This window comes from Sciurus vulgaris (assembly GCF_902686455.1).
Source record: "Sciurus vulgaris genome assembly, chromosome: 13".
Classification (NCBI taxonomy): domain Eukaryota; kingdom Metazoa; phylum Chordata; class Mammalia; order Rodentia; family Sciuridae; genus Sciurus; species Sciurus vulgaris.
The window spans coordinates 24,887,648-25,009,543 of NC_136474.1; the positions used below are offsets into that span (position 1 = coordinate 24,887,648).

At 39.5% G+C, this 121,896-nt stretch overlaps 3 protein-coding genes and 1 pseudogene across 4 annotated transcripts; all 4 read left to right on the forward strand.

Moving 5' to 3' along the window:
* Positions 1-19,608: 19,608 nt before the first annotated feature.
* Positions 19,609-21,559, forward strand: LOC306643039 (actin, cytoplasmic 2-like; annotated as a pseudogene). Its single transcript has one exon. The product of its transcript is annotated as an actin, cytoplasmic 2-like (transcript).
* Positions 21,560-25,834: 4,275 nt separating this feature from the next.
* Positions 25,835-81,491, forward strand: MFSD14B (major facilitator superfamily domain containing 14B). Its single transcript, XM_079109446.1, has 12 exons — positions 25,835-26,206; positions 43,184-43,279; positions 55,898-55,960; positions 64,627-64,754; positions 67,377-67,491; positions 70,059-70,277; positions 71,869-71,982; positions 75,713-75,784; positions 77,033-77,145; positions 78,529-78,626; positions 80,237-80,379; positions 81,057-81,491. Exons 1-12 carry the CDS (start codon positions 26,099-26,101, stop codon positions 81,303-81,305), a joined length of 1,518 nt encoding a protein of 505 aa, XP_078965572.1. The 5' UTR covers positions 25,835-26,098; the 3' UTR covers positions 81,306-81,491.
* A 5,491-nt stretch (positions 81,492-86,982) lies between these two features.
* On the forward strand, positions 86,983-100,642 carry LOC306643370 (zinc finger protein 570-like). Its single transcript, XM_079109454.1, has 5 exons — positions 86,983-87,248; positions 94,093-94,219; positions 94,632-94,817; positions 94,970-95,009; positions 98,827-100,642. The coding sequence occupies exons 1-5, from the start codon at positions 87,231-87,233 to the stop codon at positions 98,903-98,905; spliced, it is 450 nt and encodes a 149-aa protein (XP_078965580.1). The 5' UTR covers positions 86,983-87,230; the 3' UTR covers positions 98,906-100,642.
* Positions 100,643-100,915: 273 nt separating this feature from the next.
* Positions 100,916-104,467, forward strand: LOC306643368 (uncharacterized protein). Its single transcript, XM_079109452.1, has one exon. The coding sequence runs from the start codon at positions 102,176-102,178 to the stop codon at positions 103,292-103,294; it is 1,119 nt and encodes a 372-aa protein (XP_078965578.1). The 5' UTR covers positions 100,916-102,175; the 3' UTR covers positions 103,295-104,467.
* The last annotated feature ends 17,429 nt before the right edge of the window (positions 104,468-121,896 follow it).

Sequence of the window (121,896 nt, forward strand, 5' to 3'; positions counted from 1 at the left end):
CCCTTCTGCTGGTTCGTGTTACTGAAAAACAGACTTACCACTTAGTATTCAGGCAACAGAATGTCAGTCAAGCCCAGCAGGACTGATAGAAGGATGTCATCTGGAGATCCTGAATGAGTGGCCTCAGCATTGCCCCTGCCTTCAGTGACTTGGCACAACTCGGTATTGATTTCAGCTGAGGATGGGGATAGGCTCGTGGCTGTGCCTGGAACACTGGGATGGCAGTAGAGAGACACTCTGGAGTCACAGAACAAAGGTGTCTGAGTATACTTGTGATGCTGCTGGCCGTTTAAGAAGTGAGTGCATAAATATTTCTTCAGAGGACTTGGCTCCACCTTTCCCCTTCTCTGATACCTGGACACGTGTATGCTGTAACATTTTCAAAGCTAGCCAGCCCTGGAACGGATCTTTGACCAAAACTTTAAAAGCCAGACTCTTTATTTTGGGAGTTCTGAATTTTGAATAAAAGTGAGAAAGAGACTAAAAGAAGAGGATGTGTGTGTATGTGTGCGTGCGAGCCTGTGCTTGTGCGTGCAGTACTGGGGTCAAACCCAGAGCCTTGCACATGCTAGGCAAGTGCTCTACCACTGAGCTACACACGACCGTCTCCAAGAAGAGGAATCATTAAAAGTTACTACCGTGGGCTGAATTATGTCTCCCCGTCCCCCACAAATGAGCATGTTTGAGTCCTACACCCCAGAACCCCAGAATGCAACTGTATTTGGAGATAGGGCCCGTAAAGTAGTGATTAAGTTCAAATGAGAATGTTAGGTCAGGCCCTAATTCAAATTGAATGACATCTTTATAAGGAGAGGAAATTAACTCACAGAGACTCGGGGATGCCTGAGTGCAGAGGAAAGACCATCTGAGGACACAGGGAAAAGATGGCCATCTAAAAGCCAAGGAGAGAGGCCTCAGGAGAAACCCACCCTGCTGCAACCTTAATCTTGGACTCCCAGCCTCCAGAACTGTGACAAATAATGTCTGTTGTTTTAACCACCCAGTCTGTGGTATTTTGCTATAGCAGTCCTAACAAACTGATATAGTGACAATCTAAATACATATAAGCAACAGGTGTAAGTTCCTTGCCACTGCCTGCTTGGGCCTCTCCCAAGACTTTTTTTTTTTTTTTTTTTTTTTAAATACTGGGACTTGAACCCAGAGGCCCTTAACCACTGAGCCCACATCCCCAGCCTATTTTTATATTTATTTAGAGACAGGGTATTGCTGAATTGCTTAAGTCCTCGCTAAGTTGCTGAGGCTGGCTTTGAACTCACAATCCTCCTGCCTCAGCCTCCCAAGTCTCTGGGATTACAGGCATGCACCACTGCTCCTGGCTTCCCAAGCTTTTTCTTACATCAACTTTTTGTTCTGGATTCCAGTGTATATTCTGCTGTTGTTCCCCAAATTTTCTCTCTTAGATTCTATCATAACCATAATTAATACTGTAATATTTTGAGAACTTTGAAATGTATTAAGAACAACCTCTCAAAAATGCATGAATTTATACTTTAATTTCTTTAACCTTCCCCCAATGTACTAATGTTTTCAATTTCTGCTAGTAGGAATATATTTGTGAACATTTTTGTTTGCATCTTTAATTCTACCCTTGATAGTCATCCTTAGTAGTAAATTTACTAGACCAAAAGATATGTAAAGTCTTAAAGATATTTATACTTACTACCAAATTCCATTTTAAAAAATTAAATAGCAGATTGTTTCCTCTGTAGGCTTTATTTGATAAATTGAAAATCTATGGCCAAGCAAGTCTTATCTATGTAAATTATTCAAGGGACGTGTTAGCAAGGACCCCTGTAATTTATGGAGTATTATTTTAATTGTTTTGTTTTTGTCTGGAGCTAGGGATCAAACTCAGGACCTCACACATGCTAAGCTAGTGCCCTATCACTGAGTTACATCCACAGCCCTGTGTGTGTTAGCTTAATATGTACAACTGTGTTATAACCACAGGCACTTCTTCAATTTGATCATGTGAGCTCCTGGAGCGCAGGTATCAAGGTTTTGCTATGCCTCCAGCTAACTGAAAATCTGGTTAAGAGAAGATAACAACTTTGAGGCTAAGACATCCAAATTATAGTGATACAATGAGTGTAACTGCTTCCTTGGGCAGTTAAGTTTCTCTAACACTGTAGGTTTCCAAGTGAGAGGTTGTAGGAAATGCTTTACCTACCTTAATTATCATTTTCAAGAACCGTCATGATCTGCTAATAAATAGGACCCAGGTCTATTGTTAACCTTTTTACCAATTCCTTTATTGTTGTGGTTTTGTTTGTTTTGTTTTTGTTTTTGTTTTTTTGCAAATTGTACTCTTAAAAGACATCCATTTAATTCTATAGAGTTATACTTTATTATATTGGACACTGAGTCTGTAAGAATTAAAACATCACCTAAAAGGGATAGAACCAGGCTGAACACAGGATTTCCTTGGCATAATGAGTACAAGTGCTTCATGTCTTTAGGAACCGCCTTGCTATCTCCTTTGGAGTCAGGCAAGAGAGGCCTTGCCCTGAGCCCCGACAGCCCATCCCATTTTATACCCCAAGCACCTGCAGTGCTGTCAGGCTCAGTGCTGGCACAGAAGACCTGCAACCCTGAGCACCCACTCTCATCTGGAACGCTGTTCACCAAGGAGGGGATTACCACATCTCTTGACCTGTTTTCTCAAAATATGAAGCACCTGCATAAGAAGGCCCTGGGCCCACGTCCAAGTAGACATTCTTCCAACTAAAGGAAGGAGTTGAGAGAGGAAACAGGAAAGGGAACAAATTTAACCCACCCACCAAATCCTTATGCTTGGATAGTATGAATGCAACAGGTTCTGGCCTAATTAAAATATTAATATTTGAGCATTCATTTTCTTGCTTCTTTTCATGTTCCAATTCTGATTCCGAGGTATTTCACATGACAGTGGTGTCCACCACAATTACACAAGACATCTGAGAAACATTTTGCAATAGTGAATGATGCATACTATTCTTAAATTTATAGGTATGTCAGGCTAGATGTAACAAGCGTTAGTACTGTCAGTAGAGCATAAGTTAAATGCAAATTTGTATTATAACACAATTGATTAGTGATTTTGCTGAAATGAAGGCCAAAAATTAACATAATATGTGTGCATTTGTTTTATTACACATCCTTAAATCACCAGCTCATCATCAGAACACCTAGACATGCATAATTTTACTCACACTCAATGATCTCAACATTTTGCCAATTTTCATCTTAGGAAAAATAGAGCTTTAAACTCATTTTAAAAGCTTAATATTATAAAGGTACATTTGCCAAGATTCAAAGACAGAATTTTTTTTTGCTTTTGGTACTAGGGATTGAACCTAGAGACTCTTTACCACTGAGCTACATTCCCAACCCTTTTTTAGTTTTTATTTTTAGACAAGGTCTCACTAAATTGCTTCAGGCCTTGCTAAATTGCTGAGGCTGGTCTTGAATTTGCCTTCTCCTGCTTCAGCCTCTTGAGTCCCTGGGATTATAGGCCTGCCCCATGCACAGCAGAGAATGTTTTATGTAACAATTTATTCACTTGACTTGTAACCTAAATGCCTCTTTTACATTTTCGCCCCAGGCCCCGCAAATGTTAAGAAAGCTTTCATGTTTGATTTTAAAAGCCAAGGGCCTCCATATTTTTAAAGGCCTTCTTGTTTATTACTTTTCTCCCTGGGATCTTCAAACCATTAAGGTTAAAAACCATTAACAGTTTTCTCCCTCTAAGGTATATGTGACTTTTCACTTCATTTTCAAGTAAATGCTTCCACTGTTTTGGATTTAGGAAGCTTTTGGTCTTAAACATATTTAACAATGCAGTAAGGAAGTCAAGTGACTATGGCATGAGACGTTTCATGATGAGGACTTTTCCCACTGAAAGGCAACTGTATCTGAGGAATTACTTAGTACAAATATTTCCCTGGCTCTGTTCAGTACCAATTTCACTATACAATTTTTCTTAATAAAATTTCAAGTGACCTGGAAAGGACAGGAATGCAAACATCTGTTTCCATGCCCTATTTACACGTAGGACAAAAGAGAGGAGAGAGGACGTGCCCCAACCGCACACGGGGTCAGGGGAGAACCATGAATCCTTGTCTATAAAGCTACATGTAGAATTGTTTGGTTTGGTTTTTGGTTTTGGTTTTGTTTTTATCTTAAGGAAAACTCTATGGAAAGAAAGGAAGACGTTCCTGGAAAAAATGAGCTCCTTGCAAGTACTTTTAAGATAAAAGAAGAGAGTAGTTTAAAATGTTCTTAACAATAGTCCTATCATTACCATGGTCATCAGGATCAGAATCACTCAATCAAAGGGGGCCCTTCATCAGTATCAACAAGGTCAGAAGCAAAAGACAAAGTACAGGGAAATTGACACATCCACACAAACGATGTATGGAAAATTCAAATCATACTTCAAATGTGACACTTTAATATCTCTGGTTCATTTAGCCCATTCCAAGTAACCCAGGGCCTCATGCATTTAAACACATGCTTTTATTACCAAGCTACGGCTCAGACCCCAAGAAAATGTTTGTGTATTCACATCAGCATACACTTGAAAATATTATGTGCTTAAATTTTTTCCAAAATTGCTTCTAGTTCTATGTAACATGACCCCATCTGCCTCAACATAAAACTTAGAAGACTTGATCTGTTGTGTTTTTTTGAGAGTATATTTACAACACTAGTGGTTTTGTTTATAGCTATCCATCTTACCTTGCTCCTGACCTAAATAAAAATACCCACTCTTCACTTTTAATACTTCTACAAAGCTACAATCATCAAGGTGTATTGGTATTAGAAAAGAAACAGACACATAGATCCGTGGAACCAAAGGTCTGCCACAGACCCCACAGACATGGTCAATGGATTTTTTAAAATTGTGGTCAAATGCACACAACATAAAACTTGCCATCTTAAACTATGTTTAAGTTTATAGTACAGTATTGTTAAATATATACACATTGTCATATAACCTTCAGAACTTTTTCACCTTGCAGGATGAACTCTATATCCAATAAACAACAGCTTCCCAATTCCTCTCCCCAACCCCTAGCAACAAGCTTTCTACTTTTTGTCTCTGAATGTGACTACTCTAGGTAACACATATGAGTGGAATCATACAGTACTGTTTTTTTTTTTTTTTTTTTTCTTTCTTTCTTTCTTTTGGACACTGGGGATTGAACCAAGGGATGCTCTTCCACTAAGCCACATCCCCAGTCCCTATTCATTACATTTTTAAAAATATTTAGACAGGATCTCACCAAATTGCTTAGGACCTCACTAAGTTGCTGAGACTGGCATCTAACTTGCGTCCCAGTTGCTGGGACTACAGGTGTCACCACCACGCCCCGCCAGTGCTCACGTTTCTGACTGGCTCATTTCCTGTAGTAGGTCCTCCAGGATCATCCTTGTTATAGCGGGTGTCAGAATGTCCTTTTTGAGGTGGAACTCTATGTCTGCCCACATTTTATCTATTCATCCCCTGATGGACACGTTTGAGTTGCTTCCCCATTTGGCTACTATGAATAATGCCGTCATGAAGATAGGTCTATATGTGTCTGTTCCGTTCCCTGACTTCAATTATTCTGGTTATTTTCCCAGAAGTGGAGTTGTTGGATAATAGGATTATTCCATTTTTAATCTTTTTATGGAACTACTATTTTCCTTAGTGGGTATACTATTTTACCTTCCCACCAACAATACACAACTGTTCCAATCTCTCTCCATCCTTATCAACATGTATTATTTTCTGTTTTTTTCCCTAATATTAGCATCCTGATAGATATTAGGTAATGACCAACTGATTTTTTGACAAAGGCTCAATTCAAGGAAGAAAGAACAGTCTTTCCAAAAATGCTATTGAACAATCAGGCATCCTACAAAAACGTGAACCTGGATCTAAATAGTGATGGCCACATGAATTCATATTTTTTAAAAAGTCAATTTTACTCTGGGTTAACAAAAATAAAACTAAAATACATAAAATAATATGACAAGGGTTGGGGGGAAAGGAAACAAATAACAGAATGAATCAAACACCATTACCCTATGTAAATGTCTGATCACACAAATGGTATGCCTCTACTTCATGCACCAACAGAGAAACAAGTTGTACCCCATTTGTTTACAATAAAAAAAAAGCTCACCAGCTTCATGGCTTTCTCTTTCCCACATGCATTCTATGTGCTAGAGGAAGTGATGTTCTTACAAGTTAATAAACAAGCAGTGTCCTAACCACTTCTATGCAAAAAAAAAAAAAAAAAAAAAAAATACAATAAGTCCATCACATGTTAACATAAATAATATAGTTTTTTGAAAATTAACTGTATTTCCAAATGAACCAATTGTAGTAAGAAGAGGAGCTTTGTTTTAAAAATTGGCAAAGCTCTTTAAAATCTGCCTGAAGAGAGAGCTTTGGGTTCTTAATCTGCTTCTGCATTTGACTGGTTTTGACTTATGTCATGTAGCCTGGGAAAGCGCTACTGTACACTCATGAGACAATGAGAGAAAATGAGGCAAAAAATTGTTTGCACTAAGAGACCTTTTGAGGGCTGGGGTTGTGGCTCAGTGGTACAGTGCTTGCCTAGCACGTGTGAGGCACTGGGTTTGACCCTCAGCACAACACTAATAAATAAATAAATAAATAAATAAATAAATAAATAAATAAATAAATAAATAAAATAAAGGCATTTGGTTCATCTATAACTAATAAAAATATTTTTTAAAAGAGAACTTTTGACCTCAGGGAATCCTCCTAAAAATAGGTGAGGGTTCCCTGGACCACACTTTAAGGACCAATAGCCTACTTTATAACTTCACACTAGAGGCAATGCTTTTCTTATTGTTGGTTTCAGAGAAAATAGTACTTTATCCTCCATGGAAACAAAAGCATTTAATATATTTGTTGTTGGAATTATGCTATACAGTCATCATCTTAAAAGTCAAACTCAAATGTTTATTGTAGTTAAGTGGTCATTTCATTTATGATTTGCAGCAATGACCAGGCTTAAGGAACATTTCAAAAAATATTGTTTTCATCTTATGAGAGAAGGAATAGTTGGTGGCATGTGGTGCATGCCTGTAATCAAAGAGGTTTGGGAGGCTGAGGCAGGAGGATTGTGACTCAGCAACTTAGCAAGACCCTGCCTCTAAATAAAATATTTTAAAAAGGGTTGGGGATGTGGGTCAGTGGTTAAGCACCCCAGGTTCAATCCCCAGTAACAAAGAGAGAGAAAGAGAGAGAGGGAGAGAGAGAAGAAAACAGCAGTTATATTCATTATTCAAAATTTTAACATTGCCATTCCTTTTTTCTTAAGTGAATAATACAATTATTTGTAAGGAGTGACCCATCTAGGTTGAAAAGATGCTTCCATACAGGATGGAGTGTGAGCAATAATGTTAAGTGAGCAGCACTCTTCTGCTTGGAAGATACTTACAGGCTTTCACTCAGAATATTTTACTTCCTCAGAAACTTCCTAAAATCTGTGAGCAGCTTATTTTAGGATGGCCTTTTGTAATTTGTGTTTAACCTCAAAATTCTGAAATTTTAACTAGAACTGATAGCAGCATCAAGAAGGAGGCATTTCCTGTCTCTGAGAGGGTTGGGCAATGCAGAGGATGGGGCAGATACTCACATCCTGGGACCCAGTTCTGTACACCTAACCAGTGTCTCAGGTAATAAAGGCTGTTACAGGGGAAAGTTTGATCTGGTCTAAAATTATATTTGGAGTTGTGTGTTTCTCCAGCAAGCAGACTTATTCTCCAAGTTGTAGACTTACCATCTAGCCAACATGGATGGATGGTTAGACTGCTTTTCCCAGCCAATCTCTGTAGCAGTCAAGGCAACCAGGAAAGAAGGAAAGAAAAATACCAAGAATCTCCCTTGCCCTAGGGAATTGTGAATGGAGGGAAAGTTTTTCTACTTTCTTAAGGCTTTGTGGAGACCCTTCGAGAGTCTGGACACTTGATGAGTGCCAAAACTCAGGCCCAGTATGCAGAATATAGGAAGAAGTCTTACAACTCAACATCAAAAACACAAACCACCCAATTACCATATGGATAAAGGGTTTGAATAGACATTCCTCCAGAGAAGATACACAAATAGGCAAGAAGCAAATGAAAACATACTCAACATTATTACTTGTTAGGGCAATGCAGATGAAAACCACAATTAGGTATTGCTTCCTAACACAGGGATAACTATAATTTGTAATGGAAAATAACAAGTGAGAATGTGGAGAAAAAGGGACCCTCTTATACTGCTGATGGAAGTGTAAAATGGGTTAGCCACAGTAGAAAAGTTTGGTGGTTTCTCAAAATATTAAATAAGTCATCATATGATCCAGCAATTTTACTCCTAAGTATACACCCCGAAGAATTGAAAAAAAGGTTCAAACAAAAACTTGCACATAAATATTAACGCAGCTCTACTCATAAGAGATAAAAGGAAGAAACAACCCGAATGTCCACCAAATTATGCGTGGATAAACAAATACACAAGGAAAAAATGGACACATGGATGAACCTTGAAGACATAAAAGGATGAATACTGGATGATCTTTTCACTTATTTGAGGTACCTAAGCAGTCAAATTCATAGAAACAGGAAAAATGGTCATTGTCAGGGGAGGAGAGGCATGTGCAGTGGGAAGTCAATCTTTAATGTTCCAGCTTGGGGAGATTAAAAAGTTCTGGACATGGATGATGGTGACAATCGTGCAAAAACGTGAATGTACTTAATGCCAGGGAAATTTACTCTAACAAGATTCCGTTATAGATTCTACCACAATTTTAAAAAAGAAATAAAGTATTAATAGTTGCTACACTATGGATAAATCCAGAAAACATTATGCCAAGTGAAAGAAGCCAGACATAAAAGGTCACATATTGTAGGATTCCATTTATATGTATGTCCACGGAAACGGAGTACTGATTGGCGGTTGCCATGCTCTGGGGGAGGAGGGAACCGGCAGTGACTGCTTTATGGGTACAACGCAGGCTCCTCCAGTGAGATGCGAACGCTTTGGAGCCAAATAAAGGTAATGGTTGTCACAACCTGGTGAATTTACTAAATGTCACTGAAATGTGTGTTTTAAAAGGGTCAAATTTATGTGAATTTCACCTCAATGTTTCTTTTTAAAAATAATGCACCAGAGGCTCCTGCAGGGTAAGGGTCATCCTCACCTGAAGATCTCCTTTTGTTCTTATCATAAGTAACTATGTAATAATGTTTTCTTAATTGTTGCAGTCAATATCCTACCTTCAGAACTAAGATGCTTAGGAAATAAGATGAGGAACTGGGTATTGCAAACAGATCACTTCATCAGATCAGGGGGCCAGAGGTGACCTGCAGAAAACATGGCAAGAATGTAGTGGAGAAATGCAGAACAAAGGAGAGTAGAGAGGTTAGGCAACCTCCAGGAACGACCTGCTGAGTGAGCACACATTTGAAGGCCTGAGAAGAGGTTAGACTTCCAGCAGTCACGCCAATGGGACCTGATAGGCCCTTGTTATTGGAAAGTAAAATCTAGAGAATTGGGGTACATCTGATTTACACCTAGAAACACAGGCACACAGCATGTGTCTGCCTGTGGAGTGACATTCTGGAAAGGCTCAGGCCCAGAACAGAATGGAGACTACCTCAGCAGCAGCACCTGTCAACCCTGAGAAATATTTTGATTCTCCATCTAGGCAGCCACTCTCCTACAGCCTCAGAAGAGAGGGGTTCCCACAGGTAGAGGCCAGTGTCTCCAAACCCAGATCAGAATTCTTGCTTGTGGTCACACTGTGAGAGAAGTTGCAGGGGATATGGTACGAGCACAACCCGAGTTACTAGGGAGGGGGCGGGGATGATGGACATGGTCACTCGTTCTGGTTAGAAGCAAATGTGGGGACCTCAGGAACACGAAACTCTCTAGCTTCTAGGACAGTTGATAACTTTAAAGCATTGTTGGGAGACTGCTCCACACAGGGAGGAGCTCAGCTAATGCCGAGAATACCATCTGGCACATGGTGAGAGAAATGATCCTAAGTAGCTAAATGAGTGAGAGGAAAAAGAGAGGCTCAATCCAAACTGCAGAGTCAGAGACCTGACTAAAACCTCACATGCGTCTACCAGGAAGCACGGGGAAGGGAAAGCGATATACTCAATGAGGATTCAACTTCATCTCCATTCAAGGGGGGACTGTTCACAATCCCTTCATTACAATCCACTCAAGGTTTCTGTTTTGATTTGTTTTGCATTTCTCCATTCCCTTTGCATCCACACATCAAAAGGCAGGACTCAGAAAAATAAGACTTAAGAGCTAGGCAGGGTGGTGCATATCTGTAATCCCAGTAACTAGGGAGGCTGAGGCAGGAGGATTCCAAGTGTGAGGTCAGCCTCAGCAACTTAGCAAGGTTCTGAGCAACTTAGCGAAACCCTGTCTCAAAACAAAAAATAAAAAGGGCTGAGGGTGTAGCTTAGTAGTAAATTCCTAGGTTCAATCCCTTATATCCTCTAACAAAAAAAAAAAAAAAAAAGAGACTTAAGGAGTTTTATTTCATGTGTCCCTTTCTAGTATTTCTTTGGACACTCTATAAGGTGCAATGACAGTTTACCTTTTGTTTGCCTGTTTTTCTTTTATGAGAAGGAGTCTCACTAAGATGCTCAGGCTAGCCTGGATCTCAAGATCCTCCCACTCAACCTCCAGAGTTGCTGGGATTAAAGACATACACTATAGCTCCTGGCACAACAGTTTGCCTTTTAATACTGAAAGAGATCCAGCCATGGGATTTGACAACCAAATACAGTTCCCTGGCTTTACACCTTAATACCAGAGTCTGGGTGAAAGGACACGTGTTCTCGTATTCACCTAGACAGCAGGTGCTAGGAGCCCATCACAGGGCCCCACAGGATGCGTCCTATTTTGTTCATGAATAGGGTCAGCAGGTTGAGAAATCCCTTTAAAAGTAGTGGAGAAGCTCAAGCCAAACTCTCACACCCCATCTGTCAGCTTCTCCACCCAGTGATGTAGGATGCTGTGTAATCTCCCATTCTAAAACATCCTCTGCTCCATTTTCAACATTAAATATTGTGCACAGGCTATTGGTAACATAGACTGTGCCCTTGGATACAGTCATCCACAACAGATACTCTAAAAATGAGAGTACTTGAGGACATGTGCAGCCTTATTAATTATGGAAAACAAAAACAAAACACACACACACACACACACACACACACACACCCTAAAAGGCAAAGAGATAAGATTGGAAACAAGTTAATGCCTACCCATAGGAGAAGGATAAGCAAGCCATGATCGATGCAAACTGAGCTACATGGATGTTTGACAGAGATTATTTGCTTGACCAAACTTTAGCTAGACCCTGAACCTCCTCCTCGGCCCACCTGTGCACTTCCTTATAAAATCCAGTTTTAGCAAAGAACACTGCTAAGTCATTTCAGCGAGAAATCCCACCCTCCACAGCTGATCATGTTCCTCACCCCCTACAATTGCCCAGGTGACACCTGATTGCAGTGACCTGTCTTTAGCAAAAATCCTGTTCGATGGGGTTAGTCAGAATCCCCCTTGGCCCTGATGGCTCCTGGGTCTTTTTCTTTCCTCTTATGATCTACCAGGCTCCTCGGCTGTCCATTTCCACTTGCCATGCTGGGTTCAGAGATAAGCAGATCTCTTGCCCACACAGGACAACCCTGCACAGTGGTCCCTATATACTGATTGCCATGGTCCTTGGATAATTGTTGTTCTTTATTAATTCTCACAAGAACAGTTTGGGGCCCAAGGCTTGCTCTTGGGGTGTAACCAGGCTCTGCCTCAGCTTTCAGGTGACCTGGCACTTGCTCTCCTGGTAGAGCCTGGCCTGCTCTGAACTTTAGGATATCCCTCCTGTCCCCTGCTCACCTGTCACCATCAGAAGAACTGCATTCTGGCATCCCCAAATGGTGTAATCCGTGAGTTCTGCTCCCTCCCTCCTCTGACCTGGTCTTACATCACATCCAGTCTTCCTTCACAACACTTCACAACACTCTCAGGATTCAGCTGCTCAGTCCTCAAGCCACTGCCACCCCCACAGGACTCTGGCTGCATCTCCCAACTGGTTTCCTTGTGTCTCCACTGTACTGTAAGTAGTGAAGTATTTACTCCATCTGCAAACAGTCCTACATCCTACTCTCTAAGTAGAATCAGCGAGATCACTGCAAAGCTCAAGTCAGTGTGTTTCTGCATGAAGGCCTGCACCACACAGAGAGAAGCTGGCCGCCTCCCAGAACCCTTCCTAATGGACCTGTCTTTCCCTGAGCTGCTCAGTCACAATGCTGGCCACGATGGCCTCTGCCTCTCAGCCACCCCAACTTCCTCCCGCTCAGGGTCGTGCACAGGCTGTTCCTCCTGCTTTAGACACTCAACCCCCCTTCAAATCTCCCCCAGCTGCTTCCTCCCCACCACTCAGATCTTAACTAAAATGTCTGCTCTTTGATGAGGAACAGCTCAAATATTAGGTGAAGCCTCCCCCACAAATCCCCCACCTCATTTTTTACATGGCAATTACTAGTACATTAAATGACCTTATTTTTTATTTGAATGTTTATTTCCATTTTTGGTGCTTTCTATTTTAAAACATTTTTATTTGTTCTTTTTAGTTATACATGACAGTAGAATATTCCCATTTTTCTCAGCTGAATATAAGCTTCTTGAAGGTCGGATTCTATCCAGCTTGTGTTCAAAACAATGCCAGATTTGCCACAGTAGTAAATACCAGGAGGGAGAAAAAGTAATAAACCAAATTGTCCACATTGGTTTTACTGAGGACAGAGGAGGCAAGGAAAATGAGAAAAATAAGTCTGAGAAGTAAAAAGAAAAATGGCAAGAACGCCTGTGTGTACATAACCCTGAGTATATGTGAGTATGAATGTGTGTGTGTATTTATTAATATATGTCAAAGGATAATCCAAAAGCATCAGTTGTGGTTATCAGGGTGATGAGATTACAGGTGATGGCTATTTTCTTATATTTCTATTTTGTGCTAGGGAAAAAAATTCCCAATGAAGTTATATTTATTTGCAGAGGGAAAGAGAACAAGTTCTGGAAATACACAAGACAGGACTAGAGTTCACAAAGGGGCTCTTTCTGGCTGTGAAATAGGGGCAGGTCATGTGACCCTGCTGGGCCTCAGCTTCTCCATCTATAAAATGGTCCTTACTTGACATCTACCACACAAGGCTGCTATAGGAACACAGGAACTAAAGTTTATAAGACTGTCCACCCAGTGCCTGACACACATCAGCTCTCTACTGTAAAGCTTTGTATCTGAGTTTTCACAGCACTAACAATGATTACTAGGTTGTCTGTGTCTTTCTTTTCTTTTCTTTTTGAACCCAGGAGTGCCACATCCCTAGCCCTTTATATATATATATATATATATATATATATATATATATATATATATATACTTTATATATATATATATATTTTTTTTTTTTTTTTTTTTGAGACAGGGTCTCACTGAGTTGCTTAGGGACTCCCTAAGTTGCTAAGGCTGGCTTTGAACTCATGATCCTCCTGTCTCAGCCTCCCAAGCTGCTGGGATTACAGGCATACACCACCGAGCATGGCTCTTTGTTTCTTGATCTCTGAGGATGCACTTTGAAAACCTCAACACCCCTGGAAGAGGTCCCACCTTGAGCTCCCATATCTGGCATCTGTCAGTTAACAGCATGCCAAGTGCAAGTCCCTGTAAAGGAGTGTCCCTGAGTCATAGGGTCACAACAGGTGAGCCTGTGAGGGAAGGAGCTGAGCACATCAACAGGGAAAGGACAGGGTACCAAAGACAAAGGGTGACAGGCTAGCCCTGCCCCACTGTCAGCAGCAGTCGGCCATCTGGAGATACAGTTGAAGACACTTCTAATGTAAGAGGTAGATTTCCAGAGACAGAAACCGATTCCTAAGCCCCCTACTTCTCGGGCTTCTGTGACTGCCTGGACAAACCCTTAGCAAGCAGAAAAACTCCAGCGTAAAGAAGAAAACGACAATGATCCATGCATTTAAAAAGAACAAGAGGGATGAGGGGACCACATCTGGTATGTCCAAGACTGCCCTGCTTTTAATAATGAACTTCCCACACATCCTGATAACCCTAGTCCCATGCAAAACAGGCCAGGTGGTCATCTCATTAGAGGTTATGAGGTAGGAGGTGGGTTTGAGGATCACCTTCCTCACCCTATCACACTAATACCATGAAGTACTACTGAACCAACCTGATTTGATTTCTACAAAACACCCAGCCCTTGAGCTAACAAGTTTTACTCACAGTAGGTAATTAAATTGGACTAGACACAGTCTGCATGTTTAACTTCTTTTCCATCATATGACACCAACTAGCACCATGATTTTATAAAATTAATGTATCTATTAGTGGATTACTAGGTGTTGCAATATACTTTATAATATACTTAATGAAAACATTTCTATAAAGAATTTTATCCCTCCATATATTTAGAAAAGTTTACTCTGAATATCCACTACTGAGAATTCTTAGATGGGAGGAGGTGGGAAGCAATCCTTTGGCTGGTACATTTCTTTTATGATAGTGTCAATGAAACTATATCGTCCTTTATAAAATTGATAAAAGACTATCCCTGATAGTCTCTAGTCATCTGATATCATCTATAATATTTCAATACGTGATATGGTTAAATGTATTAATCAACTGATGAACTGTACATCTATCTGATTTGGCAACTTACTGTATTTTCATTTGAGTTTATCTTCTCTGTTTTATGGGCTTCAATAGGATTAATGGGTCTCAAGTTGGATTACAGAAACCCCAGCTTTCCACATGGGGTACAGCTGGCTATTGGTCTTAACTCAGCGCTCTGAAAGTGTGTTGCCTCAGTCAGTTACACAAAGCCGTTTTGTCCATTTCTCATTAAATCTGATATATCCAATTTGTGAAACAGTATTGACATGTAGTCAGCAACTGGATCATTCTGCATGGGCCTGAGTATTGGCACCTCTTACTGGCTGTGTGGTCTGGGGCCACAGCTAGTTTCTCTGTTTCTCTGCATTTAAAATGCAGCCCATGCCTACAGTTTGTCCTGACGACTCAACGACTGGCATGTAGTTAGCTTGTTAAAGTATGACTACTCTCTGTGACTTGACGCTGTGTGTATGAGGCACGCGATTCTCCTCAAGATGCTTGCAGGCAAGTGAGTCAGTTCAACCATTTTCACAGATGAACAATAAAAAGTATTATTCTTGAAAAGATGAATTTCTCTAAAGAAAGAGAGGCAGCTGGTACACAACAATTGTAATACCACAATAAAAAAGAAATGTATACAAGATGAAAGATAGCAGACACAGTGAAAGTGACCAGGTAACCTAGAAGTTATATTAATGTTACCCAGGCTGCACTGACCTTGAAGGATATGAAAAACAACATCCCCCAAAACAGCCCCCAGGAAGAAAGGAGGACAGCGTGGCCTGGGAGGAGGGAGGGGAAGAAGGCACACATCCGTCCCTTCCCAGTGACCATGGATCCTGAGAGAGGAGGCGGATACTGAGAACTGGGCCCTGGACTTTCCCCCTTTTCCCCTGCCCATGAGTCTTGGAAGGAGGAAAACGAATAGTGAAGCTCTGGGTAACAGTGGGTCCCAGGGGAAGAAGGTCAGCAGTGAGCACTGGCTCTGGGCTTCTGTCCTTTCCCAGCGACACAAAGTCCGGCAGGGGGAAGGAAAAAATGCTCTAGATATTTATCCCAGTAACAATAAATTTCAAACTTTAACCACCGTTTCCCTGAGTTAGAATGAGTTTCAAGCTTTTACGGCTGTTTTCCTGAGTTAGATTTTTTAATAGGCACAACCAGTTTCCTGACTGTCCAGCTGGCACGTCCCAAGTCTCCAATGATTAAGTCACACTAAGCACTCTGCTATGATTAACTCTCATCAACTCCTATAGAAAGCAAACCCCTCTTGTAACCAGTGGCCATTTTCTCCCCTGAAAAAGTGCCATGTGCCATTTCACTGGTGCTTAATAAAGATGGCGTGCTGATTCGTTTGAGATCTGCTTCGACTCGGCGTCAGCTGTTTGTTCTTATAGACCTACCGTCCCAAACACTCTCCATGGGGGACCCAGGATGGGATCAGTCCTAGGACCTTCCCACTCATGTACTAGCAGCAGTGAGGAACGGGAACAGACAGAATGCTGAGTTTTGAGCCAACATTTGGAATGTGAAAATCAAACCAGTGGAAAAAGACTAGGGAGAAGGGTGGGTTAATACTAAACAAAGGAGGCACCGTGGTTCCTGGCAAAGTCACAAGCATGCAGAGAATGTGGCTGTGGCTTCAGAGGCAGTTCAGGTGTCCAGAACTTTCTTTTTGTGCAGTGGTTTTCAGTTTTTAGTTTGTTGATCACCATAGTTTGGATCTTGAGCATCACTCAAAAAACCATGTCTTAAAGGCCTGGTCCCCAAGGTGGCATTATTAGTAGGTGGGGCCTGGTGGGACGTCCTTAGGTCATTGGGGGCATGCCCTCTTAAAGGGACTATCAGATCCCTGCCCCTTCAACTTTTTGTCTTTTGCTCCCTGGCTTGTGACATAAGCAGGTCACAAGCCTCCTTATTCCCCATTGCCATCCAGCACCTCCATTAGAGGCTCAAAGCAGTTGTCCACCTGATCTTGGACTGGAAACTCTAAAACTGCAAGCCAAAATAAACCTTTTCTCCTTACAAGTTAGTTAGCTCAAATATTTTGGTATAGTGACAGAAAGCTAATACAATGATCCTTAAAAAGTTAAACTCCAAAAAACTATTCTACCATATACATGCTTTGAAGTGAACATTTAAATGTCTTTCTCACTAATTTATGGATGGCTGATTTTCTTTTCTGTGGTAGAAAAATGATACCAAATACTATATTTAAATGCCCTATATGACATTAACTAGGGTTGCATCTATTCTAGCAATCATTTTTCTAAATTTAGCCATCTTGGGCTGTGTTTTAGTCATTCCTCAGCACCACAGAATTAACTAGTTAATTTAGCAATTTTAATTCTTCATTTCATTTGGTTTGCGTTCATTATAACAAACTTAGTTTTTCAAATATTCTTTGAACTCATTTAATTATCCCTTTGTTAATGAGATAAAATACTCATGTATTCAAAAGGTCTTTGCATAATAGTTACTCTTTAACATTTAGACATGATGACAGAGATACACACAAAGTGGACAGAAGGTGCATGGCAAGGGAGGTGATGCAGAAGAGACGGGAGAAGATCTGGTAAAGACACTTGGTTTTTGTTTTTTTTTTTTTGCTTGTTTTGGAATGCTGGGGATTGAACCCAGGACCTCATGCATGACTGGCAAGAGCTCTACCACTGAGCTACATCCCCAGCTGAGCTAAGCCTTGCTGTATTAATAGCAGTTGAACTGATAGTGGAGGGAAAAGGAAGGCGGTTTCTACACAGAGCTCCTTCTCGCTTCTCACAGGGGAAGGAGTATTATAACGTGTTGTAGATGGTGCCAGAAGGTGAGGCTGAGAAGGGTGCAGAGGCCAGATCCTGAGCTATGCAAAGCATGCTAATGAGCTGGAGCCTCCTTCATGAAAATAATAGGTCTTAACAGAATTTTTAGCAAGCTGGGTGCGTTGGTGCAGACCTGTAATTCCAGCAGCTCGGGAGGCTGAAGCAGAAGGATTGCAAGTTCAAAACAAGCCTCAGCAACTTAGCAAGATCCTGTTTCTAAAAAACAAAAACAAAATTAAAAAGGGCAGGGGATGTGGCTCAGTGGCTAAGTGCCCCTGGTTCAATCTTGGGAGTGACATAATAAAATGGATTTGTGTTTTAGAAAGACCTATTTTGTGTGGAGAATGCATGCCCAGGTAGAAATGAACCCAAAAATAAAGACATGAATTAAGGCAGTGGCATTGTAATGAGCAGGCACAGATGATTTGAAAGAAATGGGGCATGTAATAGCTTGCATGTGGGAGTAGACAGAGAGATAGCAGGTGAGCAAGGGTTTAAATAAGATTTGATAATTGATTATAAGGGACTGGCAAGAGGGAAGGGCTGACCCACATAAGCAATGGTCCCTGCTCTGGGCATAGTGATCTTATCACTCCTATTGTGAGGATGCCAGGGATAGCAGGTGGCAGCTACATGTATTTCCAGCATGTGAAACATGGAGGAGGGCAAGAAGTCCTTAAGTTCCTAACTTTTCACTGGGTTCACACATATTGTAGAATAAACCCTTTGCCTACCTGGGTCACCCCAAATTCTAGCCTTTCTTATAAAATGTTTGCCCACCCAACCTGACTCTGAATCATCTTGATATGTCTCAGTTGGTAAATCACATCTGCTTTTGACCTTGTGCTAGATAGAATGCAAAGGATTGAAGAGATTCAGGAAGGATGACTCTTCATTAAAAATAAATCCAACTAAAAGAGTATTCTCTCAAATAGGACTGATAGTTCATGGGAAATATGAAAAATTAGTTTTGATTAGAACTTTATCTTGTGATTTATAAATGTGTTTGTTTTAACACACTGTTAGACTTGCAATTATGAACTAGTGCTTGGAACAAAGAGTACAGTGTTTTAAATGTTTAGACATATTTTATAAGGCAATTTGACATCACCTCACATTGGGATCAGTGGGGGTGGATGGAGAAACAAATTGACAGAGACACCCTGAACAGGTAGTTTCATAAACTTTGGCTTGGAGCTGAGCTCTGCTGATGTCACTGTGGATTTACTTCCCAATAGATGTTACCAGTGTTAGGAGATTCCTTCCTACAAAATTCAAAACAGGCCAATTGCAGAATATTTTCAAGTTAAATAAAATGTAATAGACTAAATAAAATTTCCCCTTTCTATTGATTATAGAGTGACCACATAGGGAATTTTTAGGATATTTGAACTATTCTGTAGGGTCTCGTGGTAGATGCATAGTTTTATCTACCTGTCAAAAACCCAAAGAACTGTATGCTGCAAAGAGATTACTTTGCTGTATGCAAACAAAGAGGGATCCCAGGATAGAATGAAGCTCTGACAAATAAATTTAATTATATTATAAATGTATGACATAAGCTCACCAAAGAAGGTGGGGGAAAAGAGTTGGTAACTTTGAACAGCTGTTTTGACTGAATAAAAGAATTGTGCATAAACTTACATACTAGTTGGTATGTTTCTAGAGTTAGAAATTCTGAAACTATATGTATGCTAGGGCAAACACACATATGTATGTGTTTATATATATGTATATATATATGCATACATATATACGTGTACTTATGTGTATGTTTGTGTGTATATATACAGTGAGAGAGAGATTTACAAATACTACTCAACTCTTCCCATAGTCACTGAGTAGGGAAACAGAATATTCAGGAAGAAAAAAAAAAAATAGAAAACACACTCGGTATACTCTGCTAAAAGCCTTATATTAATTTTTTTCAACCATGACAATAGTCTTATAAGATAGATACTTTCTCCATTTTATAGATGAGAAACACATACTTAGAATGATTAGGAAGTTCAAATAGTAGGGCATTGTAGAAAATTCACTGAAGCAGAGAAAACCTCCTTCCAGATCTGAATACCTCCACCATGATGAAAATTTGTGGCCTCACTCGCTGCCGCCGCCCGCGCTCTGCGTCCTCTAGCCGCTCCGCCGCCCGACGTCTGCAGCTGGTGATGGAAGAGGAAATCGCCGGGCTCGTCATTGACAATGGCTCTGGCATGTGCAAAGCTAGCTTTGTGGGCGACGACGCCCCCAGGGCTGTGTTCCCCTCCATCGTGGGGCGTCCGTGGCACCAGGGCGTGATGGTAGGTGTGGGCCAGAAGGACTCCTACGTGGGCGACGAGGCCCAGAGCAAGCCGGGCATCCTGACCCTGAAGTACCCCATAGAGCACAGCTTCGTCACCAGCTGGGACGACATGGAGAAGATCTGGCACCACACCTTCTACAACGAGCTGCGCGTGGCCCTGGAGGAGCACCCAGTGCTGCTGACCGAGGCCCCCCTGACCCAAGGCCAACAGAGAGAAGGTGAGTCAGATCATGGTCGAGACCTTCAACACACCGGCCATGTATGTGGCCATCCAGGCTGTGCTGTCCCTATTTGCCTCCGGTGCACTACTGGCATTGTCATGGACTCTGGTGACGGGGTCACCCACACAGTGCCCATCTATTAGGGCTACGCCCTTCCCCACACCATCCTGCATTTGGACCTGGCTGGCCAGGACCTGACAGACTACCTCATGAAGATCCTGACAGAGCACGGCTACAGCTTCACCACCACAACCGAGCGGGAGGTTGTGCGTGACATCAAGGAGAAGCTGTGCTATGTCGCCCTGGACTTTGAGCAGGAGATGGCCACTGCTGCATCCTCTTCCTCCCTGGAGAAGAGCTACGAGCTGCCTGATGGGCAGGTGACCACCATCGGCAATGAGCGGTTCCAGTGTACAGAGGCGCTCTTCCAGCCCTCTTTCCTGGGTATGGAATCCTCGGGCATCCACGAGATCACCTTCAACTCCATCATGAAGTGTGACGTTGACATCTGCAAGGACCTCTATGCCAACACTGTGCTGTCCGGTGGCACCACCATGTACCCAGGCATCTCTGACAGGATGCAGAAGGAGATCACAGCCCTGGCCCCCAGCACCATGAAGATCAAGATTATTGCTCCCCCTAAGGGCAAGTACTCTGTGTGGATCAGCGCTCCATCCTGGCCTCCCTGTCCACCTTCCAGCAGATGTGGATCAGCAAACAGGAGTATGACGAGTCCGGCCCCTCCATCGTCTACCGCAAATGCTTCCAGATGGACTGAGCAGGTGCCAGGCACCTGCTGCATGAGCTGATTCTGAAGTATAAATTTGCCCTGGCAAATGTATACACCTCGTGCTAGCCTCATGAAACTGGAATAAGCCTTTGGAAAGAAATTTGTCCTTGAAGCTTGTATCTGATGTCAGCACTGGATCGTAGAGCTTGTTGCTGATTTTGACCTTGTAGTCAAGTTAACTATTCCCTTGGTATATGTTTGATGCCCTGTGCATATCTTTGATTTAAGCCCTTAGTCCATGTGGCTCACTCACCTGGTGCCTGAGATGACAGCATGCATACAGGAAAGTCTGTGGCTTAGCGAATTTGAGACCACAGCAGTGATTGTGCAGGGTATTCATGTGTCAGCCAACAGACTATTCCAGGATTGCTTAGGCTGGCAAGAGTTCCTGGACCAGTTGTCCCTTCTCCCTGTTCTAACAGGGTGGAACAATTTGAGCCTTAGGACCTAGTTCCGTTCTTACCAATGTTTTCCCACCTGACCACCACTGGTTATTACTTGCCTTGAGTTGGAAACAGTTTGCATTTACACCTGTAAATTTATTCATTTTAATTTATGTAAGTTTTTTTGTACTCCATTCTTTACAAGATGACAAATTTTTGGTTTTCTACTGTTATGTGAGAACATTAGGCCCCAGCAACACTTCATTGAGTAAGGAAAAATAAAGTGCTGCAGTACAAAGATAAAAAAAAAAAGAAAGAAAATTTGTGCCAGGCATGGTGGCACATGCCTGTAATCCCGGTCACTTGGGAGGCTGAGGCAGAAGGATTGCGAGTTCAAAGCCAGTCTCAGCAACTTAGCAAGCCTTGTCTCTCAATAAAAATACAAAAGGGCTGGGGATGTAGCTCAGTGGTTGAGAGCCCCTAGGTTCAATTCCTGGTACCAAAATAAATAAATAAATAAATAAATAAATAATAAAAATAAAAATTTGGAGCATCAATAAAGATGACTATAGAACTACAGAAATACAGTTGAAGTCTGTAGGACTCTGTGTAATTGCAAACAGAGAAAATGAGAGTTCAATTAAAATACAAAATTCAGATACCCAGATGTGGTGTGGTAGGTGACTAACAAAGAGAATCAAAAGATAACAATGAATAGGTTGATGTAGAAAGGGAACCCTAACAGGGTCATTCCACTTGGAAAAACTGAGTAAGGGTCAGTGCCCTTTAGGGACTGCAGTACACACATTTTGACAGAAGGAAGTAGAAATTAACTTTAGAACCACAGTATATAGTTTATTTATAATTCCCTGCATATATAGTCATACATAAAGTCACTATTTAGTAACTTCATAAAAAGACTAAATATCTAATACCTATGCATGTAATTACATAATATTCTTTATATAATAATTAAAACAATTCTAATAAGCCACGTATTAGTATTCCAAATATATGAGGAGAGTAAGGATTAGAGAAGTAACTTTCTCAAGTTTACACAATACTGTGTAACACACACACACACACATACACCCAGTCACATGCAGCTAATTATGAAGATGCATTCAGAGAATGTTTAATTAGGAAATTTCATTGTTGTACAAAGATAATAGCGTATACTTACACAAACTAGGATGGCTACATGTCACTAAATACTAACAATCTGTGGGACCACAGTGCATATGGTAACAATATATTGTTATGTAGGTGTGTGTACAGTAGGGTTATTTATGTGTGTGTGTGTGTGTGTGCTCTATAATTCCCTCCTTTCCCAAGTTAAAGTATGACAGTTACCAGTGAATTTGATGGGATATCATGTCTATGACCAGGTTACTCATCAGCTGACTTTGACTTAACCCAAAGGGAGATTATTAGGGATGAGACTAATAAGGTGAGCCTTTAAAGATCATTAGGTGTCAGAGAGATTACTGAAGGAGCAAACTGCCATATTGTGGAGAGGACCACATGGAAAGGACCTGAGAGTGGTCTCTAGGAATAAGGAGCTGTAACTGGGTGACAGGAAGCAAAAATATGGGGCGTTTAGTCATAGAACCACAGAAAAATGAATTTGGGCAAGAACTTGATGTGTTAGTCAGCTTTCTGTTGCTGTGACAAAATACCTGAGAGAATCAACTTACAAGGAAACTTAAGGTCTCAGAAATTGTAGTCCATGGTCCCTTGACTTGCTTGCTTTGGGCCTGCAGTAGCACAGTACTTCATAGTGTCAGGGACATATGGTACAGGAGGTCTGTTCACCTCATGCCATCTTGGAAGCAAAGTGAAAGAGAGAGCGGGGCTAGGGTTCTTGTACTCCCTTCAAGGGAATGACCTAACTTCTTTTAAACAGGCCCCACCCCTTAAGGGTCTACTACCTCTCAATAGCACCACAGGCTGGAGACCAAGCCTTTAATATATGGGCCTTTGGGGTACCTTTAAGATCTGAACCCTACCAGTTGAGAAAGTCTGGAAATGTAGAGTCTCCATGAGTATAAAGTTAGCAGATACCTTGATTTCAGCTTCATGAGACCCTCAGCAGAGGTTGTAACTAAAACGTCCCTGACTCCAGATGCATAGACACTGAGGTAAAACATTCGCGTTGATTTTAAAACACTAAGCTTGTGCTAATTTACCATGTAACAGTAGGAAATAAATTAGAAGTATATAATTCATTTAATTCATTACATTTTTTAACTTCTTTATTTTTTAGGGTCTCCTCATGTTGCCTGAGTTGGCTACAAACTCCTGAGCTCAAGGATCCTTCTGCATCAACCTCCCTGGGTGCTGGCACTAGCAGCACATGCCACTATGCCTTGCTTTTTTTTTTTTTTTTTTTTTCATAAACTAAAAAATTTTTCTTTTTCTGATATAAAAATGAACTATTACATATTCATTGAAAAAAATCAAGTTTCAGAAATCTATACGAAAAACATTAATTCTAGAGCTCATCACTGTTAATAAACTTCTTTCTAGTTTTTAAAAGGCAACCAGGTATGCCAGGCGTGGTGGCGCATACCTGTAATCCAAGCTACTTGGGAGGCTGACGCAGACGCAGGAGGATCGCAAGTTCAAAATTAGCCTCAGCAATTTAGCGAGGCCCTAAGCAACTTAGTGAGACCCTGTCTCAAAATAAAAAAAAAAAAAAAGCAACTTCTTATTTATAGTCTTTTTATGCTAGTTTGAAATGCTTCTTTCTATAGTTTCATGCATATCTTTCAAAAATAACAAATACAAATAGCCATTACTTTCCAAACTATGTCCTACACGTTCTTCAAGATATTAATCAATGTTTCAAGAATAAGAGTGCTGAGTTCAGTAAGTTTGTAAAACACTGCTTATATTCTCTTCTTGAAGAATAATAGAAAAACTTGAGGAAATCTGGCAACAAATAGAATATTTTAATTTTTATTTAACACAAAGTTAGTTCCTGCCAGACTCTGCCTCTTGCATATCTTTTCATTAATATGAATTCAAACCATGGACAGATGTAAACCACTCTAGGATAAAGCAATATTATACATATTTTTCAGCAAGGATCTTGCATTAGCTTCCTAGAGCCCGGATGTTGAATTGAATTATGTGGAATCCATGTTTTTGGTCTCAGTGAGTGCATAAATAATTCCTATGATAAACTGTCAATATAATGTAACAATTTCTTAAAATCAGTTTATTTTTTAAAAAGGGAGGAAAAAAAGCAAGAGCCATGCAAAGGACTGGAATATACCTCAGTGCTAGAGTGCTTGTTTAGCATGCTTGAGGTCTGGGTTCCATTCCCAGAACCATAAAAATATAATAATACTTTTATGATTCTCCACATCAAGGAACCAGCCCTCAGAGTAGCATTATCAAATATTATTTACAGTGCTATATTTGTAGCACAGCATTTTAACTGAAATATTCACTAACTGGCATGTAATTGGAGAACAATTAGAGAAATGACAGGTTCATACTGTCATTTGAAACAAGTGTAATTAGACATTTCTGTATAGATATGGAAAGCAAATAATCATCAAAACATGGTTGAAATAGGCAAAAAAGACTTTGACTCAATAAAAGGATAGAATTTTTGAAAAAACGACAGCAACCTAAAAATGGTCTGCCAAGACCAAATAGTAGTAAAGTCTCCACAATCTGCTTATGCGGATTTCCTAAGCTCAAGAAAAAGATTTATTTTCACAGAAAGAGTCGACTTGGGACATCAAAGTGGTTTGGCAAGCAATGTCCGCACAGTGAGTGCAAAGCAAGCTGTAACTCTACAGCAAGCTCGTGCAAGTTCAAGGTTTGGAGGCACAGAATCTTTGGCACTCTTGTGCACCACCTATCTGCAAGGGCAACACTGCAACATGCAAATCAACAGCGGACAGATCTAATTTAATGGAATGCGTATCTCACAAGAGTTCTTCAGGGCTAGTATAGCATTTCGAACATCGCCACCTTACTTACAGGTTACTGTCCTTATTTTACAAATTCACACTATTGTCATGAACAACAGGCTCTGTTGTGCAACCAGTGCCTGTATATTTCTAAAACTATGACCTTCCTGGTATTCGATGGTCCAGGTAACCTGTCACTTTCTCTAGATACTGGAGGAACAAGACATTAGCTATGGAGCATATTCCACTTCCTCAGCTCAGGATTCCCGATCCAGGGCTCTCTCGGTCTCAGGGTGTGCCCATCTTTACAATTGCTAGGGCCATCAAGAAGTCTTCGTTTGGTGGGCTGACGTGAAATCAATACCCTGGCAGCGGTGACTACAAAACACCTGCGCCTCACCAATCAGCCGACTCACTCCCAGTCCAGGTAAAAATGAAGTAACCCTGGGGCCCCGGAGATGACGCACTTCCGGCGCGCTGCGCAGTGCGGTCACCCTGAAGGCCTGCGCGAGGGGAGGCGGGGCCCGAGGTGGGCGGGGCGTTGCTGGAGGCAACCCGGGCGCCGGCCGAGCTCCAGGCGGGAGTGATCGCTGGGCGGGGCCTGTAGCCGGCGCCCGCCTGTAGGGAGCGGGCACGGGGCGGGGCGCGGCCTCCAGACCGCCGGACCCGCCACTGACGCCGCGGGCAGCCAGGGAGTCGAGGTTTCTGTGGTCGCGCGCAGCGCAGCGGGTCCTGAAGCTGCGGGCCTCTTATCTCCTCCGTGGCTCCAGCCTCCGCTCCCCCCTAGCACTCGGCGTCGCCGCTGGCGCCGCCGCCCGATCCGCAGGCCGCCGCGGGCCGCGGAGCCCATGAAGGCGCGGGCCCCGCCGCCGCCCCCGCGGCGTCGCCGTCGTCCCGGAACGTCCCGAGCCGGCGCGGGCATGGCCGCAGCATGAACGCCCGGCCGCCGCGGGAGCCAGAGTGGAAGGCGGCGTCGCAGCCCGAGGCGGGAGCCATGCCGGAGAAGCGCGCGGGCGCGCCGTCCCCGGGCAGCAGCTGGGTGAGCGCGGGCGGGTCTGAGGCCGGTGCCCGGGAGGCTGGGCGGAGGTGCGGCGGGGCGGCGGGGGCTCGGGCCGCACAGCCAGATCCGCCCGACGGGGGCTTACCTAGTGGCGCTTCGCTCGACGAAACTTGGGCTGCTTCAGGGTTATTGTTTCGGAAGGACCCGGCGCGGGACAGGGAACAGAAGTAATTTGGCTATTACAGAGTTCTCCGTCCCTGCGTCAGTTAATACAATTTCCGGGGCGCAGGTTCTGCCCAGGCCAACTTGGATAATGTGCAGGGAGCCTGTAGAACCACACATTTGACTCAAACCCTCAAGAAGCTGGCGGTGGAGCCGGCAGCGCCCTCCTGCACCTTCCGCTTTCCCCGGGCGCCGGGGGAGCAGGCATCCAAGGGGAAGCTGCAGATCCCAGGATCTGCGAGGAGCAAGTCGAGGCCGGCCTCTTCCTCCGGTGATTCTTGGAGTTGAGATGGTTTTGACAGCAGCACAGGACAGCCTTGACTGGATTCGGCAGAACAGGCCTTGTCAGTGGCGCCTTGATTTCTTATGGTGGAATAGTAAGCACAGAGGATCTGTCATTTCTTCAGTCCTAAGTTTAAAAAGGATTTGCGGGGGGAGGGACTATGTAGGACGTAAAATACAGAAAATGTTAAAATGAATACAAACTCTTGACGCCATGAAAAAGTTTTTCTAAAGGCAAATGTGAATTTTATGAAAAATATATGCTATCAGTTTTAGATTTTTAAGCTTACATATCTAATTTTGCTTTTGAAGAGTGCGCAGTGATGATACGTGTATATTTGGCGATGTGAATTCACATTAGTGGAGTTGGGAGGGTAGTGAAGTAGAAGGAGCAGTAAGGATGTTGGAGCCAGCAGAGCTGGTTTCTAGTCCTGATTCTACTAGAGCAGTGTCACTCTGGGCAGAGTACTGACACAGCCCAGCCATCCAGTGCCTAATCTGTATAATGAGGACTTAGTAATGTTGAGGCCCCTGTGACTCTTTGTTTTTGGAAAAGCATTCGGGGCCCCTCATTTCAAAGGTAAGATTTTACACATGTGGGAAGCTCGTCTTACAGGGGGAGGGCAGTTCTGTAGAATTGGTTTCTCTCATTTTAATTTTGACTAAGCCAAACCATCTTTCAATCCCCTAACCAAAACTAAACTACTAGCTCCTTCTGTCTTCCTTGAATTGTTAGACAGTAATTACTAATCAGTGGCCAAGCTAGTAACCCAAGAAGTACCTTCCTTCATTTCTTCTCTCTTCTTATACAATAAGTAAAAAGTGCAGTTAAATTTAGTAGGTGCTGTTTTTAGGTTTTCACCCTCTCCTCTGCATTCCTATGGTCCATTTCCTAGACTTGGACCATCCGTTTTGAGACCCTTGCTCATCTCACCATAAGTGTGCCCTTCTCATTACTGTTTAGTGTCATCTAACATTTAAATGTGATCATTACTGCTGCAGTTTGTTTTCATTGACTCCCAATGGCTTACAGAATAAAAAACTGCCAGGTGGAAGCATTATTAACATGGAGATTAAGTGAGCATGCTTGGAATTCCAGTTTCCACCTTTATTACCTGTGTAATTTTGGGCAAACTACATAACCTTTTCTAATAATAGTATTTGCCTCAGAGTATTGTGAGGCTTGCTGCAACCCAGCACCTAGTAAGGCCTTAATAATATTAGATGTTGTTATCCTCAGTGTTTTTGCATGTATAAATTTTAAATGGTCAGAGTCTATAAGTGATCCCCTGTGATAATAAACCTCAGTTCTCTCCCATTTTTTTAAGGTAGACAAGAACTAGACCCCAACCTAAAAAAGTTAATGTTGCTTATTTTATGTGCTTACAAGCAGGAACTTTTAAGGTATGTTTACTCAAAGACTTATGCTCTCAATTTATTCCTCATTCTTTCTTGTTTGGATCCTGATGCTAATCTGCTAATTTTGGCACAGAAATAGTCCTACCCAGGCTGTCCCTGTGAGTGGGTGCAGTTGGTATTGATAAACTGCTGTGAATACTGAGTTTTCTTGTTTACTATGGTTACTGAAATGACTAGCATGGACAGGCGCCAGTGCTTTTCTGAGTGTGTGGAAGCTGGGAAAGCAGTGAATCCCTTTAATCATAGGTGTTCATGTTATATGCCAGCACCCCTAAATTATGCCTTTTTTTTTTTTTTTTTTTTCTCTCCTACTTGTAGTTTCCTTGTGGTATCTCTTCCAGGTTCACTGTCCTACAGTCCCCCACAGTTGTGTGTGTTTTGGTTTTGTTTTGGTTTTGCTTTACTGGGAATTGAATCCAGGGATGCTGTGTCATGAACTGCATCACCAACCCTTTTATTTATTTTTAAACAGGGTCTGCCAAGTTGCTAAGACTGGTCTTGAACTTGCCATCTTCTTGACTCAGTGGAGTCACTGGGATTACAGGCATGCACATCATGCCTGGTCAGCCCAGCCCCATGATTTGATTTGATCTTAATGTGTTGTAATTTCCTTTTAGCTTTCTTCCTGGAACATCATGGTTTCAGGTTTTTTGGTACTAATAATCATGGGGAAGACTGTCCATATACAGGGAATCAACTAATTTTCTTCTACCTTGCAAAGAGATGTATTGACCTGAAAAAGATATTGGCAAAGAGATGTCATGATCTGAAACATAAGAGTCCAGTATTTCTTCCATGAGATCTTCCTGCCTGGAAAAGGGAGGACTGCGTATCACATAGCTCTCCTTTTATTGTCCCCTCTTTGCTCTATTCCTTCCTGCTGTGTATTAACAAGGATTTTGAGATGTTTTATCAGGATTATTTGTATTATCATTGAATGTAGATTTTCTATTATGCATAGCCTTCACAGCCAGGTAAAGGAAAAGTTCTTTGGGGTTCATTTATTCTTGAGCATCTGATGAGAATTAGAATTTGTTGCAGAGAAATTCACTAAATTTAGTGTAATATTTCAGGATGTTCATGGACTCTGAGAAGCCAGTACATGGATACCAGTTAAGAGCACTGATGTGGAAGCTCACAGAATGAGTGTTATTCTGGTGAGACATTTAATGTCTCTTGAGATGATTTTCCTTAGACTGTTCCAGGAAGTCCCTGTGATAGTTAATGTTTTTTTTATAATAAGAATACAGGTGAAATGAAAGAGCACCTTTTCTTTTAAAAAATGACTAAAATGGTGAGACATTTGGTTTGTAAAGATGTGAAAGGATTTAGGGACATAGTAAGGAAAAAAATTGTATTGATGAACTTTTGATTCTTTAACACTGTTAGGAGCCCGAATGATAAAATATACTGAAATTTCGGCACAGCCAAACAAACCCTATAAATAAATCAGCAAAAAAACCCAAAACATCTGTAAACAGTTGATGTATAGCAGTTTGGGGAGCTAATATGCCTTATGGCAGAAACATTTTAATTTCACATTTAGAATTATTTAGATCTTTAATTTGCCATCATTAAACCTATACTTTTTCATGGAAAAGGCTTGTTGTTACTGTTGTTTTTAGGCCTGGATGGATTGTTTTCTTATAATTGAAGTTTTCAAATTCTTTCTATATTTGGGGTGCAGGTCCTTTCTGATGTATTGCAAATATCCTATTTCTAGTGTGTGGTTCATCTTTTCATTCTCTGAGCAGTGTTTGAGTAGAAGTTTTAGATTGTGATGAAATTGCAACTTGTTTTTTCATACATATGTATTTGGTCTCATATTTAAGAAACTCTTGGGCTGAGGAGATAGCTCAGTCGGTAGAGTGCTTGCCTTGCAAGCACAAGGCCCTGGGTTTGATCCCCAGCTCTGCAAAAAAAAAAAAAAATGAAAAAGAAAAGAAACTCTTGCCTAATCCAGTAACACAGGGACTTGGGTTGTTTATTGCCTATGTGTACAAACAATTGATTTTTTTTTTCAAATATTAGAAAAAACCTTCAATGAATTTCACTTTAAAAATCTTTCAAAAGTAGAATTGAAACAATTAATTCATTTTGGGAAAGAAGCACACTGATTTTTGTATATTGATCTTGTATTCAACTTTGTTGAATTCAATTGTTCTAGTAAATTCTATGGATTCTTTTATATTTTCTACATGTACAAGCATGTCATCTGCAGATAAGGATAGTTTTACTTCTTCCTTTTCCAATTATGATGACTTTTTTTTTTTTTCCCTTTTCTAATTGCTCTGGCTAGAATTTCCAGTACAATTTTGAATAGTAATAGTGAAGGCAGACATTCTTGTCTTGTTCCTTAGGAGGAAAGTTTTCATTCTTTGATCCCTCTGTTAACTATGGGGTCTTTAAAAAGTTCCTTTTATGATGTTAAAGAAAAATGCCTTTTATCTCTAGATTTTTTTGTGTTTTGATCATGAATTTTATCAGATGCATTTTCTCCATTATGATTTTCATATGTTGAACATCTTTACATTCTAGGAATAAATCTCACTTGGTAATGGTGGATAATCTTTGTAATGTGCTGTTAGATTAGGTTTGCTAGCTTAAGATTTTTGCATCAGTATTTGTAAGGGGGTTGGTTTGTAGTTTTCTGGTAGTATTGTGCTTCATTTTTTGTTTGGCTTTAGTATTGTAGTAATACTGGCCTCATAGAATGAATTAGGAAGTGGTTCCCCTTTTATTTTTCAGAAGTTTACGAAAAGGATTCTTCAGTCATTTGGTAGAATTCACCTGTAAAGTCATTTGGTCCTGGATTTTTGATCACTGAGTCAGTCTTCTTACATTATAAGCCTATTCAGATGTTCTATTTTTTCATGATTCAGGTTTGGTAAATCGTGTGTTTCTAAGAATTTGACCACATCATCTAGGTTAACTAGTTTATCATTGTTGTCCAGTGTACAGTTGTTCAGAGTATTTTGGTATCCTTTACATTTCTGTGATTGTTGGTGGTAAAGGCCCCACTTTCATGTCTGATTTTTTTTGTGCGTGTATCTGTTTTTATTAATCTATCTAAAAATTTTATTTATTTATTTTAGTTTTTTTTTTTTTTTTTTTTTTTTTTTTTCTTTTCAGGGCAGAAGACTGAACTCAGGGCCTTACACATGCTAGGCAAGTGCTCTGCCACTGAGCTAAGTCCCCAGTGTTGATATTTTTAAAGGACCACTTTCAGTTCATTGATTCTGTTTTACTATTCTTTTATTTATCTATGCTTTAACTTTTCCTATTTCCTTCCATCTACTAATTTTCAGTTTGGTGTGGTTTGCTTTGCTTTTTCTCTTCCTTAAGGTGTGAAGTTATGCTATTGATTGAAATCTTTCTGCTTTTTAAAAGAAGGCATTTATAGCTACAGTAGTCTCTTCATCCTACCTTTTGCTGCCTCCCATAATTTTAGTTTCTGTTCTTTTTGTTATTTGGCTCTAAGTATTTTCTCTTCCCTTTTTTCTTCTTCTTCTTCTTTGTTATTGTTGTTGTCATCGTCTAATCAAATCTCTGGGTTCAAGTGGTCCTTCTGCCTCAGACTCCCAAGTAGCTGGAATTGTAGGCAAGTGCCATCATAACCAGCTCTAAGTATTTTCTAATTTCCCTTGTGATTTCCTTTTTGCCCTAATCTTTGTTTGGTGTATTGTTTAAATTCTACTTATTTGTGGCACATGCCACCATGCCCAGCAAAATTTATCTCCCCACCACCCTCCTGTGGTCCTGGGAATCATCAAACCCAGGGTCTCTCAAATGCTAGGAAAGCACTCTACCACTACACTACATCTCTAGCACTTTTTTTTTTTTTTTTTTTTTTTTTTTTTTTTTTTTTTAATTTTGAGACAAACTATCTCTAAATTTCCCAGGCTGACCTCAAACTTGATATCCTCCTGCTACAGCCTCCAGGGTAGCTGGGATTATAGTTGTATGCCACCACACTTGGCTTAACAGTTTTGTGGTCTGATATTAGCAAGTGACCCAGCTCTCTTTTGGTTTGTTTACGTGGAATATTATTTCCTATCCTTTCCCTTTCTTTTTGTGTCTTTAAACCTAAAGTAAGTCTCTTAAAGAAAGTATTATTTTTATCATGCTTGTTTTTAATCCTTTGCCAATTTTTACCTTTTAATTTGAAAGCTTAATCAATCTATATTTAAAGTTATTACTGGTAAAGAAAGATAAATTTTTGTAGTGAAGTATTTTGGTTTTCTTCTGTTTTCCTTTTGTGTGTATTGTAGATGTTTTATGAATGATTACCTTGAATACTGCATTTTACATCCCAAATTTAGCTCAATATAGTTTAGATTATTATACCAATTTAACTTCAAAAGTATACAGAATCAGTGGTAGAGTGCTTGCTTAGCATGCATAAAGCTCAGGGTTTGATCGCCAGCAAAATGAGAAAAACAGATATATAGAATCTACTGTATTTCTCTCTCCTTCCCCTTATATCATTATTGTCATAAATTATGTTATTTGTGATCCAAACATCAAATCACAATTATTTTTGAGCATTTGTCTTTTAAATCTTGTAGGAAATTGAGAGTGGAGTTATGAACCAAAATTACAATAATACCTATTGTACTTTTACATTTATTATGTATAATAAATATATATGTATGAGTAATGTTTATATCTTTTGTGATTATATATCATTTTTCTGCATTGTCTAGATTACTATTAATTTATTGAGCTCATTCAGAGCATACTTATTGCAGCGTTTAATGATCCCCACTCATTACTCAGACAAGGTCTTCCTGATTATCCAGTGCTCTGTGAATAATGAGGACTTTTTGTTTGTTTGTTTGTTTGTTTGGGTTTTGCAAGAACCCAGGGGTGCTCTGCTATATCCCCCGCCTGCCCATTTCTTTCTTTCTTTTTTTTTTTTTTTTTTTTTTTTTTTTTGCAGGGGGTAGATACTGGGGAACTCAACCACTGAGCCACATCCCCAGCCCTATTTTGTATTTTATTTAGAGACAGGGTCTCACTGAGTTTCTTAGCGCCTTGCTTTTACTGAGGCCGGCCTTGAACTTGTGATCCTCCTGCCTCAGCCTTCTGAGTTACTGGGATTATAGGTGTATACCTCCATGCCCTGCTGAATAATGATTTTTTTTTTTTTTTTATTAGCTTGGCTGGTAGAAACATATATAGGCTCGTTGTGGCATTTGACCACACTCTTAAGATTTTTTTCTCCCCCCCTGGCTTTTGGTAATTTCCTTACATGCATGTGCTTATCAGGACTGTGGAATTCCTTGTGGTGGAACCTCTACAGATCTCTGAGCTTCTCTCCCTTCCTCCCTCCCTCTTCCTTTTTTCTTTCTTTCTTCCCTCTCTCCTCTTTTATTCTCTCTCTCTTATCTCCCTTCCCTTCCTCCCTCTCTTTTTCTCTCTCCCTTCTTCTCTTTAATACCCTGTCCTGCCTTAATCTCCCTGCCCCCTCATTTGCATCTCTTGGGGAGTTCTCTAAGCTTTGCCTCTAAGCTTTTTTCTTCCTTTTGGTGCTGGGGCCTGGGAACCCTTGTTAAGGCAGAAACCTGGGTAATGGTAAAGCTCAACTTGTCTCCTCACCTCAGGTATCTTGGCCCTTTGTTACCTGGCATCCAGTGCCCAGGAATCTTTCCTTCCTCACTTTCTCCCTCCTTCCTTTATTTAGTTCCTCCCTCCCTCAGGAGGGTAATCTGGTTTCATTTGCTCTGTTTTGGCTTGAAGGAGAACTCTTTGTTTCTTAATGTCCTCCTTGGTACATAAAACTTTTATTAGTCTTTCCAAATAGACCAGTTTTGACTTTGCTTTACTCTAATGTATCTACATCTTCTGTTATCTTTATTTTTTCTAACTTATTGAAGGTTTATTTTGTGACTCTTACTTAAGCAGGGATTAACTCAATGTTCAGATTTCTTCCAGTATCCACTTATATAAATTTTAAATTAACACTTGTTACATTTTAACTGAAGTGTTTTCACATGCAACTTTATATTTTTATGCAAATATAACCAGTCTTTTGTTGTTTTTATTACCAAGAAAATGCCTAAATAAACCCTCTAGTTTCATTTGCTTAAAAAAAAAGTTGGCTTTCTCTGGCTTAAAAAGTTATTTTCTCTTATAAAAATTAATATTTCAGCCTCAGTGCCACTGCTTCATTCCATACCCAGTGATTTTTCTGCCCTTTCTTTCCTTCTAAATAGCCCGTATTTTTATTGAGAAAATGTCATGACTTGTGACATTCATTAAGATATAAAGGAAGGGGCTCTTCCTGCAAAGGCACATGATCCTTTGGAATAGTTCTTTCTCCCTTCCCCTCTTCACTCTGATGGGTGTGCTTTCCAGGACCTATATTATTCGTGCATAGTATTAGACCTTTCTAGTGAAGCACCCAAAAACCTGAATGTTTTCCCGCTTTTGTCATTTAATCTTCCTAAATGAGTGGCTCTCATTTCCCTCATTTAGTTTTTGGAATTTTTTCCAGAAATTGTGAACATTATTATATTTACAGAGTTCTAAGGAATGTTGATATGCTTTTATTGGCCATAATAATCCATTCTTATGATAGCTGTAAAAAGTAGGTGCAGTACGTTCCATATTTGACTGGAGATAAACAAGTGCATGGAGATAGTTTATTTGCTCAGAATAGCCAGGCTGACTGATGGTGCTGGGCCTTTCCTCCTATCTATGCTCCAATCTAATTTTTACTTGACAGCTCAGTTCCTCATGTTACAGTGTTGAATATACAGTCAAGTTTGTTTTTCCTGTTCCTCAGTAGAGGAGGGGAAAAAACTTGAGTTTTCTGAGCTTTGTCTCTTGTTACGTGTGTGTAGTTACAGAGATGGGTGTCATTGTATAGTCTTGTTTGAGTAACTCCACTGTACTGCATCGTCTCTTGTTGGGTCAATCCAAGAGGAGACCTGAAGAAAAATGTAGAATTCTGAGGATAGTCTTCTTCGTGATCATCAATTACTATACACCTAATTTCTATGTTTCGAAAATAGCAAAAGTTCAGTTAAGATTATTTACACATGAGGAGTAGTTTGTGGACAGGTCCATGGAGTACTTAAAGTATCTGTTCTTCTACAAATAAGATAATGTGATACCATAAAAGTGTAAAAACCTCATATAGGATTAGTATCATGGTCAACTTTTCCTCTGTGATCAAAATACCCTATACTTTGGCTCACAGTTTCAGAAGTTTAGTCCATTGCTAGGCTGGCTCCATTGCTTTTGACCCAAGTTGAGGTAGAACATCACGGTGGAAGTGCCTGCAGAGGAGTGCTGCTTATCTCATGGTGACCAGGAAGCAGAGGGAGAAAGGGGAGGATGGGCCCTTTCAGAGCGGCGATTCACTTCCTCTAGCCATAACCCACCTGCCTGTAGTTACCACCCAGTTAGTCAGTCCATGCTAGTTTGAATTCAAACTAGTTTGATTAGGCTACAGCTCCCACAATCCAGTCATTTCACCTCTGTTCATCATAAGAGCATCAACACAAGAGCTTTTGGGGGAATACCTCATATCCAAACTGTAACATACACCTATTGACATGAGTATTATAAGTGTATTTATGTGTAAATTGGGTGTACAATAGTGTCATCACGTTAGCATTTATATCTTTGAATAGTTTAGATCTTGAGTGCCCCTCACTATTAGGAGATGGTGGAACCTTTAGTAGGGGCATGCCCTTGAAGTGAATATGGGGACCCAGACCCCTTCCTGTCTCTCTCTTTGCTGCCTGGTTTCTGTAATGTAGCAGCCTCATCTGCCACAGCCTCCCACAATGATATGCTGCTTTGCCGTGGGCCCCAAAACAGTAAATCAGTGGACCATGAACTGAAAACTTCAAAACCGAGCCAAAATGAGCCTTGCCTTGTTTCTATCAGGTATTTTGTCCCAGTAATGAAATACTGACTTAATACAGCTTCCAAGCACAAGCATTTCAGTAAGGGGTACTCAGCATGTATTTATTCTTGATCTTTTGCAGTGATGGACTTCCTGATTTTAGTATTCAGAGTATACATGCTGTTGGTTCATTCTCTTAGCTGTAGCGCCAGCTAACTCCTCTTAACACACCTTCAGCTGCCTTAGAGAAAGATTATAGCTGTTCTTATAAGTGTGAACTGTCTCAAGATGTCAGATGAACTGAAAGATTATAGTTGGTATTTCCTTTATTTTTAAATACAGTGTTAAGATGACATAGTAATCATCTTAGTATTTTCCCCCAAATAAGGCAGGTTACCTAGATTTTACGTTACTGTAACATTTGTATCTGGACTGATAATACACTCCACTCCCCTCCTTTAAAAAAAGTTCTTTTCTCATAAAAAGCAGCTGATTCATTCTAACTGAAGTGATCGTGTTGTCTGCCCTTTAGTTTGGCCAGCATGTAAAAAAGATGTGTCAAGGAAGATGTGCCTGTGAAGGGAAGTGAATCTCTCTCCTTTTGTTTAAGCTTTCATGCGGCAGCTCTCTGGTATTTACTGTGTACTTTGATCTTTGAGTTGGGGATCATGTGTGGGACAAATGGCATTAGCTTTTAGCCTTTTCTTTGTCTTGTGGACAGCAGTCGACCTGATTGAGGAAATCCGGGTGCCCTCGTTCATCTGAACTTTTTAGGTGTATTCAGCTTTTTTACTGCTGTAACTAAGTGATCTGACCATCAAAATTATAGAGGAGGAAAAGTTTATTTTAGGGCTCACGGTTTCAGAGGTCTTAGTCCACAGAAGGCCACATTCCTCAGGGTTTGAGGTGAGACTGAACATCATGTTGGAAGAGTATGGCAGAGGGAAACAGCTCGCATTGCCATCAGGAAGCAGAGAGAGATTCCCCAATCAACAAATACGGATATACACCCAAAGCCACGCCCTACCGCTTCCATTTCCACTCAGCTAATCCCTAATAGGGGATTGAATCACTCACTGATTGGATTAAATTTAACAACCCAGTTTTTTCTCCTCTGAACCTTCTTGTGTTATCTCACAAGTGAGTTTTTGGGGGACACCTCACATCCAAACCCTAACAATTGAGAAAGTAGATGAAGGGGTTGGTGGAAACTGCCCTTTTGCCCAGATACACAGTCGCCAAACTCAGTGTGAGGAACTAGTGGGTGGGTTCAGTGAAGTTCTGCATTTTGCTTTGTCTGAGGAACTGGCTACTTTTGACTCCTGTCACCTTTTCTCAGATTTCTGCAGTGCAGGCTGACTGCCATGTATGTGGGCTGATTCTATTTGTGGAGAATCAGGCTTTATAAGAAGTAAAGTTGGAATTTTTTTGTGATATGCAGAAGCTAATCTAAAATGAGGTGCTGGGGTTAAAAAAAAGAGTAGAAGAAAGATCAATGGTGTAGACAAAGAGGAATGGAGAGAAGGGAGGAGAGACGGGATAGGGAAAGACAGTGGAGTGAATCGGACCTTACATTCCTGTGTCCGTACATGAATATACCACAGCGAATCACCATCACGTACATCCACAAGATACCAATTAAGAAATGAAAAACTATTATGAAGTAGCAGACAGGTCAGTAGAGGGAAGGAAACAGTGGAAGGGAAGAGAGGAGGGAAAGGGAAAGTACTGGGGACTGATTTGGAATAAATTATATTTCATACTTTTATAATTATGTCAAGATAAATTCTATTATCATGTATAACTAAAAAGAACCAATAAAAATAGAAAAAAAAAAGAATGGAAAGGTTACTTTTAAGACTAAATAAAAGGAAGAAAGAAAAGAAATCAGTAGAACATAACAGTAGCACACACTCTGAAAGTGTCTGACTCTCTTGATGGAATTCCAGCTCAGTCATTTATCGTGTGAATTGAGCAATTTACTTGATAGTTCCTATCTCAGAGGCTATAGCAAGGATAAAATGATAGCACATACCTTGTGCTTTGATTAGGGCCTAGCATTGTGTGTGTTGCTGCTGTTACAGAATAATTTTCTGGTTATTACTCAGTGTCCTTTTAATGCTGTTGCTAGCCTAGGTCTTTTCCTTTAGAGTGTATATTTCCTTTGATCTTACACTCTGTGGCATGAGAGCTGGAATCATTTCTTCTGTCGCTCACCATTGTTCTTGCATCTAGCTGATATTTAGTAGAACTCAACAAATAAGTGTTGGATGAGTTTATTACTTACAGCTGAATATTTTTACTCAAATATTGAAAGAGGGGCTGGGGTTGTAGCTCAGTGGCAGAGTGCTTGCCTAGCATGTGTGAGGTTTGAGTTTTAGCACCACATAAAAATAAATAAAATAAAGGTCCATCAACAACTAAAAAAAAAAAGGTTAAAAAATTGGTAGAGATAGGAATATTTACAGAAATAATTATTGACATCTTGGTTTGCTTTAAGTTGGCTTGTCACTGGTTTAGTTTAAAAAGTTGTCAATTTTGAATATTTAGTGAATTCTTAGTCTTTCCAATGTGATGGACATGCCATTTATTCAGCTATAGTGGTGAGAAAAATTTTATACTTTTTATAGAAAAGGTAGATTAACTGAAGAGATAACCAATACAGGTGTTATTCCTGCTTGTATTCCAAAATTGTTATTAGGTAGGAGGAAGGTCTTCAGGGGTAGTCATTTTGTCTGGGTTTTGGCGCTGGGGATCGAACCCAGTGCCTTGTATATGCTCTACCCTTGAGCTGCATCCCAGCCCACATTTATTTGTTTTTAAAAACTGTGTTCTTCATTAACGTTAATATTTTTGAAAAGCTTTCAGATTAAATTTTTTTTTTACTAAAGCATTTTACTAACCAGATGGATACAAATGAATACACCAAAGGTGGCAAATGAGTGACTTGTTAAAATGTTGACAGTTCACAGTGAAGTGTACTTTTCATATGTGGTTTCAGTAGTGATACAGAAATGATTATGAATCTTGTAGCAGTACTGGTTTGAATTAGAATATACTTTAAGATACTTCTTCCTTACATGACTGGATGTTCTATGTATGTGTATTTAAAATTGTGGTAAAATACAAATGACACAAAATTTACCATTTTAACACCACTGAACTATACATTTAAAAATGGTTAAGTATTTTCACACTGTTGTGCAACCAACCTCCAGAATTTTTTAATGTTGTAAAAGTGAAACTCTAAACCCATTACACTGTTCCTTATTTTTCCCTCAAACACAGACAACTTATTTTCCCTTTCCCTTGGCCCCAGCCACTCCTCTTCTACTTTCTGTTTCTGAGTTTCGCTTCGTTAGATATTTGCCTTTTCGTGACTGGCTTATTTTACTTAACGTAATGTTCCTAAAGTTCATCCATGTTGTGGCATGTTCTGTGTGCTTATATTTTTATAAGTCAGACAACACCCACCATCCCCCACACCACTGTTGCTGTGAACTGTTGTGTTTTTAAAGTCTGACCTTCAAAATGTGATTTCACCTCAAATGTCTATAACATATCCACTCTATAAAACAAAATAATAGAAAATGATGCTTTTATGAAGAAGAATGTATACTCTCAGATATATTGTTGACAAGGGCAGAGAGGAATAAGATCAGAGAGCTACAAAAGGGACTGCATGAGGTCTTAAGAGTTTAATCTTTATCATGAGGACAAAGGGGGTTTGTAGCAGTTAGTTGCCACGTGAAGCTTGGTGGCGTGAGTCAGCCCACGCTGATAACGGTTCTTTAGAGTAGCAGTTTGGGCGGAGCCCAGATGGGGACACGGCACTGGTCTACTGCGGTTTCTCGGGCCTCTGCAGTCATCTCTATGGCCTAACTGGAGGTGGCAAGCAAAGATGGCCTTGTCCCTGGGTCTGGCAGCTGATGATGGCTGTGAAGCTGGCTGGCCTGAACGGGGAAAGCCTGTGGGCCCTCAGCCTCCGGTGGCTGGAAGAGATTTCTTCACATGGTGGGCTTGAAGAGCTCAGAGCCTGGGTTCAGAAGTCAGTGTTTTCACTTCTTTCTTTTGGTCAGAGCAAATTGTTGAACCAGCCCAGAACTGGGGAAATAGGGAAATAGGCTTCACTTTGGCTTTTCTTTTTCCTCTTGGTGCTGGGGAGCACATGTTGGGCTTCTCCAAGTGAAACACGCTGGCCTTGAGCTACACCCCCAGCCCTAGACTATGCCATTTGATGGAATCAGCTGCAGAGTTAATTATGACAAGGTGTGAGAGAAACTGGAAGAATTTTTAGCTTTTTTTTTTTTTTTTTTTTTTTGCAATCTTCTATAGGAGGATAGGAGGATATTTGCATTTTCAGAAAAATGACTTGAGTACAGTGTCAACAGAGATTTGGAGGGAACAGGGGTTAAGGCAGGGTTAAGAGGCCATGGACTAAATCCTCTGAAACTGTGAGCCTAAATAAACTTTTCTTCCTCTGAGTTCTTGTCAGACATTTTGGTCACAGTGATGAAAAGTTGACTAATATAAGTACCAGTCACATTTTTACCCAGATAACTAGAAAATTATTAGTTAAAAACTACTTAATTATTAGAGTTAAGAATTTGCTCACTTTTGTCTAGCCAGAACTTAAAAGCATACGTATGTGTGTGCATCTTTTTATAAACCAGTATTCTATGTATCACATAGTTCTTATGGAAGATCTGTTGCTTTCTTTATTTACACAAAATAAGAAACTCAGAAGTTCTTAGTAATTCTTTGTAATGAGTTAAGCAGTTCACATTTGGATGTTAATAAGTGGACTGCTTTCCAATATACAATTTATATCCAGATTTTTAAAATTGATGTATTAGGTATTTTAACAATGCCACAACCATTTCCCCAGCATTCTTGTAGTAATGATTTGTTGGTATTAAAATACTGTTGAGTATACATTTCAGTTTTCTGAAATCAAATGTACTTGTCTTTTTCACGTAGATGAAATGCCTAAAACAGTCACTGAAAGTTAGTTTCTAAACAGTGGTGTGTAGTAGATAGGGCCAGTTCTGAAGGAAGAAATTAAACTGTACAGCAAAGCCTAAGATAAATCCATTCTGGGAATAATAATCTTGGGGAAGTTTTTGTCTTTGTCCTTAAATTTCTTTTCATTTGTATATCGTGTAGCTTTCACTCCTTCCCCCCGGCCCCACTCATACCTTTTCTTTGTTGAAGGAACAGGGTCATTCATTCCATTTTTTTCCTATATTCAGACTTGTGCTATTTAAAATGAGAATAGAAAAAAAGACAGTAGTCTCTGAAGAGATCCTTCTTCCATGCCACTAATATTTTATAGGAGGATAAGAGAATGGCTATTTCGGATGGATCATTGAACCTTTCCTTTGTGTCATTTTCATTCCATGGGAAGTAAATAATAAATAAAAATAAAATTGTGACATGTGTTTTCTCTAGAAAATGATAGAGGATAACAAGGAGAGAAGTTGTAGAACCCTGCTGGGCATGATTGGATAGGGTGGGGATCAGAGGGGTAATGGGATCTGATTTACATTGAGAGCCATCCCTCTGACTGTGGGGTGAAGGAGCAAGAAGGAGCAGGGGTCCCATTTAGAAGGCTACTCTGTAACCTAAGCAAGAGACCCCAGGGTTGGACTAGCAGAGAGCTAGCCAGCAAGAGAAGAGTTGGACATGATGCCAAGGTTTCTGAATTCAGGAGCTGCAAGGAGCTGCAGGAAGGAGGGACATAGAGGGTCTCAGGCCTGTCACAGGTGAAAGCCGAATAGTTGTGACAATTTCTGTTCTGGTAAAGGACAAGCAAAGCTGGAACTTTTAAAATCTAGTGCTAATAAATACTTCAAAAAAATTTTTTTGAGTTGTTAGGTGCTTTAATGGACCTTTTTTGTTGTTTAAACTTTGTGAAAGTGTTGTTTTGCTACTGACTTACAATTTTATACTTTTTAAAACTACTTACTAACTGATGGATTTGCAGGTTTGATAGCACTTGAACTGCCTTTTTTTGAAAAAAATGAAACTACCAAAAATAAATAGTAAAAAAAAATTTATATTCCCTTCATCTAAATCCAGCAATTAAAATCTTGTGACCTTTGATTTCGAATGGATATATGCACCAGTTTTTTCCTAAACCATTTGACAGTAAGCATACCTGCACTCATCAAGAATACCCAGAAATATAATGTTAATGCCTTGTGATTATCTAATATATAGTTCTTAATTATATTTCTCCCATTGTTCCCATTTCATGAGAATCCAATCCAGAAGCACCCATTTTTGTTTTCTTGATTCAGGTGTCCTTTAATTTGGACCAGTCTCCTTGCCTTTACTTTTTTTTTTTTTTTTTTTAATGATATTGACATTTTTAAGGAGACCAGGCCAGTTGTCTTACAGACTCTTCTACAATCTGGATTTGTCTGACCAGTTCCTCATGGTTAGATTCCAGCTAATCCATGCAAACATACATTTACCTTTTGAAGACATAAATATAAGAATGGGAATAGTGTGTGGCTTTTTTAAAAAGCCTTTCTGAATATCACTTCTAGTTACCACCACATATGAGCAGAGTACTAGTTTTGCAACAAGCATTGAAAGGGAAGTTTAGATTTCATCTCCGGGAGTCACAAACTATAGAAAATAGCAGATTAGATAGAACCTTTACAACAAAATGGATACAGAAAGCTGAATTTTGACAACTTTAGATGTGGAGTATGTTTCCAGATTTAACCTAGTTCTTATTGGTCCTCCTTCCATTATGTGCTGCTACTGAGACTTTTGAGCATCTGACCCACATATCCATCTTTCTCATTATGTAGCTAAGGAAACCTCAGGCAAAGAGGTTAAGTTACTGAAGAATACAGAATTAATTAGTAGGGGACAGTCAGGTCTTGAAGACCCAGTTGATTTCCTACCAAAGTTCCAGGGATTTATACTATGGGACAAGTCTCTAATTTTAGTACTTTGTGTGATTAGGGAAGGTGAGGGAATAAAGAATACCACAGAAAGAAGTTTGTTGGGGGCGGTGTGCGGAGTGTTGGGAATGGATCCCAGGGCCTTGAAGATGGTAATAAGCACGTGCTTAGCCACTGAGTTATATTCCTGGCCCCTATAATTGTCATCTTAAATAATTAAGGTGGCCAAATTTAATTTGTATTTTTAATGCTGTTTTAAGATAATTTCTTATATCTCTTCACTGTTTCTTAACAGCTTGCTTTCTTTTTCAGCTACAAGGCTTTGGCCGGCCAAGTGTTTACCATGCTGCTATTGTCATCTTTCTTGAATTCTTTGCATGGGGCCTGTTAACAACTCCAATGTTGACTGTAAGTATTACTGACCTGGTCCTCGTTTACAGAGACTATAGAAGTTCTTAGGCATGCATCCCTAGGTTTGTATATCTGGACATAGGTTTGGGAGTGGCTCTTGGCAGTGATTAAAGACTGCTTGTTTAGTTGGGTTGTTTCTACATGTGTCTGTGAACTACCTGCAACAAAACATCTCATTCAGTATTCCTGGGCAGCACTACACTCCCACTGAACCAGTGTCCAAGGGATGCTATTATATACATGAACTGTATATATTTAGTAAGGTCCTTAGGTACCCTATAGGAAATAGTTGCAAAGCTTCGTCAAAGTTTGTGTCTTCTTTTTTTAGATATTAATGGTCTTTGACTTAAGGACATAGTAAATGAGATTGATAAGTACCTTATAAAAGAGAAAGTAATAATGTCTGGATTTCTGGTTTTGGTAGCTTATCATAGCATTTCTACAAGTCTAACATTGAATTTCCTGGCAAGAACTCAGATCCTTCAGAAATATAGGGTTGGTTCTGGTTGATCCGGCTGCGGGATCCTGGAGGCAGGATGCAGTCAGTCGGTCTGAGGGTCCTGGTGCCAGGGAACAGTCAGTTGATGTGAGGGCCCCGGACAGGGAGTGATAATTCGGGCTGAGGGATCCTGGAGCCTGGGCTCAGTCAGTGTGGCCAGGGGTCCTACGGGGGGCCTGGCTGCTGTCTCAAAATGGCGGCAGCCATGTGTAACCAAACCTGCAGGTACTATGACTGTGAACTTCCAGGTAACAGCAGGCAGCTGGCGCTCCACTGGTGGTCTGTGGTCAGTTTGCTGACTGCTGTGGGACGATCGGGTGGTGAACCTCCAGCGGTGGTTGATGGGTAGGTGAAAGGTAGGCAATGGACAGGCAAGAGGCAGGCAAATGGGGGATGATAGGCACCTGACAGTGAGCAATCTGCATTCAAAAAGATGTCGATATGCTGGCAGTCTTCCTGGTTCTGAAATAAGCAAAGAATCACACACATCTAAATGTCAATTGGAGGCAAGAAAACAAACCTAGAATGAGTTGATGAGAAGAAAAACTACAATGTATATAGTGCCATACAGTCAATCACTGATCAAAGACTTCACATGTGTATAATAATTTGCTATTGAAGTCATTGAAAATTAACAGTTTTCACCATTTAAAAAGGAAATTTAATTTTCATCTTTCTATTTCCTCCCTTCTGCTATTTCATGTTGGTGAAAAACAGACTTACCACTTAGTATTCAGGCAACAGAATGTCAGTCAAGCCCAGCAGGACTGATAGAAGGATGTCATCTGGAGATCCTGAATGAGTGGCCTCAGCATTGCCCCTGCCTTCAGTGACTTGGCACAACTCGGTATTGATTTCAGCTGAGGATGGGGATAGGCTCGTGGCTGTGCCTGGAACACTGGGATGGCAGTAGAGAGAGACACTCTGGAGTCACAGAACAAAGGTGTCTGAGTATACTTGTGATGCTGCTGGCCGTTTAAGAAGTGAGTGCATAAATATTTCTTCAGAGGACTTGGCTCCACCTTTCCCCTTCTCTGATACCTGGACACGTGTATGCTGTAACATTTTCAAAGCTAGCCAGCCCTGGAACGGACCTTTGACCAAAGCTTTAAAAGCCAGACTCTTTATTTTGGGAGTTCTGAATTTTGAATAAAAGTGAGAAAGAGACTAAAAGAAGAGGATGTGTGTGTATGTGTGCGTGCGAGCCTGTGCTTGTGCGTGCAGTACTGGGGTCAAACCCAGAGCCTTGCACATGCTAGGCAAGTGCTCTACCACTGAGCTACACACGACCGTCTCCAAGAAGAGGAATCATTAAAAGTGACTACCGTGGGCTGAATTATGTCTCCCCGTCCCCCACAAATGAGCATGTTTGAGTCCTACACCCCAGAACCCCAGAATGCAGCTGTATTTGGAGATAGGGCCCGTAAAGTAGTGATTAAGTTCAAATGAGAATGTTAGGTCAGGCCCTAATTCAAATTGAATGACATCTTTATAAGGAGAGGAAATTAACTCACAGAGACTCGGGGATGCCTGAGTACAGAGGAAAGACCATCTGAGGACACAGGGAAAAGATGGCCATCTAAAAGCCAAGGAGAGAGGCCTCAGGAGAAACCCACCCTGCTGCAACCTTAATCTTGGACTCCCAGCCTCCAGAACTGTGACAAATAATGTCTGTTGTTTTAACCACCCAGTCTGTGGTATTTTGCTATAGCAGTCCTAACAAACTGATATAGTGACAATCTAAATACATATAAGCAACAGGTGTAAGTTCCTTGCCACTGCCTGCTTGGGCCTCTCCCAAGACTTTTTTTTTTTTTTTTTAAATACTGGGAATTGAACCCAGAGACCCTTAACCACTGAGCCTACATCCCCAGCCTATTTTTATATTTATTTAGAGACAGGGTATTGCTGAATTGCTTAAGGCCTCGCTACGTTGCTGAGGCTGGCTTTGAACTCACAATCCTCCTGCCTCAGCCTCCCAAGTCTCTGGGATTACAGGCATGTACCACTGCTCCTGGCTTCCCAAGCTTTTTCTTACATCAACTTTTTGTTCTGGATTCCAGTGCATATTTTGTTGCTGTTGCCCAAATTTTCTTGTCTCCTAGATTCTGTTATCGATTATGTGGTTGGAGGCAAGAGAGGTGCCGAAGAACAGATTGGGAAGGAGATTTTGGTGTCTAGTAATTATTTAACACTTAATTTTAATAAAAGCATTTTTAATTGTCCTCAAGTTTCAGTTAAATTGTGTTTAAAAATCATTGGTGCTTAACTCATTCCAATCGTCATTTTGCCTTAACAGAAAATTCCCCCCACCTTGTTTTATTTTCTTTTGGTGGTGCTGGGGATTAAACCCAGGGCCTTGTGCTTGTGAGGCAAGTACTCTACTAACTGAGCTATATCCCCAGCCCAGAGAATCCCTTTTGGTATAGTTAATCCCTTTGTTCCCAGTGAAATTTAGAAAATAGAGAAGTTTGGGACGGCTGTCAGCTAGTTAGCTTTACAAAAGACTTTGCTACAGATCTTTTAAGTTTGTTAAGTCTTCTGCCACATTTAAAATGTAATTTCGTTAATTAAAATTATAACTTTGATAGAACATTAGACTTAAAAAATTGCCTGTATCTCTTTATTTTTCATTTTTTATTTTTTCTTGCTGCACTACCTTTTTGTTTGTAGTAATTAGTAATTACAAGATAAGTGATCCCCATCTAACCTTTCACCACTGTGTCCCTAGTGCCTGGTGCTGCCTAGGACTTAGGTGGTGCTTAATAACTATTTTCTTTGAAGAGGTATATATCTTGGAGTCATACATGTGTCCTCAAGAGAATGTTTTTTCAAGATACATTTTTAGTGTGAATATAGACCCACAGGAATTGTGTTAAAGTATATCAAACATAAATTTACTGTCATTACCATTTTCAAGTGTAGTTCAGTGGTCCAGTATTCTTAATGTCGTACAACTGTCAACAGCATCTAGAACTCTAACTTGTAAAAAGTGGAATTTCATAACCATTCATCACACCCCTCCTTTCCCCTTCTCTATAGCCCTTAGCAATTACCATTCTCTTGTCTGTTTCTGTGAATTTTGACAACTATACTTCACATAAGTAGAATCATATTTATCTTTCTGTGACTGTCTTCTTTCACTTAGTACAATTTTCTCAAGATTATAAAAGTTGTAGTGTGTTTCAGGATTTCCTTTTCTTTAAGGCTGAATAATATTCTGTCATAACTATATACCACATTTTGTTTATCCTTTAATTGGTTGACAGACACTTGGTTTGCTTCTATCTGTTGGCTCTTGGAAATAATGCAGCTGTGCTAATAACCCTGTTTTGTTTTTGGTTTGGGGGTGCTGGTGCAAATTCTTCCTGTAGAAGAGATATGTCCTCTACCTCCTGTCTTTTCTGGTTGGATGGAGAAGTGGTAATGTTTGGTTCTTTGAAAGAAAGATCAAAATTAGGGTTTATTTCCTCACAACTAAAGTTCATGAGTATACAGAAAAAATCCTTGCTTTTAATTCTCTTTGGTATATATCCAGAAATGGAATTGCTATATCATAGAGTGATTCTATTTTTAGTTTTTTGAGGAGCTGCCAAACTCTTCTATAGAGACCGTAGTACCACTTTATGTTCCTACCAGCTGTGGACAAGGGTTCCAGCTTCTCTGGTTTCTCTGATGGCTAACACTTACTTGTTACTGTGCGGGACTCATTTTGGTTTTGGTAGCAGCCATCCTAGTGGGTGGGAAGTGGACCACGCCACTCATTTTAAGAGACTTCGCGTTTTTTGTTTTGTTTTGTTTTTTTGGCCCTAGTCTTCAATTCCCCCGCCTCCAGCTTCTTTCCTTTACAAAGTTAAGAGTTTCGGGGCTGGGGAGGTAGCTCAGTGGTGGAGCACTTGCCTAGGATTTGTAAGGCCCTGAGTTCGGTTCCTAGTACAAAAACAAAAACAAAAAAGTTTCAAAAGAATAATTTCTTTTGCAATCTGTTCTATTAGCTCAGCAGGTTTCTCATTATAAAAGTAATTCTGTAGTTATCCTTTGTTGGTAGAAATTCAAATTGAAATGAAGAAATACCTTACTATATTTGATGCCCTGTCAGAAATTCCAAAACCTGCCAGGCATGGTGGCACACACCTATAATCCCAGCAGCTTCAGAGACCAAGGCAGAAAAAGTTTGAGGCCAGCCAACCTTGAACTCTCGCAGCAATTTTGTGAGACCCTCAACAACTTAGTGAGATCCTGCCTCAAAATGAAAAGGGCTGGGGATGAAGCTCAGTAGTAACGCTTCCTGCATTCAATCCCTGGTGCTGAAAGAAAAGAAATGCCCCAAACCTTGCAGACAGTTATTGTGTCCTTTGGCCATTCTGACCCTCCATCAAATTGTCGAATTCCTTCTTATGTTAATTAATTAGTTAATTAAATGCTGCTTGCAGAAATTAGGGTAAAATGCACATTTTGGTGTGCGGAGCACAGAGTTGCTGGCATCATTCTGTAATTCCTTTTAAGAAGCATGACCGAGTTAATAGATGTATTCTTTCAGCCTCTCTTTCTGGACTCCTTGGTGTTGCTAAATTAAGCCAAATGTCCAGTACTTTTCTGACTCTGCTCACCCTTTCTACCAGAGTATGCTAGCCCGGTTTTGTTTTTGGTTTGGGGGTGCTGGTACAACTCCTCCCTGTGGAGAACAGATATGCCCTATACCTCCTGTCCTTTCTGGTTGGACAGAGAAGTGATAATGTTTGGTTCTTTGATAAGAAAGGGTCAAAAGTAGGGTTTATTTTCTCACAACTAGAGTTCATTTCTTTTTTCTTTTTTCTTTTTTTTTTTTTTTTTTTTTTTTATGCAAGAGTTTGCTATTTTCCAATTCTAGTCCTTGGCATCTTGAGCCCCTCATCCACCATGGCATAACTATTCAAATGAGGATTCACATGTGCTCTTTTTGTTTGTTCATTTTTTTTGCTCTCTCTCTTTTTTTTTTTTTTTTTGTGGTGCTAGGGATCGAACCCAGGGCCTTGTGCTTGCAAGGCAAGCGCTCTACTGACTGAGCTATCTCCCCAGCCCCATTTTTTTCTCTTACTGAGTGGACAGCATTTTCTTATTTCCATCAAGGTTTAAAAAAAAAAAAAAAGTGTTGAGAGCATAATTTGGAAGTCCAGAAAAGTGTGTATGTGTTAATATTTTTCAGTCTGATTAACCCTGTTCCTGGCAATAACTAGTATTTATTTGGAACAGTGTAGAGCAGTTTACTTCTTAGTCCATGGTCATTTTCTCCTTGAGATTTGTTGCCTTCATTATGTAGCCATGGCCTAGCTTACAGTTGTAGTTTGTCTATTAAACACCATCAGAAGGGACTCCACCCCTAAGGCTCTGGAGCAGATTGTAAAATTGGCCTCACACACTGGCTTTACCTTCTAGTAATAGGAGTTGTGGTGATGGTGTTTATACATAAAAGTGACCTTTCTTTCTTCTTATGTTCCTGCCTGGCATTCTGTCGTCTGGTACAAATATGTATCCTCTTAGAGTCCCCGACCTCAGTTTATGTTAAATAAAGTAATATGATTAATTTCAATGTCTTTATAAGTATTTAAATTGGGCACTTATTTTCATAAAGCTTAATGTTCTTATAAGTAATTTTATTTCTTGGAATTTATGGATTTTGTTTTGCAAGCTGACCTTGAAATCCTGCTAGAGATCCAAGAGTTCAGTATTCCCCACTCCCTCATCCTTCTCATGTGATGACCTAAAAATCCAAAGAATGCTTTTTAAACACTTTCTGCCACATTCAGTTTTTTGTTCTCCTTCCTTGCTGACTCTCAAGATAACGTGTCCATTGCTTCCATCATTCAATGAACACATAGTCTGTCTTGTCTTTCTTGCTTTGTTGGCCAGCCCTCCTGTCTCCTTCACTTAATCATTGTATTTTTTGTTTTTTGTTTGTTTTTTCAGTTAGAGTGGCTGGTGTAGGATAGGACTGTATGCTGGGAATTCTTGTCACGATACCCAGGCACTTCACTGGATAATTTGTCTAATAACTAATAACTATAGTCACATGGAGACCATCTTGCTTTCTGGAGTCATAAGATGTCCCAGGTTCACCTGGTGGTTTTCAAAACAAAGTGCCCCAAACCTCCGTGTGCCTGATAATTATTAAAATCAGGTTGCACTCAGTAAAGTTTCTATAATATGTTAACAATATTTGTTAAATCTTTGCTTTCTCTTGCACAGCCAACAGTTACCCTGTAATGATCATTAACCAAACAGACGCAATGAGCTTTGCTTGGCATTTGCTTCTGTACTCTTACATATACTTTTATATCAGTGAACAAGCAAGTGCTTAAAAAAAAAAAAAAAGACCTGCTGATTTCAACAACATAATTATAACAAGTACTGACATGGCAATATAAGGTAACCATTGAAGGGTCTCCTTTTCGTAAAATTCGGGACGTAAAACATTTTGGTGTGCGTTCCAAGTTTCTTACAGATTTTTCAGTCACATCTCTGACTTCTACCTCCATTTTATCTGAATTGCCTTTCCCCTAAGGTCTCACAGGTCTCCATACCACCCGTGGGCTACATCTGACTTAATGTCTGCTTTTGTGCTGTTTGTGTGCTAAGAATGGTTTTTACATTTTTAAGTGGCTGATTTTGTGTATCTGTTATATTTACAAGATCAGGAGTTGAGAAATCGGTGCCCTCAGGGGCCAGGCCCGCGATGATGAAGGACCAGTGGGCTGAGTGCTGGGGCTGTGGCGGGAATGCCCCCTCTCCAGCAGCAGCCACAGTCTGTTTACTCAGCCAGTTGGCAACATGGTCATTCAGGCCCCATGTTTTGAGATCTTCTGGCATCCTTTGAGAAGCTGGAAAAGGATATGGATTTGATGAAATTTTCTGAAATTCACACAATGAGTCAAAAGTGCATCACCCATCAGTTTACAGACAGGTCATGCCCAATTTGCCACCTGTGTGTCTAAACACATTTCCTAGTAGCTCAGTGCAGGGACTGGTCGTAGATGCTCTTGTTATGAAAGTATGGGTACTCTGGTTTCTTTAGTGTGCTTATAGGGCTTTGTGCCACTTCAGGCAGTCGTAAGTAATCTGCATCACTATCCTTTTTAATCCCACCCCCTTTAATCCTGTGTGTGTCCCACTTAGAAATCCCACTTCAAAGAACTATACTTGTGATTTTTATCTTGGGGTCAATATGAAGGTCAGTAGCTTTGAGAGCAGGACACCAGGGAGCTTATTTTGTGACTTTTTATTGTTGTTCTAATTAGTCATACGTGACTTAGATATATCACATATAGATGGAGTATAATTTGTCATTCTTCTAATCGTACATGATGTAAAATCCCACAGTTGTATAGTTATATATATACATTGGGTAATAATGTCTGATTCATTCTACTATCTTTCCTACCCCCGCCCTTCCCTTCACTCCCCTCTACCTAATCTGAAGTAACTCTATTCTTCCCTAGTCCCCCCACCATTGTGAATTAGCATCCACTTCTCAGAGGAAACATTCAGCCTTTGGTTTTTTAGAATTGGCTTATTTCACTTAGTATGATATTCTCCAGCTCTGTCCATTTACCAGCAAATGCCATATTTTCATTCTTTAAGGCTGAGTAATACACCATTGTGTGTGTGTGTACCTGCACACATATATACCACATTTTCTTTATCCATTCATCTGTTGAAGGGCACCTAGGTTGGTTCCATTGTTTAGCTATTGGGAGTTGAGCTGCTGTAAACATTGATGTGGCTGCATTGTTTTATAATTTAAAAAAATTTTTAGTTGTAGATGGACATAATACCTTTGTTTTATTTATGTGGTGCTAAGGATCGAACCCAGTGCCTCACACGTGCTAGGCAAGCACTCTATCACTGAGCCACAATCCCAGCCCCTATTTTGTGATCTTTTAATAATACATTCACTTTGGTCTCTTTTTTCCTGTCCTGATGGAAGGTTCTTCCTAGGTTCTGGAAAACTTATTTCTTCAAAGGTCTTCTCTTCCCCCTCAAGTGTTATTTTGCTTCAGCTCTCAGGATTTGTTGTCAACTTTTTACCATTAACTCTGGATCATCCAGAAGTACATCAGTATTTTTGGTTTTCCAGGGATGTTATATGCTTTATTTGCATATTTCTTCTATTACCTTATGAAAGTGGAGAAACAACTGTGCATGTGTGTGTAATGTATAGGCATGTGTTTATATATGTGCAGATATTTCTTAGTTTTGTTGTACTGGAAAATGGTTCAATTCTCCGAACTTTCTAAGTTACTTTTTTTCAGGCAATAAGCAAGTTGTATTTTATGTTTACTGTAATCCTTTTTCAAAAAATAAAGACGATGCCCCCCTTGAGATTTTCCTATAAAATGAGATGTTAAAAATGAAAACCTCGGGGCTGGGGATGTGGCTTAGTGGTAGAGCACTTGCCTCGCACATGTGAGGCCCTGGGCTCAATCCTCAGCACCACCTATAAATAAGTAAATTAAAAGATCCATTGACAACTAAAAAATATTTAAAAACAAAAACGAAAGCCTGGTCTTATCTATTTGCTAAACCTTTTGTCATTAGTTTTACTATATTCTGATAAGAGTTGTTATCTTTTTCTTTCTTCCTTTCTTTCTTCTTTTTTTTTTTTTATTTTATTTTAAATGTTATTGGGGTTTGAACCCTTGACCTTGCCCATTCTTGGCAAATGCTCTACTACTGAGCTATACTCTCAATCCTGTTTTGAAATTTTGAGGCAGGTCTCACTACGTTGCCCAGACTTGCCTTGAACTACTCTTCTCAAGTAGCTGGGTTTACAGATGTGGGCCACTGCACCCAGCCAGTTATTTTCTTTTGTAGTTAAATTATCTGTATGCTTTATTATGGGTTTAAAATTTATCGTTAAAAGTTTGAATAGAATATTGCTTATTTCCTTATTCTTGCTTTATTTTATGATGAAGTTTAACCTTCTAAAAATGTTTTATATACTTTATTATTGACTTTTATTTATTTCTCCAATAAGATTTCATTGTTTCCCTTTTGGGATGGGGTGTAAGAAACAGAAAAGCTGTTAAAATACAGATTAACGTGTGAATACAGAAGTTTTAGATGAATTAAATAGTGTGAGTTGATGGCCCAGATGATCCCATGATACCAAAAATCCTAGTGGATCGATGTGTTTACTGTGATGCTCAATAAATGCATGTCATTCGTGCGTGGCTGTGGTTCTGCTAGACTTAAGTGATGGTCTCTACTTCCTGGGTTGCATCACTTGCACAAAGGGACTGCATGTTCACATCATCTCCATGTAGAAGTGTTATCAGGAAGGTCTGAGGTTGGGAGGGTGAGTGTGGAGGGGCGCAGGGAGGAATCAGCACTGCTGCCCCTTTGGTAGGTGAGGCTGCCCTGGAGTTAGTGCAGTGTTCATCAGCAGCACTTCCCTCACCCTGTTTCCCACTGACAAAAACTAAGAGGAAGCCAAGAGGCAAGGGAGGTCTGAGAATGTCTCTAGCATCTTAGCATTGGTCCAACACAGTAGTGTATAAAAGGGACAATGTGTCATGGAGAGGCAATGAGTTAATAACCGGCATACCCAGGATCAGACGTAAAAAAATATATATATATGCTGGTGTTGCTTGTTTGCTGTATTTTTGTGATGCACCTAGCAAATTTGTTGGTTCTAATATTGATTTGTATTCTTTTTTCTTTAAAGAAAAATGTCTCTATGCTTGTAACCCTTATTACTTTTGGAAGATTTTTCTGAGAACTTTGATGATATTCCATTGAAATACTTGGTATCTGGTATTTGTATTTCTTTTTCTTGAGTACAAACAGAGTTCAAATACCAAGACTGGAAGTAATTTATGAATGGATTTTAGTTTTTTTTTTTTTTTTTTAAGACTTTACTCTTTTTGGTGGGGGGATACCAGGGCTTGAACCCAGGGGCACTTACCCACTGAGCCATATCCCCAACCCTTTTTTTGTATTTTAGTTAGAGGCAGGGTCTTGCCGAATTGCTTAGGACCTTGCTAAATTGCTGAGGCTGGCTTTGAACTTGTGATCCTCCTACCTCAGCCTCCGGAGCTCCTGGGATTACAGGTGTGTGCCATCATGCCCAGCAAGACTTTATAAAGAGCAGTTTTAGGTTCATAAGAAAATTGAGAGGAAGGCACAGAGGTTTCCTGTCTTCCCTGCCCCAACACATGTAAGCCTCTGCCAGCCCTCATTCCCCACCACAGTAGTTCGTTTGTTGAACTCAGAGTGACACATCATTATCACAAAAAGTCCATAGTTAATATTAGGGTTCACATTTCATGTTCTATATTCTGTGGGTTTTGACAAATGCATGATGATTTATAGCCACCATTATAATACCATATAGGAGAGTATATAGTATAGCATCAGAGTAGTTTTACTGCCCATAATTCTCTGTGCTCCTCTAGTCCTCTCTTCTCTCTTCCCAAACACTGGCAACCATTGATCTTTTTATTATCTCCATAGTGTTACCTTTCCGAGAAGGTCATGTATTTGGAATCATGCAGTATGTAATCTTTTCAGATTGGTGTCTGTCACTTAGAAATTTGCATTTATGGTTCCTATTGTCTTTTCGTGACTTGATAGCTCATTTCCTTTTAGCCATAGTCTGTATTTACCACAGTTTATTTACACTTTACCTCCTGAAGGACATTTGGTTACTTCCAAGTCTGGCAGGTATAAAAACTGCTGTAAACATCTGTGTGCATGTTTTTGTGTAGATGTAAGTTTTCAGCTTCTTTGAGTAAATACCCAGAAGCATGATTCCTGAATCATTTGGTAAGAGTACATTTAGCTGGGGATGGTGGTGCATTCCTGCAATACCAGCAGCTCAGGAGGCTGAGGCAGGAGAATTGCAAATTCAAAACCAGCTTAGCAAGTCCCTGTTTCAAAATAAAAAATAAAAAGGACTATGGATGTGGCTCAGTGGTTAAGTGCCTGTGGGTTCAATTTCCAGTATGAGTATGTTTAGTTTTGTAAGAAATCATCAGACTATCTTCCAAAGTGACTGTACCATTTTGTATTCCTACTAGTAATGAAAATTTCTGATGCCTCACATCTTCACTAGCTTTTGGAGTTGTCAGTATTCTAGATTTGGGCCATTCTGTTAGGTGTAAAATAGTATCTGGTTTTAATTTGCATCTTCTGATGACATAGTATACTGCATCTTTTTCATATGCTTATTTGGCACCTTATATATTTAGTGGCATGCCTCTTAAAATCTATGGCACATTTTTTAATCAAATTATCTTATTGTCGAACCTTAATAATTCTTTATAAAATTTAGTTAACAGTCCTTTGAGATTTTTTTTTTGCAAATATTCTGTCTGTTCTCTTGACAGTGTCTTTTGCAGAGCATAGCTCTTTTAATGAAATGCGTATTATTGATTTATTCTTTCATAGTTTTTGCTTTTCGTGATATGTCTAAAAAGACACGACCGCACTAAGCATGTTAGTACATGCTTGTTACCCTAACTTAGGAAGCTATGACAGAAGGATCTCAAGTTTGAATGTAGTCCATCAAAAAAGAAGTTTTCAGGCTTGTCTTCTATATCTTAGAACAGAGACAGCATATTCATTTTTAAGATCTATGTTTGGTAATTCCAAAATTTGACATTTTGAGGTATCTGTTTCTGTGTGTGATTTTTTTGTTTGTTTGTTTAGTGTTTGTTTCTTGCTCGTAGGATCTTTTTTTCTTTTGTATATAGTTATCTTGTATTAGGAGCTGGTCATTTGAAAAAAGTACACCTATGGTTGATTTGAAGCCTAGGTCATGGCTTCTTCAGAAGTGATTTTGGGTTTTCTAACCAGGCATCTGGAGGTACTGTAATACAAATCTAAGGCTTATGATTTTTCTGAACTACCTAGGTGTTATGAAACTGGGTCCCTGAGTTTGAATAACCCTTTGAGGGCATCTACTATCTTATTACCTTTTCGTGTCTTTAAAATCTTTTTTCTGCATTTCGTTAGTATTTTATAATTATTTCATTGCAGGGTTCATCTTATTTCTGTAGTTCACCGTTAGTAGAGCCAGAAATCTTTCCCTTTAATTTGCATTTGAATATGTCTTGATGTTTGTTTGCTTTTTGTAGGTTCTACATGAAACATTTCCTCAACACACATTCCTCATGAATGGTCTCATTCAAGGTGTAAAGGTAAGAACAATTTTTGTGTGGTTCATAATGAACCAAAACTAGGAATCCTTAAGTTCTTCAACTTTGGAGATTTAAGTGAGTCTTAAGGAAGCAATTACTATTTGTTTTGGAGACTTTAATTTAAATTTTTAGTTGAAATGTCAAAGTCAGAATGAAATTAACACAAATACCAAGTCATTGAATGGTTTATCATTAAAAATAATGTGAATACTTTATACACCTCCTTTTATTTTTAGTTTATAAAGGTTTAATTATTATGTTTACCTTTAACTGTGTTCCTTTTTTTTTTTTTTTTTTTTTTTGCGGTGCTGGGGATCGAACCCAGGGCCTTGTGTTTGCAAGGCAAGCACTCTACCAGCTGAGCTATGTCCCCAGCCCCGAAACTGTGTTTCTTATCGACAGAAAATAGTGGGCCACTGTAATCTTAGATAGACTTTGAGTCTGAGGAAAAAGGAAGCATCAGTATTCAGCTGGATATTTATTTAGTCTTAACACTTGATTTAATTAGCCTTTAATTCATTATCTTGATTTTAATGTGTGTGCAAGAAAAGATGATAGTAAAGTCTGTGGGTATAAGACCTAATTTGCCCTTCTCAGCTTAGACACTATGAATCTGTTTATAATTATGCTTTATGCAGAACAGTACACTAAAAATTATGCCCTAATAATTTCTTGAATTCAGCCATAGAAACTTAGATTCCTAGCTTTGAGCAGCATCAATTATAATGATTTATTTATTCTGTGCCCATTTTTGGAAAGGATTTATTCTTTACCTATTTTTTAAAAGAATATAGACAATTTATTTATTTTTTATTTTTTATTTTTTTGGGGATTGAACCCAGAGTCTTGTGCTTGGAGGCAAGCACTCTACCTACTGAGCTATATCGAGCCCTAGACAGTTTAAATAAAGGTTGAAAGAAGAAATTTCTTTATAGTAAGAGAAGGAAGGATATCATTTAGAATGCTGTGAGCACCAGTTTATGCAAACTCTAGATTAAAAAAAAAAAAACTAAATCGAGAGAGAACATTGATGAAACTATAGTAAGTATATCCTTAAATACAGTAGTTTCTCAGGAAGGTTACTTTATAGATCTTGGCTTGTGAAAAAACTGATAAAGTGCGTTTTATGTGTCTGGGTCTGCAAAATAAAACTAACTCAGCCTAAAGATGAGCGTCATGCCGTGCTTCCACCAAAGAATATCTACAGTGTTTTTCTAGAAGATAGGGAATAAAAAAGGTATTTATTTCAGTTTATGCAGACTTGAAAAGGAATTACTGAATTTCAATCTGACTTAAATATTTTAATCATTGGTTACTGTTTCAAGGGTAGACATATAAAGATAACACTTCTGCAGTAAACATAGCTTTATTAAGATTTCTTAATATGCTTATCAACATAGTGGAATGAATATGGCATCAGATTGCCTTAACTTCAAATCCCTTCTCTGCATCTTATTAACTGTGTTAACTCAGTTAAATGATTTTACCTCCCTAAACCTCAGCTTGATTATTCAGGAAATGGGAAAGATAAGAATGCTTTCTAATAGGGTGCTTGTGAGGATTAAATGATAGTATGTATAACAGTTCTTAACACTGTATATTTGCATTCTAAATATTGAATGTTGCAAAGAAAAATATCAAAAACAAACGGTACTGTTAGAATGAAATATTAGTGGACATTTTTCTTAGTAGTTTGAGGAAGAATTTTCTTTGATTTAGAAAAGGAATTCATAAAGGAAAAGAATGAATCTATTATTTTGTAGTTTTAGACTTTGATAAACCAAAACAACCATCATCAAAATTAAAAGACAAATGAAAAATGTTATTTGTAACATATAACAGAAAGAAGAATTCTATTCTTGACATGAGAGTGTGGTCAGAGTAAAATCATAAGGAAATGAGCAATATTCCAGAAAGATGTAAACTGGCAGTTTAAAAAACACATCAATGTAAAAGTAACCAAAGAAGCTAAATCAAATTGGGCAATACTTTTATATATCAAATTGGTAAAAATTTTAAACTGATAAGAACTAATTTATTCATTGTGTGGTGGGATAGTCCCCACACAGTACTGATAAGAGTTTAGCTTTTCTGGAATGCAGGTTAGAAAATATTTATATAAGCTGGGGATGTAGCTCAGTGATAACATACTTTAGCATGCAGGAGGCCCAGGAATGGATCCCCAGCAGTGCAGAGAGAGAAAATTCATATATTTTAGCAAAGCAGTTTTATTTCTAGGAAGTTGTTCTAACCAAATAGTTCCTTAAAGATTCAGTTTAAGGACTGTTACAGTTTTATTTGTAACAGTAAACATGAAAACAATTAAAATGCCTTAAAATTAAAAGAACAAATAAATACATTGTGATAGAGCTATATGATATCATGCAAACATAAAGGGAACATGTGTTTGAAGAACATCATAATGTATGAAACAAACAGGACATAAATATAGTTCTGTTTTATTTTGGCATGCATGTATTTGTGCATACACATACACCCACATGTATGTATATGCAGGAAAAATTATGAAAAGGGAATCAAAATCACCTGAAGGTGTTTTGCTTGTTCGTTTGTTTTTTGGGTAGCCCGATTATGTCATTTTAAGCTCTCTGGCCTCCAAGTCCCTGTTGAGAAGTATACTGATAGGTTATTAGTGATTCGCTGTGTGTTCAGTGTTCAGTTTCTTCTCTCTCGCTTCTTTAAAGATTCCCTTATACTGTCTTTCAATACTGATGATAATGAGTTATCAGGATAGGTCTGAGTTTACCTTGGAGTCCATTGAACTGCTTATATATATTTATATTCATATCTCATCAAAATTTGGAAGTTTGGGGGGAATGAAATAGCTCTTCCCATTATATTCCATGCATGTGTGATTACATCAGAATGAACCCCACTATTACGTGTAACTATAATGTACTAATAAAAATATGTTTTTAAAAACTTTTGGAAGTTTTCAGGCATTATTTCTTTAGCTCTTCTCTCTGCCCTTTCTTTTTCTTCTTCTTAGACTCCCACTTTGCATATTTTAGTCTGCTTGATAGTATCCCAGGATCCCTTCGAATCTGTTCACTTTTCTTTAGTCTTCTTTCTATTCTTCAGGCTAATTTTCATTATTGATTTTCAAGTTTGCTGATTCTTCTGCCTGCTCAAATTTGCCTTTGAATCCTTCAAGTGACTTTAAATTTTCAGTTACTGTATCTTTTCAGCTCCAGAGTGTGTGTTTGATTTCTTTTTTAGGTCTTCTGTCTAGTCATGATATTTCCATTTACTTCTTATGTCTTTTTTTTTTTTTTTTTTTTTTTTTACTTCCCCACACACATCTTCCTTTATTTCTCTGAGCATCTTTTTTTGTTTTGTTTTGTTTGTTTTGTTTTCCTTTCTCTCTCTCTCTCTCTCTCTCTCTTTTTAACTGTTGTTGTGGGCCAGGGATCATCCTAAGGCATAAACTTATGGTATATTCTTAGTGTGTGCCTTCCCTTGGATATATGGTTACTTTATATTTACTAGTGTATGTGCAGTTGCTTTTGAATATCTTAATATTTAATATATATCTTCTAGAAGGAGAAAACAAGAAAAATAAAGGGAAAGAGAAAAAAGGCCATTGGCCCTTTAAGTTCTCCAGAAGATACTTTAGCCACATGGGAGGGGCAATAACAAGACCTCTTTGCCTGTACTTCTGCTGTAAAAGACAGCAATCAGTGATCATATCACAGATCTCTAGCTCTTGGGGGAAAATGCTGGCCTCCACAGGTTGTATATAGGTTTTTCCAGAAGCACTGCTTAGCTTCCTACCATGGGGCTGGAGTAGAAAATGGGCTAGCGTGCTAAAAGCTGAAATTGATAAAAATTAATTATATTTTTCTGAAAATTGTAAGCCTTCAGTACACTTCAGAATTCTAAAGTGATTATTATCTGTTAGAGTCTACCAGTGTTTTTATAAAAATTTGTATCAGTCATTGAATAATCAAGATCACTTTATACTGTCATTTGACAGCCCACTCTGCCTTCCAAAGCAAGGACTTGCCAATGTTATTTGTAATGATTTTATGCTATTCCATTGTACCATAATACACTTGCCATTTCCCTTCCAGGTGGTTTTCACACTGTTGAAGATAATTCTATAATAAAAATTTTAAAAAATCTTATCTTGGATTTTGTATTGATTGCTAAAATTAGAGTCATAAAGGTGAAACTAGGCTGGGTATTTTTCGGGTCTTACACATCTTCTAGAGCAGCTGTGTTACCCACTGGTGTTGTATATTGTCTGTCTTATCATACACTCATGCAGGTGTTATTTTTCAAATTTATTCAGTGACTTGGTAGTTATGTTTTACTATTACTATTTTGGTAGTACTGGGGATTGAACCCAGGAGCACTTTACCACTGAGTTACATCCCCAAACCCTTTTTATTTATTCTGAGACAGAATCTTACTAAGTTACCCCAGGCTGGCCTTGAACTTGGATCCTTTTGCCTCAGCCTTCTGAATATCTGGGATTGCAGGCACGTGCCACCATTCCCAACTAGACTATTAATTTTATTTGTGTTTTCCTGATTACAGATGAAACTATTTTTTAAAAATATTTTTATCTGTAGATGGACACAATGTCTTTTTTTATTTATTTTTTTATGTGGTGCTGAGAATCGAACTCAGTGCCTCACACATGCTAGGCAAGTGTTCTACCTCTGAGCCACAACCCCAGCCCTGAAACTGTGTATTTTTACATGTGTTTTACTCTCTACTTCTGTGAAATATCATTCAAATGGTTTATTTTTCCAATGGAAATTGTTCACTTCCTTAATACTTCAATTTAGTACCTGTTCACCTTAACAATTATAAAGAAAAACATTCTCAGACTGATTCTACTTCTCAGATTCCCAGACTTACTTGCCAGTCATTTTTTAATGTCTGTTTTGTTTGTTTTTTGTTTTTGTTTTGTTTTTGTAGTAGTCTACCACTAAGCTACATTCCCAGGTTTTTTTGTTTTGTTTGTTTGTTTTTTCCCCTAAAATTTTGATGCAGGGTTTCACCTAGGCTAGCCTCAAACTTCAGATCCTCCTGCCTCAGCCTGCCAAGTTGCTGGGATTACAGGCATGTTCCACCATACCTGGTTCAGCAATTTTTCTTTTCTTTTTCTTTCTTTTTTTTTTTTCTTGGTTTTAAGAAAGATTACATTTTATTTTATATTTTTGTGGTGCTGGGGATTGAACCCAGAGTCTCACACATTCTACTACCAAGCTATAGCCCTGGCCCACAGCAGTTCTTTTCTTTTCTTTTCTTTTCTTTTCTTTTCTTTTAGTTGTAGATGGACACAATACCTTTATTTTTATTTATGTGGTGCTGAGGATTGAACCCAGTGCCCCACACATTCGAGGCAAGCGCTATACCACTGAGCCACAACCCCAACCCACAGTTTTTTCTTTTTATGAAATCGAAACATGTGGCAGACGTTGTTGTCTGACTATCAATGAAAAGTTGTATTAGGGTTCTCCAGAGAAACGAAACCAATAGGATACATCTACATACACCCCATGATTTTACTATTATGAGAATTATTTTAAGGATTAACTCACATGATTATGGGGCCTGCCAAGTCTGAAATGGGCAGGGCATCTAGCAGGTTGGCAGCTTCAGATGTTGCTGCCACAGCCTTCACCTTGCATGAGACTTGCCCGAATTACTAAGAGTGATTCCTTTTAGTTAGAGCCAATTAATTATAGATGTTAACTACACCAACAGCCAGACTGGGGTTAGGTTAAATATCTGGATACTATAGCCTCACTAAACTGACACATAAAACTAACCATCACCCCAAAGTTATGGTTAACAGGAGCAAGTGGATTGACTATAACTGTTTTCTTCATTGAAATAGCAGGTCCAGCTGGGTGTGGTGGCACGTACTTGTAATCCCAGTGGCTTGAGAGTCTGAGGCAGGAGGATTCAGAGTTCAAAGCCAGCATCAGCAATGGCAAGGCGCAAGCAACTCAGTAAGACCCTGTCTCTAAATAAAATACAGAATAGGGCTGGGTACGTGGCTGAGTGGTTGAGTGCCCTTGAGTTTAATCTCTAGTACCAAAAACAAAAAGAAAAAAGAAATGGCTGCTTTAGCTGTCCAATGTCTACTTTGAAACCTCAAAGTTAGTAATAAGAGCCCTTTGTTAGTACGTTATTTTTTATACAAAATTTGGTATCTTTTCAATGACTCAAACCAATTTTGGGGTGAGTTGTATTTGCCATTCTTTTTAAACTTTTTAAAATGTTTTTGGGTAATTTCATTTAATTGAATGAGTTTTAATTGATGCTTTGTAAAATTAGGACCTATACTTGTTGGGTTATGGTTTCATGATACGAGTACAGTCAATCCTCGTTATTTGTAGATTCCATTTTTTTTTATTTTAATTTTTAAGCATTTTGTTCTTACTTGCAAATGGTACTCTGCAAACTTAATATTTATGAAATACTTGCCCATCAAAGTACAGAATGTCCTCCTCAATCTCTACAGCTCCAGTAATGTCGCTAGATGGGATTTAAGGTCAGTTTGGGTAGTAAAGAAATAAACTGACAGAAGAAAGTCTTTGATTTTTAGGAAATATAAGTTTTCCAAAGAGGCAAGTATTTTATTAAATTGTATTGTAGCATCTTAATAAAACAGGATAATTTTAGTATCTGTTATTGTCTCTGAGGATTTGATTTAAGCAATATTTAAAGTAGGTATTAAAATGAAATTTAAATTCATAATCTAGGAGACATTTTTTTTCTATTAAACTACATTATTTTAAATATAACTTTAATACTTGACCTTCTCATATCTGTTATTCAAAAATAGTATATGTGGGGCTGGGAATGTGACTCAGTGGTAAGAATATTTGCCGAGTGTGCAGGGCCCAAGCACCCCCCATACACACACACACACACACACACATATACACACACACACACACACATATACACAAAAGAGGAACATTCCCAATTTTAAGCATTGTATGAAATCGGAAATCAAAACTGTCCAAAAACTTTTCCTGGGTTCTTTGTACTTCAGAAGTTTTTGTTACTGTTGATGGTGTCCGTGTTTATTGTTTTCTACTGCCTTACCCTCTTAAATTTCATTTTCTTGACCAACTATCTAGATACTCAGGTCTTATACTTGTGAGATTCTGAAGGAACATAAAATGTTTTCTAAAATTCATGAAGCTGATTATCATAAGTCCTAAATTTGAGCCTTTCTTCTGCCATCTTTTAGCTCTGACAGGAAAATTATTTAATCTTCTATTACTTTAGATAGGAGAGCCCACCAAATGCCCTTAAAGTCTTCTATGGCTCAGGAATCAAGGTTCGTTCCCTGGGCCATGATAAAGTTTACATTTCATAGGAGCCAAAAAAGCTTTTCTATTCAGCTGGCCTCTCCATTGGCCTCTCACCTCCCCTTACTTAATTTTACCCATGTTATCTGTCCTGGACAATTCATGTAGGATTAACTGGGGTTAACTGGTGTCCATGGCCAAAGAGGGTTTGGAATCTGTTCCTTTTTCCTCCAAGCTATGTGATCTTGGAAACTTCTTTGAGTGGATTTCCCCTTAAAAGTTCTGTTCAATTCACCAGCCAGTTCTTTTATGGACATCAGGGTACAGAGATGAAAAGGAACCTCATCCTTCTGTTACTACTCTGTTTTTAATCCAGTAGAGAAAATAGACAGATAAGTAGAATTGTAATGAAGTTTTGAAATGACAATAAAAGAGGTATGTATGTATTAGGTGGGGAAACTTGTTTATTATGCCCCTTCCCTCACCCCACCCCCATGATGTAATGAATTGTTTCAGTAGCTGAGAGACTAGTCAGTCAGGAAGAATGGCAGCTTACTGGGTCCAGGTGTGGGAAGGGTAGCATGCATGTGGGCCTATGCAAAAGACCATTAGCACAAAGGAACATGATACATTCAGAAAACCACAAACATTGTGTGTGGCCAAAGCATAGGATATATGTCAGTGGTCAGATTTTGGTGAGTCTTATTTATATGCTATGCAAAGGTTGTTTGTTTTTGGTGGTTTTTTTTTTTTTTTTTTTTTTTTTTTTTTTTGGTACTGGGAATCGAATCCAGTGATGCTTAACCACTGAACCACATCAGACTTTCTTTATTTTTTGAGACAGGGTCACACTGTTGCTTAGGGCCTTGCTAATTTGCTGCGGTTGGCTTTGAGCTTGTGACATTTAATGTATGTACACTCATCCTTTTTATCCCATTAAGGCCTTTGAGGTATATGGCATGTGTTCATTTGGGTATCTTGATTGCACCAATTAATACTGAGCTGTGCACAGAAGCAATATGCCATATGTATTTATCAAAGGGAATTAAGTTTCTGGCTTCTTCCCATGTGCTTGGTGTGTTTTAATCTTAGGGCCCAACCATGGGTATATAGTTAAATATCATCTTTATCTCAGTTTCTTCTAGAAAGCAAGCTTTTTAACTCCTTCCTTTCATTTCTAATAGCATGTTAAGAATGTTTATTAGAATTTTGTTTTAAATAGCAGTTTGTATTTAATGTTTCAAATTATTCTGTTTGGGAGCCAGTAAAATTAATTGGAACTAATGCATCTAGAAAATAAGAATTGCAGATATTTGGGGGATCGCATTCCACGTCTGATCTTTGCATCTGTTTCTTCTCCAGGGCCTGCTCTCTTTTCTGAGTGCCCCGCTCATAGGCGCGCTCTCCGATGTGTGGGGGAGGAAGCCTTTTCTCCTTGGCACTGTTTTCTTCACCTGCTTCCCTATCCCACTGATGAGGATCAGCCCATGGTGAGTGGCTCAGCTCTTCGCTATTCTACCAGCCTATTTTGAGTCACATGTAAATAATAGAATCCAGAAATCCGAAATTCTCAATGCTCCACACCCAAAGATTTTCAAGCACTGACAAAGCAATTCTGATGATTTGGTGTACACAAACTTGGTTTCATGTCAAAAATATTACATAAAATTACCTTCAGGCGTTGTGTGTAAGATATATATGAAACTTGGATGAATTTCCTGTTTGGACTCGGTCTCACCCCCAAGATATCTCTGTGTTTATGCAGATATTCCAGAAGGAAAAACAAAAACAAAAACCCAAATCTGAAATATATCTGGTCCCAAGCATTTCAGAAAGGCATATGCAACCTGTACTTAACCTTTGTAGATAACTTCAAAACCACCTCAGAGCATTTGTACCTCTGCTTTTATTTGTTCTTTTTGGTACTGCCAAAAACCAGTGGGTAGTAGCCATCCATGCCCATTTTATAAATGAGAAATGAAAAAGCCCACAGAATTAAGTCTCAGATAAATTACTTAGGTAAATAAATAGAAATAAAAGTTATCTTCAAGGGCAGCTGTTGTTGCCGTGATGTCAGTTACAGGAGTTCCATCCTGGGAGTGGCTTACAGTCCCCTTGTGGCTCAGTGTACATTGCAAATGTATTGTTTTTGTCAGCTCATTGCTCTGGGGCACTGACATGAGCATAGTTTATATCATAATGGATAGGAGTCACTTTTCTGTTTAGTATAGTAGGACTGATGGTTTATTCTGAATTATATGAATTTGAGTCCATTTTTTTCTCCTTCAGTGTGATAAATCTAGCAGGGAACCAAAGTCTGTTTATTTACCATGAAGGAGTGGGAATTTATACATCCTCTCGAGGCCAGAGGATAGTATTTTGGCCAGTATTCATGCTGCTGAGACAATCTTTCTATGTGAATACAACACTTAAATATGAAATCTTTCTTTTGGTGGAGGTTTTTGTTTGTTGGTATTTTGCCATGGTGCTGGGAATGAGAGAATTTTGAGCTGAACACTCTACCACTGAGCTATGTTCTCAGTTTATTATGGTTTTTAATGCAGTTAATGTATTCATAGGTTTTGTTTGTTGGTTGCCTCTTGTGAAATGTTTTCATTTGATTTCTGACAGGAATTTCATGTCACCATTCGTTATATTCTAAATTTGTTGGGCCAGGTGTGGTGGTGCACACCTGTAATCCCAGCAACTCAGGAGGCTGAGGCAGGAGGATTGCAAGTTTGAGGCTAGCCTCAGCAACTTAGCAAGACCCTGTCTCAGAGTTAAAATATTTTAAAAAAGATCTGAGGATATAGCTCAGTGGTGGAGCACCCCTGAGTTCAGTCCCAGTACCAAAAAAATAAAAATAAGTAAATTTGTTGGGTTCCCAATATCATTTTATTTTCTACCAGGTGTTAAAATTTTATAAAGTACTTCTGGTATTGAATCTTCATGTCCAAGAACAAACACATGCTTTTCTAGTGAGTTAGGTTTTTTAAAAGATGTTGATGGACCTTTGTTTTGATATTTAAATGCAGTACTGAGAATTGAACCCAGTGCCTCATACATGCTAAGCAGGCACTCTACCACTGAGCCACAAGCTCAGCTCCTTTAAACTTTTCTTATAATTTTTTCTTATAATTGCTTGATTTTCAAGGTATATTAATGTTGTCTGTAAATAATTTTATCTTTTTCCTTCCTGTTGTTATACTACTCCCTACTTTGGCTAATTTTGCTGACTAATTATAAGGTTGAAGTGAGGATTGAGCCTGGTCTTTTGAGGGCAGAGTAGGCAGAGTTTCATTTGTAGCTAGCTTTTTGTCTTGAAAACTACTCATTCCTCTTTTACCCAGAGATTTTCTTTTTTCAAATCAAGGTTGGATATGAAACTTTATTGAATGATTTTTTAGCATGAATGGAGATTGCTTTTTCTCCTTAATAGGATTAGTTATATCACTATGTTTCCTAATTTTTTTAAAATATATTTTTTAGTTGTAGGTGAACACAATGCCTTTACATTATTTTTATGCGATGCTAAGGATCGAACCCAGGGCCTCACATGTGCTAGGCGAGTGCTCTACCACTTAGCCACAACCCCAGCCTTCCTAATATTGAAGTATTCCTGTATCCTAGAATGAACTATACTTTTTGTTAAGATTCTGTTTACTAATATTTTAACTTGGTTTTTTAAGCATCTTTGCAAATAATAGACATTTTTGGTCTTAATTGCATTAATATTTTTTATTATGCTTTTTCCTTTTATGTAGACTTTTAAAAAAATGTGTTATATATGTCCTTTTCTTAACTAAAGGAAGAAAATTTGAAAAATTTTTATTCTGTTGGCTACCTTTGAAACAATATACCTAAAACTTTTACTCAATCCCCTTATTCTTTATTTCTTTTCTGTTTCATTTTTTTTTTAGATCAAATGAGCAATAACAGAATTAGTGTATTTCTTCTTCCTCCTCATCTTAATTTTTTATGCCTTTTAAGTATACACTACATATACACGTATATTTATTTCTTGGTTTGTAATCTTTACATGATGTTTTTGGTGCTGGTATAAAGCTGTACATAAATGTCTCTCCTGGATAATTAAAATAATCTCTTTATAGGTGGTATTTTGCAATGATTTCTGTGTCTGGAGTCTTCTCAGTCACCTTCTCTGTGATATTTGCCTATGTAGCTGATGTCACTCAGGAGCACGAGCGAAGTACTGCTTATGGATGGGTAAGATACTAGATTTGTTTTTTTAAATTGGAGTAATAATTAACATTCTATCAGAGATTCACCAGAAAGTAAGATTTCAAATAAGATCCAGAAGTGGGATTGAAGAGGTGTTAGAACCTGAGCAGTGTTAATCCACTGTTACTCAGTAGCTGGTTGTGTGTCTTGGGCACTCATTTGGTGATAGAACTATAGAAGAAGAATTGTTCATTCGTGCAGCAAATAGTTGTTGAAAAATAAAAGTTACAGGAGACTTTGTTTGATAATTTGGTGTATTAGACTATCTTTCTAATTTTCTCAGGCATGATAATGGTATTGTGGTTATGTAGGAGAAGAAAGACCCATTAGAAGATGACAGCTGAAGCATTTTGGGTCAGTGTCACTACTCTGCAAGTTACTTTCAAGTAGTTCAGGGAAAAGAGCACGTGCACATGTGGGTGGATGTGCGGGCATGTGTTCAGTGCCTGAATCTGTTGGTACACAATTGAGTGTGTGTCATACCCTTCTCCCAAATTCATCTGTGTTTGAAAATGTTCAAATAATAATAAGAAGAATGATTTGGCTGGATTGTGGAGAATAATAGGTGAGAGGGGAATGGATGCCAGAAACCAGGTAATTACTCTCCTTGAAATCCACTCCCTGGAATAGCGTTGGGTAGATCTTCATTGTTGACTAAGTGAGTAAGTTCACGATGGGCATGTAGACAATCATCACTCTTCCACACAAGAAGAGTGTTGTGTGGAAGCACTTTGTACTTAGTCAGCTTTAGTAGTTCAGATCTTTTCTTTCATTCAGTCCCTCTTCCCTCGACTCTACCTGCTCGCTCTCCCTTCCCTCTTGAATTCCTCCCATGCATGTCTTTCATGCCCACTCCTGAAACAAGGGCATCTGCAGAGCATTGTGAGGACAGAGGAAAGAGCTGACAGGATGGCTTCGAAGGAGGCAGGGTATTCAATGTGGGCCATAGAATTGGCCATCAGGATGGTAAAGAGTGCCTTGAGCCTGTTGGTCACAGTGATGCAGCTTTCTTGTGCACCCTGGGAAATGCCTGCAGGGATACTCAGTTCCCTGCAATTTTATTGGATTTCTGACCCTTGCTTTCAGCAGGAAAACCATTCACAAAACTGTGGGGCTGAGCGGCAATTCTTTAAAGATTTCGGAGAGAGTTTGCAGTAGTCACCAGAAGAGGCTCTGACTTACCCTCTCTAGCTTAGCTTGTCACCCTAAGATGGCAGTTTGGATTCATGCCTACTCGTGGGTGCACATCCTAGCTGGGCCAGGGCCCTGCTGAAGTATCCCAGCCAGCTCCAGCAACTCAGCAAGTAGGCTGCTGGGTTTATCTCTGGGCCAGGACTCTTGCAGCCTCTCTGTCTTACAGAGGTAGGAGAATTTATTGTAATTTACTTTCAGGATGTGCAAGTTAGGTTCTAAAAGGCATTTTGAAACCCATTAGAAAACAATATATAATGTATATGTGTACCTTCTTTACTAAACTTTTTCTAGTAAACCAAGAAAATGATAATTTTTTCCAGGCCACAGCAGTGAATAGTCCTGTTAATAAGTAACTTAATGCTTATGGAGAGTTTGTTGTGATGAAGTCATTCTTTAGATTTATTCACCAGAGTTCCATTGAATGTTAAGTGAAGAGGGATTTAGATTTAAAGCAATAAAAAATTAAACAAGGAGGCTCCTTTCAATTTTAAGAAAGGCACATTTTGCATAGTTTCGCGGCATCATAGACTGCTCCCTCTGGACCTGAGGACGCTGCAGTGATGTTCCCTCAACCCTCAGGACACCCAGTGCTCCACAGCACCTGAAGGGATAACAGCACTGCTTTCGTTGTTGTTCACTTTCCACTGCAGTCAGTCTGCAGGCAGCTGTGTGGTAGTCCTGAGCTTCTCAAATTAAGTGGAAAGGGGCTTTGTTTCCTTCTTCAACTGGTACATCGTAGGTACTCACTAAACACTGAATGAAGGAATTCTTGATTCCCGAATTGGAATTCTCCTCATCTCCCACCCCCTTTACTTGTGGGGTAAGTTTTCACGATTTTACTCCCATAGCTCTCCAGGATATCTCCAGTTCGTTTGTGAATAAACTCTTAAACAGAATTACTTTAATTCTTCTTTTTTTTTTCTTTGGTGTTGGGGATATGAACTCAAGGCCTTGATGCTTGCAAGGCAAGCACTTTACCGACTGAGCTATCTCCCCAGCCCTTAATTCTTCTTTTATAATTTTTTAAGATGTTGATGGACCTTTATTTTACTCATTTATTTATATGCAGTGGTAAGGATCAAACCCAGTGCCTCATGCATATTAGGTTGTGCTCTGCCACTGAGCCACAACCCAGGCCCCTTTCATTCTTTTTTATTCTTAAAATTTGTATGCAACATATTTCTTTTTCTTGTTTAAAGTCAGGGACAGATGAGTGCAGGTGTGTACCCACAGGACCCTAGGGGAGAGAGTGTTTTCCCACAGGTGTGCACCTGCAGCAGGTGGGACTCTGGGCAGGAACATGTTTTCTCTACAGATGTGCGCCTGTGGCACCTGAGTGACAGTGTGTTTTCTTGCAGGTCTCAGCCACTTTTGCAGCTAGTCTTGTCAGCAGCCCAGCCATTGGAGCATACCTTTCTGCCAGTTATGGAGACAGCCTCGTTGTGCTCGTGGCCACAGTGGTGGCTCTTCTGGACATCTGTTTCATCTTGGTGGCTGTCCCAGAATCTTTGCCAGAGAAAATGAGACCAGTTTCCTGGGGAGCTCAGATTTCTTGGAAACAAGCAGACCCTTTTGCGGTAAATGGAAATATTCAGTTTGTAATGTCTAACGCAAGCAAACAAAAGAACATGCCTGCAGCCGTGAGCATCCCAGCAGATGGATCCATTTCTTTCTCCAGTAAAAATAGAAAAATTTTAATTACAAGGGACTGAGGTTTGTTGGACTACGAAAAAATATGTAGAATTGGTACCTAAGCCAAGCACGTCATAGGGAAGAGAGGAAAGGCAAATGTACGGTTAATTCCTGATGACAGCTTATGAAAGAAGTTTCTTTTTGCATAGTTATTTTCATTCTTTTTTTTCTTTAAGCAAGATAAGTGAAGGTGGTCATTTGAAGTGGTTCATTTTAATTCTAAAAGGGATAATACACTTGATCTAACTAAAAAAGTTATTTTCTAAATTGTTAATATATATTCACTTTGACCAGAGGCTGTGAACTTAGATTTTGCAGGTTAAGATTATTTGTTTTCTATGATCTTTTTTTGTAGGGGAGGGAGGAAGTGTGGGATTAAGGGATATCCTTCAGTAAAATCAAAAAAATTGGTGAGAAAAGTGTCTTATCTCTTACCCCCACCCCTTATCTAGTTTGAAATTACTATTGAAAGAAGTAACGTGGGGGAGAATGAAAGAAGCAGAGACTTTTTTGCTTTTTGTCTCCCAAGGTTACCTTTTAGGAAAAATACAAGTAAAATAAAATGTAACTCATCAAAGTTCTTTTCTAAAATGCCTACTCAGAGCAGAACCTGGTGGACCTTGCTCGTTCTTTTTGTGCCAGAATGTCAGGTGATAAAAAAGGAGTTTGGGGAAGGAAGCAGGAGTGGCTGGGATGCCACTTGTCATATGGCAATCAGGTTTCGCCTAGAAGCTCCTCGGTGAAGTGGAACTACTGTGGCTCACTTCTCAGGGTAGTTGTGAGGATTCAGTTAACATGTATCAGTGCACTAGTTTCTGGTGTGTAGTAAGGCCTCAACAGACACTGCCTGGTTTTGCTATTATAAATTATATAAAGGTTGCAGGGTGGGGACCTAGAAGCTCTTCAGCAGCACTTTTCATTCCTTCAGTAACAGTGCACCTTTTTGGTTCTGTTCAGTAATCCTGTGTAAAACAGATTTTTCAACAAAGAAGTAATGTTCAAAAGACTCTTGAAGCATATTTTTTTGTCTAACCAGGTTTACAGGCAAATCAGTTATCAATATTTTGAAGGCCAGAGTGAATTTAGGTGTAATGAAAATCCTATATTGGTTTTGATCTTAAAGAAGTAGTTATATTACAAATCAAGAGAGAAAAGTGATTTTCTTAAATGAGTCTATAGAAATACATGTTCAGGGCCTATTTATAGGATGGTTGGGACCTGTTAGGGGTATGAACCAATGTTGTTAACAAAGATGAGCAAGTGCTTTTTAAAAAGCTGCAATGCTTGAAATACATACATCTGAAATAAGAACTTGAAATTTCCAGAGAGCCAGTTATAGATTTAATATTAAGGCTTTTATAATGCATTGGACTTTTGTTATGTATCTTAATAGATCAAATTAGTGATGCCAGTATTTCATATATTGGTGACATTATGGCTGTTGACGTTTTATGTTTGTTCTCTGCTTATTCCCAGTCATTGAAGAAAGTTGGGAAAGATTCTACTGTCTTATTGATCTGCATCACCGTGTTTCTTTCGTATCTTCCTGAAGCTGGACAGTATTCAAGCTTTTTTCTCTATCTCAGGCAGGTGAGTAGTGGATGTCTAGTAGTATCTGAACATGAAAAATAGCAGAGATTGGAATCTATCCAAGGATAAATTAGGGAACCCTATAGAGAGGAAAATGTGAACTTGCTTCTAGTTATAAATTATGGCAGAGAATTAGTAAACAGAGACCTTCAATTCAGTGATAATATAAAAGGTAGTAAGAAGCCAGGTGTGGCACTGTTGTCCCACCTACTCTTTTGAGACTGGAGGATCACTTGAGCTCATGATTTTGCAACCAGCCTGAGCAACATAACAAGATCCTGTATCAAAACATAATAATAAAATCTAGCAATACATCTACTGTGGAAAAATCCCTTTGAGGATTATACAGAAAGGATTAGCAGAGAGGATTAGCAGAAACAGAATTTATTGTAATTTTTAAGACTTTTTAGAGCAGTTTTAGGTACATAGCCTCTTCCACTATCAATATCCTGGCACCAGGGTAGTCTTTTTACTAGAGCTAATGGACTACATCAACACATTATCATCACTCAGTCTTAGTTTACATTAGGCTCCACTTCTTGGTGTTACACACTCTGTGGTTTAGACAAAAGTATAATGACACGTTTCCAGCACTGTAGTGTCAGAGCATCTTCGGTGCCCTGAAATTCCTTATGCTCTGCCTATTCATCCCTCTTCTTACCCCCAACTCCTGATCTCTTTAACTGTCTCCATAGTTTTGCCTTTCCTAGAATGTCACAGGCTTGGAATTGTACAGTTTATAGCCTTTTCAGAGTGGCTTCTCTCACTTTGTAATATGCATTTAAGCATCCTCCATGTCTTTTCTTGACTTATTAGTTCATTCTTTTTGTAGTCCATTTCAGCTATTGAATGTTTCATAGTTTATCCATTCACCTACTGAAGGATATGTTGCTTGCTTCCAAATTTTAGCAGTTATGAATAAAGAAGTTAGAAACATCCATATATCATTTTTTAAATTCATAACACTAGCCATTAGATTTCATATAGAGGTAGCACTTATTCAGATATTCCTTGACTTGGGTCTGATCATGGCCAGCTTGCAGACCCAGCCTCATTGCCAGCAGCTCAGCTGCTGCTGTGAACCTCAAGATGGTTCACAAGCAACAAACAGAATCTATTCTCTCTGCTGATATCTTTCTCTTTAAAAACATGTACCTATTTTACCCTCCCCCAAATAGGTCACTGATTAAGATAGTTATAACAAGCATGACCCTTCTTTGTCTATCTGTTCTTCAGGTCTCTGGACTTGACAGTCCTGAGCTGCTTTTCATTTGGTCCTATCCTATTATTAATTTCACAGGAAAGGCAGAACTGGCCTCCTCCTAAGATAAATTCTCCTAGTTTTTGTAGATACTTTTAAATGAATTTTTTAAATTGGGTGGGTGCTGGGGATTGAACACAGGACTTGGGGCTTGCTAGGCAAGCATTTTAAAACTTAGCTACAACTCCAGTCCCCAAAATGAAATTTGATGAAATCTCATCTGCTCATTTCCTGAGAATATGAGACTTGTATTTTATATGGTGGCATAAGAATAAAGTTTTCTTCAAGGATTTTGGTTTTTGTTTTGCTGATTTGGGTGTGTAGATGCTAGAGACTTAGAGGAAAGAGTGGCAAGGTAGTGTTTACTATGGAAAACTATACTTTCCTTTATAGTTAGATTAAATGTGCACTTAATTTAGACAGAAATATAGGTAAAATAGGAAAACTCCAGGAACAGTTAAAAAAAAATCAAGATGTCTTCATATAATGATTATTCTAATCTTCTAGCCCTTTTTCCTATGCTTATGTTCATTTTACCTCCACCATCACCAATAATAGCAAATCAGAATTATTCCATGTTATTTTATATTTGTGCTTGCTTTCAAGAGTAATTAACAGTACAACCATAGAAATGAAAAGTTGTACCCCATTTGTGTACAATGAATCAAAATGTGTCTGTAAAAATAAAAAATAGTTTAATAAAAAGAAAAAAGTAATTAACACAATTATACCTTTTAGTTAAAATTACATTTGATATTTAAAATCTTATATTTGATAAGGAACTTGTATCCAAAATATATATAGAACTCTTTCACTAATGAAAAGACAGCCCAATTGAAAAAACAGGTTATTTCTTCAAGATACACAGAAGGCCCATTAGCACATGAAAATATGCACATTATGAGCTGTCAAGGGAGTGCAAGTCAAAACAAGATACCACTTCACCTACACTAGAATAGCTATAATGAAAAAGACAGGGACGTAGAAAAGTCAGAACCTTCAAACATGCTGGTGGGAATGTAAAATAGTATAAAATGGTGTAGCTGCCAAAAGCAAAGGAGTCTAGCAGTTCTTCAAAATGCTCATTGTAGAATTACCACATGACCCAGCAGATCTACTCCTAGGTATATACCCATGAGAAATGAAAACACATCTAATGCAGAAACTTGTATACTGATCATTATTTGCAGTAATAAAAAAAATGGAAACAATCCAAATATCCATCAACTAAATGAATAAATTAGCAAATATGGTCTCTCCATGTAATAGAACATCATTCAGCAATAAGAAGCAATGAAGTACTGATACATCCTACAACAACGTGAAAGCACTGTACTAAGTGAAAGAAGCAGTCACAATAGCCTGGTATTTTATGATTCCATTTATATAAAATGCTGGAATAAACAAATACATAGACAGGAAGCTGGTTAGGGGAGAGGTAGTCTGGGGGAATGGATCTCCTAATGGGTGCTGTGACTCTTTGAGGAGTGCTGAAATCTTCTAACATTGATCTTGATGATTGTTACCCAACTCTATAAATGTACTAAAACCTTTGAATTGTGTATTTATCATAGGGGAATTGTATGCTATTTAAACTCTTTAATTCCACAAAGATACTAAAAATACTCTATTTATAAATGTAAGCTGAGAATTAGCCCCTAAATAAAACTAAATTTTCAAGTTCCATTTTTTAAATATCATGTGATTAGATAATAATAGAATATTATCAAGAGCACTGAATTGGGATTCCAGCCCTAGCACTTTTATTACCTAGTTGTGTGATTGGAAGCAAGACACTTATTTTAAGACACTTTTTCTGAATTTTATAGAATTTTAATAATTTGTTCTGTTTAAATTCGATATTTAAAGCTTAAGAATTTTTGGCATTTTAGAGCTACTATTAAGATCAGAGAGCTTAGAAGTCATTGCCAGCCAACTTGGGCTGCTCGCTCATTAGAAGTACCATGGGAGCTTTTTAGAACAACCTGTCTCTGGGCCGTACTTCAAAGACTCTTATGTCATCGGTCTCCATGGGTTCTAGCATCTCATTGCTCTCCTCTTCCTCCCTTCTTTTCCCCACATGATTTTAATATGCAGCCACAATTGATAGACACTGACTTCACTGGTGAGCAAATTCCGCATTTGCAGCATCAAAAGTCATTATTTTCTTACATATTTTCTCTATTGTATTTTATTGCAAGATTTGTCAATTTTGCAGGTTGGGAATAGAGAGGAAATATGAAACAATAGCTATATAGTAGAAAATATCAAAATATTTTATAATTTAAGGTGTGCCTGCTTATAATGATTTCTTATAAAATATAAGCCATAAAATACTGGTTAAGTAGGTTCAGCTTTCAGCACTGCTCTCATTTGCCATCGGTTTTGTGAACTTTCCTAAACTATTTTATTCTATCATTTTAATAGAACTTATCTCTGTTACTTAAGTGTTTTCTTTCATTTCCTTAGGTCATAGGCTTTGGATCTGTTAAAATTGCAGCATTCATAGCTATGGTAGGAATTCTATCTATTGTGGCTCAGGTGAGTGTAATTTCACCCATACTTAAAGAAAGAAAGGTGTTGTTATTGTTGTTTTTAATCCTGATACAAGTATAGGGAGAGCCCCTGAACTGTTGCCTGTGCCCCTGCTGTGACACACCTTATATAGTTAGAGTATAACATCAAAACTGATGAGGACACAGCCCACAAAATTGTCCCTTTTTGATAGAATATTGAAATCAGGACTTAGAAGAAACTTCATACTATTTCAGTAAACTTTATTGTAACCTTTACTGGGTCAGTGCTTTTATTTGCCTCTAAAACAATGAAAATTGTAAGTAACTGCAATATAACACTTAGATATTGCAAAATTAACCAGAAAAACGTTTCAGTGTTACTGTAATGATGAAAAGTAAATAGAAATGAGTAACGATAACTTTTTAAATTCTACCATCCCCAGGACTAAAGAAATGTGAGTCAGTGTGGTATATGCAGTGACTAAGGAACATTAAACATTTCCCCATCTGTTATAAATACAGGATCGGCATGTGTTCTCTACCCTGATCTTGTGCTCAGGTGCATTCATTATATCTTAAGGGACTCCCCAGAGGCTGTTGCCTTAAGGTGGCCTCCAGGCTGAGCAGAGCGCTCTTTTGTGATTAATTCTCCAGGAGAAATAAGAAAGGCACATCAGAATGCATCAAGGCAAAGGTCTTTTTTGTTTTTGTTTTTACTATTTTAGCAAATATAAATTATTCTTTTCAAGTTGAAACTGGTTCTGGTTTGTTTTCTTAATCAACCTAGCTATCTTATCCTGCTTCCTTTCAGACTATTCCAACTAGTTATATAACAGAGGACATATTTGTTAAAATCAAATGTACAACAATTCTAACTTCATAAAACTGTTAACCTCCAGCAAAATCCCACACATTCTGTATATGTTCAGCTTAGGAGGGAGGGATTGCTGTATACCTGCGTTTAAGTGGTCGGCATTGTCCAAAGAGACTGAGGCATGTCCTCTCAATCATGGTAACTGATAATAGCTGTGATGACCTTTTGGGCAGTACCAGCAGAACACCAGGTACACAGACTCTCAGGGAGGATGCCCAAGGCCCCGAAGCCCAGGCCAATCCTGGAGTCCCTGAAATTCCACTCCTGAGATCACAGGTAGGCACTGTACCCCTAGAGGTCCCTGGTAATCAGTGAGTGAGCTTCACTTGGTTCACAAAGCTTGTGTTCAAATTCTTTGTGTTCACATGGTTTCTCAGGGTTGGCTCCTTTACTTTGCAGACGGTCTTTCTTAGCATTTTGATGAGATCATTGGGAAATAAGAATACAGTCCTCCTCGGCTTGGGCTTCCAGATGCTCCAGTTGGCCTGGTACGGGTTTGGATCTCAGGCCTGGTAAGCTATACCCTTAGATTCTCCTGAGTTAACAGGCAGATGTGTCTTGGAGGAGCTCCAGCTCGTTGAGTGTGAAGAAGCTAGTGTTCATTGTAGTCAACATTTCAAAAACTTGTAGACTTTTAAGTTGGACAACGGTGAACTAGATAATTTTAAGATAATTTGTGAAGATTACCTTCACCTCAGCAGGCTTTCACTGAATCATTCCTTATTTGAATATGTGTCCCTCTTCTCCCAACCCTCTAGTAAAGGTCCGTGTCTGCTTTTTAAACACATTTACCAATTTTTAGGGGCATCACATGTAGTGAAAACAAAATACAAGGAAAACAGCTGATTATGGCAAGCTTCACTGCTATAATTAGCTGAGTCACCTTAGGTAATAATATAACATTTTTTAAGTTTGGTGAACATTGACGTCTCCTCCAAAACCACATGTATCCTGAGGAGGTTATTACTACTGTACATTAGATTCTCATGAAAAGGACCAAAAAGACTCCTGAGCTCCATTTTGTTGTATGACAAGTTTCCCTTTGTACCTGGTTGCCAAATTCTAAAGTTCCTGTCTCCATTTTAGACACCAGAGTTGGTCCTCACTTTGCATTCCTAAGTGGAGGACGTGAGTTGGAGACACTGGTTAGTTCTGAATGAGATCACGATGTCATTTGAACTACTTGTTCTGTGTGACTTTTTCCGTAAGATTAACTTGGTTGATTTTTCTCGTTCTTTTTGATTTTCGTCCTGTGAACTTTGGTTCGGTAGCTGATTTATTCAAAACTCTCTCAGTGTTAAAAAGACTTACCATGAAGGGTTTTTCTTTTTCCAGTAAGGACCAATCCCAAAGAAGTCTGGCCCAGCAGGTCACAAGTACAGTTAGGGCCTCACTGTATGCACACTGGCACTTGACACTGACTCACATCAGCCTTTGACTGTCTGAGGGAAGCAGGCTGTGTTTGCTGAGTTGGCGTCCACTGTTCTGCTGAGGGTTAGAAGACTGCACAGCTCGAGGGCGTGTGAGGGTGAACCTTTGAGAGGTGCAAAGGAAAATGGAATGTCCTGGGGAAATGCGACGCTTGTAGAAACAAAATGTCAGTTTAAGAAGCTCATTGAGCTTACATCTGCTGGTAGTGTTAGGGAGACCAGGGTGAAGTAAAGATTTTGAAAAAAGTAGAATAAGGAAATGGAGCTTTTCTGGACTTTTCTCCCCGCACCCCGCACCCCCAGACTAGGAAGTGATGGTATTAACAGTGTGAAATCTATTTTTAAAGAGGAAAAAATAAATAAAACTGATATGAGAAAACAGAAGACCTTTGCACTTTTGCCACTAACCGCATTCTGAGCCCTGAGCTCCTTGGTGCCCAGACTCAGCCTGTCTTGTCATTACAGGATGATGTGGGCGGCAGGGACCGTGGCTGCCATGTCCAGCATCACATTTCCAGCAGTCAGTGCTCTCGTCTCTCGGAACGCAGAGTCAGATCAGCAAGGTGAGGTTGCGGCCCTCGCTGTTTCCTCCTTCAGCTGAGACCTCCCTACCTGAAGCATGAAGCTCTCCACATCAACAGTAGGAGGTGACAGCCCTGTGGTCCCTGCTCAAGAAGCATACCTGTTTCTTTGCCAGATACGAAAGTTATTTTCCTCCCTCCTTTGGTCTTAAATTCATACTTTAAAAACCTGGGCTCATCAGTTCAGATTACTAAGGGTTAGAAACAGAAAATGTGATTTTCCTTTTTCAAAAGTTTTGACTCCTTTTGTCTCTTTCCATCAGAATTAACCAGACTATTCATATTCCAGCAGTTATCTATTAAATAACAATGACTAGTTAGCAATGAAGTATTTACTTAATAACTAAAATTTCTATAATTGAAATAGTTCAAAGTCCATGAACTTAATTTAGGAAATTGTTCTTTGGAAGGATAAAGAAAAAATAAATCTGTGGTTGTTGGTGATTGGAGAATGAGAAGTAAAATAAGTAATAAGTGCCTTGTGGAAAGCAGACTGCTACTCATCCTTCCTGTGTCTCTGTTTCCCTTTTAGGCAGGTCTGCTGTCAGAGTTACTCCATTTCCTTCTCCATCTCCTAATGTCTCAAGCTTACTGTGGTCAGGAAAAAGGAAATTTTAGAGAGAAAAAAAAATTTTAAATGCCTAAGAGCCCTTTTAAAAATATTAAAAACTGGATTGGAAAAGAAAGTTTATTCACTGCACCTGTTTTTCCACATCAGAAATTAGTCATCTTATTCATAACCATTTTTATGTGGTGTCACTAGAAGACCACAAATTCTGTGTCAACCCTGGCTGTAGTAATAACTCAGCTGGCTGTGCATCCTCAGGAAAGTACAGTGTGTGAAGTCACAGGCCTTCTGTGGAGGACTCCTTTCATTCAGGACATGCATTTTCTTAGTTTTTGTTTATGCTGACACTTATAAATAACAGATGTTTCTAAGTGTCCACGTGCAAAACTGTTGGAATACATTGTATTAGGCTAAATTATATTTGACCATTTTGACTTACAGAAATACCCATATCATATGGTTCAAACTAATTTTTTAGCAGCCATGTTAGAAAGCAGATATCTAAAAATTGGCACTCCCCAAAATTTTCACTTCAGGTCTATTTGTAGGTGAATCTGGAATACATATGGCAGTCATGAGGATGGAGTCTCCCTAGTGGTAGAGGGTGTACAGAGCTGCATTTCACTCACACATAGCCAGGGCTGTCAGAAGTGAAGAGCAGATTTTTATTATAAATATACTAGTAAACGAGCAGAGCAGGAAGATCTCAGTTCACTAGTTTTATGTTTTATTCCCCATTTACAGGTAGATCTAGCTGATGTGGGGTATTCAGCCCCAAAAGGATTTCAGAAACTGAAATCACTGTCATTTCATCTCTTCCTAAACCTCAATACAGAACAAGAACAGTATTAAATGGGCCTAGTAAAAATCAGGAAAACATTTGTGTAATGAAAATGATCCATTTTACTGCACTCTGTACTTTTTGCTCAGTCCAAACGAATTGTTTGTAAAGAGTGCTGTTAAGCTCCACATCTTGAGATGCTTTTCTGAGAAGACTGACTCCTTTCTCTTTATTCTGATTTAGGAGTTGCCCAGGGGATCATAACTGGAATAAGAGGACTATGCAATGGCCTGGGGCCAGCACTGTATGGCTTTATATTCTACATGTTCCACGTAGAACTGACCGAGTTGGGCCCAGAATTGAATTCTAACAACGATGCCCTCCAGGTAATTTGAAGGATCGTATTTTTTAACAGTAGTTGTAACTGATGGTAGCAAAATCTTGTGACCTTAAATTTGAAGAGCATTCTTACCTGTGTGTTACTATTGTATTTGACAGCAGTAACTTCTGTGTTCATTGCTTCCTGTGATCATTTCAGAAATTTAATATCTTACATGAAAGATTTGTTTGAATTCTGCTTTCACATGCACAGTCTCTGTAGTCAACAACCAGTTCTCTGATAAAGTCAAGCTAAATAAAATGTCCTTAAATCTAGCTCAAAAATTGAGCTAGAATGCTTTTTTAATTATTTTTTTGAAAAATAATATTTAGTATAGATTTTCATGAAAAACTGGAATTAATAATGTTCACATACAAAACTACATGACTGAAGGTCACAGGATGAGATTTCAGATAAATATTTACTGCTGATAGGCTTATAGGTTGGGTTAAGCTATTTAGAAGCTGTACAAAAAAGCAGTGACAAGTTCCCGTGTCATATTCCAAATACCAAGTTCTGTTAGTTTACCTTGACATTTAGTGAACTACCTGCCGCTTGAGAAAATGATTCACTTTTTGGTGATGGGATTTTTTTGGAGGGGCGGGGGGAGGGTCATTCAAGACCAATTTGGGGTTTAAAAAAAAAAGCTAATCAATGTCTCCATTTGTTTCCCACACCCATCAGGGAGCTGTCATCCCAGGCCCACCATTTTTATTTGGAGCATGTATAGTTCTTATGTCTTTTCTGGTTGCCTTATTCATCCCTGAATACCGGAAAGCCAGTGGAGTTCAAAAACATAGCAACAGCATCAGCGGCAGCCTAACCAACACCCCAGAACGAGGCAGTGATGAGGACATTGAGCCACTGCTGCAAGATAGTAGCATCTGGGAGCTCTCCTTTGAAGAGCCTGGGAATCAGTGCACTGAGCTGTAAACTCAGCAGAAAATGGAATTCTGCAGACACCACCTCTGAGAGCCATGGAGGGAGCCGTAGCACGAAGAGACTTTGTGGTGCTGGAGGGGCGATGCCAGTGGCATCCTTTGGGCCAAGTTTGATAAAGTGACTCCCTCTGCCCTTCCTCCTCTCCCTCCTCCCATTTATTTCCTCTCTTTCTTTCTTTCTTTCTTTCTTTCTTTCTTTCTTTCTTTCTTTCTTTCTTTCTTTCTTTCTTTCTTTCTTTCTTTTTCTTTTTTTAATTTGTACATTAGAAGAAAGTAAGATTTGAAATACTTCCCTGCAGATAATGTACAACTTTCAAGGTTGTCTGGCATCTGACTTTGAAACTCAAATAGAAAAAGTCATCTCTGATAGAAAGGATAGATTTCCTTTAATAACTGGAGTAATCTTTCCATGCCTTTTTCAGTGGAGGGCACAGGATTATAGTGGAACTGCAATCTTGGGTCAGATTTCAAGTAAAGAATCCCTTATTTTTTCTTCCTTCCTCTTTCTCTGAACTATTCCCACTTAGCCCAGAGGTATTGATGAGTGGCCGTTCTTAAGAGTCACTCAGTATCAGGGATCTTTTGCCTTTGTCCAAAGGTCAAATGAAAACTTAATTTTACTCTATTTTCTCTACATCCTATGCGTGTCTAAAATGAAGATTAGTAATATGGATTGATGGTAACTTTAACCAAGTGAAGGAAATCTTTCTTAAAAATTTCAAATGTGTTGAACTAGCAACTCAGATTCCTGCACCTGGTGTCCTGATCAGATTCGGGGTGATTTCATGGAAGGAAAAAAATACATCAAGCCTAATATGATTTTTAAAATGGAAAAAAAAAAAAAAAAAAAGTACAGCAAGCCCAGTACAGTGTCACGTGCCTATAGTCCCAGCTACAAAGAGACTGAGGCAAGAGGAGCGCTTGTCCAAGGCCAACTTGGGTGACGTATTAAGATCGTGGTGCACACACACACACACAAATAAAATCAGAATAAATTAAAAATAAATTTAAAAAACAGACACAAGCATTCTAGTAGCAACAAAGAAATTGGAGAGCGCTTTTAAGAAAATTTTTAGCAATTTGAACATTCCTAAGAGAGGTTGAGGTTAGTAACCACATCAGTAGAATTTTTGTCCAAGTTCAGACTCATAATACATTATTACTGTTTGCTCCTTCCCATGTCTCCCATGTCCTACTTCTCAGTTGTTCTCTTCATCACACTCCTGCCTTAACAGCTGTGTAGTATGCATTTGTTTTCAATTAATCTTTATCCCAGTCTGTTTATCTGATTTTTTAATCTCATGGGAAAACGCACATCAAATTCCTTTACAATATATGAGGGTTTAGTGAAGCTCAGTTTCACAATAAGTGTCTTGCTAATTTTTTGAGATGTTTTATGGACAAAGAAAACTTTACAGATTTATATGTATTTTGCTGCACAGTAAATGGACCATTACCTAGGGCCTACCTTTAACAAAGCACTCCTTTGGAAGTTTTATAGGTATGAAATATATGTAGATATTTGTAAGGGTTTTAATTTTTTTTGATGGGGTGCTGTGTAAATCTTGTATTTATAAATGTAATGAAGGTATTGACAGAAAAAATATATACAACTTTTATAAAGGATTGTGTACTGACTGAATACATTTAAAAGAAAATATATTTTGAAACCTGTTCTCAATGAACAGAAATAACATATCTTTTTACTATGCTGTTGGTTTTTAGGTTTAAGCTTCCTAATGCATAATAAATTTGCAATGGATACTTTTATGTTTGTGTTTTTTTAAACAAATTGTATCATTTCTCTTTTTGGTTCTCTTTTGGGTGACTTTCTACTAAATTGAATTCTTAATCCTTCAGCTAATACAAATGATGTGTGGGGTTTTTTTTGTTTGTTTTGGTACCAACGATAGAACTCAGGAGCACTCAACCACTGAGCCACATCCCCAACCCTTTTTATATTTTATTTAGAGACAGGGTCTCACCAAGTTGCTTAGCGCCTTGGTGTTGCTGAGGCTGGCTTTGAACTCGTGATCCTCCTGCTTCAGCTTCCTGAGCCGCTGGGATTACAGGCATGCGCCACTGCAGCTGGCACATCCTCACCTTTGACAAGAAATGTTTCCCAGGCTTGGCTTTTGCCTACACTGCAATTAGCCAATGACCCACGCTCATTTAATCTCCACACGGGCTACCCTCCAGCTGGGACTTACTGAATGAAATGTATGCCTTTATCTCTCAGCATATCATTTGTCAGACTATTTTACATATTTAATCTGGATTGAATCTATGACCATTGTACTTAACATTGAACTTTTTCATATATTTTATCCTTTTATCTGTGTCCCTAGTGGTGTGCAATTTCTCTGACCCTTTGGCCTCATGGTATACTGCATATGTGGTGGGTCCAGTCACAGGGGTCAGAAGTCTCCATGGGAAGTGAGTGGAGGAGAGAGCCCAGCCTAGAGCAGGTACCTGATGCCGCCACCTTCTCTGAGATTCAGAGCCCCATGGGCCTTGGACTTCAGTCTCTTCAAATGATTTGTTTCTGTTCTGTCTCTTGTCCAGGAAGGTGGCTCTTCTGTTTGAACTTAGACAAAAAATGTGGATTGTGTTCTTTTTATATTTCTCGGTTCTGTGGTTGAGGCAGAGAGTATATCTTCACCAGGTCTCCCTAAAGGCTTCTTTTCTTTCTTGTTTGTTGCCCTTGGCTGTTGATATTGAGACCAGAATTAATTGCTACTGTAGGTTTGGCTCTGCTGGGTGACCCATGCTACTGGCTTCTCTGCCATGGCTCACAATGACTTTTGTGTCCACTGGGAAGAACTGCAAACAGGTCTGTAATACTAAGACACAAACCTATAATGCTGTAAGCCACTATGGATTGTTATTTTAGTTCCAAAACTGTAACTTGATCAGGAGCAATATTTTTACTTTAGAGTTCTACTATCATGTATTGTCTTCATTGTTCTAGGTCACATCTTTGTGTCTTTGACTCCCTTCACCAGCCTATTAAATTAATGTATTATAGACACCTTTCTATCTCTGAATTAAAAGACAGCCGCACTGCACACACATGGAGCAGTGAAGACCAGTCAGAGCAGACTCTTAATCCAACTGTAGGCTTAGCAAAATTATATTGTTTAAAAATCTTCGTAATAGCATCATTGTACTTCCTGAGCACTACACATCTGGAATTGGTCTTTTGTGTTGGTGAAATGGTGTTGCTGGGTCTTTTCCTGTCTACCCGTGTGTGCAGGTTCTCATTATTGCTATGCTCAATGTCACACCAGGGCACCCAGGTGATTCCACTGTTGGTGGTGAGGAGTCTGAGGTTGTGCAGTTTTCTCATCTAGGTTTCTAACAGGATGCTTGGCTAGTCTGTGTTGGATGAAATAAGGAGGCTTCTTTAGCTTCCTGTTAACCTGGCTGCTGTATTCTGCCCCCAACCCTGGGTACTGTGTGGTCCCAGGTGTGTAGGGAGGCCAGGCCTGCCTGCTTTGGGAGGCAGCACTCTTCTCTGAAGTGAGAGTGGCCCTTATTTTTAAAAACCAACATATAGGCCCAAGGTAGATACACAAAAGTGGGAACGAGAAATAGGAGAATCAGTGGGGACCGAGGGTTAGGGAGTTGGAAATTTAAGTACTGCAATTCATTTGAGATTAAAAGAATAAAAAGTCTTGCTCTTTCTAAAATTATGAAAAAGGAACAGAACGAAAAAAATGTTACAAAAAAGCCTAGGAAACGGAGGTGGGGTGAGGGTGATGAATGATATGGATATTATTAGTCCATACCAGGAGAAATTTTCCTTTTGGACCTCACCTGAAATTGGCTTCATTAAATGGAAGCATTTAGAATGCTCAAGAATGCTGAATATGGGGCTAGGGAGATAGCTCAGTCAGTAGAGTGCTTGCCTCTCAAGCACAAAGGCCCCAAGTTCAATCCCCACCACTGCAAAAAAAAAAAAAAAAAAAAAAAATGCTGAACATGTAAAGATAAATGCATCCAAGCTATTTTAATGCATTATGTGTATTAGAATATTTAGGTCTTTTGTCATTGTGATTTTGTTTATGGGTTATGCTTATAATTGCTTCAATAGCCACTGCTACCTTTAAAAAAAAAAAAAAAAAAAAAAAAACTACTTGTGGAGAGTGCAATGGTGATTTCAGCAGTGTGTGTGAGCACTAGATGGCAGTGTGGATTTTTAAGGTTAGGCCCAAAGCAACAAATTTCAAGTAGACTTTATTAACTATACTCACCCTGCTATATGTGAGACCTCCAGAATTTATCTTATAACTGAAAGTTTGTTCCCTTTGACCAACATTCCTCTCCTCCAATCTCCCCCACCCTTCCGCACCTGGTAAACACTGTTCTACTCCTTTACCCAGTCCTTTTTATTTTATTTTTTTTATTTTGGGAGAGTCTTGCTAAATTGCTGAGAATAAGTTGTTGATCCTCCTGCCTCAGCTTCGTGAGTCACTGGGATTACAGAATCACTGATTACAGGTGCGAACTACCACACCTGGCTATTGGGACTTATTTTATGACGGTGTACGGTGTATCCTGGAGAGACAGGCACACGGAAACAATTTACTGGAGCAGAAACTCGCATGCAGAAGCATCTGCAGGAACAAGTGCCTGTGCAGGTAAAACTAAGTTGCAACCCATGAATTTCTGGAGGCTTAGTATGGACAAGTAATACTCGTTATGGAGATGTGCCTTATTCTTCATTGTCTTCTTCAGATTTGGGTCCAAATATACTTGTTCCATTAGAACTTCGAAGCGCATGCTAGGGAGCACTCTACGACTGAGTGACCCCAGCTTGCACACCTCTGGTAGCTGCACGTGGGTATGCATCGCCCCGCTCTTGCACCCTTGCAGTTCCCTACTTCCCCAGCACCCCAAACCCTCTATCTCACGAGAATCTCAGTCTCACCAGTGCCTTCCTCGCCCCACTCCTCTTCAGGCCCACGCGACGTCGGCTGCCGGGTACCTTCCCTCGCACTCGGGGAGCCCGGGAGAAGGGCCTAGATACTGCACACGTCTGCGTGAACCCGGACAACGTCCACAAGCCGGGCCAGACTCCTGAACCATTCAGGTGGCCGGGCTGGGACACTGAGGACCAAACGGCCAACGGCGGGGGTCGAGCCCGCCGCTCGCGCACACGCCGCTCCCGCAGTCTTTAAGGCCCTGCGTTCCCAGGAAGCCCTGGCGCCCAGGAAGCCGCGCCGCGTCCATCCGTGCCCGCCAGGCGTCCCGAGCCTCGGGGAGGTCCGGCTGGGGGCGCCAGGGCGGCGACTGTTCAGAGTCCGGGCCCGCCCCGCACTGTTTCCCACGGCTCTGCGTCGCAGCTCCGGTTGCCGGGCCCTCGGCACCACAAGAATCTGCTGCTCTGAGCACAAGGCGCTGCTGTGCCGGCGTCTAGATCCCTGCCGGCTTTGGGTGGTTCCTGAGCAGACCTGGCGGAGGTTGAGAGCAGGGCGCCGGGGGTTCCGAGAGCCGGGGAGGCGCTGGGGGTCCGGACTGCTAAATAACGTGGCCATGCACCTGCAGGCAGAGCCAGCTTTGTGGGCGGCTGGGCGCTGCGGAGCGGTAAAGGGGACGTGGGCGTGCAGCGGGGCGGGGCGGGGACTGGGTGTGTGAGGGGCGGGGCTTGTGCAGGGGGCGGGACATGGGCGTGTGAGGGGGCGGGGCGGGGCGAGCCCTTGCCTCGGACCCTGGGACTCGCGCTTAGCGACCCTGGAGTTGGCGGCCAGGTCCCACCGTGGGACGCCTGTGGGGGCCGTGGGGTGGGCGGTGGGTGCTGGAGCTGAGGCGATTTCTGTGTGGCGGGTTTGGACTCCCAAGAAAAACCCTGGCGTCTCACGGATCCTCTCTGCTTTCCCAGTTCTGCTCCGAGAGGCGCCCAGGAGGAGGAATAATGGCTGCCACTTACCAGGTAGCTTGGCCTCTTCCTTTTTGTATTAGTAACTCGAATTTTCTCAGGCCTCACTTGCTTGCGTTCTTAAAAGTTTTGATTGATTGAGCCTGGAATTACGTGGGCTCTCGTGGCCCGGTTTCTAGTATTTACAATTGGGAACTGTGTTCGGAGGGTCGAGCCCAGTGCATCTCATCCTGCCCGCAGCTTTCGGGATTAGCCTCTTGTCTTTTTACTTTATTTATTATTTGGGGTTTTTTATTATGAAATTATGTTGTCTTTTTCGAGAATTTAGGAAATACACAAGATAACAAGAATGTTAAAATTGCAGTCTCCAAAAGACCATTATTATTCTTTTGATATAGTTTTATTTCATTCTAGTGTGTATACATCCACTGTTTACAGTTTTATAGTCAACAGTGTGGTTTAACTTTGCATTGTAACTTTGTCTCAATGAAATTATCATTTTATAGCCATACAATATTTCTTTGAATGTGTAGTGATTTGTTTTTTTCCTTTCATTATAAAACGTATGAAAAGTTTAAGAAAAACAGAGCATACTCGGGTAACTACTTGTTGGGTCAATATAGAAGATTGCAAACCCTTCAGTAATATCAACCCCAATCAAAATCCTCCTCCCTACCCACACCTTTTATGATAATCAGTTTTTTCATTATAGTTTTTCCAAGTTTGCATCAATAAATGATAACATGCATTTTTGCTTTCTGTTCACTTTATAGTTTGCATCAGTAAATGATACTGTTTATGCTTTTTGTTAACATTATGTAACCATCTTTTTTTTTGTATTATGCTACTTTTAACAATATAATTAAATTAATCTGTATTTTTTTTTTTTCATATTGTTGGGTAGCATACCCTTAGATGAAATAGATTAACTTACGTGTCCTTTATATTGTTGAGGATTACTTAGGTTTTGTTTTGTTTTGGGGCTATTCCATACCATGCGGCTAGAACATTTTTGCACATAACTAGCCATGAATAGGAATTCACATTTCTCTAGGGTTATACATTTAGGATGGTATTGCTGGGTAATAAAATATGTCTGTTTCAGCTTTTTAAAAAAATTGCGAAGTATTTCAAATAGTTTTGCCACTTTGCCATTTTCCCAGCAGTAAACAGTTTCCTTCACTCTTCATTCCTTGTTTCTACATAAATATTTATAATTATTCTTTCATCTTGGGTGGTAATGTCAGTATGGTTTCCTTTAAGTTTTTATTGAACACTAACAAAAGTAGACAAAAGTGCAAATATATGAACGTGTGGTTGTGAATTTTCACTACGCTGGTACCATCACCCAGATCAAGAAAGAAAATTACCGATTTTCATCCCTACTTCCACTTTCCCACCACCTTTCCCTGCCCCCCCAAGGATATTTGTTCTGACTTCTGCCATCATAGATTGGCTTCTGAACTTCATATAAATAGAATCAAGTAGTGTATGCCGTTTAGTGTCTGGCTCCCTTATCGCCATATTTTGTTTCAGCATCATTCATGTTACTGTATTTACTTGAAATTCATACATCTTGTTGCTGTGTGCTGTTGTTTGACAGCACCATGCTCTGTCCATTTCATTTGTTTAATTTTTGTTTGCAGTGCTAGGGATTGAACCCAGGGCTTCACCATGGAGGTGAGGGCTCTCCCATTGAGCTACATCCTCAGCAGGTATGGTCTGTCCAAGTTTTAATGTTGGCACTCCTTTGGATTTCCATTCTTTGATTGTTGTAAGCATTTTGTGTGTCATTTGGTGGACCTATATGTGCATTTCTCTTTGGTAATAGCTAGAAGTAGAATTATTGAGTTACAGCATTAGTAGTGGCAAACTTCCAGGTGGTTGCTCCAGTTTACACTTTCATCATCTTGTATAAGAGTTTCAGTTGTTTGACATCCTTACCTACATTTGGTATAATCAAGCTTTTTAATTTTAGTAATTCTGGTGAATGTAGCGTGGTATCTAATTTTGGTTTTAATTTATATTCCTTAATAACTAATGAGGTCGAGCACCTTTTCTTGTGTTAATTGAACAAAGGATAACGTGTCTGCAGAAGTCCATGGAATAACACTGCATTATCTGTCCTATGGATTTGGGGTAGTTATAGGTTCTGGATACTAGTTGTGGATATGGGTTGAAGAATCTTTTCTGTAACTTTTTTTCCTATGTATATTTTTACTTGATTTAGAATCTGAATAAAAGAAGTTCTTCGTATAGTCAGATTTATCAATGTTTTATGTGATTGTGTTTTGTGCTATTCTTTGTATCCTTGAAGATAATTATCCTGTACAGTGTTATCTTTTAAATTCCTTTTGTTCTTTTATTTTAAGTCTGAATCCACCTGGAATTAATGTTTGTTTATCATATAATTTAAGGGTCCAACTTCAGGTATTTCTTCCCCCCAATATTTGGATACTCACTTTATGGTACCTGCAAAATTTGCTTTTTTTCTTCCTCAGTTGAAGGCACTTTTTTTCTTGAATGACGTGACTGTAGAAGCATGAATTTTGTCCTGGGCTTTTCTATCCTGGTCTATCTCTGAGACAGTACAGTGCTGTATTAAATGCAATCTTCTAATAGCTGAGATCTAGCTGATGAAGTCTCCCACCTTATTTTTGTGCTTCACAAATGCCTTGGCTATTGTTCCCTTGATTTCCTTCATTTCTTTGTGTAGCTATCGATTTTTTTTCAGGTTTAGATTTGTTTTCTTTCAGAAAATGTTTCGTTTGATTTAGCCCAAGAATTAAGTGGGATCAAGTGACCTGATTTCTAGTATTTACTACTTGAAAAAAATGTTTGAGAGTGTAAAGAGCCTGTTATTTTTCACCCTACCCCTAACATTCTGTTAGTAATTTGGTGTTTGAGGTTTATCCTGTTGTCTTTTTAGTTTATATATTATTGTGGTTTTTTTTCTGATCATAAAATTATCTTTTTAGAGATCAGAAAATACACAGAATAACAAGAATTGCTAAAATCCCAGTCTGTAAGCAACTACTATTAATATTTTGAACATGTTTCATTTGACCAATGTTAAACATTTTAGAATCAGTGTGTTAATTTCTATTTAAAAATCCTGTAGCCAGGCACAGTGGCACAGGCCTGCAATCCCAGCAACTGGGGAGGCTGAGGCAGGAGGATCACAAGTTCAAGGACACCCTGGGCAACTTAGATCCTGTCTCCAAATAAAAATGGAAAGGGCTGGGCTGCAGGGATTTTCATAGTATTATATCTATAGATTAATTTGAAGAAGATTGACATCTTCCTTATAGAATCTTTCATTCTCTAAACTTGCCACATATCCCTCCATTTACTTAGGTCTTCAATTTTGTTATAGTCTTTCACATAGAGGACTTGCATGTCTCTTGTTAAATTTATATCTAAATACTTGATTTTTCTGATGCAGTTAGTATTTTATAAAATTTTATTTTCTTTTGGTTGCCTATAGAAATGAAATAGATTTATGTATTTATCTTGTACAGATTTTATGTATTTATCTTGTATCAGTGCCTTTGACAAACATATTAACTATGAGTTTGTACTCTTGAATATAAGTAATGTTCATTGATGTAATCCATGTACCTGTAAGTAGTTTTTAAAACTGATATATTCATGCAAAGAATACATTCATATGACACTATACAGCAGTGAAAACGATCATTATATGCAAAACCATGGATGCATCATGTGAAAATACTGTTGAACAAAAAGAACTATATCCAAAAAAAGATACATTGATATTTTTTTTTTAAATGATTTTGGAAAATTGTATTGTGGAACTTGATAAGCATAAACATAGGTAGGATAGTGTGTGGGTGGGCGATTTCCCCCAGACGCAACAGAATCTGGTCATGGCTGTCCTTCCAGACATGCCACAGCTCTCCAATCCCAAGATTACATAACCCCCAGAGATCATATCCTATTAATTATAAGTAATACATTATTTGTCACTTCAGTATGAATTTCTGAAATATAAGAATACTTTGCAGTTATCACACTTAAAAATTTTATAAAATTAGTTATAGCAAATATCTAGTCAGTAGTCAGATTCCCTAAAATGTTACATAATTTTAAATGTTGATTTACTCAAATCAGTATCCAAAGTCCTACTATGACACTTATGTTTCTTAAATTTCTCTTAGTATGTAAATGTCTCCTTTCTCTGTTTTGTAATCTGTTTCACTAATTGAGTTGTCTTTTATTAGAGTTTCCTACCATTTTGAATTTTACTGATTGTACCCACCATGGTATCTTCAGTAGATATTTTTGTCTCCTTTTTTGTGTAATCTTACACTTACCTAGATCTAGAGCCTTGATCATAGTCAGGACTGAAAGTTGCATTTGTTCATTTTTCTTTTGGGCAAAATATTTCACAAGTGGATTACAAATCAACGAGGAATTGTAACATTTGGTTGTTTCCTTTTTTAAGTGTTAGCAGGGGTCCATGATCATTGCCTTTATTTGGTATTTACTGTAGAGCCCGGACCACCAGGTGAGTGTCACGCCCAAGCCCCGAACCACCCCCAAAGAAACCAAACTGTATGCAACCACAGAAAGAGCCAGCTTATTCAAGCAGCTTCTTGGGCACTTGACACAGACCAGCTAGCAGTCAATGCGAGTACCCCGAGCACAAATTTACAAGCTGTTTTATACACTTCAGACAAGGGGACTCAGTTTCTCTTTTACAATTGGAGGGTTTATGTCCTTGTTTGCATATTAGAACATGTTTTGGCTGCAAAGTTTTAGTCACCACAATAACCACTGGTCTATAGGAGGTCAGCCTGACCCTCTAGCATCAGCCTAAATCAACTGCCAAGGACATCCTGTTATTTAGCTAGGCTGATTTCAGCTCATCTGCAGCTTTTCATTTTTAACCCCCTTTTAGCATCAGCAACTCTGGCAACTTTTTTAAGTTAACTCGTTGGGGCTTTACATTCCCCCTTCATCATGTGCATAGGGGTAAATCTTTACCCTTATCAGCGAAAGCGAGTATACAGAAGCAAATAAGCAATCATTAGAATACCTAAGGATTGGGGACCATCGGGAACATCAGGAATGACAAAATACTGGGCCCAGAGGACCATTAGCTGAACACCACTTATTCTGTCTTTAATACACCAGAATGTATTAAACATAGAAACATAAAACATAAAACATAAAAATGTATTTCAACATAGAAACAGCATTGTTCATTAAGTGCTACACATAATCTACCCTGTTGAAGGAAGAGTAAGTCTAGGCCTTCTGCAGTTGCATGCAGCTTGGTCTCCCTCATGGTCTCTTTGGGGGTGGTTTGGGGCTTGGGCACGACACCCACCGGGTGGTCCGGGCACTACATTTACTAAGCTTTATGAAATAACAGTTGTCTAATTCTGTCTATCCTTCATAATTTAATAATCAGAAACTATTCCCTCACTGACCATTAACACCTTGGATCACAGAAGACAGATTAGATGCTTTATTATTTACACTTACTGATCAGTTTTCAGAATAATTAGTTGATCCCCTAGAAGATTTCAAATAAATTTGCTTTCTTGTCTGTTGAACATAATTATGTACTCAAGGATTTAAATTCTTGATGATGTGATATTATTTCCTTTTTACCCAGAGGGAACATCTTCCCAGTGGCTCCTGAGACTCTTTGACATAATCTCCATTGTCTTTAATCTCGTTCCAGTTTTATGGTATAATGATGTGCTTGAGGCTCACCTTACAAAACTCATGTCTTCAGATCATCCATTTCCATTTCTTAAGGGATCCCTACTTCCTTTGGGTACCTTTAGAGATTTTAGAGATTACAGTGTATGTTGTGAGTGCTCAGTACTTTTGGGTTGGTCATTGTTTCTTTCCCTTTTTAGTGAACAGAGATAGGCAGTGTGTGTGTGTGTATGTATATATATATATATATATATATATATATATACACACACATATATAGTTTTTCTCTTTCTATATAAACATATATAGAAAACATATATAGTTTTCTTTTTCCTTTGTCTTCTCATTTTTGGTTTACCTGCCTGTGATGATGTAATTTATATTCTAACAGCTCTCCAAGAAGGGAATACCTATCATTTAATCTGTACATATCTAGAAATGTCTTTATTCAACATGCTCACAAGGTTGGTGGTTTGGGCATGGCTCAGTGTTTACTTTCCTCACCGTATTGGAACGGTTGCTCCTGTCTGCCTTTCTGTAGGAGTCTGTGAAGAAGCCCCTTGCCCTGCCACCTCTGTATCTATTATTTTTAAAATTTATTTATTTTGATTCTTTGTACACAAATGGGGTACAACTGTTGTTTCTCTGGTTGTGCACGAAGTAGAGTCATACTGTTTTTGTAATCATACATGTATATAGGGTAATGATGTTTGTCTCATTCTGTTATTTTTCCTCCCCCACCCCCACTCCTCTTTTTCCTCTCTACAATCCATCTGCCTCTATTATTGAACTGGCTCTTTCACCCTGGGGCTTTTAGGTTTTTGTCTTTATACCAGGTATTATAAAACTTTATTCTTGATGTAATTTTGTGGAGAACCTCAGAATTTGTACCTTTCTAAGGCTTCGAGAGAGGAGGGAAAAGAAATATTAGAATATACTCTGCCCAAAATTGTGTGGGTAGCCTGCGCATATGCTACTTTTTTGCATTACAAGATTCCACGGTTTGTTTTTGCACATACTGAGACATGCCTGGATCATGGAAATGGCCATTTTTTAAAAACTGCATGCGAAGTGGAATGTCCGAGGGCCTGAAAACCTGCTAATTTCCTCCGACTTCCGCCTCTCCAGACTGCGGCACACACTCGTTCCCCCTAGATTCTACGTCTTCCTTCCCTGTGCCTCTTCCTGTTTGCCGTTTCAGGGAGTGGTGGCGTTCAGCGATGTGACCGTAGACTTCTCCCAAGAGGAGTGGGACTACCTGGACTCTGTGCAGAGAGTGTTATACAGAGACGTGATGTTGGAGAACTACAGCAACCTGGTATCACTGGGTAAGGATATCTGCCCCCCAGCTTCAAAGTCTGCTAGGAATGTCTGCCTTCCACATCGTGAATTTTTTTTTCTTTTTCTTTTTCTTTTTTTTTTTTTTTTTTTTTTTTTTTTTTTTTTTTTTTGCGGTGCTGGGGATCGAACCCAGTGCCTTGTGCTTGTAAGGTAAGCACTCTACCAACTGAGCCATATCCCCAGCCCCACAGTGTGAATTATTTAGCTGCCTTTAAAATAAGTCTCCAAATTTCTCCTTTCAGAGTTTGAACTTTGTGGAGATGGAAGCAGTGACTTTGTTACAGTGGAACTCTTTCTGTTTTTCTGTGGTCCTTCCTATAAGTCTGCCGATATCTTTAACAAATGACTAGATTTGAATCCTGGGACATCCCGGCATAACTGTCTTTTCCCTGTGAACAGGACTTTGTATTTCTAAGCCAACTGTGATCACCTTACTGGAGCAAGGGCATGAGCCCTGGACAGGTGGCCAAGTGCCAGCTAGAGGCCAGTGCTTACATAAGTGGCAGAAGTCAAGCGTGTTGAAGAAGAGCTTTACAGATGGTGATCCATCTGTCTGTGCGGAGGTGACACCTTTGAGGCTGGAAGGTGAGCCTTGTAGACCTTGATCTGTGGAGAGGGACTCCTCTCAGCCTCTCCTTCTCTTCCACTCACCCCACTTTTACTTTTGTAACCAACCAGTCTTCTTACACTCCCTTGAAAATCATTTCATCTACATTTGTATTTAAATCTTTTCTTAGCTACTGGAGGAATGCAAAGAGGTACTCCTCCAAGTCACGGGTAGGTAGCGCCTTTTCTCCTAAGATCAAATTTGGAATCACCTAGATGCTTCTTAGCTCTTGATGGCTATGGGTCAGACTCAGAAGAAAGTCCTCAGATGTAGTAGAACAGTATTCTTCATGGATGCCAGTGGCCCTGGAAGTTCATGCCTGGAACTCTCCAGGACGTGTGTGTGTGTGTGTGTGTGTGTGTGTGTGTGTGTGTGGTCTTTGCTGAGTTTAATCTGTGTAATTTCTCTGTGATAAACTAAAACCATGAGTATAATAAATGTTCTGAGTAGTGAATCATTCTAGTGAATCATTGATCTTAAGGTCTTGTACACCTCCTGAATGTTCAACCCTAACTCCTTTTGTGCAAAAAGGAAAATGTTAACTCATTCTGCAGTTATATTACAAGTAATGTAAAATACCTAGTGTATAAGTAAATAGTCATTCTGTGGTTGGTGTTGTGATGGAAGAATTTCTTTCTTGTTTTGGTTGGGGTGGGTAACAGGGATTGAACTCAGGGTCACTGACCACTGAACCACATCCCCAGCCCTATTTTGTATTTTATGTAGAGACAGGGCCTCACTAAGTTGCTTATTAGCACCTCGCTGTTGCTGAGGCTGGCACTGAACTTGTGATCCTCCTGCCTCAGACTCCCGAGCTGAGAATTTCTTACTTAAGTAGATTGAAATGAGCAAAAGTTGTGGGTTAAAGACTAACATGGCCTCTGAGCTGGGCATGGTGGCACATGCATGTAATCCCAGCTACACAGGAGGCTAAGGCAGAGGGATCACAAGTTTGAAGCCAACCTGAGCAACAGAGCTAAACTCTTATCTCAAAAAAATTTTTAAATGAATAAAAAGTAAAATTGACTACAAGAAAACCAGAGAAAGAATACTCTGAGAAAGACCTCTGGAAGTCTACATAGTGATCCGCATGAAACTGTTGCCGAGTACCGCACCACACGTGCGTAGCACTAAGCCACATCGAGGCCAGCCAAAGAACGGCAGCAAAACTAATATGAGCAGTTCCTAGAGATGACAGAAATGAGAGATGGCTGAATTCTGACCAACCAATGTGGAGGGGGTCTCTGAATACCTGAGGCTCAATAAAGATGCCAGAATGGCCACTCCCTATTACAGAATTAAACTATCACACAGGAAAGTCTGTCCTAGCACTACCCTAACAGAAGTTAGTAAAATCCATGAAAGGATCAAACATCCTCAAATCACCCGTCTACTAGAACAGAATACAAAAGTCTTTGATGAAAATTAGCAAAGTTAAGCATTTGACAATGTAACATTCTCTATTCTAGCATCCAGTTAGCACTAGATGTTGGGAAAGAAGGAAAATAGCATAATCAGGCAAAATAGTAAGTAGAACTGACGAAATTAGAAGAGAAGAATGTTAAAGCAACTCTTCTAAATATGTTTAATAAGTTTATGGATTTAGATGACCCCATGAATATAATGGAGAGAAACTGAAGACTGCTCTAGCCAAAAGAGCAACAAGAACTTGTTTTATTCTCTTCATCTCAAAATGTCAAAGTCCATGCAATCGTGGTTTTTCAGGAACAAAGACAGTGATTCTCAAGGGACAGGAAAAAAGTAAGGCCCTGTGAGTGCCCCTTCTTGCTCTGTTGAGATTCTTAGGATGCAGCTCAGAGAAGTAGGCAGAGCCCAGCAAGTTCCACAAGTGGAGAAGATGGAGCTGAGACCAGAGTAGGAGGCAGCACATGTCCAGAGGAGCACAAAAGAAGCAGCTGCAGAGTGAGCGTTCACAGGATACTGGTCAGCAGATGGGAAGCCACCTGAGGCTGCCAGAACCTTCAGAAGGACTCGGGGGACCTGTGCCCAGCACACAGCCAGGAAAACACTTGCTCCCACTGCCCAGACTGAAAAGCCTTAGCACTCTTTCCTGCATCCATGAGATGACTCCACGGTGTCTTACCTTAACATGAGGACATGGGACTGACTGCTCTGGATCTTCCTAACAGTTCCTAAAAGAAAGACCTGAAAGGATCAGATGACAACTTTCAAGTAATTTGATGATCTCAAAGGTTATTTAAAGGAATACAAAATCTAGCTCCCAGCAAGACGATTCACAATTCTAATGAAGGCATTCAACCTAAGACTACTGTGCATGCAAAGATAGGAAAAGGATCCATAGTGAGGACGATTTTTGTTAAAACTAAACAAGAGATGGCAAATAGTAGAAGACATTTTTGAAGTTATAACTATATTCCAGGTATTCAAAAGCTGAGCCAGATATAGAACATCCTTTTAAGCACCTATATTCAGTTTCTAGACTTGAAAATCAAAAAGCTGCACTGGGTTGTACAGTGGATTTGACATTTCTTTTTATGAAAAGGTTAGTGAACTAGAAATCAGCAATTGAAATATAAAAGTGGAATGAGTGGACCTGACTTTTGGAATAACTTCAGGCAACCTAATATATAAGTATTTGGAGTATACCCCAAAGAGAAGTAACAGCAGAGAAAATATTTTGAAGAAAGAATGACCAAAAATTTGACAAAATGGATCCAACAGCTTCACAACTCCAAATACAAGAAGCACATGTATTTAAAGACCATAGACATATCATAATGAAATCACTCAAAGGCAGTAGGAGCATCTCAGGTTGCATGGTTTTTATGATCTTTAGTCACATGGGCAATTTCAATTACAGAAGCTAGTGTTTCTCAGCTGGTATATACTACAGGATCTGGAAATTTTCTCATCTAAAATCCAATTAGTTGCTGCTAGGTGGTGGTCATTGGCTTTTTTTTTTTTTTTTTGGTGGTGGTGGGGATTGAACCCAGGGCCTGTGCTTGGGAGGTAAGCTCTCTACCAACTGAGCCATATCCCCAGCCCTTCATTGGCTTTTATAATAGGTCCCATCTATGATCCACACAGAGGGGGTGGACAGAGAATCACCCAGCTTCTAACAAGACATTAAGGTGGTAATCACTTTTGTCTACCAAGTATTCTATCCTCTCTCAAACCAACCTGTATGAACTTGGACAGTTCCAATGGTTCCCCTTTAGCATATCCAATCCACATCTCATAAATATTGAATTTATAGCCTGTTTCACAATACCTGGGTGGAAGCATTCCCAGTCAGATATAATGTCTAGTCAGGTAATATATTTAGGTAAGTAAATGTAAAGTCTCTCCAGTCTTATCCACAATTGCACCAGCTGCTCTCATTCCTTACACTCTAACTGGATCCCCCAATAGGGCTTCTCTATGGGCATTTGAATCATTCTGTGTTGTGTTTCCATGTCAAGGAGTCCCAGAAGAGTTTCTTCCTCACCTCTTGGTCAGTTTATATTTCTGCATTATGAGTACATGAAGCCTTTGGATTCCTAGCTGGAGGGTGGGCTCAGGGACCCTGACTCTTTCATCAGTCTTTACCTTGTTGAGTCTGATTGCCCCATAATTTGGTGTATGTATGCATTACACAATGATTGTGCCTTGCAGCATTTTAGGTTCTTCCTGAATAAGATAAATAGACTGGGTTTTGTTTACCAGCCATCAGTGTTGAAGGGCCAGGTCCACCCCCCCCCCCCCCCCCCCCCCCGCTCCATTAGCACTGTATTGAGACATTCGTTTGTTCTCTTCAATGTCCACCTTATTCATCCCATTTCCTTAAAACTGTTTAAAGAGGAGCATGGGTGTGACTCAGTGGTAGAGCACTTGCTTAGCATGTATGAGGCCCTGGGTTCCACGAAACAACAACAACAAAAAACTTGAAAGATTCTACCCTCCTGTAATAAGTCTCTTGAGTCTTCCCTTTATATTATATTTCTATCTCTCTCTATTCTCTTGTAGGTTGCCTAATTTCCGTAACTGCTTTAGCATAATTTTTTCCTTTGGTAGCATCCCTGTGGCTGTAGCTCAGAACAAATGAAATGCAAGCTTGGCCCAGATTACAGATCACAATAACAAAGGCATTCATTTTGTAGTTAGCTTATTTCATTTTATTTTGCTTTTCTTGATGTGTCTAGTGAGCCATCTAAGAACAGACTCTCCATTTAAAATATTGTGATTGAATTACACGCCTTTGGCTGTTAGGGCTGTGAACTACATTGGCATGCAAGAGAGAGAGGCCTGGTTGCATGTGCTGCTATTTAACAAACGGTTCAGTTAGGTCAGCAAGCGAGTGAAGGCCTTGGCTGCTCTGTCCATGGCCCCAGCCCAGAGTGAGACAGTTGTCCCACTATTCAGATACAGGTTAGAGCTGCCAAATGTGTTGTTTAAAGGCACGTAGAACATCTCATCCTTGGAAAGTCACTTGCGGTAAAGGTTCTGGTCATAGAATAAAGAGTAAATATCATATCATCAAAATGAAGAGAAACTCAAGTGCCTTTTGTAAAAAGTAACCTTTTGAAATGTAAAAGTAAATAGATTCAGTTGGTTGACAAAGAAGTTGTAAGATAGCTCAAGAGCTTTCAGACCTAAGACAAAGTATATTGCTTAGATGTTAAAATCTTGTAGTGGATTGTGCAATTGCTGGGTTGTCCCCCGAAAATATTTTAATGTATTCATTAAAATAATTTAAAATGCATTGAAAACGATTTTACCAAAGCCTAATTATTAAAGTATATGTGCAAAGAAAAAAATATCTGCAGCGAACCAACCCATCAGGAGGTGGATCTCTTATTTCTGAAGTTTACTGGTAACCTTTACCTCCAGTAACCAGCTGTGCATGCGTAACTAGGTAACTACCAGGAATGGAACCTTATCCATTCCTTATCCCTTCCTTATCCCAAGCCGTGCTCTCAACATGTGCCACTGAGCCAGGGTCATTTTAGCAAACCCCCCTTTTGATACCAACTGTAGTTTAAAAGATGACCAAGTCCACTCTTAGATTCAGGGGTTCACTAGATGTATTCTCAGATTGCTTAAAGCTGTTTTAACCACATTCATGGTTTATGACACTGGAAGAATAGAGATTAAGATCAGCAAAGAAGGAGCACATAGGAGAGGGTCTAGGAATAATCTGGCATGAGCTTTCATTTGTCGTCTTCCAGGGGAATCACATGGACAACACTTACTTTTCCAAAAACAGTATGTGGCCACACACATGGAATATTGTCAACCAGAGAAACAGTTGAGCTTTTGTGTCTAGGATTTTTATTGGGTGTTAACACAGACTGTATTGTGTGACTTAAGCTCTGAGTAACCCCATGACACATAGAACAGCAGTTTTCAGGCTGTGCCTAAACCTTTGTCACTCCATTTTGTAAAGCAGTGGTTTGCCATAAGCTGCTCCATTTTGTGTTTGACTCCACACGTTGTTTGTACAAGTAGATAACCACCACCTGCCTGGCACAACCATAAGGCATAGCTGATAAATAAATTGTGCTAATAAGAATAACCACCTGTGAACTTATCAAATTAATCAGAAGCAGGTGGATACAGGGGCATATTGAACTCATATCAGAAAAAACTTACCCACGAGCTTATCAAACACGGCAGACCACCAAATTATGCTACCCACTCACTCAAGATCCATAAAAGGAGGAGCACCCCAAGACAGAGCAGAGTGGCTCCCTGACCCCATTCAGCCATAAAGAAAAATGAAATATGTCATTTGCAGGAAAATGGATAGAACTAGAGATCATCTTTTTTTTTTTTCTTTCTTTCTTTTGATTTTTGGGTGCTGGAGATCGAACCCAGGGCCTTGTGCTTACAAGGCAAGCACTCTACCAACTGAGCTATCTCCCCAGTTTAAGCAAAATAAGTCAAACAGAAAGTCAAGGATCATATGTTTTCTCTCATGCAGAAGCTAGAGAGGAAAAAGGAAAAGAAAGGTGGGGTAGATCTTAAAAAATCAAAGGGAGAATAGTAGAGGAAGGAGGCTAGGGGTCCGGCAGGGCAGGAGTGCAGATATGCGAGGGAGTGATGTTGGCCAAATCATACTGTCATATTGTGTACATGTGCAAATATGTAACAAGTCCCAACAATATGTACAACTATAATGGACCAATAAAAAATAGGAAAACAAGACCAAACACAAAAACCTCTACATATTAAACTTAAGAAAAATAATAAAAACAAAACCTATAACTCTAAAAAAACAAAAAAAAATTAAGATTGGAATAAAAGAACCTGTGATCGCCCAGTTTGTGACCATTAGGTGACCCACAATATTCAGTGAACTGCCACTGACGAAAGTGGTATACCTGAGAATTTATTATTATTAAATTCTGAAAATGTGGAAAGAAACATGTTTGGTCTACATTGACGACAGCATGCTCGTGACACTAGGTAAATAAAGATAATGTTGGCAGGGAGGACATATTCAAGTCTTAGAGTTTCTCTACCAAGAGATGCACAAGGGTCAAACCTTTCTTCAGGCAAGGTTAATTCTTCACTGCAGAGAAGCTCAGAGTGACTCTGATTTGTCTCCAAATCGAAACCTGTATTTTAGTGCTGGGATATAAACAACCCGATTCTAACATCTCACTATACCATGTCACCCATTTTAATTTTTCCCGCTTATCTGATCTTACAGCAGATTTCTCCCACAGTCTGTCTCCAAAGTAGCCATTGCTCTAAAAATAATAAGTTTCATGGAATTCTTAAAAAAAAAAAAAAAAAAGCATTTTCAAGAAAGTCACATATTTTGAAGTCCAGCCGTGGCATCTTACTCTAAGTCCGTCCATTCATGCCTGACTCATTTGATAATTGGTCTGGATTTCTACCTTTTGTTAATCTAACTTCAGTTCATTTCCAATATATTATTTATTAGCCAGCTTTCCATCTTTTCACCTCAGAAATATCCTCTAGTTTTACTTAATTCACAACATAGGTATGATATTCCTCCCCCTTTACAATATATGTGTATGGTACTGTATTATTAAAATATATAACTAACCAGGCCTTCCTTCAACTTGGATGATCACCTAGGACAATATATATTTACCAATCCTCCCAAATAATTCAGAGTCATACAAATTTTTGAGAATCATTGACAATCTCTTGTCTTATTAATTTCCTTCATCTTCCTTATGTGGCTTTATTCGTTCTTTATTTACCTTGTTCACTTGTTGAAAGACACAGCTCTATTTTGGTAGTGTCTTAGCCATTCTCTATTAGTTTATTTGAAAACATTTTTGTTTCTATTTTTCCTACCACAGAAATTTTATTTCTCCCAAATTAAGGAGGGGAGCAAATGTTTTATTTTTATTTCATTTCAGATCAATCACTGAAAGGAGCCAAGAAAGGAGCTTCAAGGGAAAAAATTAGTAATATAGACTCATTCCCATTGGAGTTCATGGGAGGAATTATAAGGTCATGCTCAAGTGTCCAAGATATTTGGGAATGTAAAGATCACTTTGAGGGGCCACAGTCTTATCAAGAAGCACATTTCAGTCAGACTCATGAAGATGTACCTGCTTTCAATCAACAGGTATCTCTTACTCTGTGCCACAGAACTGGAAATGAGGAGAAACCATATTACTGTACAGAATGTGGGAAGGCTTTTAGTCGTGGCTCACAACTTACTCAACACCAGAGAACTCACAGTGGTGAGAAGCCCTATGATTGTAGGGACTGTGGAAAGGCCTTCAGCTGTGGTTCAGCACTTTCAAGACATCAGAAGATTCACACTGGTGAGAAACCCTACGAATGTAAGGAATGTGGTCAGTCCTTCAGCTGCGGCCCATACCTTCTGCGACATCAGAGGATTCACACGGGTGAGAAACCTTACGAATGTAGACAATGTGGGAAGGCTTTTAGTTGGATGTCATATTTTTCTCAACATCAAAGAATCCACACTGGTGAAAAACCCTATGAATGTAATCTGTGTGGAAAGGCATTTTGTTGGCGGTCCCATCTTACAAAACATCAGAGAATCCATACTGGGGAGAAATCCTATGAATGTAAGGAATGTGGGAAGGCCTTTAATAAGACTTCAAAACTTGTTCAACATCAGAGAATTCACACTGGAGAGAAGCCCTATGAGTGCAAAGAATGTGGAAAGGCCTTTATTAGGAGCTCAAGCCTCATTCAGCATCAGAGAATTCATACTGGTGAAAAACCCTATGAGTGCAAGGAATGTGGAAAGACCTTTAGCTGTAGCTCATACCTTTCTCAACATCAGCGATTTCACACTGGTAAGAGACCCTATGAATGTAGAGAGTGTGGAAAGACCTTTAGCTACCACTCAAACTTCACCATCCATAAGAAAATGCATACGGGCGAGAAGCCCTATGAGTGCAAAGACTGTGGCAAGGCCTTCACCAGGAGCTGGAACTTCATCCGACACCAGAGGATTCATAATGGTGATTAACTCCATGAGTGCAAAAATATGTACAGGATCTTGTTTGATGGTTTTTGTTTAAAAACTTGAAAATTAAAATAGTAGAACATCCTGTAATGTAATTGTTGGGAAAAGCAACCAATGGCTACAAATTTTTCCAAGTCTCTAAAGATCCACACTTACAACCTTACTGTAAATATTAGAAAAGTTCTTATTTGAGAGTAACTTTGTGATTTGATCTCCTTAAATTGACTATAGTTTTGTTTCATATTCAACTTTGCAACCATTTCAGATTTTACTGTAAAGTATGGTGTATCTAAATCAGTAGTTGAACCACAGATTCTTATTAATTCCTTTATTCCATGTTTGCACTGCCTCCTTTTTATTGTATTGTTATTAATATTAACCTGTGTTTTAGGACCTTCTTTTCTCTTACAGATACTCAAGGTATCTGTACTTTTAAGTACTTAATATCTAAATTTGATATTTTATATAATGGATTTGTATGTCTGTTTTAGAAAGATGGACTTATTTTCCCTTTTATAAAAATACCACAACATTTTATGTGATAGAAAGAAACACAAGGGAAAAATTTTTTATTCCTATCAAAAAATCCACTGTCAATGGGATCCAATGAAATGTGTTTATGAAATATTTACATACCATAATACTATATTTTTGACTATCATTTCTATGCCAAAGAAATTTTCCTGTCAGTAGATAGATCTCTTATAATTGTTAATGGCTTCATTGGGTTCCCTTTGGTGCTGTATTTATCAAACACCGTTGATTGTTTGCTTCCAAGTTGGGAAGATCATGAAAAATATCCTAGATAAACATTTTTCTAGACATATCTTTGTATATTTATCTGGGTTTTTTCTTTTTTTAGGAAAGTTTTTATTGCAAATAATGCACAAATATAATTCTTGTGAAAAAGATTTAAACATAAATTCCTAAGTTCTTATTTCATACCTATCCTGAATCCCTGTATACTCTCCAAATGTAAGCACTGTTATTAATCTTTATGATTCAAAATCTTTTATCTATGGCTTTAAAAACTGTTAGTTTTGTGATAGTACATTTATGCATTATGAAATAAGGGTAGAAATTCTACCTCACAGTGTGTGAAAATCAAGTAAGTTAATAAACCTAACATGCTTAAAACTGTACCTGTTTTATAATAAATATTAAGTGAATATTGGCCGTCATGGTAATAATTTGTGGAACAGAATTCAAATGTGTTGTATACCAGTTTACAGATTTCTTATGGTAATTGTGCTGTCAGTGTTATAAACATTGGGGAGACTTTGACCAGCAATTTCTCTTTATTGGCTGTGAAGAATTAAAAGCACAGACCGACCCTAATGCATATGAAGTATTTGACTCAGGCCTCATCCTGTAGGCTGCATAGACATTATGCAAGCTTGAAACCCTGTGTGGTGAGCACGCCTTTCCAAAGAGCAGAGAGAAGATGTAGAAATGTGTCTCTATAATCAGTTCTAGAAAAAAAGAATGGATGTCTAGGCATGCCTTTTGATAAAATTATAGCAGTAACAAAAGACTTGACAATAGTATAGCTGAAACATCCAGAGGTCCATTTATTGCCCATCCAAATAACCACTGACTTGAACAAATCAAGACTGAAATTACAAAATCTTTGGAAGAAAATGAATGACAAAGAGCCTACTATAGAAAAAATCATGGAAGTACAGTAAATGTTTTATGTCCCATTAAATATCCAAGCCTAAGTGCATGACATATGAAAATATGTGCAAAAATAATTAATATTTACTACTGTAGTGATTGAACATAAAACATAAATTCCCTTTTTAAAGGACAGTGAAATAAATCCAAATGCAACAAAAAGGAAGTACAAACTGCAGAAACTCCGTGAGGTAGGAAAGGACGGCAGCATGGAGAACCAGGAAGCATCTTACTTGAACCACCCCTCCACAGTCTGGCACAGCTTGGTGCCAAGAGACCGCCCCTAGACACAGCCTCCCCTGGTGCAGGAGAGTAGGAGGACCCCACCAGCCCTTGTCACCAACATAGACACCTGCAGCTGTCACAACAGAAAGCCTCCACAGTCTTCACTAATGCTGGGTTCATCTGACAGAGCTACCTGGAGTCCTCGTCACCGTGTTTCTAGAAAAGCAGCCACCACTGTTTCCCCCACTAACACCAGAGCCACTGACACATACACCCCTCTCCTCAGAGTCAAAGACACACTGCTGTTTCCTTAGGGCCCAGGCCACTACCACACACACACCCACTGGGCCCAGAGCCAGCCTTACACCAACCTCCCTGGGACCCGAGCACACAAATTCCTCCTAAGGATGGAGCCACTGCTGTCTCCTGTGCCTGCTCACCAGGCCTGGAGGTGCTACCCTCCCTCCACACAGTGTGCACACCCTGGACCACACTTGGCAGGTGCGCCACAAGGACCACACCTTGCACACTGGCACTGTGACTAAAGTGAAGGCTCCCTTGTGCCACAGTTTTTGCCAAAAGGGATTCCCTTGGCCATAACTTACCTCTTAGTGGGTAACAAATCAGGAGCACTTGCCACTGGCGTGACCATCCACAGACTTGACCACCTGTGGCCTCTGAGTCTTCCCTGATCTAAGCAGATGGAACTCCATAAAGACGCTGCTCTATCCTCCTTGAAACCAAAACTTTTGCTGCATCCCAGGAGTTGGAGCCACTGTAGCAGCACCAGCTGGCACGCTCACACCACCCATACGTGCAGGTCTTCCCCTGCAAAGCAGTGCATCCCATCCGGAAGAGGTGACTTCATCCTCAAATGCACAGACATCGACAGGACTGCAAGAAACAGGAAAGTCGAAGAAACACGATACCACCAAAAGGTCATCTTCCAGGAGGGACCCCAATGGAGATCTCTAAGTTGCCTAAGAATTGAAAAGTGTTTTCAGGAATCTCAGAGAGCTCTAAGAGAACAAGATAGACGGCTTAATGAATCAGGAAAACAATTCGTGAATAAAGGTAATAACTCAGCAAATAAATCAATTACTTTAAACAGTCAGAATTCTGGACCTGAACAATACAAGAAATGAAATGAAAAAATGTGATAAAGAGCTTCACCAGAAAATTCAGTAGAAAAAAGAATCTATGAGTGAAAGGGCATTTGACTGTATCCAGTCACAGGAGGAAAAGTGAAAAGGAGTGGGAAAAAAAGCTGACGAAAGTTATGGAGCGCCATTTAGCAAACACTTTTTTTCCCCCAAAGTTCCAGAAACAGCAGAGAAAGAGAAAGGGGCAGAAACTTTACTTCTACTGGCTGAAATGGACATGCAGGTTCATGAAACGCAAAGTTCCCCAGCAGGATCAAAGAGACGATACTGAGACATAATCAAATTATCAAAAGGAAACGACAAAGAGGATTTTGAAAACAGCAAGAGAAAAGTGACTCATCACATATAGTAAAACCCTCACGCTACTGCCAAATTTCTCAGCAGAGACCTTGTAAGCTAGTAGAAAGTGGTATGATGTATTCATTCTAATACTGGAAGAAAAAACCACCAACCCCACACAACACAGTAATTCTTTAAAATTGAGGGGAGAGATGGAAGTTTTCTGAGACAAAACAAATATCACTATACCTGCCTTACAAAAAATTCTTAATGAAGTTTTCAAATTGAAATGAAAATGTGCCAAGCAGCAACATGAAAGCATAAATATTGCAGGTGAAAGTAAATACATAGACTTACATGCATTAACACAGTAAAGGAGGTCCATAAGTTACTTTCAACACTAATACAAATATTGATAGATACAAATTTGTTACAGGATTAAAAAAAAAACAAATTGTGTGAAAGTTTTGTACATGACTGAGGTGGTTTTTTCCAACTTGGTTGTAACAAAATATTTTATGAAAGTTGAGTTCATCACAAATAGAAATCTTTGATACACACAGAATAAACATCAAAGCCAATCACTACAAAAAAATCTCCAAGAATAAAGAGAGGGATAATCATGAGCAAAAAGCAATATTAAGTCCTCACTTATCAGTAATTATCTTAACATGTCAATGGATTAAATTCACCAAAGACTGGCCATATGACTAAAAAGAAAACAAGATCTAGCAATGTGCTGTATATAGTAGACTCACTATGGAATTAAAACACAGGATGGAAAAAATAATTCATGGTTTCAAAACAGAAAGCAGTTATGATTATAACTTAATAACAAGAAGTATGTTATATTATACTTAAAGTATAAACTGTCTTTAAGTATAAAACCTCTTTAGACAAAGATCATAATAAAAATAGATTCAGTTAAACAGGAACATATAACAATTATGCAATATAACCCAGTATCAGAGCACCTAGATATTTAAAACAAATATCAACAGATCTGAGAGTAGAAATTAATAGCAATTTTTTAAAATTTATTTTTATTGTAAATAAATGGGATCCATCGTTTCTCTGTACACGAAGTAGAGGCATGCCATTTGCGTAATCATACATTTACATAGGGTAATAGTTTTTGATTCATTCTGTTACTTTTTTTCCTTCCCCCCACCCCTCCCACCCCTCTTTTCCCTCTATACAGTCCCTCCTTCCTCCATTCTTGCCCCCCTCCCCACCCCCCATTATGTGTCATCATCTGCTTATCAGCGAGATCATTCATCCTTTGGTTTTTTGAGATTGGCTTATCTCACTTAGCATGATATTCTCCAATTTCATCCAATTAATAGCAATTCAAAAATAATAGGGGACCTTGATACCACACTGACAATAAGGAGTAGAAATTCATATAGAAAATCAGTAAGGCAACATTGGACTTGAACTACACTTCAGACCAAAGGAAACTAACAAACATACAGAACATTCCATCCCACACTGGTAAAGCACAGTCATCCCTCAGTATCCTCCCTCAAGGGACTGGTGCCAGGAACCACCAGGATATCAAAGTCCATGAATGCTCCAGTTCCTTATATAAAGTGATGTAGTATTTGCTACATGCATTCTCTCCTTTCATTTCAATCATCTCTAGATTACTTAAAAATGTGAATACTCTGTAAATAGTAGCAATCAAAACACTGTAGTGTTGGCATAAAAACAGACACATAGACCAATGGAACAGAGAGCCCAGGAATATACTTACACATCTACTATTAATTAATCTCTGACAAAGATGTCAATAATACAAAATGAAGAAAGGACAGTCTTTCAGGAAGTGGTACTGAGAAAACTGGATACCCACTTGCAGAAGAATACAGCAGAGCTCATCTCACACCACATACAAAAAAATAAACTCAGAGCAGACCAAAGACCCAAGGGTAAGACCTGAAACTAAATTATGCAAAGAAAAGCGTGATGGTGGAAGTTTCTTAGAACTGCTCAGGGCAATTTTTTTTTTTTTTTTTTTTTTTTTATTTAATGACAAAATCACAGGCAACAAAGGCAAAAACAGATGAGTGGAATTACATCACATTAAAAAGCTTCTGCAGAGAAGTAAATCAACAGCATCAAAAGGCAACCTACAAAAAGAAAGAAAGGCAACCTACAGGATGGGAAAAAAACATTGGCAAAATATGTATCTGCTAGGAAAACTACTACAGTTCAACAGTAAGAGATCCCACAGTGTACCAAGGGGGACATGGCAACTGCAGAGTTAAAGGGCAAGTCATAGTAGTAAATGCTTACATTGAAAAAACAATCTCAGATCGATAACCTGGTGTTACAACTTCATGATTTAGGAAAAAAAGGAAAAGCTAAATCCAAAGCTGATAGATAGTAGAAATGATGGTTAGAGCAGAAATAAATAAGAAACTGTGGAAATAGAAAAAGTCAGGAAAACCAAAAGAAAAAAAATCAGTAAAACCAAAAGATAGTTCTTTGAAAATAAATGAAATTGGCTAACTTCCAGCTAGATGGTCTGATAAAAAAGAAGGCTTAAAAAAAATGGGCTGTTATACCAATTATACAGAAATGAAAAGGATGAAGTGTCCTATTAACAGCTATACACTAACAATAACTTAGGTAAAATGCACAAATTCGTAGAAACGTAACACGTCAACAATAAATTGTGAAGAAATAGAAAATCCGAACAGATCTGTAACAAGTAGGAGACTGAATTAGTACTCAAAACCTTCCTGACAAAGAAAAGTCCTCAGTAAGGTGGCTTTGCTGGTGAATTCCACCAGGTGTTAAAGGAGCAACAGAGGGAGACTCAAAATGGCAGACTAGAGGAAGTGTGCATCTTCAGTTGCTCTGAGGTGCGATTACAGCAGCGGGAGGACTGCTTTCAACAAAGTGGACTGGAATTCAGTATCAGTGAGAGTCCCTGAGAGCCTCAGAAACGCAGGTGCAGTGCACAAAGGACAAGAGGGCACACTGGAGCCAAGCCAGCTGCCACAGCGGCATCAGCTCCGCTTCACACCAGAGGACAGGGATAACATAAACACACAGACACAAAACAGGCAAATTTGGCACAAAAAGACTTATAGAACAGAAAAGCAGCCTGAACTTAGTGGATCTAGAGGCTGCACAGCAAACAGGTTGGAAAAGTGCTGTTTCTCACCTGGCAAAAGTGGAGAGGTGAGGCGGCAGCCACCTAGAGGCGTCCACTCTCCAGCTCACTGCTGTGGGAGGCTGCGAGATCAGAGCGAGTGTTGCCGTTCTGCCCCAGCGAACACCCACTGCGAGGCCTAGCACGTACTTGGCAGTACATGACTGAAACAGGCACAGAGAAGATTGTTCCCCGCGGCTTCAAGTCAGAGAAATGGAGGGGCATGCAACTCACTTTCCCTTTGAGTGCTGGCCCATGTACCAACTGGAGGGTGGCAGGAAACTGAACAGGCAGGTGTGAATATACTCAGGGATGAGCTTGGAAGGTCACACTCATGGGCAGCGGAGTGTGACACCCGTAGAGGGTTGGCTCCCCCACCCCACTGGTAGAGTCTTAGGAGGCTCCTGAGATCCAGACTCCCAGCAGAGATCAGCCTCTGCTTGGCCTTAGGAGTTGATGTAATCTCCCAACAGCCAGGTAGAGCTAAGCCCCAAGTACCAAAACTCCCCATTTGGAACTCTGCAGCAGCCCCACCCTGGGAGTGCACCCATCTGATCTGTTCAGAGAAAACTCCATTGACAGCACTTCCCATTCTGCCCTACCTTATACTAATGAGAAGGAAAGTTGAAAACTGTTTCAACCAGCTTCAGTTCTAGGCCACTCCTTTGGCATCTTGGTGAGAACTATTTTAGTCAGCTATTTCACTGCTGTGACTAAATGATCTGACCAGCACAGTTATAGAGGAGGAAGAGTTTGAGGGCTCATGGTTTCAGAGGTCTTAGTCCATAGAAGGCAGCTCCATTCCTTGGGGCTTGAGGTGAAGCTGAACATCTCGGTGGAGTGTGTGGGCAGACAGAAGCAGCTCACATGAGATCATGAAGCAGAGACTCCGTTTGCCAGATACAAATATATGTACCCCATGGCCACGCCCTGATTCCCACTTCCTCCAGCCACACCCTACCTGCCTCCAGTTACCACTCAGTTAATCCCATCAGGGATTAATTTGCTGATTAGGTGAAGACTCTCAAACCCCAATCATTTCTCCTCTGAACCTTCTTACATTGTCTCACATGAGCTTTTGGGGGACACCTCACATCCAAACCACAACAGCAACACAAAAAGAAGACTTTAACAACTCCCAGTCCTTGCTTTCTCTGAGCTCTAGGAAAACTAGAAAGGACCGTCAGACATAAGCAGTGATCATACTTCTTCCTCAGCAGTTTGACCACCTCAGTAGAGACAAGTCTTGCAACCTTTAAGAAGACTATACATCATGACCAAGTTGGTTTTATCTCAGGAGTGCAAGGATGGTTTAACACATGCAAATCAATAAATATAATTCATCACATAAATAGGATTAAGGACAAAAATCACTTAGTCATCTCAATACTTAAAGCCTTCAACAAAATTCAGCACCCATTTATGATTGAAAAAAAAAAAAAAACACTGAAGAAACTTGGGATAGGAGGAACGGACCTCAACATCCTAACAGCTATACATAACAAAGCCAAAGACAATTTTATGGTACATGGGGAAAAACTAAAAGCATTTCCTTTGAAATCTAGAATAAGACAAAGATGACCACTTTCACCACTCCTATTCCACAGAAATTCTAGCCAAAATAATTAGGCAAGAGAATGATATGAAAGGAATAATAATAGGAAAGGACAAAGTCAAATTATCACTGTTTGCAGATGATATGATCCTATTCTTACAAGACCCAAATGCTCCACCAGAGGACTGCAAGAGCAAACAAACAAATTTAGCAAAGTGTAGGTTAAAAAAATCAATAGCTTTCTTATGTGCCATAAATGAATCTGCTGAGAAAGAAATCAGGAAGAAAATCCCATTCACAATACTCTCTCAAAAAAATTAACAACCCTAGGAATAAATCTCACCAAGGAGATGAAAGACCTCTACAATGAAAACAACAGAACACTGAAGAAAGATACTGAAGTCACATGATGATGGAAAGACCTCCCATGTTCTTGGGTAGGCAGATTAATATTGTTAAAAATGGCCATCTTATGGGCTGGGGCTGTAGCTCAGCAGCAGAGCACTTGCCTCACATGTGTGAGGCACTGGGTTCACTCCTCAGCACTACATAAAAATGAACAAATAAAGACATGCTGTCTACAACTACAAAAAAAATTTTTTTAATGGCCATAGTACAAAAGCAATATACAGATTTGATGTAATCACCTCCAAAATACCAAATGACATTCTTCAGAGAACTAGAAAAAATTGTCCTAAAATTCATTTGGAAGAATAAAAGACCCAGAATAGCCAAAGCAATTTTAAGCCAGAAAAAAGCAATGCTGAAGGAATTACAATACCAGACTTCAAATTATGCTACAGAGCTATCATAACAAAAACTGCATGGTACTGGTATAAAAAGAGACACATAGACCAGTTGTATAGAACAGAAGACATAGAAGTAAACCCACACAGACACAGTCATCTAATCCTTGACAAAGATGCCAGAAACACACATTGGAGAAAAGACAGCCTTTTGAACAAATGGTGCTGGGAAAAGAGGTTATCCATATGTAGAAGAATGGGATTAGACCCTTATCTCTCACCCTGCACAAATAGTAACTCAAAACGGACCTAGAAACTAGATGAGAAACTATGCAAATCCTGAAAGAAAATGTAGGGTCAACACTCCAACACACACACACACACACACACACACACACACACATATATATATATATGAGAAGACTTTCTCAGTATGAGTCCTAAAGTTCAGGAAATACTGCCAAGAGTTAATAAATCAGATGGCATTAAATTAAAAATCTGTACAGCAAAGGAAACAAGAATATGAACAAAGAACCTACAGTATAAGAGAAAATTGTGCTAGCTACTTTTCTGACAGAGGATTATAGATAATACAAAATATAAAAACAATGCAAAAAACACCAAAAGAAACCCCAATTAAGAAATGGGCAGAATCAAACAACATTACCCTATGTAAATTTATGATTACACAAATGGTATGCCTTTACTCCATGTACAAACAGAGAAAAAACATGTATCCCATTTGTTTACAATAAAAAAAGAAAAAAAAAGAAAAAATGGGCAAATGAACTAAATGGACATTTCACCAAAAATATATGAAAAAATGTTCAATATCATTAGCATTTAGGAAAATGCAAATCAAAACTACACTGAGATTTCATCTCATTCCAGTAAGAATGGCAGCCATCAAGAATACAACTAATAATAAATGCTAGAGAGGATGTGGAGAAAAAGGAACACTTTTACACTGTTGTGGGATTGTAAATTAGTACAGCCAACTATGGAAATCAATATGGAGTTTCCTCAAAAGACTAGGCATGAAATTATGACATCTGCCAGTAAATGGATGGAACTGGAGAATATCATGCTAAGTGAAATAAGCCAGCATGTGCTCTTTGGTATGTGGATGCTAACCCATAACAAGGGAGGGAAGATCAGAAGTTCACTGGACTAGACAAAGCAGAATGAAGGGAAGGGCCTGGGGATGGGAATGAAAGACAGTGGAATGAATGGGACAGAACTTTCCTATCCTTATATGTGAATACATGACCAATGTAACTCCACATCATAAACACCCACAATAATGGGGTCCTAATTGGGCCAAGTTATACTTATTCTATTATGTATAATATATCAAAATACATTCTACTGTCATGTATATCTAGAAAGAATGAGTAAAGACTAGGCATGGAACCACCATATGTACTGCTGTACCACTTCTTGGTATTTATCCTAAAAAATTAAAGTCATCATACTTCAGTGATACATGCATACCCATGTTAATAGCAACGAGTTCACAAAAGTCAAACTGTGGAACCAGCCTTGGTGTCCATCAGTGGATGAACGGGTAAAGAAAATGTATGTATACACAATGGAGTTTTATTCAGCCATAAAGAAAAGTGAAATTATGTCATTGCAGGAAAATGGATAGAACTAGAGACCATCATGTTAAGTGAAATAAGTCAAATTCAGAAGGTCAAGGGTCATGTGTTTTCTCTCATATGCAGAAGCTAGAGAGGAAAAAGGAAAAGTAAGCTTGGCTAGATCTCCTGAAAATCAAAGGAGGATCAAGGAACCAAGGGACCAAGGGGTGTGAGGTGGGGAGGGAGGGAGGAAGTTCCGGGGAATGATACTGGCCAAACTATTGTTATATTGCATGCACGTACAAATATGTAACAACAAATCCCAACATTATGTACAACTATAATACACCAATATAAAATGTGGGGAAAACATTTTTAAAAGTAGATTTTAGAGATATGACACAAAATTCTAAGCTCACCTTCACTCTTCAGATGGAGTATTGAGTAAAATATATGTGATCCAAATCCTGAAATAAAAAAACCCCACTGATAATAAAATCCTGTAAATTCTACAGGAGACATCAGTCTATGCAGGAAAAGGTCTCCATACATTATGGTGAATTGTGGGAAATAAGTCAAAGCACTAGAAAGAGACTAACCTCTGTGGATTAATCAAGCCCTGGTAGAGTGCATTTTGCAAGTCTAAGAAGAGAGGAAATCCTAGTTAAACCTGTAAAGACTAAGCAAAAACCAGGCAGACTCCCAACTGGCAGAAATATGACTCTAAGGCAACATCCAGCCCTTCAAAAGTGGTCCAAAAGGAAAGATAAGTGGGTCCTAGATTATTCTACAAAGGTTATAAAGATCATTCTTCCACAATATGTTAGAGCAAGTAGGACTGCTTACTCAGTGTCCAAGCAAGAAACATGAAACAGGACTAAATGGTACAGCAGGAAAAATTCTTTACCTATATTGGGTTTTGGCTGGGACTCTGTAGCAAAAGAAAGATTAGCAATAGGAAAGTATATAAATTTATTTAATATAAGTTTTATGTGACACGGAAGTCTTCACAATTGACAAGACCTTAAAGAAGCAGTTTGAGTCAGATACTTACATACTAAGTTGGACAAAGTGTAGGAAATTGTGAAAACATGAAAAGACAAAGAGATTGAGCTAGGACAGTTAACGATGGAAAAGTGACCAGAAAGATAAAGTGTAGTTTAACAAACTTGGTACAGATTTCTCTTGGCTCCAACTCTCTATCCCTGATGATAATAATGTTTTCCTTGGGCTGGGGTTACAGCTCAGTGGTAGAAGATTGCCTAGCATGCACAAGGCCTTGGGTTTGATACCCAGCACAGCAAAAATAAAAAGAGGATCCTTCCTTTCTCCAGATGCAAGGACTGTACCTCTTACATGAAAGTTTTATCTCCTGCTTTCAGAAATAAAAGGGATGATCAGATGCCCTTCTTGAAACTGTTGCTTTTCAACTGCCTTTATCTCAATCCATCTGCCAGAGTGGCATATTTTGAGGTGGAATGTTCTGAACTCCTTCAAAACATATCTCATGGATAAGAAAATATTATAACAAAATTTCTAAAATAAAACAGCTCAAAAAGTAACACAAAACTCTTCTCCTGTGCTTTATGATACAAATTTGGGAATTATGTGACTTCAATAAAACATATTTGAAATAGAAATGTCTGTTTTCCATTTGCACCGTTGTATCTTGGAGATGGATAACATTTTTCCTCATTTTAATAGGCCCACAGCTGCAGAGTTTGCCTGGAGTCTCAGATGGGACTTTGAACTTCCAGTTTATGCCCTGATGCTGTAATGAGTTAAGACTCTGGGGACTGTTGATATGGAATAAATGCATTTTGCACTGTAGAAGGACACGGACCTTGGTGGCCAGGGGAGGAATGCTGTGGTTTGGAGATAGCTGGATCCCAAAGATTTGCATGCTGAAAGCTTGTTCCCTTGGGAGGTGGGGAGACATTTAAGGGTCGGGGCCTAGTGCCATGTAGGTCATGGGTGTACCACCCTCAGACCGAATTGATGCCTATCTCTCAGGAGTGGGTTAAGTATTATAAATTGCATTTTTACCACAAGAGCAGATTGTTATCAAGCCTGGCACCTCCTATTAGTCTCTCTCCTGTACACACCTACTCACAACTGCCACACACGATTCTGCCATGTGGTATGATCTGCCATGTAATGACACAGCATGAGGCCCTCATCAGATGTGGCCGCACTATCTTAGACACTCAGCCTCCAAAAGCATGAATCAAAACATCTCTTGTGTTAGTCTGCTTTCTGTTACTATGACAAATACCTCAGATAACCAACTTATAGAGAGAAATGGTTTATTTCCTCTCAAAGTTTCAGTCCATGGTCTCTTGGCCCTGCTGCATTGGGCTTGTGGTGGTAAATCATGGTGGGAGCACACAGTGGAGCAAAATCACTCATTTCATGACTGTGAAGTGAAAAAGAGGAAGAGAAAGGGACAGGATCCCAATATCCCTTTTGAAGATATGCCCTCGATGACCCAGAGGTTCCACACTAGTCTCTACCTCTTATAGTTTCCACTACCTCCCACCAGTGTCAAACTGGGGACAAGGCTTTAATGCATGGGCCTTTGGGGACATTCCAGATCCAAAGTAGCATTCCAACCCTGGCTCCCAAAGATCCATGTGCACCTCACAGTATAAAGTGTACTTGTCCCATTCCCAACCTCTAAACTGTTCCACATTACTCAAAAGTGCAAAGTCAAAGTCTCCTCTGAGACTCAAGGCATACTCCTCTGTGAGCGCCTGTAAAAGTTACTTCCCAGATACAATGATGCAGTAACTGTTGTATACAGTCCCATTCCAAAAGGGAAGCACAGAGAAAAAGAGGAAGGGTCAGACCCTAGCAAGATCAGAAGGGTTAAATATATACTTATGTGCACACACATTTCAGAAATGACAAACAGAAGCTGGGAAGAGGAGACTAAATGAGGAAGGAGGAGGAGCCAAAACCACATGTTTAAACACCTGTAGAAATGGATTTAAAGAAATACATTGCCAAGAAATTCAGGGGTGGGAGGGGATAACAAATGAAGTTTAAAAAAATCAAGAGTCAAGCACTGTGGTGTAGTCTATAGTCCCAGCCACTCAAGAAGTCAAGGCAGAAGGCTCACTTGAACTCAGGAGGTCAGGACAAGCTCGGGTAAGGAAGAGAGACAGTGTCTCAAAAACACAAAATGAAACCTAAGTACTGGGAATGTGGCTCAGCAGTAAAAGCACTTGCCTAGCATGCCAAGGCCTTGGGGGTGATTCTCAGCACTGCAAAAACAAAGAAACAAAAGGAAATCCTCTTCAGAATACACGTGTAATCTAGAGGGTTAACACTAAAATAACAAATAAATGTATCAAAAACTAATGGAGGGGGGCGTTTCAAGATGGCGGTCTAGAGGGTGGCTGCATTTCATGTTGCTCCAGGACTCAGGAGTCAAAAGAGGAGATATTGAGAGACTTGGGACCAACTCAAAGCAGCCGGGTGAGTCTCTCCCGTTGGGGAGGCGTCCCGGATGGGGCAGTAGTCCCGGAACACAGGGAACTTTGTGAAGTAGAGCTGCCGGCGAGACGCCCCTCCCCCCGCTGGAGCAGTGAACTCGGACAACTGGGAGCGTCGGAGAGGAGGCCGCTCAGCACAGCGCTGGGACTCGGAGCAACCACTGGGGCTCCGGCGGCTGCCCAGGGGAGGAGCAGCGAGGAGAGCTGTTTGGACTCAGAGCGACCATTTCTGAACACTCCTGCCCTGAGGAGGAGGAGGAGGAGGAGTGTGGTCGCTTGGATTTGGAGTGACTACACCAGAGCTACAGGTGGTTGCCAGAGGAGAAGCAGAGTGGCGAGCTGTTTGGACTCAGACCACTTCTGAACACCGGGGCCTGCCCGGAGGAGGAGGAGGAGGAGGAGGAGGAGCGCGGCAGGTCGTTTGGACTCGCAGTGACTGCATTAGAGCTCCAGGTGGCTGCTTAGAGGAGGAGGCGAGTGGTGAGTTGTTTGGACTTAAAGTGACAGCTCCTGAACACAGGGGGGCTGCCTGGAGGAGGAGCACAGTGGGTCGCTTGGTCTCGAGTGGCCGCACCAGAGGTCCGGGCGGCTGCCCAGAGGAGGCGTGCAGCGGGTGACGTGGATTCAGAGCCACTCAGAGCGACCGCTCCTGAACACCCGGGGGGGGGGGGTCACCTGGAGGAGGAGGAGGAACAGGAAGGGTCACTTCGACTCGGAGTGATTGCCCAGGGCTATGGGCGGTTGGTTGGAGGAGGAGGCACACAGTGAGTTGCTCGGACTCCTAGTGACCGCACCGGAATACTGGGCGGCTGTCTGGAGGAAGAGGCGTGCGGCGGATCTCTGGGACACAGAGCGATTGTACGGGGCCCCAGGTGGCTGCTCAGAGGAGGGGCCGCATAGCCAGGCAATTAGGTGCAGAACAGGGTCCCAGGATCTAGGAGGCTTCTTGGTGGAAGAGCCGCACAGAGACACGCTTAGGGGCAGAGCGAAGGTTCCAGGCCTGCGGGCAGATTCTCTGAGGAGGGGCAGCCTAAGGAGATTCATCTGTGAAGGGTGAGGCTCTCAGGCCCAGGAGGTAGGGCTGGGCCCCTGGGAACTTTACAGAGGAAGGCAGCCCAGCCCAGGCGGTAGCTGTAAATTGAGGGGAACCTCTAGGAGGGGAACTGACCAGCGAGACCTCCCCACTGGGTGAGTCTTCCCTGGTGGGTGAGGTTTCCCCACAAGGACGGTAAAACCAGAGACACAGGCCCAAACAGACCTTGCCTCAGCCCGCAGCCTAGGTCCCCTTTGGATGACCATTGGTCAACAAGTGGAGGCACCTCTGCCCACTAGCAGGGAATATACCCCACCTGAAGGCCACCACTCCTAGAGAGGCAGCTTCTTTGTGGCGCACCACATTATCAACTTCCTCCAAGACTTCAGCCTACTGAAGGCTAAGGGGGGATATATATAGAAATCTTCAAGGACATTGTAAGTCAATAGAGAAAATCTGCAATATCTCAATGGTCCACTGATACCTGAACAATATGAGAAAACAAGGAAAGAAAATGCCGCAAACAAATCTAGATGATACATCAATAAAACCCAATGACAGCATGGCAGAAGAAATGACAGAAAAGGAGTTCAGAATGTACATAATTAAAATGATCAGGGAAGCAAACGATGAGATGAAAGAGCAAATGCACGCACTGAATGATGAGATGAAAGAGCAAATGCAGGCATTGAATGATCGCACCAATCGACAGTTAAAAGAGCAAATACAGGAAGCAAAAGATCATTTCGAAAAAGAGTTAGAGATATTGAAAAAAAACAAACAGAAATTTTTGACATGAAGGAAACAATAAACCAAATTAAGAACTCCATAGAAAGCATATCCAGTAGGATAGAACACCTGGAAGACAGAACCTCAGACATTGAAGACAAAATATTTAACCTTGAAAACAAAGTTGAACAAACAGAGAAGATGGTAAGAAATCATGAACAGAATCTACAAGAACTATGGCATATCATGAAAAGGCCAAATTTAAGAATTATTGGGATTGAGGAAGGCCTAGAGAAACAAACCAAAGGAATGAACAATCTATTCAATGAAATAATATCAGAAAATTTCCCAAATCTGAAAGGCTTATTGCTAATTCCACTCCTTACCCATCTCCCTACATCTCCTCCTACATTAAACCCAGCTGAACTAAAGGGAGGAAAGAGCAGAGGAGAGGCCAAACATAAAACTGACAGTGTGGAGTTGGGGTAAGAAACACAGGACAGGATGTGCACTCTATAGATGTGCATGAATGGAGGACATTGTTAATGCCTGATCCTTTTGGGGCCGCCTTCTCAATGAAGATTTTCTATAACCTTTGGGTATAGCTATAATGTGCCCCACCCTGTGGAGACAGATCCCAGCAGTTAGAGCAGTTACCTAGCATGGGTAAAGCTTTCTTCAGAGAGTGGGGATGTCAGGAGGACTAAGCACATAGGTTCTGGAGTAATACTACACAGGTTCAAATACCAGCTTTACTTCCTGTTGGTTCTGTGATCTTAGGCAAGGGACTTAACCTCTCCAAACCTTAGTTTTCTTACCTATAAAATGGGTTGATAATAATACCACATAGATTTGTTGTGGGGAATTGAATGAATTAACTCTGTAAAATCATGTAGAACAAGTATTTGATAAATATTGGCTATTGTTTGCTTTGGGAGCCATATTCCGTAGGTTCCCTACCTTGATAGATACGTGCAGTATCATACATAGAGCATTTCTACATCCAAGTCTCCCATTCAGGCTTCAGAATTAGAATGTTTTTAGCCAGTGCCTTCTCTGCACATACCATTTGAGCAAGTGTACAGAGGTGACCATATATTCTTACTACACACACACACACACACACACACACACACGTGTATTTGTACATATGTATATACATACATATACACTATATATATATTAACACAAATAGTTTCCCATTTAATAATATTCACATATAATTATGCATCTTCATAAAGATTATTTCTGTTCCTGACATACATTTCAAAGCCTTATAGATTCAAGGTGGGATCCTTTTTCAAGTATAGATCCCCCACCCCATTCTCTCCTTGCCTCATCTTGACTATCTGAGAGATGAATTTCTAATTTAAAAAAGGGGGAGAATTTAGAGCTCAGGACCCTTGTATTATTCCAAATTTTCCCCTGATACTTTAGCTTTGATGCTTCTCCAGCTGTTTTTTTCCTCTGTCCTTTTTATTCTCCTTTAAGAAGGGAAAAGAGTTAAGATGGAGAGCAAGCTAGGAGACTCTAAAGAATAGAATTCATTTTCATCAATTTGCAAACAGAACAGAATGAAACAAACATGGGAGTCACTGATCATGATTCCATTTGGGCTGAAATCTGAAACCCAGGAAATGTGCAAAAACATATTTATATTTCCATTTCCACTGATAGTTATATACTTCTATTAATAGTTGATTTTTTAGAGGTATAATTAATTATTCCTTTAGTTAGCCTATGGATTTTTTCCCCTCTCTAAAATATGTGTTAACTAATTGCTTATTGAGCAAATATTTTGTGCCAAGCATTGTCCTAGGCACCAGAGATCTAGCTGTGAGTGAACAAAAATAGATGTCAAAGGGGTGAAAGTTCTTACGGTGTTTATATTCCAGTGGGACAAGACAATACATCAATAAACACATACATATTTAAAAAAAAAAAAAACTAATGGAGGGGCTGGGGAGATAGCTCAGCTGGTAGAGTGCTTGCCTCCAAGTGCAAGGCCCTGAGTTCGATCCCCAGTACCGCAAAAAAAAAAAAAAAAAAAAAAAAAAAAAAAAAAAAAAAAAAAAAAAAAAAACTACTGGAAAGATTTCTTTAAAGAGTGAACATGTGGCAGATGAACTAAATAAATGAGATCAGGTATGCTTAGGGCATTATGGCCATAGACCAGATGAACTAAAGAGAAAACAAATAATAGTATAAACATAAACCCAACTATGTAAGTAATTATATCTAATATAAAGTAGATCATAAAAGCCAAGGAAAGGCTAGAAATGCTAGAGTGTATTTAAAAACAAAACCCATGCTGCTTGCAAGACACACCTTTAAAAAATAAAGGAAGATTGAAAGTTAAAGGGCAGGAAAAAGTATAGCATGATATACTAACCAAAAATAGTACGTTTAACTAGAGTGCTGACGAGAAATAGACTTTGTTTATTAATTTTTTTTTTACAGACTGCATTTTGATCCATTGTACACAAATGGGGTACATCATTTCATTTCTATGGTTGTACACGATGTAGATTCATACCATTCATGTAATCATACATGTTCATAGGGTAATGATGTCTGTCTCATTCCACCATTATTCTTGCCTTAAATAGGAATATTTTATAATAACATAAATGTCAACCCAACAGGAAAATTTTAAAAATTTAAATCCATATGTACTTAATAACATAACCTTAAGATACATGGAAAATGACACAACAGAAAAAAAATTAGACTAAAAATGCAAAGACGTGAGAGATTTAACATAGTTCTCTTGATAGCTAATATAAGACAGAGACAATATCAATAAAGTTTAAAAATCTGATTGACACAAATAACTGACAACCTAACTGATATATAGAAATTAGAATGAAAACAACGTGCATTCTTCTTTTTGTACTGAATGTTTTCTGTTTATTTAGAAAATAACAAATAACATTTAGCATAGTTGCATCAGGA

Excerpts from the sequence above, each read along its gene's own strand:
- MFSD14B (XM_079109446.1), top strand. The coding sequence starts at position 26,099 with ATGAACGCCCGGCCGCCGCGGGAGCCAGAGTGGAAGGCGGCGTCGCAG. Across the intron at positions 43,280-55,897 it reads TAACAACTCCAATGTTGACT|GTTCTACATGAAACATTTCC; the intron begins GTAAGTATTACT and ends TGCTTTTTGTAG. Across the intron at positions 75,785-77,032 it reads TTCTATCTATTGTGGCTCAG|ACGGTCTTTCTTAGCATTTT; the intron begins GTGAGTGTAATT and ends TTTACTTTGCAG.
- LOC306643370 (XM_079109454.1), top strand. Across the intron at positions 94,220-94,631 it reads CAGCAACCTGGTATCACTGG|GACTTTGTATTTCTAAGCCA; the intron begins GTAAGGATATCT and ends CCCTGTGAACAG. Across the intron at positions 95,010-98,826 it reads GGTACTCCTCCAAGTCACGG|GTTGCCTAATTTCCGTAACT; the intron begins GTAGGTAGCGCC and ends ATTCTCTTGTAG.
- LOC306643368 (XM_079109452.1), top strand. The coding sequence starts at position 102,176 with ATGTTTTATTTTTATTTCATTTCAGATCAATCACTGAAAGGAGCCAAG.